The following is a 144,179-nucleotide window of genomic DNA, read 5'->3' on the forward strand; positions in this document are numbered from 1 at the left end:
TAGTAATCAAAACAGTGTGGTACTAGCATAAAAATAGACATGTGGGTCAATGAAACAGAATAGGATCCTAGAAACAAACCCACACCCCTAAGGTCATTTAATATTTGGCAAAGGAAGCATTAAAATACAGTGGAGTAGAGACAGTCTATTCAACAAATGGTGTTGGGAAAATTGAAGAGATACGTGCAAAAAAATGAAACTATACAAACTGCTTATACCATATACTAGAATAATTTCAAAATACATTAAAGACTTAAAAGTAAGACTCAAAATCATAAAACTCCTAGAAGAAAATATAAGCAGTAAGTTCTCAGACATTTCTCTTAGTAATAATTTTTTCTGACATATCTCCTCAGGCAAGGGAAACAAAAATAAATAAATAAATAAATAAATAAATAAATAAATAAATAAACGGGACTACATCTAACTAAAAAGCTTTGCATGGTAGAAAAAATATGAATAAAACATAAAGATAATCCTCTGAATGGAAGAAGATATTCATCAATGATACATCTTAAGAAGTGTTAATATACAAAATTTAGAAAGAATTCAGACAAGTCAACAGCAAAAAACAAACAACCCAATTGAAAAATAGGTAGAGGACCTGAATAGACACTTCTCCAAAGAGGACATACAGATGGCCAATACATATATGAAAGGATGTTCAACATCACTAATCATCAGAGACATGCAAATTAAAACCACAATGAGATATCACCTCATACTTGTCAGAATGGCTATCATCAATGAATCAACAAACAGCAAGTGTTGGTGAGAATGTGGAGAAAACGGAAACCTTTTGCACTGTTAGTGGGAATGCAGATTGGTGTAGTCATTGTTGGAAATTGTATGGAAGGTCTTCCAAAAATTAAAAATGGAACTGCCTATGATCCAGCAATTCCACTTTTATGTTTATATCTGGAGAAACCCAATTCTTTTGAATTGGGTTTTAAAAGAATTAGAACACTAATTCAAAAGAATATATACTCTCCTATGTTCATTGAAGCATTATTTACAATACATAAGTTATGGAAGCAACCCTAGGGCCTATCAATAAATGAGTGGATAAAAAATGTACATATATAGAATGAAATATTTACTTGGCAACAAACAAAGAATAAAAGCTTTCCATTGCAACAGAATGATTATACCTAGTGGACATTATGCTGAGTGAAATAAGGCACAGAAAGACAAGTTACCATATGATTTCACTTATATGTAGAATCTAATGAACAATATAAATGAACAAACAAAACAGAATGAGACTCACAGACCCAGAGAACAGACTGATGGTTGCTGGAGGGGAAAGGGTTTGTGAGACTAGTTGAAAAAGGTGAAGGGATTTAGAAGTAGAGATTGATAGTTAGCAAATAATCAGGGGGATATAGAACACAGCATAGGGAATATAGTCAGTAATATTGTGATAACAATGTGTGGTATCAGATGGGTACTGGAAATAATGGGAAGGGGGAACAGTGTAAATATGATTGTCCAAACACAATGCTGTACACCTGAAACTAATACAACATAATACTGAATGTAAACTGTAATTTAAAAAATAAAAATGAATAATCCTGAAATGATACTCTATAAGCAAAAATATGAATATTTAAATAAAATTGCATTTTAGAGGCATTGGCAAGAAAAAAAGACATAGTTGCTACCATTGGGGCATCCTGCAGCTTTGAGACTATGGACATTTCTTTTTTTCTTTTTCCAATTTTTTATTTAATTATTTTTCAAGTACAGTTTTCTGTCTATTACTCCCATCCCATCCCACCCCCCCAAGACTATGGACATTTCTTGACCAAAAAAACCCAAAATAACTTGCCAAATTCTTACATCCTCATTCTTATATCCTCATAGTGATGAGCAAAGACTTTTGTTTACGTTTTTGTGTAAGCTTTTTAAATAATAAACACGAAAGCATAAATAGCGTATGCATAGGTTTCTTAATGTTTTGGCCTATTCTACATTCTACAAATTAAAAAATAAACTCAAATAGAATATTTAGTTAAATAATTGAGACAAGTATATCCATACTTGAAAACTTTACTTACAGAGTTCCTTCATGATAAGTCAGTAAATTTAAATTTAAAAGCAGGTGGAAGCTCTTCAGTGGTGACCTACACACACCATAAAAGGGTAGAAAACTGAAGTTTCATATTTAATGTATATAGAAATGTGTAAAGAATTACAGAAACCATACCTTGGGCCAATTATTGAAAACCAGTAATCTCATTTGGGGGCCAATTGTAAATGTTCATGGCAATGCACTGCTTAGTTAACCTAACACCATTAGGTTGAAATTGGTATCATTGAAATTGTTATTTTTGTGCTGACCCAAATCTGACACAGTGTAAAATCTGTCACAAGAGAAATTTAATGTTTTTGAAAGCATGATTGCCTTCTCATTTATTTTTCACCTTCCTCTGCCTTTCATAAGGTTTTCCAGTTGGTTAATCATTAATTAATATTTAACAAGGCTTTGTTTTTCCAGTGCGAAGCCCTTCTCGACTTGTCTAGCCTTTAGGCCTTATATGAACTTCCCCACTCCTCACTTAAGAAGCCCTGATGGTGACTGCAGGTTAATTTCTCTAAAGAAATTAGTAACAGTAGGTGAGGTGGAGGTTTCCTTTACAAGAGGAATCAATTTTGCAGGCCATTCTTGCATTTAACATTTCTCCTAAAACACATGTAAAATGAGATGTGACTGAACCAATTTTAAATTCTTTTTTAAATTTTCAAGCATACATTTTTCTGAACAAAATGCTTACTACTTGAAAAGGAAGGCTTTGTTTAGGTACTGTCTTCTACAGCTGTTCCAAGAGACAATCTCTTGAACTGACCCTGGAGGGTCCCTCTGGCCCTCTGGCCCTACAGTGAGTCAAAGGATGGGAATGCAGATAAGAAGGGGACACGTCCACGGGTATTAATGAGAGAAGCCAGCTATGAGTTGGAAGCAATCGCTTGGGCGAAGAAGAAGAAAAAGTATTATGCTGAGCGAAATAAGCCAGGCAGTGAAAGACAAATACCATATGATCTCACCGTTAACAGGAATCTAAACAACAAAACAAACAAGCAAGCAGAATGTAACCAAAGACACTGAAATGCAGAAGGTGCTGACAGGGTCCAGAGGGGAGACGGGAGAGAATCACAGGGGAAAAGGGGAAGGACTCAAATGAACAAGTATAAAGGACACATGGACAATAACTAAGGTGGGGGTGGAGATGGGAGGGAGGTGGGGAGCACTGGGGAGGCAGGGCTGGGAATACAAGACAGAAAACTGTACTTGAACAAGAATTAAATAAAAATTAAAAAAAAAGAAAAGGTACTCTGGGAACAGGAGCTTGTCTCCAAGTTTTCTGTGGTGAAGGGAGACTGATTCCATTTCTATTTAAACCAGTGGAAGCACTTCAGTTTCACCATTCCTGCGGACCTCCACTTCTTTCTGCATGGAATATATACCAGGCAGGAGATTTTGGTCAACAGTTTACTTGGCATAAAGCCAGAGACTTGAGAGCCCCATCCTGTCCATAGTCTACTTCCCAGACCTCCTAAGGAAAGGGAGGATTGCTGAGGTTTTTCCTCTGCGCTGCTCCGAACCAGCGCTGATTGGAGCCAATGAAACTTACTAGAGTCCCTACCATACCAAGATTCTCTTCGAGATTTCAGTGAGAAACTGTATTTTCCATAGATTTAAATAGGGGCCTGGTGGCATTCAAATCATCGTCCCCGACATTCCCATCTTTTCACTTATTCCATAAGATTTTTTTGAACTTGTACTCCGAGCCTGGCACTATGGACTTTTCTAATCTCGCCTTAACCAGAGGGAGGGAGAAGCAGGATCTGGGGACCAGTCTCAGATTCCAGCCCTACTGTTGCAGCCGGGGAGCCCATCCCGGTGATTATTCTCCCAACTCCCCACCCAGCTGATATGACAGGCTCGTGGCCCAATCCGCTTCCTGGTTCCCAAGCCGCCAGCAAGCACCACCCGAACCAATGGGGGCGGCGGAGGGGCGGAGGGGCGGAGGGGCGGAGGGGCTTGCTGAAGGAGGAGGGAGTGCTGGCTTTAGAACTGCAGCCTCAAAGATTCCGAGAGGCAGAAGTTGTTTGAGCGTGTCGGTCGAAGGTATTCGGGCCAGATCCGGTAGTCTGTGACTTTAGGTAAGTGCTTTGTTGGCACGGGAGGGCACCAAGGTAGGGGGTGTACCTGGGCGTTGGCTGGAGTGGGTCTTAGGGACAGCATCTCCCTGAACCTCAGTAGAAACGCGCCTTGCTGGGAGGAGGTGGCGGGCGCAGCGGGCTGAGAGTCGGGGCAGGAAAAATCTGTCTTAGTCCTTGGGCGCCAAAGCGATCGTTACCATCAGAGATGGGTGGGACTGACAGTGTTCGCCAAGAACGGCACCCGCCGCAAGTACGTTTTCTGCTCTTCACTACAGATGGTGCTTTCCCAGTAATTGCTTTTAACTTGTTGCCAACCTTGAGCTGGAGCCCCTTACGCCAACCCTTGCTCTTCCTCCCTTCTGTGGTTCCGGCCCTGAAGTGGAAACCGAGCGCCTAACTTCCCTCCGTTGCCCTTCTCCAGCTACTGCCACCCCCACCCCCCCCCTCCCCAGTCCGGATTCAGGAAATCGCTGATCCCGTAGCCTGCGACTCTTCCAGCCCCTGCTCACCCACCTCAGGTGACCTCGCGGGTCCACGCCGCCCCGGGGCTCTGGGGGATCCCGGGTCCCTGGTAGGGAGTGAGGCTCGAATGGCACACCGTCGGATTCTGCCTCCTTCCCTTGCCCTTAGCAAGAGCGTCGCAATCGCACCAACTCTCCCTATGAGTAAGCACTTTTTTCCTTTCAGTAGCCGAATGTCTCCCAGGCCAATGGGGGCAGTACCTTTCTGTTCTTTTCTCTTACTCCCGCCGGCTGTCCGCTCCTCCACAGCTCCTCTGGCTCTGTAGCCCCGAGCGTGCGGCCGGGACCGAGACAACCCGGGACCTCTGGAGTCGCCCTGGGTGGCCAAGCCCCAGGGGCGGTAGGAAGGGGGGTACAATCCCCCTTCCCCCACAGCTGCACTTGTCGGCATTTACTTTCCCCCACCCGCAGTCCTTATGAGAGCTCTAATGAGAGGCTGAGGGGACGCCGACCACCCTGGCCCTGGCTTCTCGCCAGTCCTGAAGTTGGCCCCTGCCGCCTCTGTTGCTACTGCTCTGTTGTGCTGGCGGCTCCGATCGTCTCGCTCCGGGCAGGAGGTGATCCCAGTCTGGAACTTGGAGTGAGGTTAATGCCGTACATGCTGCCTCTTGCACCTCATCTGATGTGTACCACATCCCTGCAGGTGCAGAAAGTTGAGCTTACAACTAACTAGGATACAGGGCGAGGCCACTTAGGATCAGATAAACGGGAAGCTTGGGGTGCCTGGCCTGCTACGAGGGGTGCAGGACAGAGAGCCAGGCTGGCTACACAGTAGGTAGAAAACATAGGTGAAGTTAAAAATTACTGAGAGGTAAGAACTACTACACTTAAATGGATGTCACAGTGTAATTGGGAGCCTAGGTCTGATCCTGGAGATGCAATTTACAGTGAATTCCAACGAAGTGGCCGAAGTCTCATACATGCCTTTGGGTATCACGTGCCTCAAGTCTCTGGTACCCCTAGGGTAATGGTCATATGACTTCTTTTGACTTTAAAATGCCGGAAGTTCCATTTCCAAAAAACGACTCCAGCAAAAAGGGAGGAGAGTGTGAACTAGTCTTTACTCAAGGGGATTCTGCTTGGATTGGATGAGAACAGAGAAGGAATTCAGTGGTCAGATTTTATCAAAAATAAAAACAAATTGTTTTTTAAGTATATTTTATGGATTATGCTCTTACAGTTTTCCAAATTTTCCCCCTTTATCCTCCCACTGCCCTACACTCGCCAACCCTCCAACTTCCCCTCCCCCATTAGTTTGTGTCCATGGGATGTACATATAAGTTCTTTGACTTCTCTAAAACAGGCATTGTTTTTAAAATAAGAACTTGAAATATGTTTGTGCTGGGACATATGTCTCCCCTATGGGCCTTCAATCTAGTGATGGCTTTTCTAAATCTTAAAATACCTTATTAATTTTTTAGGAAAATTGTACTTTTATTCACACCTTATCCATAAATGATAGATTTGAAGCAATATTCCATAAGATAGTGTTAAAAAAATAAGGCTCTGTCCATACTCCTGGGTCTGGCCTATATTCTAATTGTAGTGTTCTCTATATTAGGCATCTGTTTGGAGGTGGTAGATCATTTCTTGACTAAAATTAACCATCAGTTGGTTGCCAGAGGGAAGGGTATGAGGGACTGGGTGAAAAAGGTGAAGGGATTGAGCAGTACAGGTTGGTAGTTACAAAATTGTCATGTGGACAACATAGGAAATATAGATAATAATATTGTAATAACTGTGTGTGGTGCCAGGTGGGTACTGGAGATAGTGGGAGGGAACACTTTGTAAAGTATATGATTATGTAACCACTATGCTGTACACCTGAAGTTAATACAAAATAATATTGAATGTCAGATGTAACTACGAAGTAAAAAAGACAATAAAATAAACAATCAGTTACTTGTGGTATGGAATTAATTGGATCAGAAATAAGGTACAAAAACTGGACACAAAATTTGGCAAATAGAGTTGATTGGGACTTTGCCTGTCAAAAGTTCAGTAGAATAATGAGAGAACACTGAAATAACTCCCATCCTGACCAATACCCACCCTTGTGGCCCAAGTTATGGTTTCTGTAGGAAAAACGTGGCAGTTTTGGTATTCAGATTACATATTACTGAGTATAGAAATGGGCAGAGGAATCTCTGAGGTCATGAGTTTAAAAGCTTTACTTATTCACAAAAATGGGTTTAGCTGATATGTAAATTCAGCCTTGAAACCATCTATGGCAGCTAAAATTGAAAACTGGGAACAGGAATTGATTTTGGCTTTGTATGCCTTAGGCAGAAACCCTTTGTGTACTGCAGCAACCTCTGACTGGTTGCAGAACCCCATTTTCCTGCTGTGCATGGGTTTCTGAGCCTAAAAAGTAAAACTACTTGAAAGCACAATAGTTGTGATCCCAAGGCTAGCCTTGGGGCACACGTTAGCTGGAAGTGGAGTTTAAACTGCACCTGAGTTATTAGAGCTAACAACACTGGTAGATAGACCCCCCCAGCGGAAATGAGGTGATGATATAACTTCAGATTGAACTTGTAATAAATATTTAACCTCAAAAAAGGAGAGTACAACTATCCAACTAAGTAAAAGTGGTAGGAAGATAAGCTCCTTAAAATATTATTAGCTCATGCCAAAACAGGATCATCACTACACTCTTAGTCCATGGTATTTTATTGTCTTGAGATAGTACTCATTTAAAACCACTAACTACATAGCTGACTTCATTCTTTAGTGATCTGATCTAATGAACCCAAATTTATTATTAAAATTAGGGGTTTGTTCATCTAATTCTTAATTTCTGTTGTTAGATCTATCAAGTTATCAACCTCTTTCTTTACTTGGCGAGGCAAATTATGCTCTGCCTTGACTTAACACAATATTTAAGACCCTGGTCTCTAGTCTGATGCCATCATTGAGATTCAGTTGCTAAAAATGTAGGCTTATGGCATTTTGTGTAGAAAGGTTAATTATAACTATGAATAGTATTTGTTTGAGATTAAGCCTCTTCTACAAATGGTCATGTGCATATTAGATTTGACCATGACTATACTGGCAGAATGTCATATCAAAGGCACTATCAGAAAGCAAATAAAATTTTGCTCCTAGGCAGACAGCATGACTTTTGCTGGAAATAAGAGTGTAGTTAGGCCACGGTGCTTAAGCTCAGAAGTGATTATTTTTGGTGAAACAAAGAAAAGAAGAAAGTTCACTTGCCACTGATTATTCTATATTCTGTTTTAAGCATTATTTCTACTTGCCTTTCCAAGAAATTTACTGACATAATATTCTTAGCACATACGATAAATTCACGAATTTGCTATTGTGTTTGATATAGTGTAATCTAGGTGGAATATGTATGCTAAACTGTTTTGCTATTTAGTACAGATTCCAAAAATACCTGGTGTAAAATTGCAAACAAACATTTATCTATACATGACACCTTGGGTATCTGTTTTTAGAATCATTTTGTGCTTGCTCATAGGGTAATTTTTCTTTTGGTGGAACGTAATCCAGAGGGGGAAAACTTTGATCTACGATAATAATACAACTCAGTTTAGGAGAAAACAGCCAGATCATGTTGTCTGTATAAATTATTGTAAAGAGTGATGTAACATGTAATATATATTAAATGTGTTGGAAGTTTCAAAAGCTTTTTAGATATATTGCACTATTGGAAGCTCTTTTACATACCAGTGGTCATGACTAGCTGTTTTTAGTTATGAGACAGCTTTGGTTAAAGTTATGGCTTAGACATACAAAAGACTGTCTAATCATGAAATGTCAGCTTCAGGAAAAGATCTGATAATACTTGGGCCAACTTGTAGGTAGTTGTGGAGGCTAGGCAGTTTCAAAAAATCCAATGTGTTTAATATTGAATTTACCTTATTTTCAGTATTTGAAAGATAAATATTAGAATAAAGTGTTTTAAGGGATGAAAAAGCATTGCTGGTTAAGTGAAAATTAAAATACTAAGGGGGAAGTATGTTGGAATTGGCTTTAGAAGAACTAGATTCTAGACATGGCTCTGCCACTGATTCATAGTTTGACCTTGAGAAAGCCACTTAAAATTTATTTTATTGGTAACTAACACTGAATACATACAGGTGCCAGACACCATGAATTTTCTAATTTATAAAATGAGGCCTTGGATCAAGGCTTTTGATTTCCTGGGAATTTTATTTTCAAAGAGTTATACTCTGGCTTATTTCAGTTATATTTATCAGTTGACTTTTCAATTTTTGATGCAACTATATTGAACCAAGTTAAATACCTGTGGGAAAATTGATGATAACCATTGGCATATTCCAAGACTAATGTTAGTTTAATGTGTAGGTACTGTTTATATCATTCTCTAACAAAGACTTTTGACACATAAAACCTACTGATTTTATATTATGAGAAATTAATTTTTCTGACCAGTCTAAAAATTTGTTTGATGGTAAGGAAGTAGTGTTGTTTATTAGAAAAGGCATCGAGTGTGGAATCCAAGGCCTTTTAGTCCTCTACAGTTTGGATGGATAAGCCATATTAAGTAAATCATGGAAGTTACTGTTCGTATGGATTTCACTTTATTTGTTAGCCATCTGTTTCCAATCAATGTATTTCACAAGCATGCAGAAAGGATAAGTGAACTATGTAAGCTTTGGCTTTTCAACAGACAGGTGCTATATAAATTCAAAGTACTGTAGTAGTATATCATAGAAACACTGGAGCTTTAACAAGAGTTTATAAAAATGGCAGAGTTCTCATCATTTAAGTCTTGCCACATATATACTTGTCTATAAATGTTCTTCAGCCATCCAATTTCACAAGCAAAGGAAAAATAAAGCCAGATATAATAGAATGAAAAATAAGAGAAATGGTTGATAACATGAGAATAAAAAGCCATAATGTAATACTTTTCTTTTTAAAAAATATTTTTTTTATTTATTTTTAGAGAGAGGGAAAGGAAAGGAGAAAGAGTGGGAGAGAAACATCAATATGTGGTTGCCTCTCATGTTTTCCCCTACTGGGGACCTGGCCTGCAACCCAGGCATGTGCCCTGACTGGGAATCGAATCGGCAACCCTTTGCTTCACAGGCCCATGCTCAATCCACTGCGCTACTCCAGCCAGGGCTAATACTTTCTTATATATATATATTATCTGCTCAACTATGCTAAGTAGCCTGTGAAAGTCATTAATGTGGTGATGGGTTGGGTTGTTTTTTTACCCTTCTCAAGTAACTACTAACCAGTGTGTTAATGTTCATTATTTATCATAACAGAATCTGATAGCTTATCATACTTCATTCTTAGATTTATGGCTGTCTGTAATAAAAGGTTTTGTGTAAAATTGCTCATGAAAAATCAAGTGTTTCTCCTTATAATTGTACTCTAAGGGAGCAAGCACAACATGTAGATATGCAAAAGTGCATAATGAAGGAGACAATCTATTTATTTAAGTTTCATGCCATCACTAACACAGAAAGGGTGAGAAGTTAATATAGATCTTCAGTTGAAAAACAAAGTGTTGGGCTCTAGGTCACTTTTTTAAATTTATATTTTTTTATTTTTATTTTTTTTATTTTTATTTATTTATCTTTAGAGGAGAAGAGAGGGAGAGAAATATCAGTGTATGGTTGCCTCTGCTGGTGACAAACAATGTATTCTGTGTCCCCTGCCAGGAACTGGCCTGCAACCCAGGCATGTGCCCTGACTGGGAATCGAACTGCAATCTTCTGGTTCGCAGGCCCGCGCTCAATAAATTTTTATTTTTTTAATTTTATTGTTTAAGTACAGTTGTCTGATATTCCATATGGCAATATTTTCACCAATACGCCCCCTAGAACAAGGGACATAAAGGAAAGAATAAACACATGGGATCGCATCAAAATAAAAAGCTTCTAAAGAAAACAGCATTAAAATGAAAAGAGGACCAACTGCGTGGGAAGACAGATTTGCCAATGACACCTTGGACAAGGGTCTGATCTCTAAAATATATCAAGAAGTCACATTTTTTCTTTTTTTAGATGGGTCATTTTCATGCCCGACCCTTAAATCTATTAAATTGGAATTAATTTTTAATGTTTATTATCATCTTGCCAATTATATGCTGGTTCTTTAACTGTGGTTCTTCTGAATTATGCATTTTTCCCATTGCTTAAACTTATATTTGATGACATTTGTTAAAATATCATTTGTAAAATGATAGTAGTTAATTAAAATGAGATGAGCTGACTTCCGCCAGGATGGAGGTGTAGGTGGAAACACTGTGCCTTCTCCCACAACCCAGTTTGAATACAACAAAGGTTTGGAGAACAAAGACTCAGCCAAAGAACAGAAAATTGAACTATATGGAAGTCCAGCAACAACAAACCCTTCAACCTGACCGGTAAGAGGGGCGGAGCCAGCAGCGCAGCAGGGTTGGGCAGGAAGGATCCCCCAACCCCAGGCGCCCAGGCAGCTCCGAGTCGGGCTGACCCAGTGAGGGCTCAGGACCGAGGGCTGGCTGTGGTCACACATTCACGCGACCAGCAGGGAGTGAGCAGTGAGACAGACCGTGGAGCCCCCAGCAACGAACCCAGAACCCAGCAGCGGGCTGACTGCGGTCGCACATCCAGCTCATTGGGACAGATCCCTTGGCCTGCAGTGGCGGCGGGAGGCAGCAGAGGGGGCCAGCCATTGCTTTCCTTTGGCCCCGCCCCCACATACAGCGTCACAACCCAGCGACTGAGTGGCCCGGCCCTGGTGAACGCCTAGGGCTCTGCTCCTCATACGTAACAGGCACGAACAGTCCAAAATATGGCTCAAGGGAAACTCAAAGCCCCAGAGCCGATAACTCTAAGCGACCAGGAAATAGCGAACCTCTCAGATGTGCAGTTCAAGACACTGGTGATCAGGATGCTCACAGAACTGGTTGATTTTAGCCACAAATTAGAGGAACATATGAAGGCTAAACTAATTGAAATGAAGGGAAATGCACAGGAAAACAATAGTGATGGAAAGGAAACTGGGACTCAGATCAATGGAATGGACCAGAAGGAAGAACGAAACATCCAACCAGAAAAGAATGAAGAAACAAGAACTCAAAAAAATGAGGAGAGGCTTAAGAACCTCCAGGACATCTTTAAACGTTCCAACATCCAAATTATAGGGGTACCAGAAGGGGAAAAGAAACAGCCACGAGTGGAAAACATATTTGAACAAATAATAAAGGAGAACTTCCCCAGTCTGGCAAAGGAAATAGACTTCCAGGAAATCCAGGAAGCTCAGAGAGTCCCAAAGAAGTTGGACCTAAGAAGGAACACACCAAGGCACCATTACCATCATAATTGCATTAGCCAAGATTAAAATGAAGGAGAGAATCCTAGAAGCAGCAAGAGATAAGGGGACAGTTACCTACAAAGGAGTTCCCATCAGACTGTCCACGGATTTCTCAAAAGAGACCTTACAGGCAAGAAGGAGTTGGAAGGAAGTATTCCAAGTCATGAAATCCAAAGACCTACATTCAAGACTGCTCTATCCAGCAAAGCTTTCATTTAAAATGGAAGGGCAGATAAAGTGCTTCTCAGATAAGATCAAATTCAAGGAGTTCATCATCACCAAGCCCTTATTATATGAAATGTTAAAGGGACTTATCTAAGAAAAAGAAGATGAAAAATATGAACAGTGAAAGGACAGCAAACTCAACAGTTACTAACAACCACACCTAAAACAAAAGCAAACCAAGAGGACAGCTAGATCAGGAGAGGAACCATGGTAATGAAGAACATATGGAGGGTTAGCAACAGGGGAGTGGGAGGAGGAGAAGGCGGGAGAAGATATAGAAAATAAGCATAGATGGTAGGTAAAAAAATAGATAAGGGAGAGGGCAAGAATAGTAGGGGAAATATAGGATCTAAAGAACTTGAGACAGGTGGTCATAAACTAAAGGTGGGGAGGGGTGTTCAGGGTGTAGGTGAATGAAGGGGGGAATAGAACAACTGTAATGATATCATCAATAAAATATATTTAAAAAAATGAGATGAGCAGACAGCCCTGGTTAAAGGACTTAAAATAACCTAGTATCATATAACTAGTTCTGAAGAGTGGGTTCTTTTCGCTAAATCTTTTTCTTTTGTAATTCTGAGCTCTTATCTTTACTATCTCTAGTTTAAAAGATTAATAGCAAATTATTTGTGTTATCTTATAAATCATTCACTGAAAATATAACTCTGATTCTCTTAAACTGTTTTTAAATATTTATTTAAAGTTTTTACCTTCCATAAAATTTTGTGAGGGTAGTAGCATCATAGCTTTGAATGTTGATATTATTATCTTTTATATTATATGCTCTGATTACATAGTGTGCACTCAGAATTGACCTGCTGTTGACATAGAGTAATATTATAGATGAGTAAAACTTTTAAGCTTTTTCCCCCTGTATTTCTTAATTTGCTTGCATATTCCCATTTTGCCATTTCTTATGGTCCTTTTTGGTATTTTGGGGTTTGCATTTCAGGTCAGGGAGAATTACCATCATAGACTGCACAGTGTTTTCTCAGATGTGAAAATAACAGGAAATGATGTCTCAGGTGTATCCTATTGGTATAAAAGTCCCTATGTATGATTTAGTAATCTAAAGGTTACTAAAGTAATCCACGACACTGGAAAACTGTCTTAAGTAGTGCATACTCCAGATGCTTTTAATCACTTTACTTTGGATTAAAGAAATACAAGATCATTCTAAAAATCTTAAAGGAAAATATAAACTGGTTTATAAAAAAGAAAATTAAAATTACTAAAAATTGTATCACCTAACACTTCTTTATGTGTTTTATCTATTTCCTGTATCAAAAGAAAAATAGTTATATAATTGGGATCAAGCTTGGTTATACAGCTTATATCCTACTCTTTTCATTTATTACATTCTGAACGTGTTTTCATGTGATCAGATATTTTTGAAAATGTTTAAAATCACTGTATAATAGTCTGTGTGATGGATATTTCATAATCTATTTTACTGATTCTGGCTTGTTGAAAGTTTATGTTATTGTCATATCATATAGAAAGTGCTTCAGAGAACTTCCTTGGGCAAGAACCCTTTTGTGACTGATTATTTTGTTGAGATAAATACGTAGGAAAAAAATGTCAAGGAGTTTTGTTTTTACAGATCATTTCCTTTGACAATCTCTGGAAGTTATACATTGCCAAAAATGAGCCTTGACTGCTAACAGTAGCAATCAAAAAAGAAAAGAAAGCCATTCCTTATATAGTGTATCATATGTGACTAAACTGGAGCTGGTTTAGGTTAAGTATATGTCTTGGAAATATTTTGGTTTCCTCTGATCTAGTTAACAGGTGCAAAGCAAGATGAAGTAGAATCCTGTGCAGTGTACAATCATAGGAAGTTCTATTTTTGAAATGGAATTCTTAGTGGAGGAAAGGAGACCGGTTTGTTTTTAAGTAGCCTGTAAATTTCATGTTGCTATAAAACTCAGTTTAAGTATAGAGAACTTACTTGTGATCATAAACTTTCAGTATCCTACAGAAATTTTTAATCCTGGAGTTGATTAAATGGGTCTTTGTTGATAGGTTTGTTTAATCCCAGGCTATTGGTCTCTTAAATTACCTTGACATCATCACTCAATAAACTCAAAGGTTTTTTTTTTTTTATTTCATTCAGGTTGCTTAAATAATAGTACTAATCAGAGGTTCAGTTGTGGTAAAAATTCTGATGCTTCCACTAGCTTTGTGCCTAGTGTCAGTATATGGTGACTCCTCAAATTACAAACACTTGACTTAAATGTTTTGTATATTTGAATGGCTCCTTGTACACTGCATATGCCTCTCTAAACTTATCCCATGCTACTTCACAGACCCTTCCCTCGGTTCGCCAGTGTCACTAACACCCATGTTGGAAGGGTTTGACCTGATATCTCTATTTTTCTTTTATTTTCAGAGGGATGTTGTATATATGCTATGTTTCAGAATCAGAATGGATTTTAGCATGATATGGTTTTGTTATTTTATATCTCTGTGGCATTGGGGAAGTTTTTTAAGTCCTCAACCTCATTTTCTCCATCTATAAAATGTGATAATACCACTTATTTGCATTGTTGGCCTTAGAATTAAATGAGAACATTTGTAAAGAAACTAGCATATGCCCTGACTGGTGTGGCTCAGTTGGTTGGGCTTTCTTTCCCAAAGCAAGAGGTCATCTGTTTGATTCCAGTCTGGGCACAGCCTGGGTTGTGGGTTCGGTCTGGTCAGGATATGTATGAGAGGCAGCCCATCTATGTTTCTCTCTTGAATCGATGTTTTTTCTCCCTTCTCCATCCCTTCCCTTCTCCCTAAAATAAATAAATAAATGAAGTATTTTTTTAAAAGAAAAGAAACTGCTGTATAATAGATACTTAGTAAATGTTTCCATTTACAAGTCAGTTACTGTTGCCTCAGATGATCTTTGTCAGGTACGTACATTTATCTATCTCCTCTTCATTTTTCTCTAAGCAAACCATTTTTCCTTAAGTGTCACCACTCAAGATAAATAGGCTCATTTATTTTTTGTTTTATTTAATGGCGTTGTGAAAATATGTCTTCAATTGCTTTTTATTGTGTGAGGGATTTTTAACAAAGTTCCAAGTTTGCTTACCTACCAAAATCTATTTACCATTTAACTTATCCTTTTGTGAGAATATGCCATCTAAGAGTCTAAAGAAATAGCCTTCAAAGAAAAAATGGAAATATGGGTTCTTTAATACATTACAGACAACATTATAAATTCATTGCCACTAACAAATAGAGCTTAGATCACCATGAAAGGTAGTAAGTGATATTGATGCCTGATTTTGGTTGGGAGGAAAAAATGCTTCAGATTTTTCAGTGTTTCTACAATAGTAGAAATAGTAGACATGTGAATGTTGGAAGGTTTATCTTTGAAAAATAGGAGAAAAGAAAAAAATAAATAAGTGAAAACACAAAATGCTGGGGACAGTAAAAGGTTATAAATTAGATTACCATCTTTCCAAGGTGACATGTAATCTTTAGTAATCGGTGAGTCCAGAACATATTAATCTTAAATTTATGATGCCTGTTTTTCTTCTAGTGGAAGTTTTTGAAGGGACAAACCAGGAAATGATAAAAGACATTGACACATTCAACAAATATTTTGAGCAGTTTGTGGGTCTCCAGTTTAAAGCTACAGTTGAATCATTTTTGTGAGTGCTTATGAATAATTAAATTTTTATATTTTGTCTTATGATAATTAAAAAACAAATATAGTCAAATTATCATTAAGAGTAGATCACAAAAAAGTAATAGTGACAGATTTACATATTTAAAAATATCAGCCAATCCATGTATTTGGTGTCTTACCCTAAATCCAAGTGTCCCAGCATTAGTTGGATCTCTGAGAAAAAACAAACTAGAATACATTTGCAGGGGTTAGCAGAAGGGGGAAAACTTTAACCACAGAAAATTTCTGTAAAGTCAAGGAGAAGATTAATATGTCAAGTCAGGTACCTTGAAATATGTTAAGTATTATGTAAAAGAAGGCTTGTAAGCCATTTATAGATGTAAAACTCGGGAAAACTTAAAAATTTTCCCAAAGTTTTCAAGTATATATTGAGAATAGTACAAACTACAAAATGGAGTAACAGCCAAGGATATTAACAGGGGCAATACATTAATTAGTCTGTTTGTGAAATGGTGTCATCATTCATTCAACTAAAAAAAACACGATTAATGAAGGTGGTTAAGTGCTAGAGCCACAAAGATGAGTAAGATACTCCTGCAGACTAGTAAAAGAGAAAAACAAAATAGTACTATTTGATTTCATGAAACCTAAAAATATCCTCCTTTGTAGAAAATGAACTTAAATATGGTCTTTTTTCCTAACATAAAGCAATTTCTAAATTTAAACCTTGTGCCAACAAAGAAATTCATTTTTAACCCAATATAATCAAATCTAAACTAAGAACAAATCAAATTTAAACATTGTTATGTCTTCACAATAGTTATTGCATCCTAAAAAAGTGCCTGCAATGAGTTAATTTTACTTAAATAGAACATTGCTCAGCCTATAAATGAAGGTCAGCAGACACCAATGTCTTGGAATAAAATAGCCCTTTGGCAAGAAAATGAGCCACACCCCATTTAGTTTTTACAAAAATAAAATTCTTTCCAGCTTTAGTAAATTGTAGATGTTGTGCCGAGCATGTACTTCTGCAGTAGTTGGTTCTGCAGCTGTGGAACTATCCATGTATGCAGAAGCCCTAAAAGACATCGATTCACTTTTAATTTGTACACTCAACTCTCACACTTTCTGCAGTTCAATATTCTGTTAGGTTTTATCTAACTTAAGGAAAGTAGTAAGTAACTGTAGGTATAGCTGATATACCTTAATTTCTTGTCTTAAATGTCTGGAATGTCACAGACTTTAAAATGAGCATAAAAACCCAGGATTACAAATCTGATCATTTTTTTATTTTGGTGGGAGAGAATCTAATGAATGTGCTATGTCTGCTGTACTGTATGCTTTTCTTCAAAGACAGTAGTGCTATATTCCTTCCATGTGCTATAGAGAGAACTGTACTTCTAGGGAAAAAGATAAAAAAATCCTGACAGGGAGGCCCCCTTCTCATAGTTCCTTGCAATGCACCTGACACACAGCAGGTTTCCATGTATACATTTGAAAAGGTGAAAAATAAAGGGCCAAGAATAGTACTTGCTGAATAATAAGCTTCATTCCTTTCTATGGATGAATAATATTTCATTGTATAAATATTAAATTGTGAAATCCTAATCAGAAGATGAGTAACCTATGAGTCATCTTGAATACAACACAAAACAATGCAAACCTATAAGAAAACTAAGCAAGTGGCTTCCTTTTTTTAGTTATTGTAGAAGAATGGTCATGAGTAAATGTTATGGATTGCACTTCCACTGTGAGAACTGTTTGACTTTAGAGTTAAAGATGAAATTTGGACATATTAATAATTTTTCACTTAAATTTTTTTCACTTTTTACTTTTAACTTTTTCTCAATTACAGTTGACAGTCAATATTGTGTTAGTATCAGCTGTACAATATAGTGGTTAGACATTTATATAACTTATGAAGTAATTCTATACATCTTGTACCCACATGACACCATGTATAGTTGCTGCAATATTATTTACTATATTCCCTAAACTGTATTTTACATCCCCATAACTATTTTGTGACTGCCAATTTGTACTTCTTAATCTCTTCACCTTTTTCTCCCAAGCCACCCATCTTCCTTCCCCTCTGGCAACCATCAGCTTTTTCTTTGCATCTTTGAATTTGCTTCTGTCTTGCTTCTTTGTTTATTTTGTTTTGTAGATTGCACATACAAGTGAAATCATATGGTATACGTCTTTCTCTAATTTAACTTAGTACAATACCCACTAGGCCCATTCATACTATCTGCCACAAATGGTAAGATTCCATTTTTCTGGCCAAGTAATATTCCGTTGTATATATGCATCACTTTATTTTTTTATTTTTATTTTTTTTAGATTTGTTATTTATTTATCTTTAGAGGGGAAGGAGAGAGGGAGAGAAACATCAATGTATGGTTGCCTTTCGTGCGTCCCCTGCTGGGAGTTGGCTTGCAGGGAACCAGCCTGCAACCCAGGCATGTGCCCTGACTGGGAATCGAACTGCGATCCTCTGGTTCGCAGGCTCCTGCTCAATCCACTGAGCTACGCCAGCCAGGGCCTTATTTTTTTTATTTTTTTAAAATAGATTTTATTGATTATACCATTACAGTTGTTGTTCTATTCCCCCCTTCATTCCCCTACACCCTGCACACCCCCTCCCCCACCCTCCCCCCTTTAGTTTATGACCACGTGTCTCAAGTTCTTTAGATTCTATATTTCCCCTNTAATCTTGGCTAATGCAATTATGATGGTAATGGTGCCTTGGTGTGTTCCTTCTTAGGTCCAACTTCTTTGGGACTCTCTGAGCTTCCTGGATTTCCTGGAAGTCTATTTCCTTTGCCAGACTGGGGAAGTTCTCCTTTATTATTTGTTCAAATATGTTTTCCACTCGTGGCTGTTTCTTTTCCCCTTCTGGTACCCCTATAATTTGGATGTTGGAACGTTTAAAGATGTCCTGGAGGTTCTTAAGCCTCTCCTCATTTTTTTGAGTTCTTGTTTCTTCATTCTTTTCTGGTTGGATGTTTCGTTCTTCCTTCTGGTCCATTCCATTGATCTGAGTCCCAGTTTCCTTTCCATCACTATTGTTTTCCTGTGCATTTCCCTTCATTTCAATTAGTTTAGCCTTCATATGTTCCTCTAATTTGTGGCTAAAATCAACCAGTTCTGTGAGCATCCTGATCACCAGTGTCTTGAACTGCACATCTGAGAGGTTCGCTATTTCCTGGTCGCTTAGAGTTATCGGCTCTGGGGCTTTGAGTTTCCCTTGAGCCATATTTTGGACTGTTCGTGCCTGTTACGTATGAGGAGCAGAGCCCTAGGCGTTCACCAGGGCCGGGCCACTCAGTCGCTGGGTTGTGACGCTGTATGTGGGGGCGGGGCCAAAGGAAAGCAATGGCTGGCCCCCTCTGCTGCCTCCCGCCGCCACTGCAGGCCAAGGGATCTGTCCCAATGAGCTGGATGTGCGACCGCAGTCAGCCCGCTGCTGGGTTCTGGGTTCGTTGCTGGGGGCTCCACGGTCTGTCTCACTGCTCACTCCCTGCTGGTCGCGTGAATGTGTGACCACAGCCAGCCCTCGGTCCTGAGCCCTCACTGGGTCAGCCCGACTCGGAGCTGCCTGGGCGCCTGGGGTTGGGGGATCCTTCCTGCCCAACCCTGCTGCGCTGCTGGCTCCGCCCCTCTTACCGGTCAGGTTGAAGGGTTTGTTGTTGCTGGACTTCCATATAGTTCAATTTTCTGTTCTTTGGCTGAGTCTTTGTTCTCCAAACCTTTGTTGTATTCAAACTGGGTTGTGGGAGAAGGCACAGTGTTTCCACCTACAACTCCATCTTGGCGGAAGTCCTATGTATCACTTTATCCATTTGTCTTTCAATTGGAGCATTTAAGCCATTTACATTTAAAGTAATTATTGATATTCATGTAATTATTGCTATTTTATCATTTTCTGTTTTCTGATTATTATTGTAGTTGTCTGTTTCTTAATTCTCTTATTCTGTACTCTTGTATGTTGTTTCACTCACTTTAGTATTGTTTAGACTCCTTTCTCTTTATTTCTTGTATTATCTCTTGTATATTTTTGGTTTGTTGTTACCATGAGCTTCATATATACTAAGGTATATTTTTAGCAGTCTATTTTAAGTTGATGGTTGCTTAAGTTTGAACTCCTCATATTTTTGTCATTATTTTTTACTTTTATGTGTTTTTGTATGTGTCCCTTAATTTCCTGTTGTAATTACACATTATCATCCTACTTTTGCCTTTTAGCCTTTCTACTAGCTTTAGTATTGGTTAATCCACTACTTTTATTATGTATTTGCCTTTGTCATTGAGAATATTTTTCTTTGGGATACCATATTTTTTAGACTATAAGACACACTATTTTCCCCCAAATTTGGGAGGAAAATGGAGGTGTGTCTTGTAGTCTGAGTGTAGCTTGCCTCGCTCACTATGGGGGGTCAGAGGTTATTAAATATTTTACTACATTTTTGCTTTAAAATATTGTTTTTCTAATTTCCTCCTCTAAAACCTAGGAGCATCTTATGGTCTGGTGCATTCTATAGTCCTAAAAATATGGTATTTTCTTATTCATATTTTTTCTTCTTAAAGAAGTCCCATTAACATTTCTTGTAATACTGGTTTTGTGATGATGACCTCCTTTAGTTTTTTTTCTTCTCTGAGAAGCTCTTTATTTCTCCGTTGATTCTAAATGAGAGCCTTACTGGATAGAGTAATCTTGGTTGTACATCCTTGCTTTTCATCACTGAGTATTTCATGCCAGTCCCTTCTGGTGTGCAGTGTTTCTGTTGAGAAATCAGCTGACAAGTTCCCTTATAGATAACTAACTGCTTTTCCCTTGCTGTTTTTAAGATTCTCTCTTTGTCTTTAACTTCTGCCATTTTAATGTTGATGTGTCTTGATGTGGGCTTCTTTGTGTTCATCTTTTTGGGGACTCTCTGTGCTTCCCATGCTTCTATGTCTGTTTCATTCACCAAGTTAGGAAAGTTTTTCAGTCATTATTTCTTCAAGTAGGTTTTCAGTTCCTTGCGGTCTTCTATACTTCGGACACCCCATGATGCAAATGTTGTTATGCTTGATGTTCTCCTGGAGGTCTCTTAAGCTATTCTCATAAAGAAAAACAACTTTTTTGTGTTCCAAGTGGGTGTTTTCTTCTACCTTATGTTTCTTTTTTTAAAAAAATATTTTATTTATTTATCTTTAGAGGGGGAGGGAAGGAGAGAAATATCAATGTATGGTTGCCTCTCGTGAGTCACCTGCTGGGAACTGGCCTGCAACCCAGGCATGTGCCCTGACCGGGAAATGAACTGTGATCATCTGGTTCGCAGGCCCGTGCTCAATCTACTGAGCTACACCAGCCAGGGCCTCTTCTACCATATCTTTCAAACCACTGATTTGATCCTCTCCGTCCTCTAATCTGATGATGGTTCCATCTAATGTATTCTTCATTTCTGACTTGTTCTTTTTTGTGGTTTCTATTTTCCTTTTTAAATGTTTCCTATCTCTTTAAGTTCTTACTGAGACAATTCATTCTTCCCCTAAATTCATTACACATAGTTATAACTGGTGTTTTGAACTCTGCATCTGGTAGATTGTTTGCCTCCATTTTGTTTAGTTCATTTTCTGGAGTTTTGTCCTGTTCTTTAATTTGGGACATATTTCTTTGTTCTCTTATTTTGGCTGTGTCCCTGTGTTTTTTTCCCAATGTATTATGTAGATCTTGGCAGAGTATCCTTAATAGTAGGTGTCCTGTGGGGCCCAGAGGCACAGTCTCTCTGGTTACTGAGTCTAGTGCTCCAGGGGTGTCCATTGTATTGGTTGTGTGTGCCCTCCTGTTGTGGTTTAGCCTTGATTGCTGTTAACATGTCAATGGGTCAGATTGATCTTCAGGCTGACTGGCTGGCTGTGAGGGCTGGTCATAACTTCAACAGAAATGTTGTTTTGTGGGTCTACTCCACAAAGTGGAATTTGCTTTAGTGGGAGCTCAGGTGCTTGACCAGGTGACCATTTGAGCCTGTCTTTTGTGGTGCTAATCAGGTAGTACTCTGTTGTTGTCCGAAGCCAGCCACTTGGTGTGTTGGTTCTGGGACTTCTTGGGAGGGACTTTGGTATAGACCAAGATCAGTTGCTGCCTGTGTCCAGCCAGGGCCACTTGATAGAAGCTAGAAAGTGATCTTTGGTTGGTGGCTTCCTGTATAGGTTTCAGAGGCACCTGAGAGTGGTTATTCTGTGAACCAAGGCCAAATGCCACTAGTGCCATGCTTGGGACCTGTTAGCAAGAGGTACAGTGCATGCTTCAGCCAGTTGCTGTTTGTTTGGGGTTTATGGACCTTTGAGAGATTTTTAGGAATGTCCACAGCATGGGCCCAGGCTGGCCCCTTGTGTGGTTTAGCCCTCAAAAGAGGTTCTGGCCGCTTGCATAAGTGGGTGGGCCTGGGTCTCAGAGATCATTAGGGCAGGCAACAGCTGTGTTAATTTGGTTAATGGAGACTTAGATTTGGCACCTGCCTGTCCCTGTAGGGTGTGGCGGGGGTGGGTTGCTCAACAAAGGAACAATGGCATCCTGGACAGGAGAGAGCTGCCCCTCTAGCCTTCGCCCTGAAGCCAGAGAATTCAGTTCCCCCCTGTATGTCCCTGGTGCCCTTAGCTGGAGCTTAGGGCATGTGTTTGTGAGCAAATGAATCTGTGCATAGGCCTTTTAAGAGAATGCTTGCGTCTGTGGCAGCTCTCTGTCTCACCCAAACTGAGTCCCTGCTGATTTTCACTGCCAGCTGTGGTAGGGACGGACTCCTCTTCCCCAACTGGTGGTCTGAACTTGGGAGCCAAGTGTGGGGCTGGAACCCCTTGCTCTTCAATGGGGACCTCTGCAGCTGAAATATTTCTCCCAATTCTTAGCTGTGATATGTGGATGTTGGACCAGCCCATTTCATTTATCTGCCCCTTCTATAGACTTGATGTGGCTTTGTTTGTTCTTTATATCCTTATTTATATGATTCTATTCAGATGGTTCTCAAGAGTAGTTGTTCTGCAATTTAGTTGTAATTTTGATGTAGACATGGGATAAGGTGAGCACAGCATTTACCTACTTTTCCATCTTGACTTGAAGCCTCGTTTTCACTTTTTAAAGCAGCTTCATTGAGATATAATCCACATCCCATACCACCCATATAAAGTGTACAGTTCAGTATATTCCCAGACAGGGGCAGCTATCTCCACAATTTTCAAACATTTTCATCACCTCAGAAAGAAATCCCGTACTCTTGAGCTATAACCCTTTCCATCAGCCCTCTACCCCTGACAAGGTATAACCCCTAATCTATTTTGTCTCTATAAATTTCACAAGTCTGAAATTTTATATGAATGCACCATGTAGTATGTGGTCTTTCGTGTCTGGCTTCTTCCACTTAGCATAATGTTTCAAGGTTCATTCACATTGGAGTATGTATCAGTACTTTCTTTTTCTGGTGGAATAATATTCCATTATATGGATATACCATGTTTTCTTATCTTTTCACCTGTTGATAGACATTTGGGTTGTTTCTACTTTTTGGCTACTATTGATAATGAAACATGTTAATATTAAATGTCTAATCACAGGTCAGCTGATGACTTAGAGGTGGTACTGACAAGATAACATTTTATTTATCACTACTCTGCTATTAAAGTAAATTTTGGTTTGACTGACTCAAAGCAATATTGATTTCTGCATCTAAGAATAGCTATTTTTTCTTGTTTCCTGATGCTTATTATCCTCAACTTGTTCCCAGTACCTTTGTCTTTACTATTATTGTTACTTGAAAATGGAAAGCCTGTAAAAATTGTATAATCACCTTTTAAAAACTTCCTGTATAGTAGATGTTTACAAACTTTCTTATTTAAACATATTTACTGAACACCTAAGAAGCAAAGGTAAGCAGTATTAAAGTGCAGAAGTAAATGATAAATACTTTTAAACATAATCGTTTTAGGTGATCTAAAGCAGGGGTATCTAACATTTTGGCATCTCTGGACCACACTGGAAGAAGAAGAGTTGTCTTGGGCCACACATTATCTACACAAACACTAATGAAAACTGATGAGGCAAAAAAAAAGTTTTGAGTAAATTTGTGATTTTGTGTTGGACTGCTTTCATAGCCATCCTGGGCCACCTACAGCCTGCAGGGCATGGGTTGGACATCCCTGAAACATTACTGACCACATCTAAAATATTCATTTTTAAATTTTACTTTTGAAATATAAAATATACTGAAGTATATGAAAAAATGAGAGTATATAAATGAACGTAAAGAAAGGACAATAAACTTCCTGCCCCTGACCCCAATGTCCCATATCCCTTCCCAGGAGGTGACCATTAGTGCTAGTTTCTTATTTATCCATTCAGAAATGATACTGAGTACATTTAACACTTGACATTTTCAGAAGAGTTTGGTGTTTGATATTTAGAATTTGTGGCATTAAGTTTGAAGGGACATTTACCTTTTGAGTATAAGAGTGAAGAATTATCAAAGGATGGTAAAAAGAATCACCACAGTTTCAAATCACAGCTTTTCTCTCAAGTGCCCTTGTCCCTAGATTCACCTGCATAGCATTAGGTCAAAATAGTTGATACTTAGAACCCAACTCGGCCATTATCTTCCGAATTCACACACAGAGAAATTCCTGGCCATAGTCTTCTTGCTCTTATGGGCAGTTAGTTCCTTGCAGGCCATTAAGAAAATAATATGCTTCCCTGAGAGAGGAGGGCTATAGTTTAGTCAAGAAAAGATACAATTTGTGGAAGACCCAATTAGAACTTCCTATATGATTACTTAATTCATTTAATAGGCCTGTATTTGTTATCAATAGTATGCCAAGCACTGGTATCACTAAGATAAATGAAACACCATCTAATCTAGCCATTAATGCTTTACAGATGAGGTAACAGAGGTTTAATTAATTTTGATTTGTCTCAGCACATAGTAACAGAAGACAGTGGAAGAGGACGATGGGGTCTCCTGATACCTGATTCATCACTCTTCTCTGCACAAATTTAAACAGCACATCTAGGGTTCAACTTTGTTTAGTTAGGAATGCCTCTCCTTCCCGAAATCACTTTATACTAACTGGTGTCTTCTTTTAGATGTTAACAAAATGACAGATGACATGTGATTAAAGTTGACATGAACTCTAAAACTCACTTCACCTGTAACTTAAGCAGCTTCCAGCTCTTCTGTAGCTAATGAAATTCATTAGCAATAGCTTTGCAGTGGTCAGCTATTTTTCTAGGTCATATCTTTAATCCAAAGGATTCCTTATGCTAACAAAGCTACAGCCCTAATTATTGATCTGAAAGTTTCCTATATTGTAATACACCCACAAGATTTTGAAACCTCTTAATTTCAGTACAGTATATTGGGTATACTTTCAGTTATTTCTAAACTGGATTTTATCTACTCCATAGAGCCAGTATTTGTATTACTTATCACCAAGAAAAACATCTTTCCCATTTCATTCATTTATTCATTCATTTATTCAAATATTTACTGAGTGCCTATTGCAAGCCAGGTACTACTCCAGGCAGTGGGGATTACACCTCTGACTGAAAAAAAAACCCACAAAAATGATCACCTTATGAAGTTTACAACCGATTAGGGGGAAATAGAAAGTAAACAGTGATATAATATATTGGATGGTAATGGTTGTGGAGAAAATTAAAAACAGGATTGAAGGAATAGGGAGTGGAAAGAAGAGCATTGCCATTTCAAATCATGTGGTCCCAGAAGGTTTCACTAACAGGGAGTTATTTGAGGCAAGACATGAAGGAGATCAGGGAGGGAGCCATGTGCATAACTAGGGAGAAGCATCATTTGAACATGTAAAACCTATTTCTAATAAGAAATACTTAAATTGGATTGCACTGATGGGTTTTAGTCCTGAAACTCTTTATTATATTAGCCTCTTATTTTTGTATTGAACAGAAGAAATATGTTTTACCCAGATTAAATACTCTACTGGACTCATGGAATGATTGTATAGGCTAAGGAGTTATGTCAGGAGTTATGTCTATAATGTTTTGGAAAGATTAATGGGAATAATGTTTAAAACAGAATATGGAGTTAATGCAAGTAAATTTTATTCCCTTTTTTCTATTAATTGTAGTATATTCTGTATTTAATTCCAAATTGGATTTTTTATTTAAAGTTTTTACTTTGTAATAATCATAGAGATATTACTTATAAGAAATGATGCAGAGAGATCCCATGTACCTTTTACCCAGTTTCCCTCAGTAGTAACTTTGCAAAATAGTGTATAATATCAATGTTAAGGTATTGATAATATTGATACAGTCAAGATGCAGAAGAGTTCCATCACCACTAGAATCCTTTTTGTTACCCTTTTATAACAACAAACATCTGCTTCCTCTCCCTCCTCCATCTTTACATCTGGTAACCACTGGTTCACCATTTGCATAATTCTGTAAGTTCAAAAATGTTATATAAATGGAATCATAGAATGTGTAACTTTTTCAGATATGTTTTTTTTAACTCAGCATAATTCTCTGGAGATTCACCTAAGTGGCATATATCAATACTTTGTTCCTTAAAAAAATATTTTGTTTATTTATTTTTAGAGAGAGGGGAAGGGATAGAGAAAGAGAAGGAGAGAAATATCAATGTGTGGTTGCCTCTCTTATGGCCCCCACTGGGGACCTGGCCTGCAACCCAGGCATGTGCCCTGACTGGGAAGTGAACTGTCAGCTCTAGTTCCCAGCCCATGCTCAATCCACTGAGCTACATCAGCCAGGGTGCCTTGTTCCTTTTTATTGCTGAGTAATACCCCATGGTGTAACTATATCATAGGTTATTTAACTGTTCATCCATTGAAGGATATCTAGGCCATTTCCAGTTTTAGCTATTAAAAATATAGCTACTATAACCATTTGTATACAGGTTTTTGTCTGAATGTAAGTTTTCATTTCTCTGGGATTAATGCCTGAAGAGTACAATTGCTGGGTTGTATGCAAGTTTCATGTTTACTTTTCTAAGAGACTGCCAAAATGCTTTTCCACAGTGACTGTACCATTTAATCTCCCACCAGCAGTGTAGGAGTGGTCTGGTTTTTCCATAGTCTTGTCAGCATTTGGTATTCATTCTTTTTTCTTTTACCCATTCTGGTAGGTGTGTATGATATCTCGTTTTGGTTTCATTTTGCATATCCAGTGCTTAATGATGTTGAATATCTTTTCACATGTTTAATTCCCATCTCTTTATCCTCTTCAGTGAAATGTTTTTTTGTATATTTTGTCTATTTTCTGTTTTTTATTTTTATTGATTTTAGAGAAAGAAAGGAAAGGAGAGAGAGAGAGAAACATCAATTTGTTGTTCCACTTATTTATGCATTCCTCTGTTGCTTCCTGTATGTGCCCTGACTGCTTGGATTGAACCTGCAACTTTGGAGTATCAAGACAGCACTCTAACCAACTGAGCTTCCCAGACAGGGATATTTGGCCTATTTTCTAATTGGTTTGTTTATTTTTAATGTTGAATTTTGAGAGGTATTTATATATTCTAGATGATAAATAATCCTTAGTCAGGTATGTGGTATACAGCTATTTTCTCCTACTCTGCAGCTTGCCTTTCAATCCTGCGAACAAGGTCTTTTACAGAGCAAAAGTATTTGTTTTGATGAGGTCAAAGTAGTATTTCCTGTTATGGATTGCTTTTTTGGTATCATATCTAAGACCTCTTCACAAAACCTGGTTTTTGAAGAATTTCTCAAACAGTTTTCTAGCCCTAGCCGGGTAGCTCAGTTGGCTACAGCATTGTCCTTATATGCCAAGGTTGCGGGATTCAGTCCCTCCCTGGGCAGGGCACATAAAAGAATCAACCAGTGAATGCATGAATAAGTGGAACAACAAATTGATGTTTCTCTCAAATCAATAAAAAATGAAAAATAAAAAAGAACAAAATTTTCTAAAGTTGCATGGTGTTATGTTTCACATTTTAAGTATGTGACCTAATTTTTAGTTTAATTGTATGTGAAGGTATGAGGTTTAGGTCAGAGTTACTTTTTTTCCTAATGGTTGTCTAATTGCTCCAGCACCATTCCTCCATTAATGTGCTTTCACATCCTTGTCAAAAAGCGGTTGAGCATATTTGTGTAGGTCTACTTCTGGCTTCTCTGATCTGTTCCATTGTCTGTGTCTATTGCTCTGCCAATACCACATTGTCTTGATTGCTGTAGTTTCAAGCGAGGGATTCCACTTACTTTATTTTTCAATATATTTTACCTGTTTTGGACCTGTTGTTTTCCACATAAAATTTGTGGAATAAACTGGTCTATGATTAGAAAAACTGCTGGGATGTTGATAGGAATTGTATTATTAAATTAGAATTTTAAGATTGCATATATAATATTAAGTTAAAATGGTAATTCTATTCAGGGAGACAATTAAATTTCTTCTATAGTCTCATGGTAGGTCTTATTTTCTAAAAGTGTGCCTATTTATATGATTTTTAAATCACTGAATAAGTATTAAGTGGTTGTTTCTTGTCAGATATAACTTGGATGTCTTCTTTTAATTGCCAAAATGGAATCATTTCCCTCCAAAAGATGACACATTCTTGATTTAGGTATGTAACTTTCAACTTCTAAATTATTGATCTACTTCTGAATTTAAAAATTTTTAAAGGGTTACATCTAACAAATTTTTAAGACCACCCATTAGATTTCTATTTACAAGATTCCTAAACTTATTGTTGTGCCTTAATGACAATATGGTTTATCCCTTCTGTTGCCTCAAATAGATGCATTTCCTCAATAGCAAAATATAATATGCCACTAGCATTGAGATTTAGGGTATTGGAGTTTGAGATGCATTTGTTGTTGATGAATAGTAAATAAAAGTTTTAAAATTAAAAATGTGTATTCTCATGCTTTGTTTATGCAAAATAACATTTTTTAAAAATTACAACTGTCTTAATTTAAAACAGACTCTTGGAAACAATTATTATTAAAAAAAGAAAAAGTGTAAGGAACTATTTTTTTTAATTTTATTTATTTATCTTTAGAGGGGAAGGAGAGAGGGAGAGAAACATCAATGTATGGTTGCCTTTTCTGCATCCCCTGCTGGGAGTTGGCCTGCAGGGAACCAGCCTACAACCCAGGCGTGTGCCCTGAGTGGGAATCGAACCGCAATCGTGTGGTTCGCAGGCCTGTGCTCAATCCACTGAGCTACACCAGCCAGGGCCTAGGAACTATTTAATAACTGTTAAGGCACCCCCCAAAAAACCCTTTTGGGTTTTTCCTATTGTTTTTATTATAAATTGGCTTTTATTACTTTAATAAAGTACAAAGTGGAGCAGAAGTAGATTTACAGTTGTTCATGTGGAAAATAATATTGGTAATTAGTAAATAATACAAGAATAAATTGTTTTGCCTACTCAAAACTGTCAACCTACTTTTGCCCCACCCTGTATATTAGTGGTGGCCTATAACATTATGAATATGGTATTAAGTGTCTAGACTTAGAAAACAGGAATTTAAAAAATCATAGTCCAGTTACACTACATTAAATACAGTTTGCAGAATTACTTGTCAATAATGAAAACTTAAAGCCTGTGGTTCATAGTTTAAGTGTAATAATTACAGTGAGATCAACTGTCACTAATATCAGCAATTTGTTATTCTAAAAACGATTTTTTAAAAATAAACAGCCCTGGCCCTGGCTGCTGTAGCTCAGTGGATTGAGTGTGGACCTGCGAACCACACAATCGCGGTTCGATTGCCAGCCAGGGCACATGCCTGGGTTGCAGGCCAGTTCCCAGCAGGGGACGCACGGGAGGCAACCATACATTGATATTTCTCTCCCTCTCTCCTTCCCTTCCCCTCTAACGGTAAATAAATAAAATCTTTAAAAAAAAACAAAAAACAGCCCTGGCTGGTGTTAAGCATGGACCGCAACATCAAAGGGTCGCCGGTTTGATTCCCAGTCAGGGCACATGCTTGGGTTGTGGGCTCAGTCCCCAGTAGGGGGCGTGCAAGAGGCAACCACACATTGCTGTTTCTCTCTCTCTCTTCCTCTCTTCCCCTCTCTCTAAAAATAAATAAATAAAATCTGTTCAAAATATAAATTAACAAACAGAAAATAACACACAAAATATCAGGGATTTGTTTCTTCTCCAGCTATTCCTAACTTTGTTTAGGTAATATTCACAGCTAAAGAAAATATATAACTATATATCCTGTGATTGAAAACAGTGTAATTTTAAGGGAGAAAGCAGCACATGGGTTAATAAAGTAGATTTACAGTTGTTTGTAGGGAAAATAATATAATAATTAGTAAATAATAATACAAGAATAAACTGTGTTTCCCATTCTCACAACTGTAAACCTACTTTTGCCCACCCCTGTATAATGGTACTCATCATAAGCAGGTATCTCAATTTGTTTCTTCACCTAGGAGTTATCTGTATTTTTATATTTATTTGATCTAATAAATGACTTTTGCTTTACCCCCCCAAGGGTTATTTAAACATACAATATTATTTTTCTTTATTTTTATTGTTGACACTATTGTCCCCAATTTCTCCCAACTTTGCCAGCCTCCACCCAGCCTTTACTCTTCCTTCCCCCTCACTATTACCACACTGTTGTCTGTGTCTATGGGTTATGCATATATGTTCTTTGGCTAATGTGTTCACCTTCTTTCATCCAGTTCCCCCTCCCTTCTCCCCTCTGACAGCTATTAGTCTGTTCCATTGGCCTATTTCACTTTGCATGATAGTTTCCAGTTTCACCCATGCTGTCACAAAGGGTAAAAATTCTTTCTTTTTATGGCTGAGTAGTATTCCATTGTGTAAATGTGTACCACGGGTTTTTTATCCACTCATCTACTGATGCGCACTTGGGCTGCTTCCAAATCTTGGCTGTTGTAAATAACATTACTATGAACATAGGGGTGCATGTATTCTTTTGAGTTGGTGTTTCAAGATTCTTAGAATATATTCACATAAGGAGGATTGCTGGGTCAAAAGTCAGTTCCATTTTTAGTTTTTTGAGTAAACTCCACTGTTTTCCACAGTGGCTTTACCAGTCTGCATTCCCACCAACAATGCACTAGGGTTTCCTTTTCTCCACATCCTCCCCAGCACTAATTGTTTGTTAGTGAGAGACTTGTAAAAGCTCATTTTCTGAAGCAGTGAAATCTTAGAGCCAGTGAGCTAAGGATGGCCTACCCCATCAAAAGAACCATGCTAATGGCTTTATCCAGTTTCTGAGATAACATGGTACCAGGGAGAGGGATAAACTGGGAAAGGTAAGAAGCTACTCTTGCACGGATGACTTTTGGTTAACAATATGATTTTTAGTAAGTGAAGGCCACAAAACCCATTTAATTTGAGGCAGAATTAATTATGATGTGACTTTATTAACTGTACAGTACCCACCCCATCCATAGTTTTACTTTTTGTGGTTTCAGATACCTGTAGTCAGTTGAAATCTGAAAATATTAAATGGAAAATTTTATAAATAAATAATTCATAAGTGTTAAGTTTGTACCATTCTGAGTAATGTGGTGAAATCTGGCACCATCCACTCCATCCCATCAAGGGATGTGAATCATCCCTTTGTCCAGCATACCCATGCAGGATATGCTCCCCAACTGCTAGTCACTTATCTTACCAACTGTCTCTGGATTATTACAGTGCTTGGGTTCAAGTAACCCTTATAGTAAGTAGCCTAACACTATGTCATGGTGCCTCTGTCATTCACCTCACTTCATCTCATCACATAGGCATCCTATTATCTCACCACGTGGGCATTGTTGTTTAAATAGAAAGGGGATATTGTACTACATTATTTTTGCTGTCAGTCTTAAGGAGAAATGTTCAGGATTTTGTATTGGGCCAAACTTAACAGTGACCATTATATGTTGTTGTTGAATTAAACTATCTCTTGAGATTAGAATTTTTTTAATTAAGCTAATAAAACCTTAATGCAACATAACCAAAGATGTTAACATAACCAGAGAAAAATGGGTAAAAGTAGAAAACAGTGCAATTGTTGAATTATTCCTGGCAAAGGAACCCTAAACTACGTAAAGGTAGTGACTGTCTACTTATCTAAAAAAGCAATTCTAAAAGTATTCACATACACAAATTTCAGTTGTTCAGCTAGAACTTCAAGTGGAGCTGTTCCTGACATGCTCCCAATGAAATGGTGCTATTTTATGTTGTGTTTTGAAAGTGTATATAAGCGCTTGCAAGAATTATATGGAAAAATGAAACTAACAGAATACTTGATGTTTCTTGAAGTGAATATTGACAGTCTTAAAGACGTTTTATTGAACAATGAGGCAATAATTTTTCTCTGAGAACATGTTGCCACAATAACAGTGGCGGAAAATATTGCACATGCAAACATATGTGAATGTCTTCATGAATGCATTTAACACTTTGAAGTGGTGGCAACATCTGGTAACAAGTAGAAGTCAGCGTCTTATAAACTGTGGCTTCATGTTACCACTTCATTTGAATTAGTTGTTTAAAGGGATTTTTATGTCTTCCTAAAAACTGACAGGGTTAATTTTGGACTAGTGCAGGCAGGCAGGAAATGCTAAAATGGCTTTCTTTTGAAGGTTTGGCTATTCTTTATGAGGTCAAGAAGTAGTCATTTTAAAGTTTAGAAAGGTAAGGCAGTGTTGTCTTGACAACTGAGATTTTCCTTTCTTTTCTGTGTAGCAAATTTGATGGAACCGTAAAATTCAAAGTTCTTTATACTTTCCACCCTATTTCTTTTCTCAGAAATGCTTTTATTTTCTAAAAGTGAAGCATTTTAAGAAATCATTTTACTGAAAAATATTATGGATTTGGTGTCGCTGGAAAGATATAACCTCTCATTTTTTTTTGCCAGATCAGCTCTCAGAAACCATCCTATTATTAGAGTTATCCAGTGGGACAAGAGTAGATAGATGCCTTTTATATTTATTTTATTTGCATTAAAAAAGCTAAATGTTTGCTCTTGATTATGTAATAAACCACTGTAGCAAATAACAATGAGTTTAGTTCCTTTAGGAGGTAACATCATTACCATGAATTCATTTAACAGATACTGAGTGTCTGCTCTGAGCCAAGCACTGTTCTAAATGCTTGAGATAGATTGGTGAAGACAAATCACTGCCTTCCTAGAGCCTAATAAATATAAATAGTAAGATAGACCAATGTAAAATGATTTAAAGCTATCATTCTGCTTTTAATGACCTTCACTGAATGAGTTTGGAGAACTGTTACATATTTTATCTCAAGTTTGAACTGGAAAAAAATGACAATTTATTTGGAATATATGGCAGTAAGCTGAAGCTAATAATTAATTTGATTTTTTAAAATTTTATGTTTTGATTAAAGTTTGACTTTTTGATTCTCACTTTTACTTTTCTATTTATCAGCGATCAGAGTTATAATTAGCCTCCTTAAGTAACTGAGGAATGTTATGAGATTAACTTGTGGATTTATTCTTTAGATGGGCTTAATTTGGGGAGAGGATGATGGTGAAGGATGTAGTAGCCCTGGAAATTGGTGTTAGTATGGCATATGTAAACTTTGTCTTCTGTCATGTGAAGAATTATATAATACTTAATGCATTTAATGTGTACTGTGGAAAATGAATGTGCTGCTCCGTTATTTTTGCCTGTATGAATAGTACAAGAGCTGACTCAAAGGAGATGACAAGATGGTTCCTGTTCTGAAGTGAAATAAGATGATGGGTTGTGGTGAAAAATGATGTGATCATGCCCATATTTGCTCACATCTCTTATTTGTTTTTTTTTTATACAGGAAAACCAAAGACAGTCTCATTTCTTATTGTTTCCTTTTTGTATTTTCTCTTTTTTCTTTGGTTTCTTTTCATGCCATTTCTTTCTTTGTCTCTTAAAATTGCATTGTAATGATTTGTAATTTAGTTGGTTCAAGCTGTGCTTTGCAATAATATTAGTACCCCTTAGGATGGGCATTGTGGAGGCATTATACCCATGTTAGAGAATCAATTACATATATGATACACACTCTGAGCAACTTGGGTGTGAAAGAAATGTTTCATACATCTTTATGTTTCTTGATGCCATCTAACACAATGCATTTTAAAGAGTAAACTATAGTCACCACAGTGTCTTTTTAAAAAAATATATTTTATTGATCATACTATTACAGTTGTCCCATTCCCCCCCCATTCCCCTCCACCTTGTACACCCTCTCCTACCCATATCCACCCCCATTTAGTTCATGTGCTTGGGTCGTACATACAAGTTCTTTGGCTTCTACGTTTCCTATACTATCTCAACACCTGCCCCCTGTCTATTTTCTCCTTACCATTTACGCTACTATTCCCTGTGCCTTTTTCCCCTCTTTCCCCCTCCCACTCCATGACTGATAATCCTCCATGTGATCTCCATTTCTGTGATTCTGTTCCTGTTCTAGTTGTTTGCTTAGTTTGTTTTTGTTTTTAGGTTCAGTTGTTAATAGCTGTGAGTTTGTTGTCATTTTACTTGTTCATATTTTTATATTTTTTTCTTAGATAAGTCCCTTTAACATTTCATATAATAAGGGCTGGGTGATGATGAACTCCTTTAACTTGACCTTATCTGGGAAGCAGTTTGTCTGCCCTTTTATTCTAAATGATAGCTTTGCTGGATAGAACAATCTTGGATGTAGGTCTTTAGATTTCATGACTTGGAATACTTCTTTCCAGCCCCTTCTTGATCAGCTTCTTTTGATAAATAAGCTGATAGTCTAATGGGAACTCCTTTGTAGGTAACTCTGTTTTGCTCCTTTTAACATTCTCTCCTTGTCTTTAATCTTGGCCAATGCAATTATGATGTGCCTTGGTGTGCTCCTCCTTGGGTCCAACTTTTTTGGGATTCTCTGAGCTTCCTGGACTTCCTGGAAGCTATTTCCTTTGCCACATTGGGGAAGTTCTCCTTCATTATTTTTTCAGATAAGTTTTCAATTTGTTGCTCTTCCTCTTCTTCTGGCGCCCCTATCATTTGGATGTTGGAACGTTTAAAGATGTCCTGGGGGTTCCTAAGCCTCTCCTCATATTTTTGAATTATTGTTTCTTCATTCTTTTCTGGTTTTCCTTCTGCTACAAATTATTTATTTGAGCCCCAGTTTCCTTCCTGTCACTATTTGTTCCCTGTACATTTTCCTTTATTTCACTTTTTTTAGCCTTTATTTTTTCCTCTAATTTGTGACCATATTCAACCAATTCTGTGAGCATCCTGATTACCAGTGTTTTGAACTGTGCATCTCATAGGTTGGCTATCTCTTTATTGCTTAGTTGTATTTTTTCTGGAACTTTGACCTATTCTTTCATTTAGGTCATTTTTTTTTTTTTTGGTCTCAGCATGCCTGTTATGTAGCAAGGGGCATAGCCTTAGGTGTTCACCAGAGAGGGGCAACCCAGGAGGGTGCATTGTGATGCTGTATGTGGGGTAGGAGTCTGAGGGGGAGCAGTGCCTCTTGCTCTGCTCTCTGCCAGCTTTCAGTGACTTACCCCACTATCAACAAGCAAATCGGGCCCTTCTGGTGCTGATTCCTGGATGGGTGGGTTTGTGTACGTTCTAGGACCCTGTGGGTCTCTCCAATGAATTCTTCTCTGAGGCTGGGAGTTTCTCCCACTGCTGCCTCAACCCCCACAGGTGTTTTCAGTCAGAGGCTTTGAGGCTTTATTTCCCCATTCTGGAACCCTGGGTTGTGTGGTCTATCTTGTTCCTCAGTTATTCCTCTTGGTTTATCAGCATGCAAATGTGAGACCACCCAGTCTGCAAGCCACCACCTTGCCTAGTTGGCCAGCCTCTGCCTTGCCAGTCATCTCCACCTGGCTACACATTTCCACCCCTCCTATTAGTCTGGATGAATGTTTCTTCTTTAACTCCTTGGATGTTGGACTTCCATACAGTTCAATTTACTGAGAGTTCTGGTTGTTTTTTTGTTTTTAAATGTGTTGTTCTTCTTTTTGGTTGTGCGAGGAGGCACAGTGTGTCTACCTCCTCCTCCATCTTGACCAGAAGTCCACAGGTGTCTTTTAAATAAGTTCCTTGCCCTATGTGTAGGTCAGTTGATAATTTGGACAAGATTTATAATTTAATATATAATAAGGCATCCTATTCTAAAATGTTGACAGATTTAAGTACTTTGTTACACAAATACAGAGCTAATGAAGACTTATTGGGGAGACAACCCCTGGAATATTAAAATTAGGATATTTTGTAGCTTTTTCCCACACCCAATATGTGAAAACAATTACATAAACCAGATCTACTTGATTATTAACACTGACACATCAATGCAACAGGAAGTTTCTATACCTAATACTATTCCTACTATAGATTTCCTGAACTTTCCAGTATAGTTCAAAATTATAGTAGTTTCCTGCATGTTAATTTGGTACCTGTTTTATGTTAGATATCTTTGCTTCAATTCTTTGCTCACTTTGGGTGTTATCTATTTGTTTTTTTTTTCTTTATAAATTAGGAAGATGGGTAAAATCCTGTTTCATTAAAGGAAAATAGGTGAGGGTTATTGGAGTGTGTCCTTAACCCCAGCAGGAGAGGTCTCCACTGTGCTTTTTGCACATGGGAAGACTGTACCTGGTACTGGGTGTGGTGGAGAGCATGACATTTGAATGAAAGTTGGAAGAGACATTAAAAATACTATATCTGGATCTTGTGTTCTAACTGTATATTACACTGATATGTCTGTGAAACTCATGTAGTGTAGGTTGTAACTCTTTCTTTCCTTTCTACCCTGAGGGCCATGGGTGTCCACAGGGGTGTGTATGTGAACTTTTAACTTTATGGGTTTGTTTGGGGAAGGAGAGAGATTGAGAGATTGAGAACCTTTTCTCTACAGATAAAACATAAGTTTGTTTCCATAGGCTTTCCTCAGCATTCATCATGATGAATTTGAAATAAAGTGTAAAAGTTGTTTTCATTTTGTGGCCTATTTATAAAACTGTGAGCCCTGGCTGGTGTAGCTCAGTGGATTGAGCACAGGCCTGCGAACCACATGATTGCGGTTCGATTCCCACTCGGGGCACATGCCTGGGTTGTAGGCTGGTTCCCTGCAGGCCAACTCCCAGCAGGGGGCACAGAAAAGGCAACCATACATTGATGTTTCTCTCCCTCTCTCCTTCCCCTCTAAAGATAAATAAATAAAATTAAAATAAAAAACAAAAAAAACCCTGTGAAATGTATTACACAACCCTTGCCATCATTGTCTATTCCAAAACCAATTTCCATTACCCAGAGTAAAAATACAAATTCTGTTAATATACACACATGGGGGTGTATATACACAAACACTCCTCCTCCCACCCATCTCACACAGCACACATTACCTCAGATGATAACTGAAACATTTAGGTTACAAAATGGACTGAATATTAAAACTAGTTGAACTATTGATGTGATAGGACAGTCTTTTAGGAAACATTGTAGTGGTTAATAAGTAGAAGCTATGCATTTCCAAAGGGGTATATATTCCTAAAAATTGTACCACAATGTTGTGTAGTTTAAATGAATTTATGTAATAAATGAATTATGTAATAATATAGTGAATAGTGAATTTCAAATCAGTGACTTAGTGTTGATAGGTTTCACTATGATCAAAGATGAGCCTTAGAGTTCAGAAAGCTAGAAAACATATACATTCCAGATGAAAAAGAAAGGGAAAGTCAAGGAAACCGTTTCTAGGTAGCCTTATTATTGAGGAAGTTAATAGCACTTGAGACAGACCCATTTAAGTGGTTTGAAGTGACAAGTGTGGCTGAAGAAAAAGTAAGGCTGGAAACACCCAATGTATCTGATCTAATGCTGATACTGTCTTCTTACTTGAGGCAGTTGCCTGTGCCCCGATTTTCTCTGTAAATTGCATGATAATACATTCATGTAAACCCTTCTGGGTAGCTCAAGTGCTTGAGAATTATTTGCTATCTCATATATTCCCTGATAGGCAGAAGTCAGATAGTACTATGCTTGTTTTGCAAATGGTGAAATTGAGACTTGGGAAAGTTGAACAGGAGTCAGCAACAAAGACATGGGAAAACATGTCCTCTGGCTTCTGCCACTATATTCCTTCTGTTCTGGATTATGTTGTCTTTCAATGTTTTATGGGTTTTTTGTGATTGATGAAATAAGTTAAAGTTATTCTACTAAGGAGATGAAATGTAATCCAGCGTCTGCTAATGGTGGTTAGTGATGAGGACAGAATACTCTGCCTCCTTAACATGGACTACCAGATACTTTTCACCAGTAGATGCAGTGGGAGTTGTCTCCTTATTCTGGGAAATCAGTATATTATGATAAAATGTTTCACTGTGTTTGCTTTATATTATTTATAAAGGACTGGTACTCCAGTCCTTTATTTCACTTTCATTCCTATCAGGCAGATAGAGCAGATGATGCTATGCCTGTTGTATCTCAGGTACATTATAATAGTGGCTGCCACTTACTGAGCACCTTGCTGGAGCCAGGTCCTCTTCTATACTTATATCGTCTCATTTAATCATCATAGAAATCTTATGAAGCATATGGAATTAACTCCACATTTATAGATATGAACATGGGGTTCAGAAAAACTAAGTAGTTTGTTCAAGGTCATACAGACTTCAAATTTGTCAGCCTCCTAAGACTCTGATGCTCCCATTGCACTCTATTTCTTTCCAAATAATTTTTTTCAGTATTAGGCATGCTCTCCTGAGTCTAGTGTGTCACTCCTGTTGATTTTCTGTTCTCTCCCATAAAGGGAAATCTCTACAAAACAGTTAGTTAATTTAGCAATTCACTCATTAGAATTGCTATGCCAGTTAAAAACACAATTTCAATAATGAGAACAGCAGTGATCACCTTGGCTGGTGTGGCTCAGTGAATTGAGCACTGACCTGTGAACCGAAGGGTCGCTGGTTTGATTCCCAGTCAGGGCACATGCCTGGGTTGTGGGCCAGGTCCCCAGTAGGGGGCATATGAGAGGCAACCACACACTGAGGTATCTCTCCATCCCTTCTTGCTATAATCTAAATTTCAAACAGTCATCAAATCACTTAAGCATCACAACAATGTACAAAGTAGTTTCCTATTATGTGAAGTAGTTACTGTTGTTCCTGGATGTGAAAACAGGCACAAGAGCTTAAGAAACTTGCCTAAGAACATGCACAGCTAGAAAATTGTCAAACCGGGATTGAACCCAATCTGGCTCTAGAGCTCTTAACTGCTCTACAGTCTTGCCTCTAAGTAAAAAATTTGGTGGAAGTATTGGCTTAGTTCCTATGTGTGACAGTGGAAGAAAATAGAGTTCCTACACTTAACAGCTTACATTTCAACAGAATGCAGGTGCAGTAGGTACTTGCAATAAATACTGCAACACCTAGCTCACAGAAGGCAAATGTTGTACAAAAGTATGAATGAGTTTGGATCAAAATGAGTAACAGAGAACATAAGCAATCTGAGAGTTAGCTCTCCTAAGTAATGTACTGGTAACTTGGGCACTGGGGAGAGGCTAGTTCCACCCATGTCTTCTAAAATAAGCAGGTTACGTGGCTAATGTTCAAACTCTAAATAGATATGTGGGTTGTAGCTATTTGACCTGACCAACTTTAAATTCCCTGGTGATTTTGCATGGTTTCAGTGGTGCTGGAATGAAAAAAAATTAACTTTTCTCTAAATGTTGTGAAAATAGAATTCATTAATACTTGGCAAAAACACTGTGAGGCAGGCAGGCAGGAAGGGAATTAGTAAGTGTTATATCATTCTTTTGTCAGGGTGTTCTCTTTTTCTAGCAGGAAGTGTTATGACTTGTTCTCTGAAGTTGCAGTTGTAAGAAGAATGTTGGATTTCCAGATTGGCATTCTGAGCGTAGGAGGTTCCGTCTATTAGTGCTGCGAGAAACAGGTTTGCTCTGGTCTTCACAGAAGGGTAACTATTTTACTATTATTTTGTTAAGCTCTAACTTTTAGGTTACTGAATATTTAAGCAGAAATTTACTTCAAAGGTAGTTAAACATTTAGAGACTATTACAGTAGAACCCAATTTAAGAGAAATTTTTGGAGTTTAGATCTAACCTGTTCTCTCTATATTCTGTCTCTTTATTTGGAAGACAATTTTAAAGACTTTGTACTTTTTAAAAATTGGTTTTGAAATCCTAATTATATAGTCATATGTATCAAGTTACATGACCAAATGTTTAAATAACAGAAACTATTACTCTATATTTTGTGCAGGGGGGTTGGTGGGGTAGGATAGGGTAAAATTTCAAAAGCCTTTGATCCCTGTTAAATGGTTTTTCTGTATTCTGTGAGATAGAAGATGAGGTAGCTGTCATGACAACCTGTCTTGATTAAATTGGTATTCTACTCTTACAAAAATGACCTATGACAAACCATTGTCCTAATGTTTAATTATACTTTACAAAATAAATGAAGACCATTGGTGATGAGATTTTAGTGGTGTTATTTTATAACATAGTGGTGATTAGAGGTTTTGATGCTCACAAAATCACATGATAATCCTATAAGTTTTATTTCTCCATATTTTAATATAGCTAGTTCTATAAATCCCAATTCTGAGTTAAGGCTAATGTCTCAGAGTGGTTGCACTTAGTTCACCTGTATGAAGTAAAAAGTGAAATATGAAACAAAAGAATCTAGTTTTCAATTAACAAGTACTATATTTGAGAACCAAATAAGCAAGGTATGTAACACTGTAGAACATGCTTTCAGTGACTAACAAAATAAGATCTCAACTTAGCTCAAAGTCTAAGCTGAAATTGTATCTCTACTGATTTCTTAGTTGTACATAATAATACTTATTTTGAGTTGAAGCATGTTAACTAGTCTGATCTTGCCTTGGGGGGGGTGTGTGTGTGGAGAGGTAGCTTTTAGCTTCAATGTTAATTTTCTAATGTGAGGAGAATGGTGTGAAGATTAACTAACTTTGTTAGCAGCAGTTACATTTTTAATAAAATATTCTGATATTTTTGTAACATGTCAAGGTTTACTTACAAAGGGACTAGACTTTTTAAAAAGGAAGGTGCACTATTTTAATCCAAGCACTTAATACTCCTTAGCTTTGTAAACAAGGGGGAAGGAGTTGTATTATTTTGTTGTCTTTGGGTTTGATATAGCACTCTTTATCACAAGGGAAGGGGCTTTTAGAATGTAATTAAGATGTACATTAGATATCTACAAAATTCTTGTCTGGCAAGAATTTAAAGAATGTTTTCAATCTTATTAAATTGAATTGAATGTTTCTATTATTGGAAAAGTTATTAACTTATTTTTAAATAGCCATTGCTTTAATATCTTATCTTTTTTAATGAAGTACAAAAAAAAAGAGAAAGGAAACTTTTACTTAAAATGGAGGTATTGGATATTCTTCCAGGAAATGACACAGACTTAGGTACCCTTTGGGAATTCAGTGACTCACAGGTGCTTGGAAAAAAAGAAGATCAACTAGAATCTAGCTTATGATAGATTATGGACTAGAGTAAATGAAATCCTGAGGTCTCTGAGGTTTGCATTAAAATACTTTAAGATAGAAAAGAGGGAGGAAGGGAAGGGAAAACAAGAAAAGGAACAGGAAAGAGTCGAGATGAAACAGTTGTGGGAAATTCCTGATAAATGCAGACTCTGGACAATGGGTTTCTGGGCATTTGTAGTACTATTTTCTCTTACCTTTGTATATATTGAAAACTTTTACAATAAAAATTTAAGTATAGCTTTAGTTTGAAGCAATTTACATTTATTTATAAATGTTACTTTTATCTTCAAATTGCAGGTTTGTCAAAATGTAATTTGTACATGATGTGTTATTGTAAAGGTGAGATGTGCTGTTTAATTGCCAAAATTGTTGCACGTAAAAAAGGTTTCTGAAAACAATCTTTTTGTTTGACTTTCAGCTACATTCAAAGGACTGGTTGCAAACATCTGAAGAGTTTTGTAGTATCTTGAAGTCCTCTTGAATCAAGAGTAGATAGTTAAAGCATACTAACAGGCCAATTGTATGTGAAGAATGTGGGAACATTATAATCTCTTGACTATTTTGTTCACAGCTTTCTCTAATAGAGTATGTATTTTTTAAACTACATGGACAGCTGTTTAGCCTGCATTATGTTTAAGTTCACTTTCCCTACTTGGCTTCATAAGGATTTATTCAACAAACATTTCATAGGTGCTTATTGTGAGCCAAGATACAAGGTCAAATAAGGTAACAACCCTGTTTTCAAGGAGCTCACAGACTAGTGGGAAAGATAGAGAAGCAGATGGTCTTCATGCACTGAAAGGGGCTATGGGTATTGGGGAAAGGGAGTTAGTGGTTAGCAACTATGATTTTATGGTACACCTCCTTGTAAACAATACAAACAAAATTTGAGGTGACTTAGTTGTAGATATGAGAGAGGGAGGAAGAGGACTAACATAGGTTGATTTAACTCTATACAGTCCCCTACACATGACTTTGCAAATAACAGCCATCTATGCTCCCCTGCCCTTCTTACAATAACGACCCTTCATACTTCTCTTATGCATCCTCTGACGTTGTTGGAGCAGCATACATGCAGGAGACAGCAATCTCTTCTTCACGTTAAATAGTTAGCTAGTGTTTAAGTCTCCTTAAAGTTCTTGGATGAACCCAGGCAAAATTAGTTATGTATCGGCTGCGACTTGTCATTGGATAAAGGGTATAGTTATAGCCTTCACTCAACGATAGAGCCTTCCAATGTATATCTCTCAATTGATTGAGAATTTGAAACATATTTTATCATGAAAATAGTACCTAAGGATTTTCAGGTCACTTCACAAATGTCTCTCAAATGGTATGTTAACTTGAAATGTTATGTTTTGGTGTTTGTATTATTTTCATCTAAATTAATTGTAGAAGAAGCATTGTGTTAAATATATCCACATTTATGTTCTGTCAGCCACTTGCTTTATTCTTTTTTTAAAAGATTTTGTGTATGTATATATTTTTAAAGAGAGGGAAACAAATGTTGATGCACAAGAGAAACATCTATCAGTTGTCTCATGCACACACCTATCTGGGGACTTGACCCGAAACCTAGGCATGTGCCCTGACTATGAATCAACCTGGTGACCTTTTGGCTTGAGAGACAATGCTCAACCCACTGAGCCACACCAAGCATGGCCAGTTGCTTTATTTATTTATTTTTTAGTCATGAATACTGTATAACCTAACATCATATATAACAGTGCCTCTTGGGAAAATACTGGTAGTTTTATTTGGGAGTATCTAGCAGTGACCCCTGTTTAGTTTTACCAATTTGCAGGTGAAGTGTCAAGTAGAATTACCAGATCTAAGCTTGAAAAACAATCTTGCTAAGTAAAGTATACTACACATGTTGAATATTGATTTTGTAGAGGTTTGCTGTCCACATTGAATACAATAAGCAATTTTTAATAATTCTGAGGAGCTAAAGTAATAAACAGTAAAATAATTTACCACTTCTTCCTTCTGCTTAAACCTTTCCTGAGCTTTCAGGATGAGGAACTTTTGATGCATGTGAAGGCATTTAGAGTTTGACTCACTTGTTTTGACTTGAAGAGTAACAAATCATTAAATTGAGAAAGATAACATAACTAATCACAAAAAAAAACTATGGGTACCATGGCAATGGCTTATGCATGAGAAAAAATCCTAAAATAAAAAGTAAATCACATAGATACCTGAGTGTTTGGTTATGTTTATACTAAGTTATTAGCACTGATACAATGGGAGTGGTTATTCATGGTACTTAGCATTTAAGAGTCTGAAATGAAGCAATATACAGTGAAGTAGAAGCATGTCATATATAGGAATGAATGTGCCAAGAGAAGGTAAGCATTTGTGTCCCAATTTTTAATGGCTTGTTTTATTGTCAGTATTTATTTAACATCAGTGTTTTTTGCTCTCTTTTTTATTGTTGTTCAAGTACAGTTGTCTCCATTTTCCCCTATCAGTACCCCCCACTCCAGACATCCCCACCTCCCACCCTGGATCCCACCCACCTCTGGCTTTTTTGTTATGTCCTTTACACATGTTCCTGACAACCCTCCCTCCTTCTCGCCCCCCCATTACCATCAGTTTGTTCTTTATTTCACTGTCTGGTTATGTTTTGCTTGCTTGTTTGTTTTATTGATTAGGTTATGCTTAAAGGTGAGATCATATGGTATTTGTCTTCCATGGCTTGGCCTATTTCACTTAGCAAAATGATCTCCAGATCCATCCATGCTGTCACAAATGGTAGGAGCTCCTTTTTTATCTGTTGCATAGTATTCCATTGTGTAAATGTACCACAGTTTTTTGATCAATTTGTTTACTGGTGGACACTTACATTGCTTCTAGCATTTGGCTATTGTAAATTGTGCTGCTATGAACATTGGGGTGCATAGGTTCTTTTGGATTGCTGTTTCAGGATTCTTAGGGTATAATCCCACTGGTGGAATTGCTGGGTAAAAGGGAGTTCCATTTTTAATTTTCTGAGGAAATTTTATACCGTTTTCCACAGTAGCTGCACCTGTCTGCCTTCCCACCAACAGTGCACTAGGGTTCCTTTTTCTCCACAACCTCACCAGCACTTGTTTGTTGATTTGTTTATGATGGCTATTCTCAGTGGTGTGAAGTGGTGTCTCATTGTGGTTTTAATTTGCATCTCTCTGATGGCTAATGATGCTGAGCATATTTCTATATGTCTCTGGGCCTTCTGTATGTACTCCTTGGAGAAGTCTCTGTTCAAGTCCTTTGCCCATTTTTTTTTAAGATTTTATTTATTTATCTTTAGAGGGGAGGGATAGAGGGAGAGAAACATCAATGTATGGTTGCCTTTCGTGTGTCCCCTGCTGGGAGTTGACCTGCAGGGAACCAGCCTGCAACCCAGGCATGTGCCCTGACTGGGAATTGAACCGAGGTCCTCTGGTTCGCAGGCCTGTGCTCAATCCATTGAGCTACACCAGCCAGGGCTCCTTTGCCCATTTTTAAATTGAGTTGTTTGTGTTCCTGGAGAGGAGTCATGTGAGTTCTTTATATATTTTGGAGATCAAACCCTTGTCCGAAGTATCATTGGGAAATATATTTTCCCATACAGTTGGTTCCTTTTCATTTTGCTGATGTTTTCTTTAGCTGTGAAGAAACTTTTTATTTTAATGAAGTCCCATTTGTTTATTCTTTCCTTTATGTCCCTTGCTCTAGGGGACATATCAGTGAAAATATTGCTGCATGGGATATCTGAGATTTTCCTCCCTATGTTCTCCACTAGGACTTTTATACATGTATTGCAACTTATATTTAAGTCTTTTATCTGTCTTGAGTTTGTTTTTTTATATGGTGTAAGTTTGTGGTCGAGTTTCATTTTTTTGTATGTAGCTGTCTAGATTTCCCAACATGATTTGTTGAAGAGGCTATTTTTACCCCATATTATGCTTTTGCCTCCTTTATTGAATATTAATTGACCGTAGATACTTGGGTTTATTTCTAGGCTATCTATTGTTTTATTTATTTTTGTGTGTCTTCTTATGTCTGTACCAGACTGTTTTGATTACTGTGGCCTTGTAATATAGTTTTATGTCAGGTATTGTGATCCCTCCTACCTTGTTCTTCTTTCTCAAAATTGCTGTGGCTATGTGGGGTCATTTATGGTTCCATATACATTTTTGAAATGTTTGTTCTATATCTGTGAAATATGTCATTGGTATTTTAATAGGGATTGCATTGAATCTGTAAGTTGCTTTGAGTAGTATGGACATTTTGATGATGTTAATATTTCCAGAACATGATATATGCTTCCATCGTTTGTCTCTTTCCTAGTTTTTTTTTTCTTTAGTGTTGTGTAGTTTTCTGAGTACAGGTCTTTTACATCCTTGGTTAGGTTTATTCCTAGGTACTTTATTTTTCTTGTTGCTCTATCAAATGGGATTCTTTCTCTGAGTTCTGTTTCTGATATTTCATTGTTGGTGTAAAAAATACCTTTGATTTCTGAATATTGACTTTGTATCCTGCTGTTTTGCCAAATTTACTTATTAGGTTGAGTGATTATTTGGTGGAGCCTAAAGGGTTTTCAATGTACACCATCATGTCGTCTTCAAACAATGACAGTTTTACTTTCTCTTTTCCAATTTGTAATGCCTTTTATTTCTTTCTGTTGTCTGATCATTGTACACCAGTGTTTTAAAGAAAGAATTTTTTAAATATATATATATATATATCTGTCCAGAAGGTATCCAGCCATGTAATAGGAAAAAATTGAGAAATTTATTGAAGATACAAGATAGCAGAAACATTTTACATAGGACAATGATGCCTCAGTTCCCTTCAAAGTAAGGCACCTTGGGACCTCACACAGTTCTTGCAGTTACCATCAGCTGCCTCATCATATTTTCCTGAATCTCATCAACGGTCTGAATCTCTTCCCTTTCAAAGGTAATTTTAGTTTTGGGAAAAGCTAGAAGTTGCAGGGCACCAAATCTGAGCTGCAGGGGTGCTGAGTCACCAGGGTCATTGATGTTTCACAAAAAAAGTCTGCACGAGCTATGATGCATAAGTGGGCACATTGTCATGATGAAATGGTCCATCACCGTTTGCCAATAGCTGTGTCCTTCTGAACCATTTGAATAGTTTCCATGGAGAAATGTTCAAGCTTAGTGCAAAATTTGATGCAGATTCATTGCTATACTCCTACCTTTTGAATATAATGGCCACATAGTATACATGCTCACTCAATGGCATCTACTGCCCCACTGACTAGTACAGTGAAGTTATCATTGTTCACATATGCACATTCCAGTCTACTCTCCTTGGCTGCCAGGTTACATTGATATCACACAAACCATTCTTGTTATATTAAGGGGAGGGATTTAGAGGAACATATATAAAGAATACATGGACAACAACTGAGAAGGGTGGAAATGGGAGGGAGGGAGGAGTATGGGGGGTGGGATGGGATGGGAGTAATAGACAGAAAACTGTACTTGAAAAATAATTAAATAAAAAATTGGGGAAAAAAAGAATGGCTGGAATTTTTCTATACAGATCTCGTATAATCTTTACTGAATCTTTTGCCTACATTCAGTGTGTTTTGTGCAATTATAGTTCTAGTAATTTCAGTTTGAGGACTAAGTGAACCCCTTATCCATTAGTGAAAACAAGTTAATATTAGGTAGAGAGAGGTCACTCTCTATTTCCTGGCAACCATTCATATTTCTAAATAGCATGGTCATGTTAGGAGCTTTGAAATTATTCCAAAGGCTCTAATAGGCATGAGCCTTCTTTCCACAAAGCAATGGGTATATAGCCTCTTTGATTTTGTTTTTATGGTGAGAGTAGTTAATTGCCTTCTCTCGTACACACTCTTTTAATTTTACATTTGTTGCATTGCTCTGTCCTGGGCAAAGTTCCTTAACTCTTGTTTCTAAAAGTCCCTAGGCTCTTGTTTCTTCCCTAATATGATTTCAATAATCATTGGATATTGGGCATGCTGGGAATTATTTTTACCCTCAAAACGTGGCAGGTAGTTGGAATAATTTTTGAGCCATGTCTCTGTACCCAGCATCCAGCAATGGATTACTGTGGGAGTACAAGAGAGGAAGATTAAGTTTAGACTCTGTTCTTGAGAAACAATTTTGAAATAAGACTTGCAGATCAAGTGGTCAGACAAATATTTATGATCTGTTGATAAAAGAATGGTTCTCTTTTGTTGGAGAAGATTATTCTCTTTTGTTGGAGAAGATTATTCTCTTTGACCAAATATGAGGATCTGTGTGGAGGGGCAAATGAACTGAATCTAATAGGATGGTGGATATTCCAGCTCCACTGTCCTCATGTCCACTTACCTAACTATATGCAGGAGTCTATAATTAAATTGCTAAGTTGTGACAAGATTTTAAATGCTGTGAGAACCGAAGAAAAGAGCAGAGGTGGAGTCATTGGGAAAAGTGGTTTGGGAGAGGATGAGGCTTCTGCTGAACCTTGAAGATTGAGTAGAATTTGGATAGGAAGAGAAGAAAAGGGGGAGAACATTATAAATGTGAGAGATATACAGAGAGAGTTCTTTCTAAGAGAGAGGGAAATAAGGAGGGGAAGGATGAAACAAAAGCTACTGAGTGTTGTTGAAAGGTAAAGTTAGTTAGATGTGACTAATAGAACCACTCTAGAGGACCTTGGAATAACAGGCAGAAATTAGATACCTGTTTAGGCATAAACAATTATAGCTTCTTGAAAGGAAACTGACATGAAAAGTGGTTGTAGGTACTAGTTGTGGGTTATTTTTAATTCAAAAGATATTGAGAATGCACCGTGTCCATGCATTATACCAAGTACTATGGTGAAAAGAGATGAGTAAGCTGTATTTCTACTCTAATATTAAAGTTTATAGTCTTGTTGATGAAATAAATTCATTCAGTAAGTGTTTGTTGAAGAGGCTATATAGCATTAATGATTAAGAATACTGACTTTGTGTTAGGCAGACCTACCTGGGTTTGAGACCTGGCTCTACCTCTCTCACTACGTGACTTTATACAAGTTATTCAAATTCTCGAAGCTTGTTGGCTCATTTGTAAAATCAGTAATAACAGTATCACCTGGTTCATATAGGCTTTCTGAGAAGTAGCATGTATAAAGTATATAAATTGTTTAGTGCAGTCAATGTAAAATGTACATCCTCTATAAATGTTAGCCGCTGTAATACAAACTTACAATCATATTGCCTTAATATTATTACCTACTCCGGAGACATTGTGACAAGGGCTGGGATTATGAGGATGAATGGGATATGGTATCTTCCATAAAAGAACTTAGTGTAATAGTATTAAATGCTATCATAGTGGTGACTATATTTTCCCATTCAAAATTTGGTACATATGGTCTGAGAGTAAAACAAAGTATTTAAAATTAGAGCTGTCTGAGAGAATCCAGAACTGACTGTAATAGAAGAAAACACACAGTTCTTTGAGAGTACTAGGAAGAGAGAATTTTTGGTCTCAGATGGGGACAGTCTGAAGAGACTTTCTTAAAAATGCTCTTGATGCCCTGATTAGTGTGGCTCAATTGGTTGGGCATCATCCTGCAAAGTTAAAGAACAACGGTATGATTTCTGGTCAGGGCATATGCCTGGGTTTCAGGTTCAGTCCCAGGTCAGGGCATGTGCAGGAGGCAACCAATCAGTGTTTCTCTTTCTTTCTCCCTCCCGTGCTCTCTATCTAAAAATAAATAAATAAAATCTTTAAAAAAATACTCTGGAAGAGCACTGGCTGCTGTGTGGCTCAGTGAATTGAGTGCCAGTGTGCAAATGAAACAGTTGCTGGTAAAATTCCTGGCCAGGGTACATGCCTGGGTTGCAGGCAGGATCCCCAATGGGCGACATGTGAGAGGCACCCACACATTGATATTTCTCTATCTCTTTCTCCTTCCCTTCCCCTCTCTCTTAAAAAAATGATAAAATCTTTCTGAAAAATGCTCTTGAAGAATAGATAAGAAGTAGCTGAGGAGCATTGTACACAGGAGGACTGAAGGTGAGGAAATACATGGCCTGCTTGGGGAGTAGGACATCTTTAATGGAGTTTGATTCAAGGGTGCACTGCATGTAATAGGCAGTAACATTAGGAAGATAGGCAGGTATCAATGTAGAAAAGTATAGAGCCTTGAATGTCATGCTTTAAAGCATATATTATAGATCAACATATGCTTGAATGGCATATATTATAGATCTACTCTTCAGGAAAGTAGCAGTGTAAAAAATACATTGGAGGGAGACAAGACTAGATAGATTAGCTACAAAAGGCTTTTGGAGTAGGCTAGACATGAGATGATAAAAGGTTATGATGTAAGAACCCAGAATGCTTAGTGATTGGTTTCACCCCTTTGTTTATTGTGGCCAAATTTATAAAGCTGGAGACCGAGGAAGGTGGAGAAGTTGAAAAGGAGACCTGATTTACCAGGAAAGTTACTTGAAAGAGGAGGAAATAATGTAGCAATAAATTCAGTTGTGGACATTCAGACTTTCCTGACTAGAATCCTCCTCACTGAGCTTCCTTCCCCATTGGCCAGAAGGTCAAAACTATATTTTTAAAAGACTTTTTAAGTTTTATTTTAAGAGGAAGGGGAATAGTGAGAGAAAGGGAGGGAGAGAAACATTGATATGTGAGAGAATCATCAATCTCAGTTGCCTCTCGCATGCCCCCAACCAGGAACCTGGCCTGCAAGCAAGGCAGGTGCCCAGACCAGGAATTAACCTGGATGATGTCCAACCCACTGAACCACACCAGTCAGGTCTCAAGTCCAGATTTTGGTTGTTGCCCTTCTGAGCTGGACCCTGACCTTCTACTCTAGTTATGTCTGTCACAAACCCTAGGTACAATGCTCTGACCATACTGTCTTTCTCCAGCTCCCGAAAATACTCTTCTCTTTATGTCTGTGCCTAGAATGCCTTTATCAGTGATATCTGTCTGAGATAGTCCTACTTACATTCTAAGATAAAGTTCAAAACTTACCTGCTCTGGAAAACTTTTCCAGATGCCTGCCATTCAGTAAATATGATAGCACTAATTCTATGTCTTTTGTTTTCCATGTTTCCCCAACTAGACAGTAAGCTCTTTGAAAAAAGGGGACTTTGGCTCCTAACTTTCTATATTTACAGCACCCAGCACTGCCTGGTACATACTAAGCCTTTAATTAAGGCTTGGCTATAAATAAATAAGTGGGTGAATGAGTGGTAAACATTCAAGTTGAAATCTTCTAAACGTGGGATTGGAGCTTGAGTAAGCATAGTAAGAGTAGGTGAGCTGTAGCTCACAGAGTATTGCACACCCATCTTACCTAGAGACTAGCTCTGTTGACTTGCATAACTAGGGAGGAGGCAGGATGGCAGTTTCTGTTGATACAGGTAGATACATGAAGTGTGGGTGTTCCAAAGCCCTGCCTGTTTTGGATGGAGGGAAGGGATAAAGACACACCTGTTTTTCTTGATCACTGTTGAATTTTCACAGATAGCAGTGACTCTGGTGGTATTTCTTTTCATTTATAGTATAAAATAATATGTTCTTCCATGTTTTGTCTACTCTTTGTTGCTGTCTACATGATACTAGCTTAAGTATGTGTTGCCAAATCTCTGATTTCAGTAATCAGCCTTGCTTTCCCAGTTCTACTTACCTGGCATACTCATGGCTGGGATTGTGTATAGTGATATATCCCCTGCTATTTTCTTTTAGTTGCCTTTCAGTTTCAAGAAAAAAAAGCATATAGTTCATTATCAACTCTTCATTACCCACAGATGAGATTCCCAATGTGTATACTCTGCCTCATGGCCCATATGGTACTGAATGACACAGATTAGTAAATAGATTATTCAGTCAGCTTCACTCCTAAAGTAAAGCATTTTCGGGGATGAAAACAGGCAACCTTCTCATCCCCGACAAATATCTTTCAGAATTTGAGTAATAGTTTCAGGGAGTTATTTGCAGGTGTACCTTTCTCAACAAAGATTTGTGTTCAGGGTTAAGCACAGTCAAATGAGGCAGTGGAGTGGTTTTATAATTGCTGTATTGTTAGTCAAACTCCATAATTAGGGATGACTTCATAGGCATAAGACTCCTCTATGGGTGACGCCCTGAATTCAGACCCTGTTGTACACCATATCCTTTTATGAAAAAAAACAAACGCGGTTTTGTTTGCTTTTGTTTTATTCCCTTATTTGAAAATCTCTTTTCCTGTGCCTCAGATGGTTAGGGAGAGAGAGGGTTTGCTCTTTCCCTGCTGCTTTTCCCTTTGGAGAGGAGGTAGGCTTAGGAACTAGAGACAGATTAGAGTGCTTTGCAGATGAGAGAATTCAGAAAAATGCAGAGACCCTGGGAATTTTTTACTTGTGATTACTATTTCGTTTGGTGCATTTAAATGGAGGGAAAATATGTTTCTTTCTTTAAATAACAGTTCTCTCTCTGTGTGTGTCTCTCTCCATGTAAATAAAGTTCACTTTTATAGGAAGACAGAGGGGGAAAAGCCAGACTTTCTTTTTGCCTGTAAATCACATACTGTGAATTTGAGTGTGAACTTTACTTTCGGCAAGTAATATTTACTTTTTACCCCTTCAACTTTTATTTTTCATTGCTTGTGAAAAATGTGCAAATTACAGGGAATGTGACAATATTGACAAGTCGTTAGCTATTTTTAAAAGTGGTCTTGAAATATTTAAAGTAAAACTTGTATATTTTTTTACTGTCTCCTGGCTGCTCTTCAAGTTGTGTTTAGAAACCCCTGATGAAGGATCCAGATAGAGCCATGAGTAAAAAGTAGTAGCAGGTTTTCTTTAGGCCCATCTTTCTTAAATTACTTTGACTAAAAGGCTTATAATTTTTATATGCGAAGGAGATGTGTTATACTCTGTACTCAATAATCGTAGAGCAAATAAGATAACTTTTTTCATATATTCCATTTTAAAGTTTCTTACGTAGAACTTAGGACTTACATAGGGTTTGCCAAAAATAGATTTACAGTTGTTTGTGTGGCAAATAATACAATAATTAATGAATAATGATACAAGCATAAACTCTGTGTTTTGCATATTTACAACTGTAAACCTACTTTTGCCCCACCCTGTATTTATATAGCCTCTCACAATTCCTTACACATTCATTTATTCTCTATTTTCATTCCTTAAAGATTTAAAGAAAGATTTGATATCTTTGTTATCATTTATATTGTGCCTTCACATTTGCCATCTTTAATTTTCACAAGGACCGTGGGGAAGTAGGTATTATTTATTGCTATTTTCAAATGAGCAAACTAAGGCTCAGAGAGACTAAACCAGTGTGCTCATAGACACATGGATAGGAAATAATGCAAGGGCATTAACTGAGGTCTTCTGGTCTCAAAACCAATCGTCTTTCAATTAAAACATACTGCATCCTTGGGACAACAGCTTGCTAAGGGGCTTAAGATTGAATGAAGTGTCTAAAGGGCAATAACCATGTCAAATCATGTTTTGTTTCTAAGCCCCAGTCTGGAACATTTTCGTTTCTTTGAGAGGAAAAGGCCCAAAAGTACAATGCCCCATGAAGAACAGTAGAGCTTCTGTAATTTCTAAGAGTTTAATTTTTAAAAATCTATTGATGCTACCTACCTAACAGTCTTTCCTAAATGATTGTAATGTGATGCTTTCTCTCAAGATAGTACTAGTTATTCAGTTTCATTAAAGATACAATCAAATACCTATGAGTAGTCTTAAGGATAAGTCTTTTAAAAAAATTCATGGGGGACCTGAATTAAATAGCTAATTTAAAAACTGATTTTTGTCAACTAAAGCATATATTGTGAACCTTTAAATTTGACTTTGGGTAAGATGGAGGCAAGGTAGGTGGGAGTGGAGCCCAGTTTTCCTTGTGTCCAGCTGGAACACCTAGCCAATCTTCTGAGGAACAGAGTGAACAGCCAATGGAATCCCAGCTTATATGAAGTTTGGAGGCTAAAAATTGTAGAGGACATTGAAAAACAGATGGTAAGGATATTGCACTGGGACAGTAAGGTCCCTAGAATCTGTGCAAGGACCTAGACCACTGTGGCCCCTGGCCCAGTCCCTGCTTCGGTATATGGGTTAGAGAGTTAGATCACCAGCTCCCTCCCCTACCAGAGCAGGGAGGGCAGGCTGGCACCAGGAGGGACCTGGATGCTGGAAGTTTCTGGCGGGAATAGAGATGAAGTGGTAGACACACAGAAGTGGTAGACACACAGAAGTGGTGTACATCTGTTAGGACTGTGGACACCAGCACCAGAGAAATTGGGGTGCCAGGGGACATGTGGAGAAGGGAAGAGTTGAGCCGTGTTGGACCCTGACTCCTGTAGTCTCTGGACTGGTTGGAAAGATGGGCTGTGTGAAAAGCCCTGCACTTGTTAAGAGCGGTAGGCAGCTGCTTTGTAAGGAACTCCCCAGCAGCTGGCTTGCCCGGAGGGTGATTTGAGCTGCACATGCCCAAAGACTGAGTGGCTGATTTGAGCCTGACAGCTCAGAGAACCTGGGCTGGAGGCTGGGCAACTGTGAATATTGCAGCCCAGACCTGATCCCCGTCCTCTCAAAATCATAGAGAGGGAGGAAAGTGAAGGCCAGCCCCCATCTGCCTATGGCATCCACAAGACCAGGAAAACTCCCTGAACAGGTTTCAGGTCAGCAGGAGGCCTATGTTTTTCTTTCCTCTTTTTTTTCTTTTTTCTCTTCCTCTAAGTGAGACAATAAGACATGGAGTTAGGAAGGGTCCAAAGACGGATTCAAAGGGGGAGCACAAGGCTAACCCCCCAAGTTGAGAAACTGAAACAAATGTCACTTTTCTATCACATAGAGCTGGTATTTTATTGTTTATGTGTATTATTATTTTTTCATTATTTTTACCACTTTTATTAATATTTTAAAATTTCTCTTCCATATGTTTAGTTTTCTTCATTTTATTTCTATTTAATTGCATTGTTAGACTGGTTTTCCTTATTCTCTATTGTATTTTAATTGTCCTTCTTTCACTTCATTTGTGTTCCAGTAACACACTACTCTTCATCATGTACTTTTGTGGTTGCTCAAATCATATATTTCTTGTCATATTATTGTTGTTCCAATACTATTGTAAATAATTGTTGTTCCATACAATTGTACATACTAGACAGCACCCCTCCCTGATCTTAGCCCACTTCACTTTAATTCTGAGCATTATTATTGGTGAGGTTAACTCTATTCTTTCTCACACTACACCTACTTTGTATTCTTCACTCTCACTATATCTCATCATCTAATCTTGCACAAGCTCTCTGTTTTCTGGATTCAGCTCACAATCTTCCTCCCCTCTAAGAAGAGTCTTATCTCTTTTTCACCTTTTATAAAAAGTGGCTAGTTGGGGCCCTGGCTGGTGTAGCTCAGTGGATTGAGTATGGGCCTGTGAACCACACAATCACGGTTCAATTCCCAGTCAGGGCACATGCTTGGGTTGCAGGCCAGTTCCCAGCAGAGGATGCATGAGAAGCAACCATACATTGATATTTCTCTCCTTCTCTCTTTCCCTTCCCTTCTAAAGATAAATAAATAAAATCTTTAAAATTCTTTTTTAAAAAGTGGCTAGTTGGGTAAAACATCACAGTTAATGCTATACTTATCCAAAGGATCTCCTATCTCTTCTCTACGTGCTGGTACTTTCAATCTTATAAAATAGTGTCCCACTATCTTAATCTATTTTGCCTGCTCCCTGCCACTGATCACATAGAAGATTAGGTGAGAGCTTCGAACATCAGTATACCTGCTAGAGGAGAGAAACCACCAACAAAGTAACCACCAAAAGGTAGAAAACCAAGTACAATGAGGCAGTCCTCATAAACAGAAGAAAGGGCAAACCTAGAGCATCTAGAAAAGGAGATCAAAGAGACCACACCACGGAACCCCATAGAATTCCTACCATAGAAGTTCACCCTACAAGGACAGCTAGCAAAGTGAATCATCAGGAAGCACAGAAACAAACAAGAAGAGTCACCTTAAATGGGGAGACAAAAAAGAGCGTGCAATCAAAATGAATGAAAACTCCCCACTAAAAGAGCTAAATGAAGTGGAGGTAAGCAAATCATCAGATATAGAATTCAAAATAATGGTTATAAAGATGCTCAAGGAACTCACAGACAACTACAAGGAACTGAGTGATAACTACAACAGTGTGAAAAAGGAAATAGAAACTATAATCAAAATCCAGGAAGAAATGAACAATAAAATCTCAGAAATAAAAAACACACCAGAAGGAATTATAAGCAAGCTGGATGAAGGAGAGGATTGAATCAGTGGGATGGATGAGAAGGTAGAAAAAAACACCCAGAAAGAGCAAGAAAAGGTAAAGAGACTCAGAAAGAATGGAAATGTGTTAAGGGAACTTGAGGACAACATGAAATGTAATTATATCCATATAATAGGAATACCAGAAAGACACGAAAAAGAGAAAGGGTTAGAAAACCTGTTTGAAAAAGTAGTGATGTAAAAGTTCCCTAATTTGATGAGAGAAAAAGTTACAGGAAATCCAGGAAATACAGAGAGTTCCAATTAAGAGGATCCTAAAAGGCCCACTTCAAGACACATCATAATTAAAATGGCAATATTATAAGACAAAGAGTCTTAAAGGCAGCAGGGGAAAAACAGGAAATAACAAACAAGGAGGCCCTGATAAGACGAGCATCTGACTTCTCAATGGAAACGCTCCAAGGCAGAAGAGGATGGCAAGGAATATTCCAAGTAATGAAAACCAGAAGCCTGCAACCAAGAGTACTCTATCCAGCAAGGTTGTCAATTAAAATGGAAGGCCAAATAAGGAGTTTCACAGACAAAAGAAGCTGAGAGAATACAACTCCACCAAACCACCTCTGCAAGAGATGCAAATTGGACTGCTGTAAAAAAAGGAAGAAAAGATACAGAATAAATGCTTCAAAACTTATGTGGAAACATAAACAACCCCAAATACCTGCAGTAATTTTGAGAAAGAAGAACAAAGTAGGTGGGATCACAATATCTGATTATCAAACTCTATTACAAGGCCACTGTAATCAAAACAGCCTGGTACTGGCATAAGAACAGATACATGGACCAATAGAACACATTAGAGAGCCCAGAAATAAACACAAGTGTTTATGGTCAATTAATATTTGACAAAGAGGGCAGCAGCATAGAGTGGGACAAAAATAGCCTCTTCAAGAAACAGTGTTGGGAGAGATAGACAGCTAAAAGGAAAAAAATGAAACTTGATACCCAACTTACACCACCCACAAAAATAAATTCAAGGTGGATAAAAGACTTAAATATAAGTTTTGACACCATGAAAGTCCTTCAGGACAACATAGGAAAATCTTAGATATTGCATGGAGCAATATTTTCACTGATAGGTCCCCTAGTGCAAGGGACATAAAGGAAAGAATAAACAAATGGGACCTCATCAAAATAAAAATCTTCTGCTCTGCTAAAGAAAACAGCATTAAAATGAAAAGAGAACCAACTGTATGGGAAAACATATTTGCCAATGATACCTCAGACAAGGGTTTGATCTCCAAAATATACAAAGAACTCACAGGACTCCACTCTATGAAGATAAGCAACCCAAATAAAAAATGGGCAGAGGACTTGAGCAGACACTTCTCCAAGGAGGACATACAGAGGGCCCTGAGACAATGGAAAAGATGGTCAGTATTGCTAGGCATCAGAGAGATGCAAATTAAAATCACAATGAGATATAATTTCACACCATTGAGAATGGCCATCATAAACAAATCAACAAACATGTGTTGGAGAGGTTGTGGGGAAAAGGGGACCCAAGTTCACTGTTGGTGGCATTGCAGACTGGTACAACCATTATGGATAACAGTATGGAATTTCCTCAGAAAAGTAAAAATGGAACTGCCTTTTGAGCTGTCAATTCCACTGCTGGGATTATATCCTAAGAACCTTGAAACATCAATCTAAAAGAACCTATGCACCTCAGTGTTTATTACAGCACAATTTACAATAGCCAAGACTTAGAAGCAACCTAGGTGCCCATCAGTGAATGAATGGATCCAAAAACTATGGTACATTTACACAATGGAATTCTATGCAGCAGAAAGAAAGAAGGAGCTCCTTCCCTTTGTGACAGCCTGGATCGATCTGGAGAGCATTATGCTAAGTGAAATAAGCCAGGCCGTGAAAGACAAACACCATATGATCTAACCTTTAAGTGGAACCTAGTCAACAAAATAAAAAAACAAAATATACTCAGAGACATCAAAATGAAGAACAAATTGACAGTAATCATAGGAGAGAGTGTAGGGGGTATTGGGGGTAAAAGGGTGAACGGTTTATAGGAACAACTATAATGGACACACGGACAGAAACAAGGAGGGGTGGAAACAGTGGAGAGAAGTTGGGATGGCTGGGGTGATGGGGAGGGGTGAGGGAGAGGCAGAAGACTGTATTTGAACAATAAAATTCAAAAGTATTTAATAAAAGAAATTTCACTTTGTATTTTTCAGTTTTAGCTCACGTATTTCAGAGTAGCAATTATTTATTTACTTTCAAATAGCTATAAATAATTGAAATTGAATATGTTAAAGTGAAAGTCTCCTAAATTAAACTATTTGTTACTCTGTACCAAATTTGCTTGGAAATGTTGTTTGGAGTATGCATACATGTTCCAATTCTCCTTTTTATTTTTATTCATGTGTGCCTTTTAATGTCTCCCATAGGAAAAAATCTGAGTTACAGATGTAAGAAGTCACTTTAGGTTTTCATTAAGACAATTAGACTGGAATAAGAAGTTACAAAAGTTGGAATTATATTTAGGGTTTTTAAATGCTGCATTGTATCAATGTATTTTTAAGTGTATGGGTGCCTTCATATTATTTCCATGAGGTCTAAGTATTTTCTGGTTGATGGTGGGAGAACAAAAGTGCTGCTCTCCTGGCCCACGTGAGGAGTTGATAATCGTTAGTTTCCTGAGCCCATTTCCTTCTATATCTTTTATTGCCTCCACTATTTCACTTTGTGTTGATTTATAATTATTTACATTTGCCTTCCACAGATTGTAAATATGTTGAGGGTAGAAACTAGACATCTAACAGATGCCTAAAATATGTGTAAAATTGTGTGAGGATAGGTGTATATGTGTGCTGCTAAGGGGTATGAGGAAGAGGGAAAGGGATTTCTGCCTTGTTTAGTCTTGCTGCCTGCAAAGGCAAGAAGTGGAAGGATTTAGTTAAGAGTCCACTGGTTAGCAAAAATGAAGGGTTGGACAGGCGGGGTTATCTCCAGAACCATCTCTGTCTAATTTTCTTTTTTATGGAAGTGACGTGGTAGTATGAGAATAAAATCAAATGTCTTTTTTTTTTTACTCACATACTTTAGATTATTCCTGACTGACAAAACTCCCAAACTGGAAAGGAGCTTTAGAGATAAAGGAGAGGCCACATGTTTGGGATTTTCTGAGGCAATCTCACTTTCAGACTTTCTGTGCCATTGTTCTTTATGATATAATTCATGGCAATGGGTAGTAATTCTGTATTGAAAACATGATTTCTTAAAATGTGTGTAAAGGAAATTGGAATAAATCTTATATTGTATTTTTTGTAATCAGAAATGTTGAACATCATGTAACTAAAATATAGAATATTTTTAAAAAGTACTATTCTCGGGTTGCAGCTTAACTTATGAAGAAGTGCTTTTTACTCTTAATCTTTAGAATGCCTGACATCAAATCTAACTGAAGATCTTTCATTACCTTATAGATCCCAAAACCAATCTGAAAAGTGTTATTACCTAACTTACTATCTACAGAGAAGTTGTCAGTCTTTTGTAACATCTTAACATCACAGGTAAGAAAAATTTATGAACAGGCAAGTTCCGTTTTATGTTGTTTAAAACCCTGTTTTTATTTAATTTTTTAAAATCAATCATTATAAATGTATATTGCATTATGGTGGAAACTGAAAGGAATGGAATTTGTGGGGGATAAAATTTCACTTTATTTGGGTTCAAAGTTAATGTGCCATATCATCAAAATTGACTGCAAATGTTTGTTTATTTATGAAAACTATACTTGGCCCAGATTGGGCCCAAGGTCATAGTTTGCCAATTCCTGCTTCATTAGCAAAATAGGTAAAATAGAGCCAAATCTGAAAGGGTATAAATTCAAATAATGTAATGTACATAAAGATATGTTTATTAGCACCACTTGTGTATTTCTGTATCATGTAATTTATTTCGGCAAATGTAATTTGTTTCAATCGGTTCTTCCTTTAATGGGAGTGACTGGTAGGTGTTAGTGTGCTATTAAAAAATCAGTGTTTTCTGATATGTCCCCTAAAGCAAGGGATATAAAGGAAAGAATAAACAAATGAGACCTCATCAAATTAAAAAGCTTCTGCATGGCTAAAGAAAATAGCATTAAAATGAAAAGAGAACCAACTGTATGGGACTAAGAGCCCTGAAACACCAATCCAAAAAAACCTATGCACTCCATGTTCATAGCAGCACAATTTACAGTAGCCAAGTGCTATAAGTAAGTGCCCATCAGTAAATGACTAGATCAAAAAATCATGGTACATTTACACAACGGAATTCTACACAGCAGAGAGAAAGAAGGAGCTCCTACCCTTTGTGATAGCATGGATGGAACTAGAGAGCATTATGCTAAGTGAAATAACACAGGCAGTGAAGGACAAATACCACATAATCTCACCTTTAATTGGAACATAATCAGTAAAAGAAAAAAAAAACAAAATATAAACAGAAACATTGAAATGAAGAACAGTCTAACAATAGCTACTGTTATCTAACAATAACAGTAGGGAGAAGCTTTTTCAGGAACGACTGTAAAGGATACATGGACAAAACCAAAGGGGAGAGACTTCTGGCTAAGATGGAGGGGTAGGTGGAAACATTATGCCTCCTCGCACAACCAAAATTAAGGAACACAAAGAATTTAGAAACAAAAAACACAACCAGAACAGACATAAAATTGAACTGTACAGAAGTCCGGCAGCCATTCAACCAGATTGGTAAAAAGGGTGGAGTCAGCAGCTGGCAGAGAGGGATCACGGCAGGAAAAGACAGTGGCAGCCAGACCCAGGAGCGCAGGTGGCGCAGGGCTGACCATGGTCACATATTCATGTGCAGATAAACTATGCAAAAATGGGCAGCAAGACAAAGTGTGCAACCCAGGGCCCCAGCGATAGGAAATAAAGCCTAAAAGCACTGATTGAAAGGTGCCAGCTTGTGGGAAGTGGCAGAGGGGACTGAAATCCGAGATAGAGCAGAACAAGTGCCATTGTTCCCTCTCTGACCCCACCCCCACATACAGCGTCACAACCAAGTGAGGTGGGTTGCCCCACCCTGGTGAACACCTAAAGCTCCGCCCCTCATAAATAATAGGTGCGACCTGACCAAAAATGGCTCAATCAGAAGAACAAATCAAAGCCCCAGAGCAAATACTTTTAAGTGACCAAGTGATAGCCAACCTATCAGATGCACAGTTCAAAACACCAGTGATCATGATGTTCACAGAACTGGTTGGTTTTGGTCGCAAGTTAGATGAAAAAATGAAGACTACACTAAGTGAATTGAAGCAAAATGCACAGGGAACCAATAGTGATGAAAATAAAACTGGGATTCAAATCAATGGAGTGGACCAGAATGAAGAAAGAAACAACCAAACAGAAAATAATGAAGAAACAAGAATTCAAAAAAATGAGGAAAGGCTTAGGAGCCTCCAGAATATCTTTAAATGTTCCAACATCCGAATTGTAAGGGTACCAGAAGGAGAAGAGGAACAGCAACAAGTGGAAAACTTATTTGAACAAATAATAAAAGAGAACATCCCCAATCTGGCAAAGGAAATAGACTTCCAGGAAGTCCGGGAAATTGGAGAATTTCCAAAGAAGAGAGTCCCAAAGAAGTTGGACCCAAGAAGGAACACACCAAGGCACATCATAATTACATTAGCCAAGATTGAAATGAAGGAGAGAATCCTAGAAGCAGCAAGAGATAAGGGGATAGTCACCTACAGTTCCCATCAGACTGTCAGTTGATTTCTCAAAAAAGAGACTTTACAAGCAAGAAGGGGCTGGAAAGAAGTATTCCAAGTCATGAAAGACAAGGACCTACATCCAAGACTGCTCTATTCAGCAAAGCTTTCATTTAGAATGGAAGGACAAATAAAGCACTTCTCAGATAAGGTCAAGTTGAAGGAGTTCATCATCACCAAGCCCTTATTATATGAAATGTTAAAGGGACTTATCTAAGGAAAAAGAAGATAAAAAATATGAACAGTGAAAGGACAGCAAACTCAGTTATTAACAACCATACCTAAAACCAAAGCAAACTAAGTAGACACCTAAAACAGAAGCAGAGCCAGATAAATGGAGATCACATGGAGAATTAGCAATGGGGGAGTTGGAGGAGGATAGTGGGAGAGAAGGTACAAACAATAAGTAGCATAGATGGTGGGGAGAAAATGGGAGGACAAGAGTAGTGTGAGAAATGTAGAAATTAAAGAACTTATGACACATGGACATGGACTAAAGTGGGGTAATGTGGGTGGGAGGAGGTGTGCAGGGTGGAGGGGAATGGGACAACTGTAATGGCATATTCAATAAAATATATTAAAAAAAAACAAAGAGGAGAATGGAAGCAAGGGAGGGAGGGAGGTTTGGCCCCTGGGAGGAGTGTTTGGGAGAAAATGCAAATAACTGTAATTGAACAACTACAAAGTAATTAAAAACAAAAGAATCAAACAAAAAATGAATAAATAAAAGTCAGTTTTTTCATGGCTGGCTAGCTCAGTTGGTTAGAGCATCTCCCCTTCCTGATAAGTCAAGGTTTCAGGTTCTAGATAGGGCACATACAAGAATCAACCAATGAATGCATAAAGAAGTGGAATAACAAATCAACATTTCTCTCTTTTCCTTCTTCTCTCTCTCTAAAAATTTACTAAATTAGTAAAAATTTAAAAAATCTGTGTTTTCCCAGTGAATGTGAGGTGAAGGACATGTTAGCTAATCCACCTATGGTAATCTATGCACTATATATGTATATATATCAAATCATCAAGTTGTATACCTTAAACTTACATAATATTATTTCCAATTATATCTCAATAAAGCCGGAAAATGGAAATAAACAGTGAGACAAATTTTAAAAATAAATGGATTGCTAGGAAAGATTCATATTTTACATGAATATTTGGTCACATACAACTAAGAATTTCTATTGTGTATCTGTTTACTGTCATTGCCAGGTACCTAGACTCTTCCTTATACTCTGAAAATAAGGTTCAGGAATATTTTTTCTGAGTAACTTGGTAAATGATGTCGTCTTATTTATTTATTTTCTTTATTTTGGCTGTGGCTACTAATATGGGAACCTATTCAGATGATATTGGTTTTCTGTTTAAATTATTCTTTAGATGGGAATTTCACAGGAGTGTTTATAATATATTTATCACAAAGTTTTTAAAGTTTGAAACATTTGGAGTTTCTCTTCAGATCTTCTTTAAATGGATGAGATGGCTACCACTCAGATTTCCAAAGATGAGCTTGATGAACTCAAAGAGGCCTTTGCAAAAGTTGGTAAGTAGTTTTTTGCAGTATAGCTATACTAAAAAAATCCTTATTTGGCCCTAACCAAAGATATTTCTCTTAAAAATCATATGAATGGCCCTGGCTGGTGTAGCTCAGTGGACTAAGCATGGGCCTGTAAACCAAAGGATCGCAGTTCGATTCCCAGTCAGGGCACATGCCTGGGTTGCAGACCAGTTCCCAGTAGGGGATGCACGAGAAGCAACCATACATTGATATTTCTCTCCCTCTCTCCTTCCCTTCCCCTCTAAAGATAAATAAATAAAATCTTTAAAAAACCTAAAAAAACCATAGGAGTGGTTAAACAACGATGTGATAAAGTTTTAAAAGCTACACTTAAAACTGTATTGTTTCTAATTATATCCAATATGATCAAAGGTTTTTGGTTCAGGAACTAGTGTTTCTGTGGCTCCTGAAATTTTTAGACAAATTTTATGATGTCATATTTGGTGAATCATTTTTTTGTGGAGGAGTTTTGGAGTTTTTTCCATAATCTCAAAGGTATATGTGACCCCTGAAAATGTTAAGAATTATTAGATATTGTATTACCTTTCCCTAATTAGCTTGGCTTTATCACTTTTTTCATGTATATTTACTACCTTTGCCAAATGTAGACTGTCCTACCTTCACATTAAATTATAGCATCATTAAAAAAATAAATAAAATAAAAAAATAAAAATAAATAAAGTATAGCATCATTATATGATGAGAAGTCATAGCATTCCATTTGGTTTATCCTTTAATATCATATAACAAGTCTTAGAATTTAGTAGCTATGGAAGCAGTTTTTTGCTAAGACATTTACATTCCAAATTTCAGTTCAAATCAGTAGAGAAAATGAGAAAACAATAGGAACTGATTATTGATGTATGTATGCACATGAGTCAACATGTGCTTAGAGAAGTAAACTATTACTACTTTGTATCTCATTGATTAAAGTATATAAAGTTAGATCATGATGATTTGTCATTTAAATCTGAATCTAGTCTTTGATCTGTGTTGAAAATCCCATTAGTGAAAAGTGAGAACATGTATATTCCTATTCCCATATATTTTTTAAAATTTTTATTTATTTATTTGTAGGCAGAGGGAAAGGGAGTGAAAAAGAGATGGAGAATAACATTAACGTGTGGTTGCCTCTCATGTGCCCTCAACTGGAGACCTGGTCTGCAACCCTAGACTGGGAATCACACCGGTGACCCTTTGGTTTGTAGGTTGGCACGCTGTCCACTGAACCACACCAACCAGGGTGATTCCCATACATTTTTAACATTTTCTGTGAAGTCACCCCATGGGAAGAGTAATTAACCCCAGCCAAAATGACTATTCATAATCCCATCAGAATTCTAACTAGAAAAAAAATCAAGTAGTCAAGAATCTAACATAATTGTGTGTGTGTGTGTGTGTGTGTGTGTGTGTGAGAGAGAGAGAGAGAGAGAGAGAGAGAGAGAGAGAGAGAGAGGCAATCCATAGGTACCACTGACTGTGATACTACTACCCAGTCAGATACTCAAATGGTTATGAAAAAAGACCAGCTAAATTTGTGGCTGTGAGATATTTTAAGTCTCATCATTCTGTGGAAGTAGCCTTATAATTGTGTAAAGATTACATTTCCTTTGAACCTTATGTTTATTTTCCTTTATTTATTTTCTTAAAATGTATTTACTTATGGTTCAATACAGTTTTCTGTCTTACTCCCATCCCAGCCCACTGCCCCAGTGCTCCCCACCTCCCTCTCATTCCCCCCCCCCCCGCCCGCCTTAGTTTTTGTCCATGTGTCCTTTATACTTGTTCCTCTGAATCCTTCCCCTTTTCTCCTGAAGTTCCCTCCCCTCTCCCCTCTGGACACTGTCAACCTGTTTTGTATTTCAGTGTCTTTGGTTATATTTTGCTTGCTTGTTTGTTTGTTGTTTTGCTTCCTGTTAAAGGTGAGATCATGTGGCATTGGTCTTTCACTGCCTGGCTTATTTCACTCAGCATAATGCTTTCCAATTCCATCCATGCTATTGCAATGGTTAGGAGCTCCTTCTTTATTTCTGCTGCATAGAATTCCATTGTGTAAATGTACCATAGTTTTTGGATCCGTTCATTTACTGATGGGCACCTAGGTTGCTTCCAACACTTGGCTATTGTAAATCGTGCTCCTATGAACATTGGTGTGCATAGCGGTTCTTTTGGATTGGTATTTCTGGGGTCTTAGCATATACTCCTAACAGTGGAATTGCTGAGTCAAAGAGCAGTTCCATTTTTCCTTTTCTGAGGAAATTCCATACTGTTATCCATAATGGTTGTACCAGTCTGCAATCCCACCAACAGTGAACTTTGGTCCCCTTTTCCCCGCAATCTCTCTAACACTTGTTTGTTGCTTTGTTGATGATGGCCATTCTGACCAGTGTAAAGTGGTATCTCATTGTGGTTTTAATTTGAATCTCTCTGATAGGTAGTGATATTGAGCATCTTTTCATGTGTCTCTGGATCCTCTTTGTGTCTTCCTTGGAGAAGTGTCTGTTCAAGTGCCTTGCCCATTTTTTAATTGGGTTCCTTGTCTTCTTAGCATGGAGTCCTGTGAATTCTTTGTATATTTTGGAGAGTAAACCTTTGTCTGAGGTATCATTGGCAAATACATTTCCCCAAACAGTTGGACCTCTTTTTATCTTAATACTGTTTTCTTTAGCCATTCAGAAGCTTTGTATTGTGATGAGATTCCATTTGTTTATTCTTTCCTTCATGTCCCTTCTTTGAGGGGACGTATCAGTAAGAATGTTGCTGCGTGAAATATCTGAGATTTTCCTGCCAATGTTCTCTAGGATTTTAATTGTGTCATGGCTTATATTTAACTCTTTCATCCACCTTGAATTTATTTTGGTGCATGGTGTAAGTTGGTGCTCAAGTTCCATTTTTTTTTGCATGTAGCTGTCCAGTTCTCCAAACACCATTTGTTGAAGAGACTATTTTTACTCCATTTTATGTTGCTGCCCCCTTTGCTGAATACTAGTTGCCCATCGAGACTTAGGATTATTTCTGGGCTCTCTGTTCTGTTCCATTGGTCTATGTGCCTGTTTTTATGCCAGTACCAGGCTGTTTTGATTACAGTGGCCTTGTAGTACAGTTTGGTATCAAGTATTGTGATGCCTCCTACTTTGTTCTTCTTTCTCAAAATTGCAGCTGCTATTCGGGATCATTTATGGCTCCATATAAATTTTTGAAGTGTTTTCTTCTATGTCTGTGAAATATGCCGTTGTTACTTTAATAGGTATTGCATTGAATTTGTACATTTCTTTGGATAGTATGGACATTTTGATGATGTTAGTTCTTCCAGTCCATGAACACGCTATATGTTTCTATTTGTTTATTTCTTCCTTGATTTCTTTCTTTAGTGTTGTTTAGTTTTCTGTATACAGGTGTTTTACCTCTCTGGTTAGGTTTATTCCCAGATATTTTATTTTTCTGTTGCTGTATTGAATGGGATTTTTTCTTGATTTCCACTTCTGCTGTTTCATTGTTGGTATACAAAAATACCTTTGATTTCTGGATATTGACTTTGTATCCTACAGTTTTGCCAAATTCATTTATCAGTTGGAGCAGTTTTTGGGTAGAGTCTACAGGATTTTCCATGTACACTATCATGTCATCTGCAAACAGTGACAGTTTCGATTCCTCCTTTCTGATTTGGATGCCTTTTATTTCCTTTTCTTGTGTGATTGCTATGGCTAAAACTTCCAATACTATATTGAATAGAAGTGGTGAAAGTGGATAACCTTTTCTTTTTCCTGATCTTAATCTAGGAAAAGCTTTTAGTTTGTGCCCATTGAGTATGATGTTGGCTGTAGGTCTCTCATATATGGCTTTTATTATATTGAAGAATGCTCCCTCTCTGCCCACTTTGCTGATTGTTTTTATCATGAATGGGTGTTGTACCTTATCAAAAGCTTTTTCCACATCTATTGATACGATCATGTAATTTTTGTGTTTGGTTTTGTTTATGTGATATATTACCTTTACTGATTTGCACATATTGAGCCATCCTTGCATCCCTGAGATGAATCCCACTTGGTCATGGTATATGATGTTTTTAATGTGCTGTTGGATGAGATTTGTCAATGTTTTGTTGAGGACTTATGTTCATCAGCGATATTGGCCTGAAGTTTCCTTTCTTTGTTGTGTCTTTATCTGGTTTTGGAATTAGGATGGTGCTGGCTTCACTAAAAGAGTTTGGGAGTCTTCCATCATTTTGGATTTTTTGGAGTAGTCTGTGAAGAATAGGGGTTAGCTTTTCCTCAGATGCTTTGTAGAATTCTTCTGTTATACCACCTTAGTCACGGCTTTTGTGTAACGGGAGTTTTTTGATTACTGCTTCAATTTCATCTGTTGTTATTGTACTGTTCAGGCTCTCTGCTTCTTCTTCATTGAGTTTTGGAAGATTATATTTTTCTAGAAATTTGTACATTTCACCCAGGATTTCAAATTTCTTGGCATACAGTTCTTCATAGTAATTTCTTACAATCCCTTCTATTTCTGTGGGTATCAATTGTAATCTCTCTTCTTTCATTTCTGGTTGTATTTATTTGGGCCCTCTGTCTTCTTTTCTTGATGAGCCTCCTTAAAGGTTTGTGTATTTTCTTTATCTTTTAAAAAAACCAACTCCTGGATTCATCAATCCTTAGAATTGTGCTTTTAGTCTATGTCATTTAATTCTGCTCTGATTTTGCTTAATTCCTTCCTTCTACTTGCTCTGGGCTGTCTTTGTTGTTGTTTCTCGAGTTCTTGTAGGCATAGGGTTAGGTTGTTTGAAATGTTTCTATCTTCTTTAGTTAAGCATGTAGTGCTATGAACTTCCCTCTCAGGACTGACTTTGTTGTGTCCCGTAAGTTTTGGGTGTTTGTGAGTTCATTTTTATTTGTTTCCAGAAACTTTTGGAATTCTTCTCTAATTTCATATTTGACCCATTTGTTGTTTAATAGCATTCCATTCAATCTGCATGATTTGGGTGTTTTGGTTTTTTTCCTTTGGGGTTGGTTTCCAATTTCAATTCCTTGTGTTAAAAAAATGCTTGGTATGATTTCTATTTTCTTGAATTTGTTGAGACTCGTTTTGTTTCCTATCATGAGGTCTATCTTTGGAAATATTCCATGTGCATTTGAAAAGAATGTGTATTTAGCTTCTTTGGAATGAAGGGATCTATATATATTAGTTAAGTCCATTTCATCTAGGGTGTTGGGTAATGCCGCTATATCTTTGTTGATATTTTGTTTGGAATATCTGTCTATTTTTGACAGTGGGGTGTTAAAATCCCTTACTATAATTATTTTGCTGCCAATATCTTTCTTGAAATCCTCTAAGATTTTCTTTATATATCTGGGTGCTGGTATGTTGGGTGCATATATATTTACGATGTTAATGTGTTCTTTGTGGATTCATCCCTTGAGTATTATGAAGTGACCTTCTTGGTCACTATTTATGGCCCTTTTTTTGAAGTCTATTTTGTCCGATGGAAGAATTGATATCCTGCCTTTTATTTCTTGTCCATTTGCTTGGAAAATTTGTTTGCAGCTCTTCACTTTTAGTCTGTGTAGGTCTTTTGTCCTGAGGTGGGTCTCTTAAAGAGTAGGCAGCACATATGTGGGTCATGCTTTCTTATCCATTCAGCTATTCTATGTCTTTTGATTGGAGCATTTAATCCATTCACATTTAAGGTTAGCATTGATAGGTACTCATTCATTGCCATTTTTTTATCTGTGTTCCTCTCTGTGTCTCTCTTTTCCTTCCTTTCCTTAAAGCAGTCCTTTTAATTTTTCTTGTAGAGCTGGTTTGGTGGAGGCATATTCTTTTAGACTTCTTTTATCTTAGAAGCACTTTATTTGACTTTCTATCTTTATTGAAAACCTTACTTGGTAAAGTAGCTTTGGATGTAGGCCTCTGGGTCTTATTACTTGGAATATTCCTTGCCATTCTCCTGTTGCTTGGAGTTTTTCCATTGAGAAGTCAGTTGTTAGCCATATTGGGGCTTTCCTGTATGTTACTTCCTTTTTCTTCCTTCCTGCCTTTAAGATTCGGTCTTTGTTTTGGAATTTTTGCCATTTTAATGATGATGTCTCTTGAAGTGGGCGCCTTTAGGTTCCTCTTGATTGTGACTCTGTCATTCCTAGATTTGTGTGATTTTTTCTCTGTCATCAATTTAGGGAATTTTTCCTTCATTACTTTTTCAAATAAGTTTTCTATCCCTTCTTCTTCTTCTTCTTCTTCTTCTTCTTCTTCTTCTTCTTCTTCTTCTTCTTCTTCTTCCTCTTCCTCTTCCTCTTCCTCTTCCTCTTCCTCTTCCTCTTCCTCTTCCTCTTCTTTCTTCTTTCTTCTTTCTTCTTTCTTCTTTCTTCTTTTTTTTTTCCTGGTATCCCTGTTATTCTTATATTACTGTTTCATATTGTCTTGCATTTCTCTTAATCCCTTTTCATTCTTTCTGAGCCTCTTTTCCTTTTCTTGCTCTTTCTGGGTGTTTTTTTCTACTGTGTCCTCTAACTTGCCGATCCGATCTTCTGCTTTCATCGACCCAGGTCTTGATTCCTTCTACTGTGTTCTTCAGTTCAGAAATTGTATTTTTCATTTCCTCTTGGCCTTTGCTGATAATTTATATTTCCTTTTTCATGTTGATATAGTTTGTGGTGAGTTCATTGTATCACCCCTGTAGTTTCTGGTTGCTCATTGTGAGCTCTTTGAATTTCCTGATAACCAGTGCTTTGAATTCAATATCTGGTAGTTGACTTGCCTCTATTTCATCTAACATTCTTTCTGAGGCTTCCTCCTTCTCTTTCATTTGGGGATTATTTCTTTGTCTTTCCATTGTTTGTGAGACTCTTCTTGTTAGCCTCAGCTTCTTGAATTGATCTGTTCTGACTCCTTGGGTTTATGGTGTGAACTTCTGTGGTAGAATACCTGTGATATTCGGTGGTGCAGTCTCCTTCAGCTATCTTGATGTTCTCAGTTTCCACCTACTCCTTTTTCAATTTTTTTGTGATCAGTTGGAGGGGGAGGAAAAATGGTTTATGACAGCAGGAGTGTATTTTATGATATTTACAGTCACTGCAAGTCTCTGGTCCTTCAGTGTCCATCACAATCTCTGGCCTCTTATTTTCATAAATAATGGGAAACTGTTGGCTGTTTGTGCTGTTTCTCCCTAGATCTGCCAGTATTTTCTCCCAGGTATATGGGAAATGGAATCTGCTCCCTCCTACTCCATTGCTATCTTCCCCCTTCGCAGTGAACCTTGTGTTTATTTAACTTCATCTTTGAGTGTTGCAGACAGCCTGATTTGTTTCTTTATGAATAGAATTTTGAGGTAGAAACCATGACTTATTGGTAGTGTTTAATCTTCAAGGCCTTGCTTCTTCAAATGAAGTGTTTTTTTGTTGTTGAACAGAGACCCTGTTCTCATACTGCATCTTTGAAATGTTTGTGTGAATAATATTTTTAAGCTAAAAGATAATTCAAATATGTTTACCGGATGGGACTGGAATACCTTTATCAATAAGAGAGATTAATTGATCCTTAAAAGCTTAGTGTTATAAAGAGGGCTCCCCAATCAATAACTTTTGTGGCGGAAAGAGGGTTAAATTGTACTAAGTGAGGAGTCAATTAGAGTTGGACTGCAAGAAAGGGTAATTGTTGGAACTGCTCTCTTATTTTAAGTCATATATTTTGGAGGATTTAGAGTTGGTAAACAGCTTTTCAAATTCGGTAGATTCGAGCATATGACGTCTTGGAGTCCCTATCAGGCATATGTTCCTAATGTATACAAGCTGTTGTTACTCTATATGCTGTACATAGGAATAGTGGAGTCCCAAGTTTCTTCCTGTTCTGCATTTTGTTCTTTTGTATTCCTCTTTCAGTATCTTGCTCGGTGTTAAACACATGTTAGGTTTTTAATAAAAATTTGATTGATTGAATCCCAAGGAATTATACTTAGTCTTTTCATGTACTGGGACTTTTTCATTACCAACTATAAACACAAAAAGGCCTTTCTTATGAAGATTTTCATCATAATGGGGGTGGGTATGGCAGGAGAAGGTGGTGGTGGGAAAATGGATACAATTGTATTCAAACATCAGTAAAAAACCAAAAAACAAAAAACAAATGCTAATCCTGACAGTATTGTATGATTTTAGGAAGTTATTTAACTGTTCATTGCTCAAGTCTTCTATCTCTAAAATGAGAGATGTATAAATAGCACTTCCCCATAGGATTGCTAAAAAGTTTAAATTAGTGCTGCATGTAATTCACATAGCAGTGATTAGAATATATAGAAGGACCAATAAATGGGAACTTTTGCTGATAAAAAAAAAGATTTTCATCATGGTAGAATTTATTACTAAAGGTTTTAGCCATTACATTATAGCACATAAAATTTATATATTTTTCAGCATAACTAAGGCTAATGTATAGCCTATTAGAAAAGTGATTAAAGACCCAACTGAATCTTTTAATTTTATTTTAAAATCTCTCCAGTTTTTAATTGTTATTAGTTACAGAGCCCTCAGGCAACTGTCAAAGGTATTATGGAAATCCTTTGAATTTTTTTCTTCATTGTGGGAAACTTGACTTTTAAAACAAGCTCCATAACTTATTTTCCTGTCAAGGACAATTCTTTCTTATTTGGTCGGTAGTGAGAACTATTTGGTCATAATTCAATTGTGACAAAATACAGAAATCATTATATGATTTTTCCCATCTATTAACAATTGTAGCCTTGATTTTTCTCTTTAGAAATTCAGCAAAATCAGTGTGTGGAGAAAAATCTCTGTAATTACCAACAATCACAGGTTTTGATCAATCAATAGTCTTTTGAAATTCGTACTAACAATAAATGAGTATTAGGATTTAAAAGTTCTCCCTACACTTACTTTCTGCACCCTGCTTAGTGTTAAGCTCCAAGCAGTCTTTTGTTGTTATTGTTTCATTATTTTAATTTTCTTAACATTTGTTTCCATTATTTTCCACTGGCATAGCAGAAGCCTTGGCTCTCATTTTTTTTTAACTTCATAATAATTGTCTTTTAATTTAAATGCTGCTTGAGTTCTTTCTAAAGAACAATAAGTCAAACTTTCAGAACACTTAAGAAGTAAATATATATCAACTACAATATGCCTTTTACAATCTTGTTCTGGAAACTAGTGATCATTTGGATGATTACTTGTAATAAAGATAAATTCCTGTAACATAAGTCTTTTCAGATTGGTCTTTAATTCTGCTAACGCATCTGACTTTTTTCCCACCTAAGCTACCGAGACTGTACTTATTTTCATTTATTCTCTTACACTTGTCCTAATCCCCCCCCTTTGCCCTCCCCACCCCATTCCCCACTCCAACAGTCAATCCCCACACCATTGTCCATGTCCATGGGTCATTCATACATGTTCTTTGACTACTCCCTTCCCCTTCATTCCACCACTCCCCCCCCCCTCATTTTTTAAAACAAATTCAGCAGTTTTGAAATAAAAGAATAACAAAGTTTTTAGATGACTAGGAATATTGTGGGTATATTGCTCTGAGGTTGCCTGCCAAACTAAGCCAAAAAACGTTGGTTATGATGATTGTAGCAGTACCAGATTTTCTTATCTCAAGAAGTTGAGTTGTTTCAAATTACTTGATATTCTGTAGTATAAAAAACTACATCAGGGTGATTCCACAAGAAGCATGGTGGTTTGGTGTGTATTTATTTAATTATGACAAAAATAAAAACTATAGCCCCCCAAATAAACTGACTGGTGCTCTTTCACTGTGCCATCTGGTTAGTTATGGATGGAATACTACAAATGGATGTCTTGAAATAGTCTGAAAACCATGTATTGATGGTGTGGAAGGTGTGGGTGTAAAAGTAAAAGTGTGGGTGTGTCAGGACGAAAGCAAGAGCACATGTGTGTGAGGATGCATTCATGTGAGTGTATGGGTAGCTATATATTTTTAAGGTGGGAAAAATGGCAGTAGATGGAAAATGATGGTCCAACTGCTGGAAATTTTGAGTTGGAAAAGGATTGTTAGACATTTTTGATTGCCTGTCTTCAGCTCTCTAACCTTGTTCAGCTGTTAGCTGTACTTGACCTCCACCTCAGGGAATCTACTATTCGTATGAGCTCTTAGCAACCTTCATTCTACCTTTATCTGGGACCCATTAAAGTGCATCTTATATTTACTAGAATGAGCTACCTCAAAAGGTGTAAACTAGGAAAGGCAAAATCTATGTTCAGCTAAACATCTGGAGATGTTTAGCTGCTGCCTTTTCTAAAGTTTTAATACCAATGAAAGCTTGACTTTACTGCTTAGTTCTTAGGATGGAATATAATCTAAATTCTTCTGCACAAGTGTTTTGGCCAACTATTTAAAATCAGTATATTGTGTGCTTTCATGGGCATTCAAGGTCGTGTGTGTATGTATGTAAATCCATTATTGTTAAATTCCTTTTGTCTTTAAGTGCAAAAATTTTATGGAAGATATGGATTAAACTAAATGGAACTTACAAACCGTGTTTTCTGAAAGGACGTGCATCTGCACTTCATTGTTTTATTTTTTTCTTCAAGTCCTAATGAGCACTGTCCAGAGTGGGTTAGAAAAGAGGTTGCATCTGTGTTGCAGATGAGGACACACATATGCAACCTCTGTATAAAGAGAAATACTAGATTTAGACAGATTCAAGGGTGGTTAAAGCAAAACACACACACACACACACACACACACACACACAACCTGAAAGAGGGTCAAAGGAAATCCCAGTCTTTCTTACTGTCAGATTTATAAGAGCAAGTAGCACCCCAAAGGATGGGTTTGTAGTGATAGATTGCTCCATGTGCCACCTGGACCTGGGCAGTGTAAAACAGCAGCTAAAATCAAAACCACTTGAATTCTGGCTCAGCTTTCTCCAGACAAGTACTTAAAATAGCTTAAATAACAGGATGCAAGGGGAGGGAAAACATTTCCTTTTAAGGATATGCATTCTTGGTGTGATTCAAACTTCTGCAGGAACATGGCTGCATAATAAGTTTATTTACTTTAAGGTTATTTGGGGGAGAGTGTTCAGAGAGTTAACTGGCATTTAAAATAATATTTGGCAGAAGAGTATAATGAGGTTCCTTTTAAAACAAAATACAGATGTAAACCTACATGTGTGGAGAGAGAGAGAGAGAGAGAGAAGAAGAAGAGGAGAAGAGAAGAGAAGAGAAGAGACACCTGGGAGAGAGCGTGTTGTTACAGCAGTTGGTTCCTTCTTGATAATGCAGTAACTGTTATGAAAGACAGGCCTCTCTGGTGCAGCATTGGGAGCCTCTTAGGGATTGTTATTTTAAGTGTAATGATTTTTCTTTAAAAAGAAGAACATGGTCAATTTATTGAAATTTAGCTCTACTTTCTGTGGAAACTTTGTTTAGTGGGTGGAATTTCTTTGTTCCTGCCTCCCATTAATGTATACTGGTAGTACTCATACTTTCTGGACCAACAAGTTTAGGTATGTCCTTGCAGAAACATTGAGATTGTTCTAGATAATGCAGGTTGTATGATGATACCTTCTTATCAGGTGGTTGAATGTATATTGTTGGAACAGAAGGCTTCAAAATGCAGAACCTGTCCTACTCCATCCCAATGTATTGTTAATAAAGAAGTGGCAAATTAGTCAGAAAGGAATTCCAGTATATTTGCACTTTGAGAAAATCAAGGACTACCTTCCTGCCAGAAGATTGTGATTTTAGTTTCCAGTTGTTAAAACTATTTTCAATCTAGGTCTCTATGTTTTGGGTCAGTTTATTAAATTCTCGATGTTTATATCAAACTCAGGAAAGGAAAAGTTTGTCATCAAACATAGTATTGAGCTCCTGCTTAATAATGTCACTGATGAAGATGGACGCTTTCTAAAATGCCACTGTGCTATCTCATTTTCTGCCCTTTCAAAGCACATCACATTAGATCTCAGATGTTGTTTAAGGGTGTGTGTGTGTGTGCATGCATTTCCTGGGGATAGGAAATAAAATTAGCATAAAACTCTTTAAAAATAATTGCACCTAATTTTGTCTTTCAAGTACTTTACCAGCTGAAGATTTTGTATAATTAATTGCAGGCTGCCTTTTTGGTCTCTCTCTGCCCTCATATTGAAATTGTTTTCTTCAAAAGATATGATTTAGGAGCTTAAGCACACAATGCAATATACAGATCGTGTATCATAAAAATGTAAACTTGAAACCTATATGATCTTATTAACTAGTGCCATCCCAATAAATTTAATTAAAAGTAAATAAATAAATGAATAAATAAAACAATTTAAATCCAAAAAAACTTGATATAATTAATTAGCACTAACATTAAAATGCCTTTGAGCCAATGGGTGCACAGTGCAGTGTGCAGAAGATGTGTTCTTGAGTTGTACACTTGAAATCTGTATGGTTTTATGAACCAATGGCATCCCAATAAATTCAATTAAAAATGAAAATACAAACTGAAAAAAAATACCTTTATAGGAGGTAGGTAGTAAAAGCTAGATCGAAAAAATAAGGGGAAATAGCAGAATAGGTAAAGCTTTTAAAATCTGTAGAACTGAATGACATATACTCAAAGGTTCGTTTCTCATCTCAGCAAAAATATAGGATAGGTATTCCAGGTGACTCAAAAATTTTGGGTTTTAAAGCCATGGTTTCAAGTAAAAACCAGGATGTTCTGCCTGATTAATTTCTGTATCTGGTATCTAGTCCCGTGCCTGCCACAGAATAGGCATCCTGTTTTGCTGTGTACAATGTGCTCCCGTGTCTAATGCGTACCCACAGTTTTGTTCCAAACTGTCAGGGAAAAATTTTTTGTTTTAATTATTTAATTCAATTATTTATTTATATTTAGATACTTGTTTTTGTATTATAAAGCAATGTCAGGATTTATTTTTAAACATATTATGGTACAAGAAATTTTATGTAACAAATAATGACAAAACATAGGGACAGATGCAGGGTATTTCAGGAACTACCCATGTATAATGTGCATCCTTTTTTTTCCCTGACAAGTTTGGAAAAAAAAGTGTGCATTATACAGGGCAAAATACAGCACTCAATTTATCACAGAGTCTCTCTTAATAAAGTAAAACAGGTTTTTACATTACGAACATGAAAGAGGTCCTGACCTGACAACTACCACTGGTTGTCTACTTGGATACTCCTTGGTGGGTGTGTCCACTTAGACAACCAAATTACAGATTTGAAGGCTGCTGGGTGGGGACAGGATGAGAACAAAGTGAATGAGATTGAATGTTATTTAAGGGATATTTCTGTCATTGTGGTTTCCTGAAGGAATTGCCATTTAGTCTTGTAGTCATATTTCTGTATTTTTTGTCATTGTTTAATTTTGTTTTTAAAATGCTCATTAGATTAGAACATTCTTTTCCTGATTAATACTTGAGAATCAATGATACTACAAAAAGAATTTTCCCCATTGCTTATTATATGCAAGGTACTGTGTGACGTAATGGGGGTGGGGGATAAAAAGATTTAGAAGAATCTTTATCAAGAGACTTGCAACATAATAAATTGCCATGTAATGACAAATTCTTGTTCCACCAACCCTCCCCGACTTTAACATGTTCCTGTCAGTTACTAAAAGCATTTGTTATTACTACTCTGATTTCAAAATGTAGTTTTCACATGTGGTTATTTTATGTTAGTTATATTTTAGGGTGGTTACTTCCTAGCATCTTTTAATCACAACACTGAGCTCCTAATTAATGCACATGAGAGGTTATTTCAGGGCAGTTCACACAAGTGGTGGTTCTCCCCATTGCTTACACCTCTATTTCGAATAAACTGCCAGATAGACTACACTATCAGGGCCTTGGTTTTCATGTACCTTTGAATTCATTATAGTTCTCCAATATTTATTTTTCAACATCTCTACCATCTGCTTCTATTATATCACTGAGAATACAAAAAGAACAATGAAATACCTGTTATATGCCAGGTCTAAACTGGAGTCAATAACAAGGTAAATTATGCTTAGATACATCATTTCAGAAGTCAGAGAAAAGTAGAATATATTTAAAATATTTTTCTATAAGAAATTGTTAAAATGGACAAAGTTTTTTCTTTTAAAATAGATTTTATTTATTTTATTTTATTTTTTAGAGAGGGGAAGGGAGAAAGAGAGGGAAAAAAACATCAATGTGTGGTTACCTCTCATGTCGCCCCTAATTGGGACCTGGCCTGCAACTCAGGCATGTGCTTTAGACCGGGAATCCAACCAGTGATCCTTTGATTTGCAGGCCAGCACTAAATCACTGAGCCATGCCAGCCAGGGCAAAATGGACAAAGTTTTGATACTTGCAAGGAATGAGGTATCTCCTTTAATAAAGGTCTCAGAAAAATAAAGGACTATTTATGTAGATAATATGGTATAGCAATGATCAGAATATTGCTCTGTATTTGTTTTTAATATGTATTAGTATTTTACCTCATTTTGAAAAAATTGTGTGTATGTGTGGTTTGTGAAGTCCTGTGTATATTGAATTTAGAAGCAGGGTGTGTTAGAGCCAAACTGGGACCTTAGAGATCATTTGATCCAAAGCACTCCTTTTACAGATGAGAAAACTAAGACCTGGAGAGATAAATTGTGCAAACTAGTAGCCAAGATGAAATTCTGTCCTGTATCACATTACTCTCACTGGTGTGTCCTTTAAACTATGCTGTGTATCTTCCACTGTGCCACACTAGCAGTGAGCTCAATGTTTACTGTTTAAAGAAATGGGAGAAACATATCAGTATATGCATGGGAGAAGGTGTATTGAAACCCAAGGATTTCATTCACCAAAAGCTGCTAAAAGCCTGCTGCAGTACCCTGTGGATTACTTTGTTCTTTTTAGTGATTGTGCAGATGTTGCTGGATTGACTTATACATATAAATGCTTTACTAATGTACTATTTGATGTATGACCTTTGTATAAACTCAAATTAAAGAAAGTGAAGATGTACCCTGGGGGAATTAAGTGTTTTACCTTGAGGGAAATGTGAGTGATTTTCAGAGGTGTTGAGTAGTCTGGGATGATGTTTTAAAAGCATATGTATTTTTAACTAATAGATTTAAAGTGTAGTCATCTATAAGAATATTTGTTTGACTCTAAATATATGTCATTAAAATTAAACATAGAATTTCTTCAGCCTTCAAAGCATTGGGGGAATAGTTTCATACAGGATATTTAATATTTTAATAATCAGCAAAAATTGGCCAATATGAATTACATTTAGATAATACTTAGATTAAAGTCCAAAGTATGTTTCATGGCCTTTAAGAGCTTTTATGATCACCTCCCTAACCTCATCTCTCACTTTCCCCTTTGCTCACTTTGCTCAAGTCATACTGGATCTTTCTGTTCCCTAAACACACTAGACAGTGTTCTAGTTCTACATCACAGACTTGGCATTTGCTATTTCCTCTACTTGCAATCTCTTCTCCAGATATCCATATGATTTGCACCCTACCTCAAGTAAGTCTTCATGTAAATACAACTTCCTCAAAGTGGCAATCAAAAATATCTTTAAAAGTTTCTGAATGTCCCCTGGATGAGGTGGAGCAAATTGACCCCTAGTCTAATCCCTTGCTTTGTTTTTCTCCATAGCACTTATATTATATCTTATATGCATACTTAATGTTATTTTTGCCTATTAGTTGTCATTAGAATGTTAGCTCTTTGACAGCAAGATTTCTGTTGGTTGCAGTATCCCCAATCCTAAGAACAGTGTCTGGTAGAGGTTTTGTGGTTTTTTAAAAGCTTTTATTATTTTTATTTTTAGACAGAGGGGAAGGGAGGGAGAGAGAGAAACATTAATGTGTGGTTGCCTCTCACATGCCCCCTACTGGGGATCTGGCCCACAACCCAGGCATGTGCCCTAACTTGGGAATCAAAGACTTGCTGAACTCTTAGGTTCGCAGTCTGGTGCTCAGTCTACTGAGGTGTGCCAGCCAGGGCAGAATTTTTAAGTAATGTTAAAAACAGATTACATTAGTAATAGGTTAACTATTCACAAAACATTTTTTAATAGTGCCATGATCATCTTGGGTCATTTCTTTATTCAGATTGTTTCCTTTTATTATACTAATTAAATTTATATATGAGAATGACTGGGAACATAAGGAATAAAAAGCACTGTTGAACAGTAGGAATTTGAAATTGCTGGTGAAAGTCAAACTTCCTTTATTAAGAAAAAAATATGTTCAAGTGATTGCAACCCTCAGTACATTAGCTCTCTGTCTCATTAAACTAACTTTTTGTCACTGATCAGTTTTTTTTAAATTTAGCAGTTTCAGATTAAGCATCATTAGTACTGAGATATACATACTCTACTAAAAGTCTAGTAGCACACACACACAAATAGTTATTTATAGTCATAGTAAACACATTACTCAGAACTCCAATTATTTTTATGAACTCTATATTTGTCTTGGACAAATGTTTACTTAGATTAACTCCTAAGAAATTGGCATTGAAGATGTTAGTTTAATTTCAGGTGTGCTTTGTAATATAATCAGCACTAATTCATAAAACTATTCTAGTAGGCTAAGGGAGGAATAGGAACATAAGAGGCCAAAATAGCTATATTAGAAATTGTTTTAATACCATGTCAATGTTTTATTGGTATATAATCTATTTTATGTTTTAAGATTTTATGTATTTTTTTTTTAGGGACAGGGGAAGGGAAGGAGAAAGAGAGGGAAAGAAACATCAATGTGTGGTTGCCTTACCACCCAGGCATGTGTCCTTACTGGGAATGGAACCAGTGACCTTTCAGTTCGCAAGTGGGAGCTCAGTCCACTGAGTCACACCAGCGAGGGCCAATCTATTAATAATTCTTTTAATGATTTAATACTGATTTTATGAAATGACTATGCCTTCTTAATATTTGGGTTGCTATTTTAAGCAAAGCTACTTATACATTGTTTAACCTAAAGGATACTTGATGTAAATAAAACCTTGCCCTTTCTGTTAAAATTTGCTTTTCCCTGTAAGACAACCTTAGATACTAAACAATAAGAAGGGCAAAATTGTATTTAGGTGAGGTTATAAACAGCTTCAAATGAAGAAAAATAATGTTAATTTATTTCTTTTAAAAATTTTATCCTTTTTTGTTTGCTCTTCCTTTTTACAAAGATCTCAACAGCAATGGATTTATTTGTGACTATGAACTTCATGAGCTTTTCAAGGAAGCTAATATGCCGTTACCAGGATATAAAGTGAGAGAAATTATTCAGAAACTCATGCTGGATGGTGACAGAAATAAAGATGGAAAGATAAGTTTTGATGAATTTGTTTATGTAAGTATGTGAAAATCCACCATTTTTACAAGTAATTATTGTTCCTTTGTCTAGTGGGATCATATAGCCATAAGTACCATCTTATTAAGTTCCTAAATATATCAGTACTGTTATAACTAATATAATTTATATCATTGTATCCACTAAATTTAGTTAGTTCTTTTAGCCATTACACTATGTTACCAAAAGAATTGAGAAAAAGAGTACTGACCTAAAGATATAACACACTGCTTACTTTATAAGGTGAACAGTTTCCTTTGGGGCTTCATTAAAGGGCATTTTTCAAAGTGCTAAATGAAATCCTTGAAATGCCCATTCTTGCTCCCTCAGTGAACAATGTGCTCCCAAATTTTAATGATACACCCTTTCTCACAGTCTTGGAAGTTTCCTGAGTTGAACATTCTATTAAAAAGATGTTAGCTACTCTTGTGATAGTATTTAGCTGTACCATTTTCTCTAGGATGATAATTTTGATAATTAAAAGTTAGAAGCACATCTTGTTAGTTCATTGGAAGAGGCATTTAACAATTCTTCTGTGCTTGCCCTGGCTGGTGTGGCTCAGTGGATTCAGTGCCGGCCTGCAGACCTTTTGAACATAAAGGTTGATTCCCAGTCAGGGCACATGCCTGGGTCGAGGGCCAGGTCCATAGTTGCGGGTGTGGGAGAAGCAACTACACATCAGTGTTTCTTTCCCTCTTCCTCCCTCCCTCCCTCCTCCCTCCCTTTCTCTCTAAAAATAAATAGATAAAATATTGTAAAATAAATAAAAGTTATTCTCTTCTCTAATGTCATAAAATAATGTTCTTAAAGTTTAGGGCCTGGTTTCTTAATTTTTTTGCCCTCTGAGCATCTGGTTCATTGTTCTGTACCCAGTGTTTGGAGGGCATTATGTGTAGTGCTCACTATTTTTATAAAATATTTTATTTACTTATTTTTAGAGAAATGGGAAGGGAGGGAGAAAGGGAAAGAAACATTGATGTGACAGAGAAACATCCATTGGGTTGCATGTCCCAGGCATCCAGGCACCTGCCTTGACCAGGAATCAAACAAGCAAACTTGTGCTTTGAGGGAAGATGCCCAATTAAATGAGCCGGACCAGTAGATCAGGGCAGCACTCACTATTCAATCCTAATGATTTGAGGTGCAAGCAAGTAAATTCTAGATTTTTGGACATGTGCCATTTTTCAGTCCATATTCACTGACAAAGTATTTGAGATACAGTGTTAAAGAATAGCTGTTGCTTGGGCGGGTACTCTGTTAGAGCATTATCCAGATACACCAAGGTTGCAAGTTGATCCCCAGTCAGGGCACATACAAGAATCAACCAATGAATGCATAAATAAGTGGAATGACAAATTGATGAATGCTTCTGTTTCTCTGTCTCTGTCTCTCTCCCTCTCTCTGTCTCTCTCTCCTCTCCTTTCCCTCTCTCTTACCTCTCTGCCTCTCTAAAATAAAAAAAAAGAATACCTGTCACCTCTTTCCTCAATTAAGAACATCCTTAAGAATAGTCAGCAATATTGTAATAATTATGTATGATTACAGGTAGGTACCTGAATTACAAGGGGATCACTTTGTCGAGTATATAATTGTCTAACCATTATGCTGTACAACTGAAACTAATACAAAATAATATTGAATGTCAAAAAAGAACACCCTTAGGATTTTGTCTTTATTATTAAGACTGAGTTTGACTAGATCTAATTGGGCATTCCTAACAATATTTGCAAATAGCTAATTAGTGCCTAATATTTATCACAAACTTTCTAGCCTTCTTATCCTTTTTTATGGTTTGTTTTTGCCCCAAGATACCTGAAATGATATCGTATACCCTATCAGTAACCACAGAAACTGAAATTCTGATATGTTCTCTTCCAATCAGGATTAAACCCTTTTAAGAGCACCATAAGAGTTCAAAAAGCAAATTGACTATGGAATGATGTCTACTCAGCTGATAGCATTTGGGGGCAGGGGTGTTGTTACTGTTTTAAAAATACAAACGTGTCATAAATATAATGATGTAGTTCTTGCCATCTCCTTTTGAAATACTGATTTCCTCCCCACAGTTTTTCTCTCCAGTTACTGCCAAAGGCTTTTGTTTTGAATTCTGTGTTCAATAGTAAGTTGCAGTTGACTTGCAATATGAATACTTGCATGTCCTTTGATATAACTTGCTCACTTTGTAATTGCATGTTTAATTGTGAATTTAAGGCAGTTTAAAGCAGTAGTTAACTGTGATTGGGTTTTTTAAAATATAATTTGCTGCTTAAAATTTTTGAATCTAGAAAGAACAGACTTAAATCATTAAGCTTTGCAGTGTGCCAGTATTGTTAAAGATAAAATTATGAAACCAACTTTGAGAAAAATAACCTTAGGGAAACAATTTTCTAGATTTTGAAACACTGCAGATTCCACACAGCTGTTTGTAGCCTTTAACAGAGAATGTGTGATTACCTTAATATATTGTCAAAAAGTAACATGCACACTAATTTTGACATCACCAGGGATTTTTAAAGTAAAATATTAACAGGGACATTTTTGTTTAAATATGCATTTTACAATAAGAAGGAATCAATACATTTATAGTCTATTTTTCAAATTAAAAAAATAACCTGGGTTCTTGAAGAAGGAAGTGACTTGCCCAACATTACACAGGGAATTAGTGGCCTTTTCTAGTTGTCTTCCTTCTATTCAAGAAATTTGAAATATGAAGGACAATAAAAATAACCTGCCTGAAGTTTCAAAATGATACCACCATGACTGTACTGAAAAAAACATGGGCATTTAACCAAATGTTTGTTCACTCTCATCTGCTTTGTCATCAATGAAACAGCTTACAAGTTGTCACATGTGTGTATCTTAGTTATCTGAGAAAGAGGAAGCTATTCCTGTCAGGTATTAACATAAGAAAATAAAAAATAAACTTGTTGTTGCATGGTAGCATTTTGTTTTTCATTTAAATCACTGCTTAAGGGATGTTAATTGCAAACCAGACTACAAACAATAGCCCTTTATTACTTAGTAGAATACATATGAAGCAGAGTCCCCAAATTACATGTAAACCTCAAATGTTAAAATTAAATTTGATGTGCTGATTTTGTTTCTTGTAAGTATTTCAAAATTATATTACTGGGCTTTTATACTTAAAATGTTATTTTTAAAAAGATAATAGTTGTTTTTTTTCTTGTACCTGTAAAAAAAACGGCAAGGCATTAAGTTCTTTCAGCACAGGTGTGTGTATTAAATTCTTATTTTCACAGTGAGAAGCTTGCTTTTGCTTAGTGGTAACAAGTCATTGACCTGTTGGAGAACTTCTACTCCAACATCAAATAAAATGATTAGAACAGTGCTAGGCATATATCAAATGCTATATAGGTGTTAGTTGTTGGTAGTTCTTTCTTTTTTTAAAGAGCAGTATTCTTTTCATGTTATTGCTAAGTTTAGGCCTACAACAGATTCCCCCCCTGCCGCACCACAGCCCAAGTACACATTTAAACCTGCTACTTTGAAAACAAGCCTCAAACACTGGAAGCTAGTCAATATTTTTTTTCAATTCTTTTTGAAATACTTCCTTCTTAATTTCTATGCCTCTGGACTTTTTGGTTTAGCCACTAGTTCTGTCCTGAGCTAGAAAGGAGATGGAACTTCTAAAATGAATAAGAAACATATACGGGGTCCAATAGAAGTAACACCTATTGGTGTGGTTTGAGTATGGTTTGTAGGGTAATAATATGGGTATCATAACTTATAGTTTCAATTTGAATGTGTCACCTAAAATGGCGTGCTTGAGTGTGATATTATTATGTTACAAAACTACATGCTTATGATTTTGTAATAAAAGATTTTGTAATTAAATGGGAGCATTATTTGAGCCAGACCCTGTATATTCCATTAAAAAAACTGAAAAAGATGTATATACCCAGAGTGAGCAGTGTACACCAGGAGTTTCTTAACACATGATAAAACAAGTTCTTCCTCTTCAGGGAAAATAGCACAAAATAGTGAGCATATTGGAATCACAATGGGCAGCTTTGAAAATATTCACTGAGAAGTCTCTAGCACAGTAGTTGGGCCTTATGTTATCTCTGATTTCAGAGATCATTGTTAGCCTAGGCTTATATTCAAATGGCTTTGTCGTCTACACCAGCAATTTCTTTTCTAAAATAGCAAATAAAATACATATTCTTGTGTAGTGAATCAATTTTACATGTACATAAATCTTCAATTATCTGTTATCTTTTAGTGTTTTAAATCTAAAGGACAGAGGAAAATACTATAAAACTGAAAAGCTGAGCTTGGCTGTAATAATTTGAGAAAATGTTAAGAAAATGACAGTCATGTAATTTTTCTAAGACAATTAAAAATTAATTAATGTAGGGTGCTGGGGAGGGGTGGGAGGAAGGCAGAAAACTGTACTTGAAGAACAATAAAAAATTTTAAATAAATATGAATAAGTAGCTATAGAAAAAAATTAACTAATATAATTGCACGTTTGAATATCATTCCCAAGTATCTGAAGTTTAATTAGACCTGTATTAGTAATTGCATTATAATATTTCACAGCATTCTTTATTATTGTTATTACTACTACTACTACTACTACTGCCACCACTACTGTTTATATCATTCCTCTTTTCCATGATGTATATAAATTTAGATTTATTTTTCTGCTGAAATTGTGATCATGGAAATATTAGGTTGTTTTCTAATTTTTGAAAGCAAGTGATCCTTGATGCAAAAGTATTTGTAGTAAGAAAAATAACTTTTCATATGTCATTCTGAGGCAGTAACATTTCAGACACTTTTTGTCATTCCAGTGATTGCTGGTATGTTAGTCATGAGGAAATGTACACATTTTAGATTTTAATTTACTGTACAATGTGTTTACTAAATGAAGTAGACTTCAGAATGAGGTAGAATAATGAATATTTTTTCTTTTTTAAAATATTTTTTAAGATTTTGGCCTGGCTCGTGTGGCTCAGAGGATTAAGTGCCAGTCTGTGAACCAAAGAGTCACTGGTTTGATTCCCAGTCAGGGCATGTGCCTGAGTTGTGGGCCAGGTCCCCAGTGGGGGACACATGAGAGTCAACCACACATTGATGTTTCTCTCCCTCTCTTTCTCCTTCCCTTCCCTTGTTTCTAAAGGTGGGTAAATAAAATCTTAAAAATGTAAAAAATAAATATTTTTTAAGATTTTATTTCTTTGTTTTTAGAGAGAGGGGAAGGGAGGCTGAAAGAGAAAAACACTGATTTGATGCCTGAGAGAAACATCTATCGGTTGGTTGCCTCTTGCCTAACTGGGTACTTGGCCCACAACCCAGGCATGTACCCTGACCAGGAATTGAAATGGGGACCTTTCAGTTCACAGGGTGATGCTCTACCACTGAGCCACAGCAGTCAGGGCTGAATATTGGTTTTTCACTGAGCCAAAATAATAGGTGTAAATGAAAGAGTTATAGGAACAAAATGCATCACAATTAAGGCAGCTACACTCCCAGGTAGCCATTTTGTTGTATAAACTTGTAAGTTAAGGTAAACTGAATAAAATTAAAATTCTAAAAAATCATAATATAAGTAAAAATTATTTTAATAATTTGAAAATTACCCAGAGTGCATGTGTATGCTTCACACTACAGGAGTCAAGGAAACCAGAGACAAAGGATAGTGATGTCACTGGCTGTGTGCAGTATTTAGAGCAGTCAGTGTGTATGGGGGTGCCTTCATAGGTGTACAGATAGAGATACCACCTCCCACATACCCACATCCATTCTAAAATTCTGCCTTTGAAATTACAGGAATAGCACAAAATCCCAGCTATAGAAATTGAGTAAGCTTAATTTTGTAAAACTTACTGCTTACTATTTTTCTATATAAAATTGGGTTTATAAATCCAAGGAAAGTCAGCATATAAGAAAAGTAACAGGAAAAGATGACTTTGTGATAGGGGCACTGATAACACCAGTAGCAACTTTTCTGTTATAAAAAGTTGCTTCCTAGGTGGATTAATTACAAAAAGATGCCCACCCTAGAAAGAGTAACTGCGAAAAGGCACTCCTGCTATCTGCCTTCCACAGCTTAGTGCAAGACGTAAGGCAGGCCTGGTTAGTGAAGCATGGGCTAGATTTCAGCTTCTACTCATGCTTGCATTCCCAGATACAACCTGAAATGACCCTATTCTATGTGTGTGAGAGAATATACTTATCAGTAATGCAGTAATGCTAAAGACCTTCAAGTTATTTTCTGTGTGTTCAGTAACTTTTTCATTAGGGCTGTCATTTTTTTTGATAAGTGCACTTAAGTGCTCTAAGCACCTTTTAAATAAACTTTTATGGAGATACCACATCATGCTTTTGTTTTACTGGCAGTGATTAATTTAGCCATGCACATTAGTAGATCAGGAAGAAATTTAGCATTAGGCAAATTCCAGTATTTAAGAAATATATAGACAGTCCTTTAGAATGTCAATTCATTCAACCAAGTGGTTGGAGTAGGGTGTGGCATTTGCTTTGATACAACCTTCTCTTGGACAATTAGAATTTGGAAGTTCATTTTGTTAGCTATTTTCCTGTTGTGCAGGGAGGCTGGACTTTATAAATGTACAACAAAACAATCACTGAAAAGCCTCTTTTCTGTGTTTATTGTCAATTGTCATCTATTACTGCCAACTTAACACACTTTTTCACCTTATTATGCTATACATTTTGATTGAACAAACTTTTACTGAGCTACCTCTATCACACCCATAATTTTTTTTTTGGTTGAGTCATAACTTTTCATCTTTTTTTGTACAAGAATTGTGGTTAAAGAAGGGGGATCCTTCAACCTTTTCTCTCCAGAAAAGAACAAAGCCTCCCTTTTCACAGAAACTTGACAGATTTACCTATGTCTTTGAACCACACTAGTTTTCGGCTTAAAGCAGATTCACTGCATGTGGCACTTAATGTTTTTGACAAGTGTGTGCAGTTGACTTTCTGGTGCTTCATTTTCAATAGCAGTACTGTAGCACTTGTTTATCATTTTAAAAACTGAAGCCCAGTTCTCCATATTTTTTTAACTCTCATCACATATGGGGGAAATTTTAAGTTATCAGCTTATAAGAGAAGATAAACATGCTTATTGTTCTGCCTGATATAAAATTAATTGTGAATCAACAACATATTTTAATTAATAGATTTTCCAAGAGGTGAAAAGTAGTGATATTGCTAAAACCTTCCGCAAAGCAATCAACAGGAAAGAAGGGATTTGTGCTCTGGGAGGAACTTCAGAGCTCTCCAGTGAAGGAACACAGCATTCTTACTCAGGTAAGAGTTTCATGTACATTAAGTTAACACAATGAACTAAGTAGGGTGCTTGCTATAATGTCAAGGAGGGTCTCTAAAAAAACTGCCTCCTAATTAAGAACACAGAAGCCCTTTGAGACATGTATTTGGACTTACAACTAATATTTGCCTTAAAGGCATCTGTAGGTATTTATTTTATGGCTTTGTGAGCTTGCAAGAGACATGATACACTATGTACAATGACAAGCTTCATTATAATAGAGTTTTACAGTAATATAAAGATAATTTTAAAAACATTTCATAACTAAATTCTCTAAGAATTGGTTATCTCTGTTGGTTTTTTTTTTGTAATTGTTGTTAACTTTATGTGGTTAACTTTATAATTCCTAATAGCCACTAGGTTATATTCAAGTGTCTGGGTTTCCAAAGAGGATAACTACATGTTTGTGACATATTAATGTTCAGCATTACTAAACAACTATTTATGCTTTGGAGTCTTATTTAACCTAGAGTATGAACTGATTTCTTATTATGTGACATAATTTTAGAGGAAGAAAAATATGCTTTTGTTAACTGGATAAACAAAGCTTTGGAAAATGATCCTGACTGCCGACATGTTATACCAATGAACCCAAATACTGATGACCTGTTCAAGGCTGTTGGCGATGGAATTGTGCTTTGGTAAGATGTTGGCTTATTTTATATAGAAGTTTCTTAAGTTATTTTCCATGTAATTGATGTATTTGATTCTGGATGCTTGACAGCATCATCTTGGGAAATAGTTAGAATTGAAAATGATCTCGATTCTGGCCATTTTATTTCATCCCTAGCTCTGTCCATGAAAGTACCATCAAAACATGAATCTAAAATGCAATCATTTAGCCTGGAAGCCTCTTTATAAAGGAGCTTTCAGCTTCAGACTTCTTCTCATCATTGAGCCAGCGTGACAACTCTGTTGGATTTAAGTATGCCAGTATCTTTTTATTCTAAAGTACTATAGCTTCCAAAAGAAAAAAAATAAAGGCTACTCTTCAATTATTACTCTCCAGTTACTTATTTCTGAAAAATGTGTTTGTTACTGCTGCTGCTCCTGAGCCAGCAGCATCTTGGTAGAAATGACATAAGATTATCAATGCTTTGTCAGATGATGCTCCTATTTATAAAGGCAGTGTAGCACAGGGCTTAAAAGCATATATAATTGGTCTACTTGGATTCATATTCAGGCACTGCCACTCAGTAGCTGTGGAGCTATAGTAAAGATTCTAACCCCATTGTATTTCACTTTTCATCTATTTTGATCTCTATTATTGTACTTTCCTCACAGGGGTGTTGTGAGCATTAAGTGATTACATACATCTAGAGTGCTTAGAACAGTGCAATGGATATGATACATAATATATAAAATTCTCTTTTGTAATAAGATCATTTTGCTTATTTGAAAAATGATTTTAAAAATGTAAGATATCCCCTATTTTGACTTTTATAAGTGCTAAAGAAGTAATTCCCCATGTGTTTGACTAGAAAGAAATAGCATCATTTTTCTTATACTTAAAAAGGTGTTTTAGGGAAATGTTATAAATATCAAAAGTTTTAGAGTCTAACTCTAAATTTAGAGTCTAACTCTAATTTCTACCACATAAGATTCTTTCTAATAAGTTGCAGATTCTAGCCGAATTAACAATAACCTTTCTTTCTCTTACCACTATATTACCAGCATCAAATATAGTGTTCTTAGCTCATCATTGAGGCACTCAATAAATATTTTATAGATGAAAGAATCTCCTGCTCAACTACCTTTTACCTCTTTGTTGATAAATGGCATTTTTAATTGTGAATTATATAATCTAGGAGAGATTTGATTTTGCTGTGGGATTGTATCTTTTTAACATTCAATAATTTTTAATATCCATGTTCATTTTTATAAAAGTATGTGAAAATGCAAAAGTAAAATACAATGAGAAAGTACACTGCAATCCCCAACTCAGAAGTCACCCAACTACTGTAAACATTTTGATCATTTTAAAATTTGCTATGTCCTAGCTGGTGTAGCCCAAGTGGATTGAGCACGGGCCTGTGAACCACACAATCACAGTTCGATTCCCAGTCAAGGCACATGCCTGGGTTGCAGGCCAGTTCCCAGCAGGAGACTCACGAGAGGCAACCATACATTGATATTTCTCTCCTTCTCTCCTTCCCTTCCCCTCTAAAGATATATAAATTTTAAAAAATCTTAAAAAATTGTATTAAAATTTGCTATATACATATATGTGATTGATAAAAGCCATATATTGCATTTTTCAGATTATGAATCATATAATAAGCTTTAAAATATTTGTGAATATTTATAGACTCTTCAAAAATAAATCAACTCTATATCATAGATTTGTACACTTAAAACCTATATTATTTTATTAATCAATGTTACCCCAATAGATTCAATAGAAAAGAAAAAAATAAATCCACTCACTTTAAAATTTTGTTTCAGTAAAATGATCAACCTTTCAGTCCCTGATACAATTGATGAAAGAGCAATCAACAAGAAAAAGCTTACACCCTTCATCATTCAGGTATGCATTGTTCTAACCATTGTATTCTATGAAACTACTATTTGAGGACCTGTTCTATAGACCGTAGGTTCTGAACTTGTATTTTCTCATGTAATTCTTACAACAACTCTGAGTTCAGGATTATTATCCAGATTTTACAGAGAACACAGCTGGGACTCAGAAAGGTTTTTGAGCTTGCCTAAGGTTAATATTGGAACTGAAGTTCAAATCCAGGTCTAATTCCAAAGCCCTATGTTCTTTTCATTACATATTGTGGTTCAAACATGCAAAAATAGGCAAACATACAGGGTAAGGCAAAAGTAGATTTGCAGTTGTTCTTATGGAAAAATAATGCAATTATTACCGTATTTTGCTGTGTATAATATACACTTTTGTTGCTCAAATTTTTTATGGAAAATAAGGATGTGCATTATACATGGGTATAATGTACACAAAAAATGTGGGTGCATATTACACACTGTAGCGCATTATGCATGGAAAAATATAGTAAAAATAATACAAGAATAGACTGTAAGTATACTTACAACTGTAAGTCTACTTTTGTCCCATCTTGTATTTAAACTCTTACTTAGTATATTTAAGGAATGGAACATTTGTCTTTTCCATTAAGTGGGTATTAGACTATTAGGTAAAAAAAATTTCCTCTGGCAAGGACACCTCTTAGGATGTGAAGATTGAGAACCTCTAGAATTCATTCAGCTACATGCAGTAGACCTCTCATTAGATATTTTTAGAAATATGACACTAACCTACATGGGTATACTTAACCTAGTTACTTAGCCTTTTAATTTAATATTTCCAAAGTGATCACATAAATACCAAGGTAATTTCCCATGGACTTCTGGAAAAAGCAATAACAATAAAAGGCTGAGATTTGTTTTAGCTATGCTTTTAATACCAATGTCTAGAATTTGTTTTCTGTTGATCACGTGTGGCTGAAACTACTGCAGGGTTTTAATTTCTGAGTTTAGTGTTATTTTTAGTGAAAGGAAGGAGAAGTAGAAACCTAAAAAATGGAAATGTATGTAAATTATTTTTAAAAAGCAAGTATGTAAATTGGCTATCTTGCAGGAAAACTTGAACTTGGCACTGAACTCTGCTTCTGCCATTGGGTGTCACGTTGTGAACATTGGTGCAGAGGATTTGCGGGCTGGGAAACCTCATCTGGTTTTGGGACTGCTTTGGCAGATCATTAAGATCGGTTTGTTTGCTGACATTGAATTAAGCAGAAATGAAGGTAACGGAATACATTTGTTATTTTGAAAGTTGTCTAATGTTTTTTTTCTAGTCATGTAGACTGTCATATTCTCACTTAATTGAGGTGATTCGATGACAACTAGGGTTAATATAAAGTAATGCAATAATGTTATTCAGGAAAACAGCCTAATTATAACTTCTTTAACATTTGGCACATTAGAATTCATTTTGCCATGAGAACACAAAAGCATAGAGAGTTTAAGGAACTTTTCTACATTTTCCATACTTAATATCTATTTTCTCTTTTGTCCACACAAACTCCACCCCTTTACACTCAGCTCTTCCACTGTGCACCATCTCTTATCATTTTTAATTTCATTTATATTCTATCATAGATTTAAACCTCTTAAAAATATTCTAACCTGCCCTCGATGGTCTCATATTTCCTGAACCAGCAGAAGCATCATCCTTTTTATAGCATAGGTTTTAAAATCACATCATGGATTTGTAGAATGTATAAGCATATACAATACAATTGTCATGGGACCCTAGAAAGTACTACATTGTCCTTTCCCTGTAAGCACCACTGTAAATATTCATATTTTATTCCAGAAATTACCATTTCAATCCTTAGTTACTTTTGGAAAAGAATATATATTTGGGGTTCACAGTATTTCAGTGTTTCATGTTTGTCAAGAGTCTTATTTTGTACATTTTTATCTAATAAAGACTTTTGCATTTCAAGAATTTATTGTACTTACACTTTCAATCCAGTCACAGGTACCTATATTTGGACAAATAAAGTTTTTTTAATTGTTGTCCTTCTCCAGTGTGGTGTTTGTCTTGTTAAAGGAGTTGAAGTCCATTGAAAAAGGAAAAGGAGACAACAAAATAAAATTTCATTGGCTCATGTAATAAATCAAATGATTTATCTTTGACAAGGTCTTGGGTGCATAGATGTCAGGCTGTTTGATCCTTTCTAGCCTTTGACTTGGCAGAGATGAGGAACAGAAGGAGGGTTCTGTACAAATTATTGTGCCATCTCTCTCCTTGCCAAAATCCCAGTGCCAAAATGACATGGCATGAAGTGGAGTCCATAAAAGATGAGATTTGCCAGTATATGTATTATTTATCCCTCTTCAGAAATCAGGCACTTTCAGTCTTGTTCAATATAAATCTCCTTTATTTTATGGGAGATTAATATTGCATAAGGATTGCACAACTTCTTCATAAAACAATACTTAAATTTAAACCATCCTGTATGCCAACAACTTTCAGCCAGTGTACAGCAAGAATCTTCAGAACATGCAATACCTAACTATTTAGTCAGGGGCACTGACCTCTTTTCCCCTAGACTGTCAAATAAAAATAATGACCACAGCCAATACAACAGTAGCTGTCTGGTGCAAATGAATCAAAATTATACATCTTTTTGTCAGATTGGTAAATATTATTTTTTTGTTGTGCCATAGAATTTTAGTAATTAGTTTATGTGTGCTTTGAGATGTAAAAGGTTGAAAATTGCTGGTCCATGCAGATATCCAAGTTCTCTTTATTTTCTCTAGAAATATTTACCAAAACCACCCCTCTGCCTCTTCCACACATTCAACAACAAAAACTATTGAACAGCCTTTACATGGGAGATGCTATAGAAAATGTAAAGTTGAATTATATTCCATTAAAAACCCTTCTTAAAGGGTTTAACCCTTCAAGAGCTAATTAATTACACTTAAATGTAAATACCATAATGTTTCTATGCTCCTTTAAATAAAAAGTTAGGGAAAAGTCTCCACCATTTTAAATATAATCTCCCAAATCTTGATTTTAATATTGTTAAACAAAGACAATTTATGTAAATATGTAATATAATGTGAAATACTCATCTTAAATGCTACAATGTATTTGGTATTTGGAGTGCAAAGAATAATAAAGAAGGGGGAATTATATTGTATATTTGCTGTGTATTCTCATAAGACAATGTCTTTATCTGTATCATCTTATAATTTTCTACTTATATATTTATCTTTTGTTACATTACGAGTATCTGAAAATCTGAAAGTATGTCATGCTGGTTTTTGGACCTCTCTTATTTGAAAGAATGAACTTGTAATGACCATTATCATCTAATATATTGGTCATGTGTTCGTTTTTTTTTTTTTTTTTTACAGCCTTGGCTGCTTTACTTCGAGATGGTGAGACTTTGGAGGAGCTTATGAAATTGTCTCCAGAAGAGCTTCTGCTTAGATGGGCAAACTTTCATTTGGAAAATTCGGGCTGGCAAAAAATCAACAACTTTAGTGCTGACATCAAGGTAATGTTCCAAGAACCATAACACTTTGGGGGGATATAATGACTTGAAAATTTCATCCCAGTTTAACAGACATAAAATCCTACCAGTTTATCACCAAGTCTTATTGCTTCTTGGCCCCAATGGGAGATTTCAGTAGAGAGGAGCCAAGTGAGGAACATGAACACCAAGTGTAGCTTCTCCTTTGTGGAAAAGGGTAAAAGTATTATAGTCCTAGTATTTTATATTCTGCTTACTGTCAAACATTGAATATTTTAAAAATGGGCCATTACTATTCTATTTCTAACTGCCTTTCTCAGGCCTCAGTGCACTAGTGAGTAAAGATCTAGAAGAGAGAGGGGGCCTCAAGATTCCCCTTCCCATTTCTTGTGTGCCTTTCCTATTGTGTGCTCTCACCTTTAGACATTGAGTTCTTGAGTGTACCAATGAGCTCTTATATATGTCTGTGCCTCCTATCTTGGCCCTTGCCCTGTGCCCTCCCACTAAGTCTACCTCTGACACAACACCTGGCACATAAACAACCTCCAAAGATTCCTTGTTTTGAATAGAATTCTGGAGCTCACTGTTTGCCATGTACAGCAGGGGAAAACTATCAAGGGAAGGAGACATTGGTAACATGGTGTCCTTGGCTTCTCAAGGAGAGAGGGCCAAAATTATCATAGCAAAAATCATGGAATTCTCATTAACTGTCTGGACTCTTTCAAATCCAGATGTTGGGATACAGGGAGCAAACTGGAGGATATTTACCAGGTGTCACTGACCTACAGGGCTATGAAAGCACTAGGCTATGGTCACATCAATTTGTTCAGTGGTAAGAGGAAGTAATGAGCTATTTGAACTAATGATTTCAAATGTGAAAATTACAGATGGTCCCCAAATTATCAGACCAGTTAGCCCCACCCCTTCTTTTAACTCACACAATGTGTTTGGCCCAGTATATTATACTTTATGCATTAGATGTATTTCTGACAACCATTTGTAAGTACATTTTATATTCTAGGACATATTTTACATGTACAAAAAAGAAATTTTATTTAAATCTGAAGCCTGCTTTGAATTTTTGAAAGCAAAGAATTATTCAGTAATGTGAAAAGGAATTTCCAATTTAGCTGTATTCATCTGCAAAGCACTTTTCAGTATAGTAAATAGACTCTGCTGGGCCTGTTCTTTACCTCTTCTCAAATGCATAGGATTAGATTTTGTATTCTTTCCGCACTCTTAGGTAATATAAATGAGAGCACTATCACGGCCGGCACATACTACCAGAAGGAGGAAAATCCTTTGTAGGATCTGGCTTTGCATTTCATGAATTGCTTTGAAATGGCTTTGGCTCACCTGATTATCCCCATGCTTAGAATAATTTAGGGAACTGGATATCATACTCACTTGGGTAGCTTGCTTAGGGTGCAGCTTTTCTGGGTAGCTCCCAGAGAGTACTCCTATTTTGTAGGTATGGGGTTGGATCCAGCAACTGACATTCTAAACAACATACCAGAGGTTGCACATGGTCTGCAGAGCTTACTATGAGGAACAGTCCTTCACAGGCTATCTGGACTGTCAAGGCCCAGGAACAGTAAACTATTGTAGTTGGGAAAGTAGTCTGACATAGCAGGATTAAGGCATCTTGACTCTACTTCCTATCCTCTGGTATCCCAGGGAGGCAGAATTTACTTGATATGTGTGTTGAAGACCCCTATTAAGTGTTTGTGCTAGTATATGGTTTTCAAGCTATGTTCTATGGGCTGTCCACACAGCCTGAATTCATCCAGCCTACCCCTAATACAAGCAATAACACTTTGTTTTAGGAATTGGGATTTCAAGTAAAAATGATCAAGTGCTGAAAGAGTTCAGGAGTTCAAAACAAAAAGAGAGTGGTGGAAACACTTGTTTTTGGTTAAGTGTATTCCCATCATAAAGGGTTAAATGTTATTTCACCAGCTGAAGTGTTGTTCATTTACAATTTTTTTCATTTAAATTTACACTCACATACATCTTTAACACAGCTAATCTCTTTTCATAGGGTATAGTATGTATTGTACTGTTTAATGATATAACCTGTTTGTTTTTCTTTTCCCTGTGCTTCCTGGATTTCTACTCTCCCACTGATCTTTCTTGTTTAACCTACCAAGCTTATTGACTTCAGTAATTCAGTGAAGGTACAGAACTAGTTATGTGGTTACTAGCATTATTGTATTGATAACTTTAATAAATTGTAAAATTATGACAAAATCCAGGTTCAAGGCAGACATAAGACAAGATCCTTTTCTGGGGAAAAGATCTGTTAAATTAAAAGAGAATTGTGCCATGTATTCTTATAAAATTCAGTGCAAATATCCTTCAAAAAATGGGACAGTAGGATACAATCATTCTTTGTAAATGTGATTTCACTGACGTTTTCAATTCATTTGTAGGATTCCAAAGCCTATTTCCATCTTCTCAATCAAATTGCACCAAAAGGACAAAAGGAAGATGAACCACGGATAGATATTAACATGTCAGGTTTCAATGTAAGTATAGGTGTTTCTTTTAAATTTTATAATTTTACAAAATTATTGTCAACTTCTTATAAATACAAGAATCTTCATGATTGTATGTGGTGGTATTGACAGTTTCAAGTGTAATTTTAACATTATTTTAAAATTGCTGTACTTGTCATTCAGAGGCAGAAAGACTAGCTTTGATATATTTTCAGAGTTAATTATTGAATTCCATAATTATGTTGGTATTGGTTTATAATAGATGGCATAAAATATTCAAAGCAAGTTTGGGGAAATAAGTACTAGAGACTGACCTTTGAATACTTAGATTATAATCACAGTGATAGATTTAATGACTACATATTTATATATGCATCTATTACTCCTATGTTGAGAACAATGTGAATATGTTTACAAACTCATGATCTGTGAAATAACAATTTAAGAAATTACTCTCATGGATTATGTACCTTAGTTACATTATTAATTTGTTCAATGATCTGGGACTACTTCCTTCCCAAAATTGTATCTCACTTTATTCATCCACAAAGTAAGGAGTTGGACTAGACCAATCAGCATCAACTTTCTAGGATCCTATCATTCTTTGTACCTATTAGATATGGAATGCTCTCTACTATCCTTAGTAATTGGTATTTCTACCCTATTAAGAAATAGGATTGAGTGGATTACACTAGCTAAACTGTTTACACTGCCCTTACTAGAAATGAATTTGTAACAGACTTGTTTGCTTATATTTCTGCCTGTATATTAAATATGAAACTCTTTGGCTCAGGTTACTCTTGCTACAAATGAGCATCATCTTGTACACTAAGGGAATCTGGTGCCTGGGTAAACGGCACCAGTATACCAACTCATTCTGATTCCTTTTTAAAAAAATATATTTTATTGATTATGCTATTATAGTTGTCCCACGTACCCCCACTTTTCCCCCTCCACCCTGCACTCACCCCCACCTGCATTCTCCCCCTTTAGTCCATGTCCATGGGTCATACATATAAGTCAGAGTTGACAAACTCATTTTCACTGGGGGCCACATCAGCCTTGCAGTTGCCTTCAAAGGGCCAAACGCAATTTTAGGACTGTATAAATGTAACTACTCCTTAAGAGTTAAACTGGAGCTTGGCACTACCACCAGGTAGAAATAAGATGCTGGACCAGATCAAAAATGGTGGAAGGCCGGATTTGGCCCCCGGACCTTGTGTTTGCCACCTGTAATATAAGTTCTTTGGCTTCCACATTTCCTATACTATTCTTAACCTCCCCCTGTCTATTTTCTACCTACTGTTTATGCTACTTATTCTCTGTACCTTTCCCCCCTCTATCCCCCTCCTACTCCCCACTGATAACCTTCCATGTGATCTCCATTTCTGTGATTCTGTTCCTATTCTAGTTGTTTGTTTAGTTTGTTTTTGTTTTTAGGTTCAGTTTTTGATAGCTATGAGTTTGTTGTCATTTTACTGTTCATATTTTTTATCTTTTTTCTTAGGTAAGGCCCTTTAACATTTCATATAATAAGGACTGGGTGATGATGAACTCCTTTAACTTGACCTTATCTGTGAAGCACTTTATCTTCTCTTCTATTCTAAATGATAGCTTTGTTGGATAGAGTAATCTTAGGTGTAGGTCCTTGCCTTTCATGACTTGGAATACTCCTTTCCAGCCCCTTCTTGCCTGCAAGGCTTCTTTTGAGAAATCAGCCAATAGTCTAATGGAAACTCCTTTGTGGGTAACTATCTATTTCCTCTTGATGCTTTTAAAATTCTCTCCTTATCTTTAATCTTGGCTAATGTAATTATGATGTGCCTTGGTGCGTTACTCCTTGGGTCCAACTTCTTTGGGATTCTCTGAGCTTCCTGGACTTCCTGAAAGTCTATTTTCTTTGTCATATTGGGGAAGTGCACCTTCATTATTTTTTCAGATAAGTTTTCAATTTGTTGCTCTTCCTCTTCTACTTTTGGCACCCCTATGATTCAGATGTTGGAGTGTTTAAAGTTGTTCCAGAGGTTCCTAAGCTTCTCCTCATTTTTTGAGTTCTTGTTTCTTCATTCTGTTCTGGTTTAATGCTTTGTCTGCTCCAAACCCTTGATTTGAGTCCTTCCCATCACTGTTGGTTCCCTGTACATTTTCCTTTATTTTACTTTTCATATCCTTCATTTTTTCCTCTAATTTGGGTCCATATTCAACCAATTCTGTGAACTTCCTTATTACCAGTGTTTTGAACTGTGCATCTCACAGGTTGGCTATCTCTTTGTTGCTTAGTTGTATTTTTTCTGGAGCTTTGATCTGTTCTTCCATTTGGGCCATTTTTGTCTCAGCATGCCTGTTACGTAGTAAGGGGCAGAGCCTTAGGTGTTCCCCAAGACAGGATAACCCAAGTCAGTGCATTGTGACACTATGTGGGGGAGGGTTCCTAGAGGAAACAGTGCTGCTTGCTCTGCTCCCTGCCAGTTTTCAGTCACTTCCCCCACTACCCACAAGCGAATTGGGCCCTTCCCAGGTGCTGATTCTCATTTGGGTGCGCTTGTGTACATTCTAATCCCCTGTGGGTCTTTCCAAAGAACTCTCCTCTGGGGCTGGAGTTTCTCCTGCTGCCACCTCAACCCCCTCAGGTGTGTTTGGTCAGAGGTTTGAGGCTTTATTCCCCGTGCTGGAACCCTGGATTTTGTGGTCTATCTTGTTCCCTACTTGGTCCTCCCAGTTTATCTGCATGTGAATGTGGGACTTCCCAGTGCACAAGTGGCCACCTTGCCGTGAGTCTTCTGTACTATCAGCCCATCTCTACCCCTCGCACCAGTCTGGATGAATGTTTCTTCTTTAACTTCTTGGTTGTGGGACTTCCATGTAGTTCAATTTTCTGTCAGTTCTGGTTGTTTTTTGTTTTTAAATTTGTTGTTGTCCTTCTCTGATTGTGTTAGGAGGCACGGTGTGTCTACCTATGCCTCCATCTTGGCTGAAAGTCTCTCATTCTATTTCTGATAAAGCTCTTCTGTTAGGCCTCCCTGACTGATCCTCTTAAAACACTCCTTTATTTCTCTCTTCCCTCCTCAGAATCCTTTTAGGATTCTCATTGAGTCTTGAGTTCTGTCTGAAATGTTCTGCTTAGAGCATTTTAAGGCTGCTCTAGCTCTCCTAGCTAGTATTATTTTGCAATAGGCTGTACCCTTCAAACACACATTTATCTTGGAGCCTTTGCTCACACTTTCCTTTTGTTTTGCAGTGTTCTTCATCTTTTAGCCTTATACCTTCTTTAGGACCTAATTTAAAAATTTGAACAGTTCTAGCTTTTACCTAATGGGGTTTAGCATGCCCTTTGAGTTTACTCTACTGCCCTTATAGCTGTGGTCTGGTGCCATCTATGGTATTGTCAAGGTACTGCAAATCCAGACAGCCAGTTTTTTTTTTCCATTCACCACAATTTTAGAGGTGCTGTATGTTGGCTAAGAGAAAGTAGAATTGTATATGTAACCTATCACTGTAAGGAAACATTTCTATGTTTTCAGTATGGTCTCTTTAAAAATGTCTTCTTTTACTTCAACAGGAAACAGATGATTTGAAGAGAGCTGAGAGTATGCTTCAACAAGCAGACAAATTGGGTTGCAGACAGTTTGTTACTCCTGCTGATGTTGTCAGTGGAAACCCCAAACTGAACTTAGCCTTTGTGGCTAACCTGTTTAATAAGTATCCAGCACTAATTAAGCCAGAGAACCAGGATATTGACTGGACTCTATTAGAAGGTAACTGAAGATTTTTAAAACTCTGATGAGTACGATTACAGAAAAGAAATATACAGTCTACAATGCTTTCATAATTTTGATTTAGTAAGTTTCCCTATCCACTTTCCTTTAGCGAACATCTGCTAGTAGTAGACTGAAGAACTGAGTGAAAAATGGCAGCTAGAGAAAGGGATGGTACAGGGGAACTTTTAAACTTTAAAGCTCCTTAGTAAACCAATGTTTTGTTTTACTATTTTATGTTAGATCACTTTTTAAATCTTTCACCAGAAAAATGTACATCTGCATAAAATTGGACCTATAAATTTACAGTATTTCTTTCATTATTCTACAATCAGACTAACTGGAACTGGCCCCCTGTTGCTTTCACACTTATTTACTCAAACAGTAGTAGTAATGTGTGATAATTATTTATTTATGTTTGGGGGAGGCAGTTTACCTTTTCCAGGTTGTGTATATATAAAGTATGTAAAAATTAACAACTATAAATTGTAGTTGGTGAATATCCATTGGCATTACTATAAAGTTTTTAAATTGTTTACTTTTGAAATTTCAAGTAATTTATTGCTTTAATATAGGCATATAAAAGAACTCATGTAGTTTAGTGAACACACAATACATTATACATATGGTATATTGTAGAATTGTATACATGAAACCTATATAATGATATTAACTGTCACCCCAATAAATTCAATAAAAATTTAAAAAATAAAAATGGATAGACAGAAGGTATAAATTAATTCAAGTTTGGAGGACCAGAGCAAATTATTCATAATATAAACCAAACTTGATAACATCAGTTCCTTTGAAGTGTGGAGACTTGGGGAGATATTGGAGAAGAATTGGAGGGGGTAGGGAATTATAAAAAGTTAATAAATGTCTAAATTGCTTAACTGGATATAATAAGGTTATATTATTTAATTTTAAAGTAAATTAACAAATTATAAAAAATAAGCATGTGCCTAGAGAAGTGTATTTAGAGAGACTGCTTGGAGATCCATAGTGATGAAAACCTAGATCTGTAGAGAGGAAATAATCATAAATTGTTTGACATTATGTGTACATATATGAGGTTTTTAATGTATATGTAAAATTTGTGAATATTCTTAACAGGAGAAACTCGTGAAGAAAGAACCTTCCGTAACTGGATGAATTCTCTTGGTGTTAATCCGCATGTAAACCATCTCTATGTGTAAGTCTTCCTACTGCTATTGTGAACAGTAATGAACGTCATAAATGGGTGCTATACAAATAATTACAGCTCCAACCATTTTCTAAATGTTACTTTGTAGTGATTATTTATATTGCAAAATGTTGAGTCGTGACTTGTGTTATTATTTTCCAAATACACAAAAGCCCAGATTGTGTCTTTACACTATCATCAACTATAAGTGATAGAATGCATAAATGTCTTTCTGGGGAGAAGATACCCTAATTTGAGACCAAGATCAGGGAATGCTTTAAGCAGACCACCAATGATGCCTGGGGGCCTTTGTGCTCACTCTGCTCTTAGCCTGGAACATTCTTTTCCACATCAAATGCCTCACTTCTGTACTATATTCGAACCACGGATTCAGATCAATGCTGATTTAGGTATTGATCACCACCTTCCATTCTCTAACCCCTAACCCTAGCTCTTCTTTTCTTCATAATACTTATATGCACCCCAAATCATATCCCTGTATTCATATACCTGTTTGGTGTCTCTCTCTGACTCTAATGTTAAGCCAGGGATTTTTCTCCTGTGTATCCAGTTGCTAAACAGTGCCTTGCAAACAGTAAGCTCTCAATAAATACTTCTAAGTGAATCAGATGGTCTTAGCTCCATTTTCAGCATAGATTGATAAAATATATGTTTTGAGTATTATCTGTGGTTTTATATATCTTGTTTGACAGTGTCATGTTTTTGTTTTTAAGGAAACAAAAACCAATCTGTCTGAAAACACTAATTAAATTGTTTTTAAATCGTTAGTGACCTGCAAGATGCCTTGGTAATCTTACAGCTGTATGAACGAATTAAAGTTCCTGTTGACTGGAGTAAGGTTAATAAACCTCCATACCCGAAACTTGGAGCCAACATGAAAAAGGTAGATAATTAAGTTGCCACATATCTTTGCTACAGACTATTCTTCCAAATTTGTTTCTTTTCTTTGGAAATCTCTTTACCCTGAGCTTCTTGTGGACAGGAACTCTGTCTTATTTATTATTCTTGTTTGCTGAGCATCTGGCATAACATACATATACATATTAAACAAATAAAAATATTTTACCATTCACTTTTGTGTGTTTGCAGCTAGAAAACTGCAACTATGCTGTTGAATTAGGGAAGCATCCTGCCAAATTCTCCCTGGTTGGCATTGGAGGGCAAGACCTGAATGATGGAAATCAAACCCTGACTTTAGCTTTAGTCTGGCAGTTGATGAGAAGGTATGATACACAATTTTCCTGTTTAAACTCCACTCTACTACAGGTCTGTAATCTCATTCTTATTATTTTTAGCAAATATGTCAATGACTACATGTTTGAAATTTTTGTATTTAGACTCTGAAATGAGTTTAAGCAATGAATACATGTTGGATGTTCTGTGGGAGATTATGCCTCCTTGAAAGTTAGGCAATAAAACTGTGAATATTTCCTTTTATCATATGAAACCTGACCTATAGACTTGAGCCTCATTTAGTATCAGTGAATAAAAAAAACCAGCAAAAATTATGAACATCCCATGTATCCATTTGAAAAAGATAGATTAAAACTATCACGTGGGAGTTCGAGCCAAAGTAAAGGCATAGGCAGCAACACTTCACTTCCTCTTACAAACAAAAGAAGGATAACAACCAATATAAAAACAAAGAAAAATCAAAACTGCCAGAAAATCATTTGCATGAAAGTCCAACAACCAAGGAATTAAAGAAACATTCATTTAGACTGGTTGGAGGAGTGGAGACAGGCAGCTGGGATGGAGAGGACGTGGCAAGGTGGAGGCTGGCAGACGAGGAAGAAAGGTGGAGGACCCTGTAAGATATCCCACATTCGCACACAGATAAGCTGGGAGGAACAAATGGTGAGTAAGACAGATCTCAAAACCTGGGATTTCAGCAAGGGAAACTAGAGACTCAAAACCTCTGGGTGTAAAAAATATGGGGGTTGAAGAGGTGGGAGAAACATTCAGTCTCACAGGAGAGTTCATTGGAGAGACCCACAGGGTTGTAAAATGTACACAAACCCACCCACCTGCAAGTCAGTACCTGAAAGGACACAATCCACTTATGAGAAGTGAGGTAAGCGACAGAAAGTGGGACAAGAGTGGTGCAAGCAAGCCCTGGCTGGTGTAGCTCAGTGAATTGAGCATGGGCCTGCGAACCACACGATCGCGGTTTGATTCCCAGTCAGGGCACATGCCTGGGTTGCAGGCCAGTTCCCAGGAGGAGACTCATGAGAGGCAACCATACATTGATGTTTCTCTCCTTCTCTCCTTCACATCCCCTCTAAAGATATATAAATAAAAATCTTTAAAAAAAAAGAGTGGAGTTAGCAGCATTGTTCCTTCTCAGACCCCTCCTCCACAGGCAGTGCCACAACGCATCGATCTGAGTTGCCCTGCCCTAATGATTACCTAAGGCTCCTCCCCTTAACCATGTAACAGGTGCACCTAGATAGACAAAGAAATATGGCCCAAATGAAAGAACAAATCAAAGCACCAGAAAAAGAATTAAGCGATGAGTAGATAGTCAACTTATCAGATGCACAGTTCAAAACACTGGTAATCAGGATGTTCACAGAATTGATTGAGCTTGGTCCCAAAATGAAGGAAAAAGTGAAGGCTATGCACATTGGAATAAAGGGAAGCAACAGTGAAGGGGAGGAAACTAGGATTCAAATCAACAATTTGAAACAAAAGGAAAAAATAAACCTCCAACTGAAACAGAATGAAGAAATAATAATTTAAAAAATGTGGCCAGGCTTAGGAACCTCTGGGACAACTTTAAGCATTCCAACATCTGAAACATGGTGCCAGCAGGAGAAGAGGAAGAGCAACAAATTGAAAACTTATTTGAACAAATAATGAAGGGAAGCCTCCCCAGTCTGACAAAGGAAATAGACTGCCAGAAAGCTCAGAGGGTCCCAAAGAAGTTGGACCCAAGGAAGCACACATCAAGGCACATCATAATTACATTAGTCAAGATTAAAGATAAGGAGAGAATTTTAAAGAGAAAAGGAGAGTTACTTACAAAGGAGTGCCCATAAGACTATCAGCTGATTTCTCAAAAGAAGCCTTGCAGGCAAGAAGGGGCTGGAAAGGAGTATTCCAAGTCATGAAAGGCAGGGACCTACACCCAAGATTACTCTATCTAGCAAAGCTTTCATTTAGAATGGAAGGGCAGATAAAGTGCTTCCCAGATAAGATCACGTTAAAGGAGTTCATCATCTCCAAGCCCTTATTATATGAAATATTAAAGGGACTTATCTAAGGAAAAAAGATAAAAAATATGAACAGTAAAATGACAACAAACTCACAGCTATTAATAACTGAACCTAAAAACAAAAACAAACTAAGCAAACAACTAGAATAGGAACAGAATCACAGAAATGGAGATCACATGGAGGATTTTCAGTGGGGAGTGGGAGAATAGGGCAGAAAGATATAGGGAATAAGAAGCATCATATGTTGGCACAAAATAGACAGGGGAAGTTGTTAAGAATAGCAAGGAGCCCTAGGTGGTGTGGCTCAGTGGACTGAGCACCAGCCTGCAAACCAAAGGGTACACGCCTGGGTTGTTGGCCAGGTCAGGTCTCTAGTTGTGGGATGGATGAGAGGAAACCAAATATTGATATTTCTCTCCCTTTCTATCTCCCTCTCTTCCTCTTTAAAAATAAATAAATAAAATCTTTAAAAAATAGTATAAGAAATGGAGAAGCCAAAGGACTTATACATACAACCGCTGAACAGGAACTAAGGTGAAGGAAATGCTTAGAAGGTGGAGAGGATGCAGGGAGGAGGGGGATACAGGAGGGGAAAACACTGGGACAAGTGTAATAGCATAATCAATTAAATATACTTTAGAAAACTATCATGCTAAAAAGCATTCATTATGACTGGGTATCACCCAAAGCAGTTTATTTAAGACATTACCACTATTGGAATAGTACAAAATGTGCCTTCTGTAGACTCTTGGGCTTGCTCATTGAAGCACTGAACATCTTAAACCCCACCACCAGCACTACCATGACTGCAAAGGGTAAGTCAGTAGCAAGCTACTTCTACTTGAAATATCTTTTTGTATATAGCATCTTTCCATGAAATCTTTAGTTTTTCAAACCTAAGGAATAAAAGAAATGGAAGATAAAGCATCTTTCTAATGTTTACATTTTTTCTCATGAATTAGATTGGGACCTTTTCTTCTGCTTCTTCTTTTAGATATACCCTCAATGTCCTGGAAGATCTTGGAGATGGTCAGAAAGCTAATGATGACATCATTGTAAGCTGGGTGAACAGAACATTGAGTGAAGCTGGAAAATCAACTTCCATTCAGAGTTTTAAGGTAACAATTTCCACTTGTGTGACTATCATATGTTATGTTTGCTTGTGTCTAGAATTTTGGAAGGACGACATTTGGTTTCTTTGTGAGCGAGAATTATTGGCCTAATGGCAAGATTCTCTTTTAATTTTCTGGGCTTTTGTTGTGGCAATTTTATGTAAGTACATAATCACATGTTTTACATATTGAAATTTGTACATATTAAAATTCTCAGATTTGTTCTCCTCTTACACTAGGACAAGACGATCAGCTCCAGTTTGGCAGTTGTGGATTTAATTGATGCCATCCAGCCAGGCTGCATAAATTATGACCTTGTTAAGAGCGGCAATCTAACAGAAGATGACAAGCACAATAATGCCAAGTAAGGGATACTGCACAATATTATTTATTCTAATTCAGGTTCTACCACTTAAGAATTGTGTCACCTGGGGGAGACCTCTTTGCACCTGAGAGTCCTCATCAGTAAAATGGGAACAATAATAATTACCTTAGAGATTTTGAAATCAATAAAATAAATAAGGGCCTAGCATTGTGCCTGACCTAGTAGGTGCTGGATCAGTTGTTGTGTTAGTTTACAGATATAATGTAGTGCATATTTTTAATTAATTAATTTATTTGTAATTTTCTGCCTTTTCCACCCACCCAAGCCCAACCTCCACCCCTCCCTACCTCCCTCCAATTTCCACCCCCATTATTTTCCAAGTGCCCTTTATAATTGTGTGTAATATATGTTTTAATGCAACTCAGTGACAAACCTACAATACTGTAAGGGGAAAATAATCTAAGGATAGTCATGCCTTAGATAAGAGTATTCTTCTGGCTCATTTTTTAAAACACATTATTCTCTGATGTCTTTTTTACTGTAGATCACTCTAACTATATATGTTGAGCTTATTACCTTGGTCCCTAAATGGGCAGGATTCTTAACCCTCAGCTAAAAATATGTTTGGGAAGTATCTTGCATTTCAACAATATTGAGTAGGTCTTTTCCACCCATCTCTTCCCTTCTTCACCAGAGACTTTCACTGTGACCTGGTTTCATGGGCAACCTACTACACACTGAAAATCTGTCCAGATTAGGGCTTCATAGGATAGCTAAGAAGCATTATTGAAAAGAAGACTTAATGTTAATAAAACACCTAGAGATGCTTCATGTATTAATTGAGGTGTGCTCCTGCAAATTTCCCTAGCGGGACATGTCAGTCCTTTTTTTCCTTCCTTTGTGTACCTTTTCTGTTCCTTGCTCAGGCCACTCTGGCCACTCTGGCCATGTGCCATGTAGGCTCTCTCCCTTCTTTTAAATAGTTAGAAGTGTTCATCTCATCTACCAAAGCAACTAGGATTTTGCATCTGACATAATTTTCCACCTCGTGTTTCTAAGATCATATGAGAGTGTCATGTAATCTTATTACATGTTCAACAAGAATATCAATATTGATCGATTGTATAGCCAATCTGAGTGATTATATATATATATATATATTTCATTTTCACATCAAGTCAATGCTCCAAAATGAAATCTCATGTTATATTGGATAAAAGGAGTGAATGAATAACAGTCCCAAATAGTAGAGCTTAAAAACCTAGTGTCACTTAAGAGAAACCTCAAAAACAAAATAAAGCAACAAAAAGTGACATTGTTTTGATTTGCCCTTACCATATGGACACTTTACATCCCAGCCAAATGATTATGTAAGAGAAAATAGATGTGTTATATTGTGTACTTGACTGACAAGACTTTCTTCTTTATTTTTGTTTCCTCACAAAATAGGTATGCAGTGTCAATGGCTAGAAGAATTGGAGCCAGGGTGTACGCTCTCCCCGAAGACCTTGTGGAAGTAAAGCCCAAGATGGTCATGACCGTGTTTGCATGCTTGATGGGTAGGGGAATGAAGAGAGTGTAAAGGAACCAATTTGAATAGAAACAGCCTTGCTCCTAGGTGCATGATTAGCAGGTCAGCTATTTCCAGTCAAAGAGCTCATCATGGCTTAAGGAACTATTGGTCATTTGAAGGACTTTCAGTTTTGATTAATAAGACTAGTCCTCATGAGAACCCTAGGAGAAAGAGTTTTCATTAAAAAAACAACTGTTTCCCATAGTCATAGTTGGATGTGTCAGGTACACCTGAAATGTGCTCATAGCCAAATCATTTACTCTCCTAGATTGCTGCCAATGGTATTTCCCATTGCTATATGTTATTTCTCTCTATGTATATTTTTCTCTCATATAATGTCCACCTCTTGGGACTTGTTTAGATGATTGGATACAAATATAATTAGACAACAACTTTACTTTCCATCCAGTACGCTAGTTCTTAATTGAGAACTGTGGTCATAGGGTATTTGGTTATGAGTATCCTTTGCTTATCTTTCTGGTAGTGAAAATTTGTGGAAGTAACTGGCTGTGGCTGTGCAGAATGTAATAGAGGCTTTTCATATTCTTTTATTCTTAAAATCAGTATCTTTTTACAGTATTCTTTCTACACAATCCTTTTTTTGTACATTCAAGAATATTTTGATTACATTAAATAAAACTGCTGATTTTGCTACTTTTTAAAAGGGGTCTCCAAGTAATTAAAAAACTTACATTATAGTAGAAGAAAATATACCTTAAATTTGCATCTTCCTCCTTACACCCAAGCTGTAAACAGTTGACATATTTTGTCTTAAAACACTTGGTTTGATATATGCTTACTTGTTTTAAAACCTATATCATCAAACTCTCTCTTTAGATTTAAAATGCTATTGCATATGACACTTTCAAAGAGAGAGGGTGCTCAGAACTTAGGGGATACAGTAGGCTAAGTATGCTAAGTGTACAATATATTTTCTAATTTTACACCTAAGACAAGGAAATAAGGTCAATAAACAATAAAAAATATGTATGTAGGATTTATGTACTCTTGCTTTGTCAAGCTGTTTGCTCTAGCTTTCAAGATCATAATATTACTCTAACTCCAAAAAATGATGTAACCCGATAGTAGTGTATTAGTTCAAATAAAGGCTTTTACACAATAATTAGTCTCTTCATGCTTCTGTCCCTTAGTACTACACCAATAATATTTGCCAGGCTATTTTTTCCAGTATTGTGACTTTTTCTGGAGTGCTGTATAAAATAATGTTTGTTAAATTTAAGGTTTTTAAAAAGATTTTATTTATTTCTCTTTAGAGGGGAAGGAAAGGAGAGAGGGAAAGAAATAACAATGTATGGTTGCCTCTTGTGTGTCCCCTGCTGGGAACTGGCCTGCAACCCAGGCATGTGCCCTGACTGAGAATCGAACTACGATCCTTGGATTTGCAAGCCCACACTCAGTCCACTGAGCTACACCAGCCAGGGCTAAATTTAAGCTTTTGAAGCTGAATTACAGGGACTGAATTAAGGATAATCCCAATGAGAAAAGATGGTTTTCTCCAGTTTACAGAACTTTACTTATCCACTTCCTCCCTTTTTCTTTCTTTCCCATCACTCAATCAGTTCAATGTTCTATAATACTCAGAAGACCAAAACAATGCTGAACAACCAGGAAAGAGAGATGGAGTATAGCGGTTTTTTCAATCTTTTCACAATTGACATTTTGAGCCAGATAATTTTTTGTTAGCAAGCATGGGGAGTTATTCTGTGCACTGCAGGATGTTTAGCTGTATCCCTGGCCTCTAGACCCACTAGATATAGGCCACCTCCAGAGTGTAAACCAAATAAGTCTCCTGACATGGCCAAATATCCCATGGTAGGCAAAAACCTAGTTGACAGCCAGTGGTTTATGGTACCATTTTAAGGCTTTGTGTGAATTGAGTAATATGAAATGAAGTTCTCTGAGAAACTGCATGGTGATGTTATAAAATATTTTGTATTTATAATCTGAGTAAGAAAGACCTTTCTAAATATGATACAAACCCCAAAGACCTAAAAGAATAATAAGTTTGACAATTTCGCTTTCACAAAGATGCATATAAATAAATACAATAAATAAAGTAAAAATATAGATGTCCAAGGCAGAAAGTTTAGTCCCAGTGTCTATAAGTCCATTTGAGCTGCTATAATAAATATTAATTACGTAGCTTGCAAACAAAATTTATTTCTTACAGTTAGGCAGTCTGAGAAGTCTAAGATTAGGTGGTGGCAGGTTCTGTCTCATGATGTCCTACTTCCTTATTCATAACTGTCTTCTAGCTGTAACCCATAATATCAGAAGGGCAAGGCAATTCTCTGGGATCTCTTGAATAAGGTCACTAACTCCATTCATGAGGGTGCCATCCTTATGACTTAAGCACCTAATGGCCCCACCTCGTAACACCATCACATGGGAAATTAGGTTTCAACATAGGAATTTTGGGGAAGATAGAAACATAAAGTCTATAATACCCATATAATGGACTAATTTCTTTAATGTAAAAATAGTTTATGAATAAATAAAACACAAGTCTTGTGCAAATGTACATGTACCAGGAAAGCTGATGAGAAGAGTACAATCACATCTTAGATCTGTCTTCTACTTTATATTGCCTATGCTTATGCACATTTGTCTCCTTTCAAGTACAAAGGTTCTTCTCTACAACTAACTATGGCCCTAATGCCTTTTTAAATTTTTTAATTAAATTTATTGAGGTGACTGGTTGAAAAATTATATAGGTTTCAAGTATATGATTCTATGTCACCTGTATATTGTGTTATGTTTACCACCCAAAGTCAAATCTTCCATCACCATGTATTTGACCTCCTTTACCCTTTGCTGCCTCTCTCTGTCCCCTTTTCCCTCTGATAACCACTATACTGTTATCTATGTCCATAAGTTTTTGTTTGTTTCTCTTGTTCGTTTGTTGCTTTCAGACTAATGCCTTTGAAGCAAGATACGAAAGGTTTATTCTATCTTGCCCTTTCTTCAGAAAGGGACCTGATTTCTTGGGTGGTTCACTGCACAAGGCCTACAGCTTATAGAGCTGTACCTTAAATGTTTGTATAAAGCATAATTAAGTTTTTGTATGAAGCAGTGGGCTGGAACACACCATTTCTCCCTTCAAATAATGGACTAAAATTAATAATAAGAGGTCTAGCAAATCAATAAAAGACAAAGTTCCAGTATAAAAATGGGCAAAGGAGATAACTATCCAGTTCAAAAAAACTGTAATTGAGCAATAAACATGAAATTGGAATGCTGATTGTCAAAAGTAATGAGGGTTATGAATTTAAACCAACCAAGAACTGCCTAGCCTTTTAGTAGACTTTATTTTTGTTTTATTTGTATATATTTTTTTTATTCTCACCTGAGGACACACTTGTTGATTTTAGAAGGTAAGGTAGGGAGAGAGAGAGAGAACATTGTTCAGTTGTCTCTCACATATGCCCTGTCAAGAGACCGAACCCACAACTTAGGTATATGTCCTGACTGGGAATCAAACCCCCAACTGAGCCAGGGCAAGTAGATTTTATGTTTAGAGCAGTTTTAGGTTCATGGAAAAATTGAGGTATGGAGATTCCCATATAAATCCTGCCCTGCACCTATGCATAGCCTAGGTGATAGCCTCCCTCACTATTAACATCTGGATCCAGAGTGGTACATTTGTTATCATTGATAATTCTATGCTGATATATTGTTATTACCCATAGTCCATAATTTATATTAGGGTTCATGCTTGATGTTGTATATACATTCTGAGTTTTGACTAATGTATCCATCAGAGAGAATAGTTTCACTGCCCCCAAAATCCTCTGTGCTCAAGCCTGTTGATTCCTCTCTATCCTCTAAAGCCTGGAAACCACTGATATTTTTACTGTCTTCATACTTTCACCTTTTCTAGATAGTATTGTATAGCATATTTGAAAGTTGCTATGAGAGTAAATCCTAAAAATTCACAAGAAAAAAATTGTAACTGCAGTGACTAGTCTTATTGTGGTGATCATTTAACAATATATGCAAATACTGAATCATTGTACATCAGAAACTAATGTTATATGTCAATTATACCTCAATTTAAAAAAAAAAAACAGGAGTTAGAAAAGTGTAAACAGTGAGAAATGTGAGTTTAAAAACTCAGAAAATTACAAACAACGAGTGCTGGTGAGAGTTAGGAGAAAAGGGAACCCTCATGCATTGTTGGTGGGAATGCAGACTGGTGCAGCCACTGTGGAAAACAGTATGGAATTTCCCCCCCAAATTAAAAATGCAGCTACCTAATGACTTAGGGACTCCACTTCTGGGACTATATTTGAAGAAACTCAAAACACTAATTCAAAAGAATATATGCACCCCTATATTCATTGCAGTGTTACAATAGCCAAGATATGGAAGCAGCCCAAGTGCTCAATAATAGATGAGTGAATAAATAAATGGTACATATATACATTGGCATATTACTCAACCATAAAAAATGAAATTTTACCATTCACGACAATATGGATGGACCTAGAGGGTATTATATTAAGTGAAATAAGTCAAAGAAAGACAAACACCATATGACTTCACTTATATATGGAATCTAAAGAAGAATTTAAACAGACTTCTGGCCAAGATGGAGAGGTAGGTAGACACACTTGCACAACCAAAAGGACAACAACAATTTAAAAACAAAAAACAACCAGAACTGACAGAAAATTGAACTGTATGGAAATTCAACAACTAAGGAGTTAAAGAAGAAATATTCATCCACACTGGTACGAGGGGTAGAGATGGGCAGCCAGGTGGAGAGAACTTGCACCAAGGCAGTGGCTGGCAGACGCAACAAGGAGGCATATTGTGGAGCAGGGCGGGGCAAGGCTGCAGCTGGATGGCAAGGTGGCAGCTGATGGAGCAGACGTGGTGAGGCTGTGGCTGGTGGAGTGGGTGGTCTCACATTCGAGTGCAGATAAATTGGAAGGAACAACTGGAAAGCAAGACAGACTGCAACCCAGGGCTTCAGTGCAGGGAAATAAAACCTCAAAGCCCTGATTGAGAACACTGGTGGGGGTTGAAGTGGTAGTGGGAGAAACTCCAAGCCTCATAGGAGAGTTTGTTGGAGAGACCCGCAGGTCGGTGAGACAAGCCCACCCACCTGGGAATCAGCACCAGAAGGGCCCAATTTGCTTGTGGGTAGCAGGGGGGGAGGTGACTGAAAACTGGCAGAGAGTGGAGCAAGTGCCATTGTTCCCTCTCAAACCCCTCCCCCACATACAGTGTCACAATGTACCGATGTGGGTTGCACCACCCTGGTGAACACCTAAGGCTCTGCCCCTTAGTATGTAACAGGTGTGATGAGACCAAAAAAATGGTCCAAATGAAAGAACAGATCAAAGCTTCAGAAGAAATACAACTAAGCGATGAAGAGATAGCCAACCTATCAGATGCACAGTTCAAAACATTGGTAATCAAGATGCTCACAGAATTGGTTGAATATGGTTGCAAATTAGATAAAATAATGAAGGCTCTGCTAAGTGAAATAAAGGAAAATGTACAGAGAACCAACAGTAATAGGAAGGAAACTGGGACTCAGATTAATGGGTGTGGACCAGAAGGAAGAAACATTCAGCCAGAAAAGAATGAAGAAACAAGAATTCAAAAAAAAAAAAAAGAGGAAAGGTTAAGGAACCTTCAGGACATCTTTAAACATTCCAACATATGAATCATAGGGGTACAAGAAGGAGAAGAGGAAGAACAACAAATTGAAAGCTCATTTGAACAAATAATGAAGGAGAACTTCTCCGATTTGCCAAAGGAAATAGACTTCCAGGAAGTCCAGTAAGCTCAGAGTCTCAAAGAAGTTCAACACAAGGAAGTACACATCAAGGCACTTAATTACATTAGCCAAGATTAAAATGAAGGAGAGAATTCTAGAAGCAGCAAGAGAAAAGGAGACAGTCACCTACAAAGGAGTTCCCATAAGACTGTCAGCTGATTTCTTATAACAGACCTTGTAGGCAAGAATGGGCTGGAAAGAAGTATTCCAAGTCATGAAAAGCAAGGACCTACATCCAAGATTACTCTGTCCAGAAAAGCTTTCATTTAGAATGGAAGGATAGATAAAGTGCTTCTCAGATAAGGACAAGTTAACAGAGTTCATCATCTTATTATATGAAATGTTAAAGGGGTTTATGTAAGAAAAAGAAGATAAAAAGTNCAGGCTGCTACCTTGCTCAGACTTAGAAATCTGCAAACCAAGTCATGAAAAGCAAGGACCTACATCCAAGATTACTCTGTCCAGAAAAGCTTTCATTTAGAATGGAAGGATAGATAAAGTGCTTCTCAGATAAGGACAAGTTAACAGAGTTCATCATCTTATTATATGAAATGTTAAAGGGGTTTATGTAAGAAAAAGAAGATAAAAAGTATGAACAGTAAAATGACAGCACACTCACAGTTATTAACAACCACACCTAAAACAAAAACAAAACAAACTAAGCAAACAACTGGAACAGGAACAGAGTCACAGAAATGGAGATCACATGGAGGGTTATCAGCCGGGGAATGCGAGGGGGAGAGAAGGGGAAATGCTACAGAGAATAAATAGCATAAATAGTAGGTAGAAAATAGACAGGGAGGTTAAGTATAGTATAGGAAATGTAGAAGCCAAAGAACTTATATGTATGACCCATGGACATGAACTAAAAGAAGGGAATATGTGTGGGAGGGGGTGTGCAGGGCAGAGGGGAGTAAAGGGGGGATATGGGACAACGGCAATAGCATAATCAATAAAATATACTTTATTTTTTAGTTTTTAGCATTGACAGTACTTTAATCTGACATACAGTCCATATTCAAATTTCTTTTTTTATTTAATTATTGTTCAAGTACAGTTTTTTGTCTTTTACTCCCATCCCAGCCCCCACCCCATGCTCCCCACCTTTCTCCGATTTCCACCCCCCTTAGTTGTTGTCCATGTGTCCTTTATACTAGTTCCTGTAAATCCTTCACCCTTCTCCCCTGAAATTCCCTCCCCTCTCCCCTCTGGTCATTGTCCCCCTGTTCTCCCTATTTCAGTCTCTTTGATCATATTTTGCTTGCTTGTTTGTTTTGTTGTTTAGATTCCTGTTAAAGGTGAGATCATATGGTATTTGTCTCTCAACACCTGGCTTATTTCACTCATCACAATGCCCTCCAGTTCCATCCATGCTGTTGCAAAGGGTAGGAGCTCCTTCTTTCTTTCTGCTGCATAGAATTCCATTGTGTATATGTACCATAGCTTCTTGATCCATTCATTTACTGGCGGGCACCTAGGTTGCTTCCAGCTCTTGGCTATTGTAAATTGTGCTGCTATGAACATCGGGGTGCATAGGTTCTTTTGGATTGGTGCTTCAGGGTTCTTAGGATATACTCCTAACAGTGGAATTCCTGGTTCAAAAGGCAGGTCCAATTTTAGTTTTCTTAGAAAATTCCATACTGTTTTCCACAATGGTTATACCAGTCTGCAATCTCACCAACAGTGAACTAGGGTCTCCTTTCCCCACAACCTCCCCACAATGTCCATATTCACTTTCATATTCATGAAACTGGAGTCCAAAGCAGGTTGTCTAGGGTATGAGCATGTGTCACTTGGGCTTTGCAGGACATGCAGAAGTGTTAATTTTAGTACAAGAGGAACACAAGTGGTGAATGGGATCATAACTGATATTTTTCAGCACCTCTTTGAAGTGATTTCTCTGAAACATGTTCAATGTAGGTGTCAGTTCAGTAATGAAAGAGCTATTGAAACAAATGTTCCATAAGCCAAAGAGTAAAGAGTTGCAGAGAACTCTGTGATCTGTGAAATAAAGTAAGCCTCTATACCACAGTTTTCAACACAGTATTCTTTTCATTAGAAATGCATAGCTCAGCTAAGAGGAGCATGTACAGTGTTGCTGTGTAGAGGTCTCTGAATGTCTCAGTGATTATGAAGATCATGGTCAAGTATCTGTGCAGGTATTAAGTTTCACTCTGATAATACAATAGTGAAGTGTTGGTGGCCCTCCAAATCTCTCAGCAATGTGAGTATTTCATAGAAAGAGCCTTTTCAGCAAAAGCCATCTACAACAGGTAAAGGCCACCTTTATGGGGTCACTTCAAGAAAAGACGAAATGAGTGTTGTCTTAGCAAATACCTACTGTTCTCAGCACTTGTGTTGATGTATCTTTCTGGAATATGATCACTCATGGTAAGTTTATTAGCAAGATAATGAAAGTACTGTTCTGAGAACAAATGAGTGAACATGCGCAGGACTATATGATCCAAGAAACACAGTAAGCTTCCTCACCACAGTTTTCAGGTATGTATTCTTTCCAGGACTAAAGCAGAGTCCAAGTAAGATATGTGTATAGTGTTGACAATGTGCATTGGACTCTTCAAGTTCATGAATGTCAACATGAATGAGAACATATCAGTCTGCTCTGTGTGGTACAGGTGCTTTTCAATCTGATAATACAGTAATGAGTAGTTTGAACTTATTCCAATAACTTCTGTTATCAGTATAATGGGTGTGACACATTTCATCCTGAAATCCCATCTGCAGCATTCATTAGGACATTCAGAAGTGTTAATGTCAGTACGAGAGCAGCACTAGTTGTGTATGAGATCATAACTGCTATTTCTCAGCACTTCCTTTGAAGTGACTTCTCTGAAACACGTTTGCTACTGCTGTCAGTTCAGTAATGAAAGAGCCATCGAAACCTAACTTCCATGGGCCAAGGAGTCCATAGTTGCTGAGGACTCTGTGACCTGTGAAATAAAGTAAGCCTTGATACCTCAGTTTCCTCCACAATTTCTGTTAGAAAGGTTCATAGCAGCACAATTTACGATAGCCAAGAGTTGGAAGCAACCTACATGCCCATTGGTCAATGACTGGATCAAAAAGCTATGGTACATTTACACAATGGAATTCTATGCTGCAGAAAGGAAGAAGGAGCTCCTACCCTTTGCAACATCATGGATGGAACTGGAAAACATTATGCTGAGCGAAAAAAGCCAGGCAGTGAAAGACAAATACCATATGATATCACTGTTAACAGGAATCTAAACAACATAACAAACAAGCAAGCAAAATGTGACCAAAGACACTAAAATACATAACGTGCTGACAGGGTGCAGAGGGGAGATGGGAGAGAATCACGGGGAAAAGGGGAAGGACTCACATGAACAAGTATAAAGGACACATGGACAATAACTAAGGTGGGGGCCGGAAATGGGAGGGAGGTGAGGAGCACAGGGAGGGGGCAGGGCTCGGAATACAAGACAGAAAACTGTACTTGAACAAGAATTAAATTTAAAAAAAGAAAGAAAGTCACAGCACGAACACGGGCATGTTCAGTGCTGCCATGTAGAGGTTACTGAATGTCCAAGTGATTATGCAGCTCACAGTTAAATCTATGTGCTGCTATTGAGTTTCACTCTCATAGTATAGTAGTGAAGTGTTGCTGGCCCTCCAAATCTCTCGTGAATGTGAGTATTTCACAGGAATCAAATTTCAGCAAAAGCCATCTACAAAATTTAAAGGCCACCTTCAGATATTCACTTCAGGAGAACATGACATGAGTTTTGTCTTACCAAATACATATTGTTTCAGTACTTGTATTGAGGTATGTTTTTGGAATATAATCACTCTTGGTAAGTTTACTACTGAGATACTGAAATCACTGTTCTGAAAACAAATAAGTGAAAGATGCCTAGGACTATGTGATTTAAGAAACAGAGTAAGCTTCATCATCTTGATTTCACGTATGTATTCTTTCCAGGACTAAAGCATATCCCAAGTAAGACATGCATGTAGTGACAACAACATGCATTATGCTCTACAAGTTTATGAATGTCAAAGTGAATATGGACATAGCAGCCCGACTCTGTGGTACAAGTGGCTTTCAATTTGATAATACAGTACTGAGTAGTTTGAACCTAATCAAATCACTACTGTATCAGAAAAATAGGAATGACACATTTGGCTTGGAAATCCCATCTCCATCATTCATTAAGACATGCAGAAGTGTTAATTTCAGTACTGGGGAAATTAGTGGTGTATGAGATAACTGCTATTTTTCAGTACTTCCTTTCAAGTAATATCTCTGAAACAGGGTTGATACAACTGTCAGTTCAGTAATGAGAGAGCTGTTGAAACAAATGTTCCATGGGCCAAAGAGTAAATAGTTGAAGAGGACTCTGTGATATCTGAAGTAAACTAAGCCACTATACCATGGGTTTCCACACAGTAGTTTTTCCATTGCAAATGTAGTATTCTTTCCAAGTGTAGCTCAGCTGAGATGTGCATGTACAGTGTTGCTGTGCAGAGGTTGCTGAATGTGTAAGTGATTGAATTTCACCCTGACAATACAGTAGTAAAATGTTGGTGGCCCTCCAAATCTCTCAGAAATGTATTTCATAAGAAGTAGGTTATCAGCAAAAGCCATTTAGATTTAAAGTCCACCTTAAGGTACTTACTTTAGGAAAAGATAAAGTAAGGTTGTCGTAGCAAATACCTACTGTTTTTGGAAATTGTGTTGATGAATATTTCTGAATATTATCACTTGCAGTAAGTTCATTAGAGAGATACTGAAAACACTGTTCTGAGGACAAATGAGTGAAGGATGCATTGCACTGTGCTAACCAAAAAACAGTAAGCTTCCACATGTTGGTTTTCGCATATGTATTCTTTCCAGGACTAAAGTAGAGACCAAGTAAGATATGCATGTATTGTTGACCATGGGCATGGGACTCTGGAGGTTTATGAATGTGAAAGTGAATATGAAAATAGCAGCACAATATCTGTGGCACAAGGGCCTTTCAATCTGATAATAGAGTAGTGAGTAGTTTGAACCTAGTCAAATCATTCTGGAATCAGAATAATTCAATGACATATTTGGTCGGCACATCCCAATCTTCAAAATTCATAAGGACATGAAAAAGTGTTAATTTCAGAATGAGAGGAACACTAGTAGGGTATGAAATCATAACTGGTATCTTTCAGCACATCCTATGAAGTAATTTCTCTGAGTCGTGTTCACTACAGCTGTCAGTTCAGTGATTAAAGAGTTTTGGGAACCAATGTTCCATGGGCCAAAGAGTAAATACTTGCAGAGGACTCTGTGATATGTGAAATAAAGTAAGCCTCTATACTACGGTTTTCTCCATAGTATTCTTTCCATTAGGAAAGCATAGCTCAGCTAATATGTGCATGTAGATGTTGCCATGCAAAGGTTTCTGAATGTCTAATTGATTATGATGGTCAGACAAAGCTCTACGCTGTTATTGAGTTTCATTTTTATAATACTCCAGTGAAGTGTTGATGTCTTTCCAAACTTCTCATGAATATAAGTAATTCATAAGAAGCAGGTTTTGAGCAAAAGCCATCTACAGCATTTAAAGGACACCTTCATTTACACACTTCAGCAAAAGATGAAATGAGAGTTGTCTTAGCAAATGCATACAGTTTTCAGCACTTTAGTTGACGGATCTTTCTAGAATATGATCACCTGTGGTAACACCATCAGCGAGATACTGATATCACTTTTCTGAGGGCAAATGAGTGAAACATGCATAGGATTATATGATCCAACAAATAGAGTAAGCTTCCTCACCACCGTATTCGGCAATGTACTTTTTCTAGGACTTAAGCATAGCTCTGGTAAGACATGCATGTAGTGCCAACAACCTGAATTGGATTCTATACTTTTATGAATATCTATGTGAATATTAACAAAGCAGTGCAATCTGTGGTGCAATACCTTTGAATCTGATAATACAGTAGTGAGTGCTTTGAACCTGGTCAGTTTGCTATGGATTAAAAATAAATTCTGACACATTTGGTCTGAAAATCCCATCTGCAGCCTACATGAGAGCATGCATAAATGTTAATTTTGGTACAAGAGTAACACTACGGGTGTATCAGATCATATCTTCTATTTCTCAATACTTCTTGGAATTGATTTCTCTGAAACATGTTTGCTACACCTGTCTGTTCTGTAACAAAATAGCTGTTGAAACCAATGTTCCATGGGCCAAAAGGTAAATAGTTGCAGTGGACTCTGTGATTTTTGAAATAAAGTAAGCCTCTATACCATGGTTTCCATTAGGAACACATAGCTCAGCTAAGAGGAGCATGAAGAGTGTTGCTGTGTAGAGGTTTCTGAATGTCTAAGTGATTATGAAGTCAGACAAATCTATGTGCTGTTATTGAGTTTCACTTTGATATTAGAGTAGTGAAGTGTTGCTGTCTTTCCAAATCTCTTGGGAATGTGAGTATTTAGTAGGAAGCGGGTTTTCCACAAATGACATCTGCAGGATTTAAAAGCCACCTTCGTGTACTCACTTCAAGAAAAGATGAAATGAGTGTTCTCACAGCAAATACCTACTGATTTTAGAACTTCTGTTGATGTATCTTTCTTGGATATAGTCACCCATGGTAAGATTATTAGTGAGATTCTCATAGGACTTTTCTGAGTGCAAATGAGTGAAATGTGATCCAAGATATGGAGTAATATTCCTCACCACAGTTCTTGCCAATATTTTTTTCTAAGACTGAAGTATTGCCCAAGCAAGGCATGCATAGTGTTGACAACCTGCACTGGACCCTATAAGTTTTGAATGTAAGAGTGAATTTGAACATAGCAGCCCGTTCTCTGTGGTACAAGTGCCTTTCAATCTGATAATACATTAGTGAGTACTTTGAACCTAGTCAAATCACTTCAGAATCTGAATAATTTGCATGACGTATTTCGTCTGGAAATTCCATCCGTAGCATTCATGAGAACATGTAGAAGTGTTAATTTCAGTACAAGAGGAACACAAGTTGTGTATGAGATAATAACTGCTATTTTTCAGCACTTTCTTTGAAGTGATTTTGCAGAAACATGTTCTCTACTGCTGTCAGTTGGGTAATTAAAGAGCTGTGAAATCCAATGTTTTATGGGCCAAAGAGTAAATAGTTGCAGAGAACTCTGATTTGTGAAGTCAAGTAAGCCTCTATACCACGGTTTTGTCCATAGTAATTTTTCCATTAGGAATGCCTAGCTTAGTTAGGACGTGCATGAACATTGTTGCCATGTAAAGGTTTCTGAAAGTCTAAGTGATATTAAGGTCAGACAAATCTTTGTGCTGCTATTGAGTTTTATTCTTACAATACTCCAGTGTTGTGTTGGTGTCTTTTCTAATCACTTGGGAATGTGAGTGTTTTATAGGAAGTGGGTTTTCAGCAAAAGCCAGTTACAGCATTTAAAGGACATTTTTATGTACTCACTCCAGGAAAAGAGAAAATTAGTGTTGTCTTAGCAAACACCTACTGTTTTCAGTACTTGTATTGATGAATGCTTCTGGAATATGATCACTTGTGGTAAGTTGATTAGTAAGATACTAAAATCAATGTTCTGAGAAAAATGAGTAAAGAATGCACGGGACTCTGTGATCCAAGAACAGAGTAAGCTTCCAGATCATGGTTTTCACGTATATATTCTTTCCAGGACTAAAGCATAGCCAAAGTTATACATGCATGTAGTGTCAACAATGGGCATTGGACTTTACATGTTTATGAATGTCAAAATGATTATGAACATAGTAGCCCACTCTCTGTGGTACAAGTGCCTTTCAATCTGATAACACAGTAGTGAATAGTTTGAGCCTGGTCAAAATCTCTGGAATCTGAATAATTTGGTGACACATTGGTCTGCAAATATTTTTTAAAAAGATTTTATTTATTTATCTTTAGAGGGGAAAGGAAGGAGAGAAGGAGAGAAATATCAATGTATGGTTGCTTCTCGTGAGTCCCCCACTGGGAACTGGCCTGCAACCCAGGCATGTGCCCTGACTGAGAATCGAACCGCAATTGTGTGGTTCGCAGGCCTGCGCTCAATCCACTGAGCTACACCAGCCAAGGCTGGTCTGCAAATCTTATCTTCAGCCTTCATAAGGACATGCAGTTGTGTTAATGTTAGTATGAGAGGAACACTACTTGTGTATGAGATCAGAACTCTTTTCAGCACTTCCTTTGAAGTGACATCTCTGAAACATGTTTGCTACTGCTGTCAGTATGGTAATGAAAAAGTTGTTGAACCTAAAGTTTCATGAGCCAAAGTGTAAATAGTTGTGAAGGTCTCTTTGAACTGTGAAATAAAGTAAGCCTCTATACCTCGATTTTCTCCATAATATTCTTTCCATTAGAATTGCATAGCTTAGCAATTAGAATTGCTTAAGCCACCTTTCTTAGGTCTGATCACCAAGGGAACCCGCTCTTTCCAGAACAAGTCTGAACCACCCTCTGTCATTGTTTCAGGCTTAAGTAAGGCAGGGGAAGTAAGGCATCCAAGAGATTAGGAGATTTCTCGCAGATAGAATGAGGACTAAGACCATGTCAAAGCTGAGGGGCGAGGGTCCATCACCCCCTTTTGCTATAACCCCCCAAGTCCTTCCCTGGGGCCTCCCCATGATTGTGCCTGTCTTAGGTCGTTCCCCCCTTGGGGAATCTTACCCATTATTGGCTAACCGACCAAACACTGGGGGCCAGTTAAGGATGAAGCAAAAGGAGCAGAAGTGGTGCTCCTGCCAGGGAGATAAACTTTGTCTCCTTAGTGGCTTATGGTCTGAAAGTCACTCACTCAGCCTTAGCCATGGGGGTGGGGGGTGGTTACAGCTTATGAAACCAGTCAGGGCAGTTCCCAACAGACCACAGTGTCCCTCTATGGGCTGCTTTGTTCATATTTACTTTGATACTCACAATCCTGTAGGACTGAATGCAGGTTGTGGACACTACATTTATATGTTACTTGGGCTATGCTTTGGTCCCAGAAAAAATACGTTGGCTAAACCTGGTGAGGAAGCTAATGCTATTTCTTGGAGCATATACTCCTATGCATTTTTAACTCATTTGCCCTCTAAAAAGTTATTTCAGCATCTCGCTAATAAACTTACCACAGGTGTTCATATTCCACAAAGATATATCAGCACAAGTGCTGAAAATTGGAGGTACGTCTTAAGACAACACTGATTTCTTTTTATACTGATGTGAGTAAACAATTTGGCCTTTAAATCTTGTAGATAGCTTTTGCTGAAAACCTGCTTCCTATGAAATACTCACATTCCAGACAGATTTGGAGGACCACCAACATTTCACTACTGTATTATGACAGTGACACTCAATAAGAGCACAGAGATTAGACTGTGAGCTTCATAATCACTTAGACATTCAGCAATCTGTACAGTGAAACACTCTACATGCATATGTTACCTAAGCTACACATTTCTAGTGGGAAGATTACTTTGGAGAAAACCAGTCTATAGAGGCTTACTTTATTTCACAGATCACAGAGATTTCCACAACTATTTATTGTCTGGCTCATAGAACAATGGTTTTTACAACACTTTCATTACTGCCCCTACAATGGTAGTGAACAGATTTCAGAGAAATCACTTTGAAGGAAGTGTTGAAAAATACTAGTTGTGGTCTTATATGCCACTAGTGTTCCTCTCGTAATGAAATTAACACTTTTGCATGTCTTTATGATTGCTGCTGATGGAATTTTCAGAAAAAAAATTTCACACAAATTATTCTGATTTGTGAATGATTTGGTTATGTTAAACCCACTCAGAACTGTACTATCAGATTTAAAGTCACTTGTTCGACAGAGAGCTGGCTGCTATGTTCATATTCACTTTGATATTAAAAAACCTGTAGAGTTGAATGGAGGTTATCAACTGTATGGGCATATCTTATTTGGACGATGCTTTTTTTCAGTGGGTTAAAACTACACATATTTATTCTTTTACAGTTCTGGAGGTCTGAAGTTCAAAATCAGTCTACAGGTGTAAAATAAAATCAAGGTGACAGCAGGGTTGTTTTTTTCTGGAAGCTATAAGGGAAAATCTTTTCCATGCCAATTTCAACCTGGAGAGACTATAGGCATTCCTTGGAAACTTTGGCTCACAGCTACGTCATTCTAATTTCTTGTTTCTGTTGCCACATCTACATCTTTATATATATATATAATTATTGTTCAAGTATAGTTTTCTGTCTTTTACTCCCAGCCCAGCCCATCCCACAGTGCTCCCCATATCCATCCCATTTCCACCCCCCATAGTTTTTCTCCATATGTCTTTTATACTTGTTTCTGTGAATCCTCACCCTTTTCCCCTGAAATTCCCTCCCCAACTTGTCCCTGTCTGCCTGTTCTCTATTTCAGTGTCTTTGTTTATATTTCACTTGCTTGTTTGTTTTGATGTTTAGGTTCCTGTTAACGGTGAGATCATATGGTATTTGTCTTTCACCACCTGGTTTATTTCACTCAGCATAATGCTTTCCAGTTCCATCCATGCAAAGGGTAGGAGCTCCTTCTTTCTGCTGCAAAGAATTCCATTGTGTAAATGTATCAGAGTTTTTGGATCCAATCATTTATTGATGGACACCTAGGTTGCTTCCAACTCTTGGCTATTGTAAATTGTGCTGCTATGAACATCGGGGTGCATAGGTTCTTTTGGATTGGTGTTCCAGGGTTCTTAGGATGTAATCCTAGCATTGGAATTGCTGGGTCAAAAGGCATATTCATTTTTAGTTTTCTTAAAAAATTCCATACGGTTTTTATAATGGTTGTACCGGTCTGCAATCCCACCAATAGTGAACTAGGGTCCCCTTTTTTCCCCACAACCTCTCCAACATTTGTTGTTTGTTGCTTTGTTTAATATGGCCATTCTGAACGGTGTAAAGTGGTATCTCATTATGGTTTTAATTTGCATCCATCTGATAGCTAGCGATATTGAGCATCTTTTCATGTGTCTCTGGATCCTTTGTATGTCCTCCTTGGAGAAGTATCTCTTCAAGTCCTTTGCCCATTTTTCAATTGGGTTAGTTGTCTTCTTAGAGTGAAGTCGTGTGAGTTCTTTGTATATTTTGGAGATTAAACCTTTATCTAAGGTATCATTGGCAAATATGTTTTCCCATGCAGTTGGTTGTCTTTTTATTTTACTATTGTTTTCTTTACCCCTAAAAAGCTTTTTATTTTGATTATATCCCACTTGTTTATTCTTTCCTTTATATTCCTTGCTCTAGGGGACCTATTAATAAAAATATTGCTGTGAAGAATATCTGAGATTTTCCTGCCAATGTTCTCCTCTAGGGCTTTGATGGTGTCATGGCTTATATTTAAGTCTTTTATCCACCTTGAATTTATTTTGGTGTATGGTGTAAGTTGATAGTCAAGTTTCATTTTTTTTGCACATAGCAGTCCAGTTCTCCCAACACCATTTGTTGAAGAGGTTATTGTTACTCCATTTTATGTTACTGGCCCCTTGTTGAATATTAGTTGTCCAAAGAGACTTGGGTTAATTTCTGAAATGTCTGTTCTGTTTCATTGGTGTATGTGCCTGTTTTTATGCCAGTAGCAGGCTGTTTTGATTACAGTGGCCTTGTAATATAGTTTGATATCAGGTATTGTGATCCCTCCTACTTTGTTCTTATTTCTCAAAATTTCAGCTGCTATTCAGGGTCATTTATGGTTCCATATAAATTTTTGAAGTGTTTGTTCTATGTCTGTAAAATATGCCATTGGTACTTTCATAGGTATTGCATTGAATCTGTAAATTGCTTTGAGTAGTATGGACATTTTGATGATGTTAATTCTTCCAATCCATGAACACACTATATGTTTCCATTTGTTTGTGTCTTCCTTCATTTCTTTCTTCAGTGTTGTGTAGTTTTCTGCATACCATTGTTTTACCTCTTTTGTTAGGTTTATTACTAAGTATTTTATTTTTCTTTTTGCTGTATTAAATGGGATTTTTGTTCTTGATTTCTGATTCTGTTGATTCATTGTCAGTATACAAAATGCCTTTGATTCATGGATATTAACTTTGTAACCCACTGTTTTCCCAAATTCATTTATTAGGTCGAGCAGTTTTTGGGTAGAGTCTATAGGATTTTTCATGTACACTATCATGTCGTCTGCAAACAGTGACAGGTTTGTTTCCTCCATTTTAATTTGAATGTTTTTTATTCAATTTTCTTCTCTGATTGCTGTGGCTAAAACTTCCAATACTATATTGAATAGAAGTGGTGAAAGTGGACAACCTTGTCTTGTTTCTGATCTTAGTGGAAAAGCTTTTAGTTTTTGCCATTGAGTATGATGTTGGCTGTAGGTCTCTCATATATAGCGTTTATTATATTGAGAAATGCTCCCTCTATTCCCACTTTGCTGAGTGTTTTTATAATACATGGGTGTTGTACCTTATCAAAAGCTTTTTTCACATCTATTGATATGATCATGTGATTTTTGTTTTTGCTTTTGTTTATGTGATGTATTACATTTACTGATTCTTGAATATTGAACAATCCTTGTGTTCGTGGGATAAATCCCACTTGGTCGAGGTGTGTGATCTTTTTGATGTATTGTTGGATGTGGTTTGGTAATACTTTGTTGAGGATTTTAGCTTGTATGTTCATCAGCGATATTGGCCTGAAGTTTTCTTCCTTTGTTAAGTCTCTATCAGCTTTTGGAATTAGGATGATGCTGGCTTCATAAAAAGAGTTTGGGAGTTTCCCATCATTTTGGATTTTTTGGAATAGCCTGTGAAGAATGGGGGTTAGCTCTTTCTTAAGTCCTTTGTAGAATTCTCCAGTGAAACCATGTGGTCCATGGCTGTTGTGTGACAGATGTTTTTTGATTACTGCTTCAATTTCATTGCTATTATTGGTCTGTTCAGGTTTTCTGTTTCTTTTTCATTGAGTTTTGGAAGATTATATTTTTCTAGAAATTTGTCCATTTCACCCAGGTTTTCAAATTTCTTGGCATACAGCTCTACAGAGTAATTTCTTACAATCCCTTCTATTTCTGTGGTATCAATTATAATCTCTCTTCTTTCATTTCTGGTTGTATTTATTTGGGTCCTCTGTCTTCTTTTCTTGATGAGCCTACTTAAAGGTTTGTCTGTTTTGTTTATCTTTTCAAAAAACCAACTCCTGGATTCATTATCTTTAGACTTGTGCTTTTAGTCTCTATATCATTTCATTCTGCTGTAATCTTGGTTATTTCCTTCCTTCTACTTGCTCTGGGCTGTCTTTGTTGTTGTTCTTTGAGTTCTTGCAGGCATAGGGTTAGGTTGTTTGTTTGAAATGTTTCTACCTTCTTTAGGTAAGCCTGTATTTCTATGAACTTCCCTCTCAGTACTGCCTTCACTGTGTCCCATAAGTTTTGGGGTGTTGTGAGTTCATTTTCATTTGTTTCCAGAAACTTTGATTTGTTCCCTAATTTCAATCTTTGCCCATTTGTTGTTTAATAGCATACCACTCAGTCCCCATGATTTTTGATGTTTTGGGTTTTTCCCTTTGGGGTTGGTTTCCAATTGCAGTCCCTTGTGGTAAGAGAAAATGCTTGGTATGATTTCAATTTTCTTAAATTTGTTGAGGTTCATTTTGTGTTCTATTATGTGGTCTGTCTTTGAAAATGTTCCATGTCCATTTAAAAAGAATGTTTATTTATCTACTTTGGGATGAAGGGCTCTATATATATCAGTTAAGTCCATTCATCTAGGGTTTTTTTAAAAATATATTTTATTGATTATACCATTACAGTTGTTCTATTCCCCCCCTTCAATCCCCTCCACCCACACCCTCCCTCCCCCACCATTCTCCCCCGCTTAGTTTATAACCACGTGTCTCAAGTTCTTGGATTCCATATTTCCCCCACTATTCTCGCCCTCCCCCCTATCTATTTTCTGCCTACCATCTATGCTATTTTCTGTGCCTTCTCCCCCCTTCTCCCCCTCCCACCCCCCTGTTTCTAACCCTCCATGTGTTCTTCATTTCTATGGTTCCACTCCTGATCTAGCTGTCTTCTTGGTTTGCTTTTGTTTTAGGTGTGGTTATTAATAACTGTGTGTTTGCTGTCCTTTCACTGTTCATATTTTTCATCTTCTTTTTCTTATATAAGTCCCTTTAGCATTTCATATAATAAGGGCTTGGTGATGATGAACTCCTTGAACTTGACCTTATCTGAGAAGCACTTTATCTGTCCTTCCATTCTAAATGAAAGTTTTGCTGGATAAAGCAATCTTGGCTGTAGGTCTTTGGATTTCATGACTTGGAATACTTCTTTCCAGCCCCTTCTTGCCTGTAAGGTCTCTTTTGAGAAATCCGCTGACAGTCTGATGGGTACTCCTTTGTAGGTGACTGTCCCCTTATCCCTTGATGCTTCTAGGATTCTCTCCTTCATTTTGGTCTTGGCTAATGTAATTATGATGTGCCTTGGTGTGTTCCTTCTTGGGTCCAACTTCTTTGGCACTCTCTGAGCTTCCTGGATTTCCTGGAAGTCTATTTCCTTTGCCAGACTGGGGAAGTTCTCCTTTATTATTTGTTCAAATACGTTTTCCACTCGTGGCTGTTTCTTTCCCCCTTCTGGTACCCCTATAATTCGGATGTTGGAACGTTTAAAGATGTCCTGGAGGTTCCTAAGCCTCTCCTCATTTTTTTGAATTCTCATTTCTTCATTCCTTTCTGGTGGGATGTTTTGTTCTTCCTTCTGGTCCATTCCATTGATTTGAGTCCCCGTTTCCTTTCCATCACTATTGGTTTCCTGTGCATCTCCCTTCATTTCAATTAGTTTAGCCTTCATATGTTCCTCTAATTTGTGACTTTGTTCCTCTAATTTGTGACTATAATCTACCAGTTCTGTGAGCATCCTGATAAATAGTGTCCTGAATTGTGCTTCTGAGAGGCTGGCAATTTCTTGGTCGCTTAGAGTTATTGGCTCTGGGACTTTGAGTTCTTCTTGCACCAGCTTTTGGGCTGTTCGCGCCTGTTCCATAGCAGGATCAGAGCCCTAAAGTGTTCACTAGAACAGGGCAACTAAGTCGCTGGGTTGTGACATTGTATGTGGGGGCGGTGTCAAAGAGGGACAATGGCTCTCACTGGTCTTGCAGGGCAACTCAGTCGCTGGGTTGTGACGCTGTATGTGGGTGCGGGGTTAAAGAGGGACTCTGGCGTCCCGTCTGCCGCCTGCCGCCCTGGCCCTCACCGGTGCCGAAGGGCAACTAAGTCGCTGGGTTGTGACGCTGTATGAGGGGGTGGGGTCAAAGAGGGACTATGGCGTCCTGTCCGCCGCCTGCCGCCACGGCCCTCACCGGTGCCGCAGTTGCTGCCGTCACCGGGCCCACGCGTTTCGTCCCACTGCACTCGAGTGTGCCAACGCTGTCAGCCCTCGCCCCCTGGGGCCTGCGTGGTCTGTCTCACTGTGCGCGAATATGTGCCCGTGGTCTGCCCCGCACCCCAACTGGTTCCCATCTGCCTGCGCGCCTGGGTAGGGGGCCCTGTTCTGCCCGACCTTGCTCGCCGCCGGCTCTGCCCCTCTTACCGTCCCCGTTGAATGGTTAGATGTAGTCGGACTTCCGTATAATTCAATTTTCTGTCCTTTGGTTGTGTCTTTGTTTCTCCAAACCTTTGTTGTATTCAAACTTGGTTGTGGGAGAAGGCACAGTGTTTCCACCTATGCCTCCATCTTGGCAGAAGTCCTCATCTAGGGTGTTATTTAATGCTGAAATATCTTTCTTGATGTTTTGTTTGAAAGATCTCTCCATTTATGACAGTGGGGTGTTAAAATCCCTTAGTATAATTGTGTTGCTGTCAGTATACTTCTTGAAGTCCTCTAAAATTTTCTTTATATATTTGGGTGCTCCTTATGTTGGATGCATATATATTTACAATGTTTATTTCTTCTTGGTGGATTCTTTCCTTGAGTATTATGAAGTGACCTTCTGGGTCTTTCTTTATGGCTCTTTCTTTGAATTCTATTTTGTCTGATATGATTGTTGCTATCCCAGCTTTTTTTTACCCAGCTGGTTCCTTGGAAAGTTTGTCTCCAGTCTTTCTGTTTTAGTTTGTGTAGGTCTTTTGCCCTGAGGTGGGTCTTTAGTAGGCAGCATATGTGTGGGTCATGCTTTGTTATCCATTTAGTTATTCTATGTCTTTTGATTGGAGCATTTAATCCATTTACATGTAAGTTTATTATTGATAGATACTTATTCATTGCCATTTTTGTACCTGTGTTCCTCTCTGTCTCTCTCTTTTCCTTTGTTTCCTTAAAGCAGTCCTTTTAGCATCTCTCATAGTGCTGGTTTGGTGGAGGCATATTCTTTTAGACTTGTTTTGTCTTGGAAACTCTTTATTTGGCCTTCTCTCTTGATTGAGAGTCCTGTTGGGTAAAATAGCCTTGGTTACAGACCTCTGGTTCTCCCACTTGGAATATTTCTTGCCATTCTTTTTTGTTGTTGTTGTTTTGAGTGTTTCCATTTAGAAGTCAGCAGCTAACCTTATTGGGGCTCCCTTGTGTATTACTTCCTTTTTCTCCCTTGCTGCCTTTAAGATTCTCTCTTTGTCTTGGAATTTTGCCATTTTAATGATGATTTGTTCTGAAGTCGGCCTCTTTGGTTTCCTCTTGATTGGGAATCTTTGTGTTTTCTGGATTTGTGTGACTTTTTGTCTCATCAAATTAGGGAAATTTTTCTTTATTACTTTTTGAAATAGGTTTTCTTTCCCTTGCTCTTCTTCTTCTTCTTCTTCTTCTGGTATCCCTATTGTTTGGATATTATTATGTTTCATATTGTCTTGCATTTCTCTCAATCCCTATTTGTTCCTTGTGAGTCTCTTTTCCTTTTCTTGCTGTTTGTGGGAGTTTTTTTCTACTTTGTCCCCCAAGTTACTGATCCAGTCTTCTGGTTAATTATCCTGCTTTTTATTTTTTCTACTGTGTCCTTCAGTTCAGAAATTGTATTCTTTATTTTCTCTTGGCCCTTACTGATAGTTTTCTTTTTCATGTTGATATTGTTAGCAATGAGTTCACTGTAGTTCCTTTCCAGTTTTTGTATCTTATTGTGAGCTCTTTGAATTTCCTGATAACCAGTGCTTTGAATTCAGTATCTGATAGTTGACTGTCCTCTATTTCATCTAGCACTTTTTCTGAGGCCTCCTCCTTTCCTTTCTTTCAGGGACTGTTTCTTTTCCTTCCCATTGTTTGTGAGACTCTTCTTGTTAGCGTCAGCTTCTTAATTTGATTTGGTCTGGCTTTTGGGGTTTATGGTGTGAACTTCTGTTCTGTAATACTTGTGAGCTTTGGTGGCGTAGTCTCCTTAATCTTTCAAGCTCACTTGTTTTTGGCTGTCGTTTAAAATTGCTTTGTGTATTTCTTTGGGTTTTGGTTGTTTTGGGGTCTTTCCTTTGTGGGTCTTTCCCACTAAGTGGTTAATTGATGGCCCCTATGTCCACCACCTGTTTTAAGTTGTTGTACCGGTGAGGGCAGGTTGTGTTGAAGCTAGTTCTTTTGTTGGTACAATGTTTTGAGGATTCTCTTTTGCTCTTGTTTTGTTGTTTGTACTGGGTAAGTTTCTCCACTATTTAGTTGTATTTCCAGATAGGTCTTGGATTGAGATTGGTGTGTTTTTTACTCCTTCCTTCACCTTCTTTTGTTTTTATCTGTTGTTGGTTCCTTTGTTGTTGGGTTTCTTCTTCCAGTGGGTATCCTGGAGTTCTCCACTTCATCTACTCTTTTTTTGTTGTTTTTTTTCAGTTGGAGAGGGAGGCAAAATGGTTTATGACAGCAGAAGAGTATATTGTGATAATTACATTCACAGCTGGTAGACAAGAGATAGAAGATCTTTAGGCTATGTATAGTGTTAACCTTAATCTTCAACCCCACTAGCCACTTTTAAGAAAGGCTGGACAGAAGATAAGACTATTGTTTGGGAAGGACTTTTGTGAGTTGTATTTAGAAAGCAGTGAGGTTGTGGGAGGTCAGATTCTGAGGTAAGATGAGAGTAAAGGATAGTAAATAGGTGTAGTGTGTGAGCAAATACAGTTAACTACTATAGTAATAGAGTTTAGGAAACTGTGAAGAGGGCTAAGATCTGGGAGGTGTGTTGTGAAGTATTTACAATTGTATAGAACAGCTATTATTTACAATAATATTAGAGCAACAATCATATGACAGACACTGTGTCATCTGGATAACATGAATAGGGTATAGACCTTCGAGTAGTATGCTAAAGGAACACAAGTGACATGAAGTATAGAAAATTAGCAATACATTTTGAAAGAGAGAACAGGGGAAACCTGTCAAATGATACAATATAACCAGTAAAGGCTAAGAAACCTATATAGAAAGGGGAGGAATACAAAGATACTATTAAAATATAAAAGTGGTGAAAAAAATGAAAAAATAATAATACACAAGTATGCAGCAACTTGTGGCTTCTCTGCTATAGCAAAGTGAAATTTGTCTTTCTGTCTCTACTCTAGGGGTGCCCCCTCTTTGGGTCCCACTCTGGTCTTTTTGCAGTTCCAAGTTGTTTGTGTCACTTGTGGATAAAAGAAAAAAAGCAGGAGAAAGGAGGAAGAAGTGATAAGTTTGTAAATAAAGGAAGAAGGAATAAAACAGAAAAGAGAGGGAAAAAGTATTGAAAGACAAAACAATAATAAGATTAAAATGATAAAAGATTACTAACACACACACACACACACACACCTCTTGTTGGTTTCAAAATGGCCTACCTGGTTTTTCTGGTCTCAAAGGTTACAGCAGGCTGAGGGGGGATTGATGTGGTCTTTTTGTGAGTGCTCTCCCAAGGGCTAACCTGGAGCCTCTTCCCAACATCCCATGAAGGGGATCTAGATCTTCTTCAGAGCACTTTTCCTGGGGGTCATAGCTGTGGGCTCTTGTGGGTCCCGTGGGTTTGGACGCATACTCATCCCAGTTCTGTGGGGAAACTGCAGGCGCTCCTCCCAACCTTGGGTTCACTGCCAGGTTGGGTGGGGAGCAGGCCAAGCGGCTGTCGCAGGAGAATCCTTCAGTTTATTTTCCAAAAACTTTCTCCTTTGGAAAGCCTGCCTCTCAGCAGAGCTTAATCCCCCAGCCAGACTGGTGACTATCGGAATCAGAGCCTGACACTGTGCCTCTCAATTCTCCTGAGCTGGAGACCACAGAGTCCGTGGTTGATCACAGCCCTTTGTCCTTATCACCCTCTGCAATCTCAAGCAAAGAAGTCTCTCCCTGTGGTTTCGCCCAATCTTGCTTGGCCAGGGAGGGAGGGAGTTGGTGACCCGGCTCTCTCCCCAAAACTCTGCAGCAGGCCCAGGGCTCACAAAGAGTCTGCGGTCAACCCACCGGGTTATGGGCGCATCGGGCATGGGCCAAGACTGTCGCCACTCCTGTCTTTGCTCCGGTATCTGAGACCCTACTGTCCTGCAGTCGTCTCCTTACCATCTGATTTTTTAGTGTCCGCTACAATTTCTGGCCTCTTATTTTCATATGTGCTGGGGAACTGTTGGCTGTTTGCGCTGTTCCTCCATAGATTGGCCAGGATTTTCTCCCATGTGTACAGGGGAAATGGAATCCGCTCCCTCCTACTCTATCGCCATCTTCAGAACCCAGCCTTCATTGTTAGTTTCTATTTCCTTTTTCATGTTGATATGGTTTGCAGTGAGTTCATTGTAGTTTCCCTGTAGTTTTTGGTAGCTGTCTGTGAGCTCATTGAGCTTCTTTGTAACCACTGCTTTGAACTCCATATCTAATAGTTGAGCTGCCTCTATTCCATTTAGCATTCTTTCTGAGACTTCCTCCTTTCCTTTCATTTGGGGATTGTTTCTTTGTCTTCCCATTGTTTGTGAGACTCTTCTTGTTAGCCTCTGCTTCTTAAATTAGTCTGTTCTGACTCCCTGGCTTTATGGTGTGATTTATGGTAGAAGACCTGTGAGATTCAGTGGTGCAGTCTCCTTGATTTTTTGAACTCACTGGTCTTGGGCTGTCATTTATATTATTTCTTTGTATGTTTTTAGTTTTGGGGTGTTGTTGGTTCTTTCTTTGGTGGGTCCTTCCCTCTAGCTGGTTAACTGAGGGTCATTCCTTCCACTACATCTTTTAATCTGTTGTGCAGGTATAGAAAAGTTGTATTGAAGCTGGTCTTCTGTGTGTATGAGGTTTTCAGCTTTTTCTCACACTCTTGTTCAATTGTTTGTTCTGGGTAATTTTTCCATGATTTCAGCTATATTTCCAGTTTTGTCCTGGGTGGACATTAGTGTGGCTTTCACTCACTCCTTCACCTTCTTCTATTGTTATCTGTTGGTGCTTCCTTTGTTGGTGGGTTTCCTCTTCCAGCTTTTGTACTGGTGTTCACAGCCCCCACCTACTCTTTTTTGTGATCATTTGGCGGGGGAAGGCAAAATGGCTTAAGACAGCGGGAGTGTATTCTATGACATTTAAAGTACCAACTCATAGTGAGGAGATTAGAGATTCTTTTGATACGTACAGTGTTAACTGTGATATTTCACTCAAGAAGCCACTTTTTAGAAAGGGTGGAAAAAGATAATAATCTTGTTGTGGGGGGAAGTTTGTTAGATCTAGAAAGCAGTGGGTTTGTGAGATGTCAGGTTATGAGGCAAAGTGAGAGTGAAGTATAGAAAATATGTGTAGTGTGGTAGAGAACAGAGTTAACCACAACAATAATAAAGTTCCAGAAACAGTGAAGTAAGCTAAGATCAGGGAGGCGTACTGTGTAGTATTTACAATTGTATGGAACAGAAATTATTTACACTAGTAATAGAGCAACCATCATATGACAGAATCTATGTGATGTGAATAACAAGAATTGGAAATATAGGACCTAGAGTAGTATGCTATTGCAATGCAAATTAAGAGAAAGATGGAAAGGTAAAAATACACTATGAAAGGGAGAACATGGGAAAAAAGTCAAACCACGCAATTTAACAAACCAAGTGGAGAAGGCTAAACAGAAAGAAGAGATATACAAAAATATTAATAAACTAAAAAATGTAAAAATAATTAAAAAATAATCATAATAGAAATATATGATAACTTGCAAGTTCTCTGGAGAACCAAAGTGAAATTTGTCTCAGTTTTTGGGATGGCACCTCTTTTGATTTAACTCTGGTCACTTCACAGCTCCAGGTTTTATTATCTCAATTGTGGGAACAAAAAAAGAAAGGAAGGAATAAAAAAAGAGAGAAAGGAAGGAAGGAAGAAGGTTAAAAAAAGAAGGAAGGAAAGAACGGAAGAAGAAGTTTTAAAAAAAGATGAAGAAGCCTCCTGCTGGCTTTAAACAAGCCTAGCCAGTTCTGCTGGTCTTCCTGGCTACAGCAGGCTGAGGGGGGATTGGTTTCACTTTCCCCCTTTCTGTGGTTGTGCAGGGATGGGGGCCAGGTCTCAACCACACTCTTTGCAGTTGCCCAGCCTTCAGCCCAATTCCTCAGTTTGCTGCTGGGCATCCAGGGCCCTGTCTGCACCAGGACTATGCCTTCAGTCCACCAGTTGTGCTCTCCTTGAGGTGCATCAGTGAAGCACAACTCACATACCCCCTTCTCGTTCTTTGCTCTACTAGATGCTAGGGACTCTCAGCGTCTCCTCAGGGTAGTGGAGCTCCCTCACTGAGTTAAGTCTTTCTGGAGATCGCTGACTCCCTGATCCCTGCTGCTCTCCTCTGCAAGGGAGTGTCAATCTTCCTGTTAATGAGCCAGTGGGACCTAGAGGGCAGAGACACCACCCTGGCTGCTGTGATGGATGCATCATAGACCTCCTCTTCTGCTGAGCCTGGGGCTGGGGAATTCAGCATGAGGTGCCTCTGGGTGGTGGAGTCAGGTGTTCTCCTTCCCCAGGTCTGCAGGCCTGAATACTTGGCCTCCACTGCTGGGGCAGGATAGGTAGCTAATGGGCAGTAGGGTCAGGTGATTGCTGACCCAGGGGCTGCAGGCATTAGTGCTCATCCTCTGCTGCTAGGGTATAATTGGCAACAGGGGGGCCATGGGTTTGGGTACATGCTATCCACAAGGCTTCATGTGTGAGTGCATAGCCTCCACTGATGCTGCTGCAGCGTCCGGGATGGCATGGTGAGGCATGTGCCAATCCCAGGGTTGTGGGCATGAGTGCTTGGCCACTGCTACTGCAACAGGAGCACAGTTGTTGGGTGTCAGTGTGGGCCCAAGCCAGCCTCTGTTGCTGTGGGGGCAGCCACAACAGTGTGTGGGTGGCTAGGTGGGCAGTGCACCACTGAGGTCACAGGCACTGTTGGGCACCCTCCACTGTGGCAGCTGGGAGTAAGTCGCAGTCTTAGCAGCCAAGGTGGTACCACGGCTGAGGCTGCAAATGCTGCATGGGCACAGGTGATGGAAGCAGGGGTGGCTACTGCAGAAGAATTCTCCAAACAGCTGCTGAGTGCCTATTTTTTTCTTTTTCTCTTTGAAAAATTCCTCCAATTCAGGCCTGTTGCTCCAAACAAGTGCCTGGCCTCTCCCACAGCCCAACTCTCCAACCAGACTGGGTACTCAGTGGGTCAGGGTCTGTCACAGCCCAAGTCTTCCGAGCCAGCGTCCACTGTCTCAGAGGGTGCACAGTGCCTGTGTGTTTGCCACTTTGTCCTTAATCTACCCAGTGACTTCAAGCTTCCGTGTCCATCCTGATGCTGCTCAAACCTTATTTGTCAGGGGTGGGAGCTGTTGACCCGGCTCTCTCCCAAGAATACTGTGGCAGACCCAGTGGGTGCTGGGCCTGGTGCTGTGGCTTCCCTGGTCCCTATGCTGGTCGCAGAGATGTTATTGTCCTAAAGCACTTACTTTCCTTACTGTCTGATTTTTTAATGTCTTCTACAGTTTTGACCCCCAACCATCATATATGCTGGGATACCATTGGTTGTTCATTGTGTTCTTCAGGAGATCAGCTAGGTGTTCTACTGGTGTGCAGGGAGAAGTGTACTACACTCCTGCTTATGTCGCCACCATCTTCTCCTGATTGTTAGAGGGGAAGGGAGGGAGAGAGGGAGAAAAGCATCAATGTGTGGTTGCCTCTTGTGTGCCCCCTACTAAGGACCTGGCTTGCAACTCAGGCATGTATGTTCCTTGAGTGATAATTGAACCAGGGACACTTTGGTTCATTGACTGGCACTCAATCCACTGAGCAACACCATTCAGGGCTACAGAATTATTTCAATAATTATATTAACTGTTCAGATTCTCAAATATTTTCTATTTATAATGTAATGTCATCTGTCCAAAATGACAGTTTTGGTTCATATTTTTGTTGACCTTAAGTTATTTTTCTTGTTTGATTGCTATGGTCAGAAAAATACAGTAATGTGTTGAATAATAGTGGTGAGAGTGAGCTGCCTTTTCAAGTCCCTGAACAGAGTATTCACTAATGATTGTATTCTTATTTTTGACATTAGTAGTAGTTTTTCCTTTTCAATTCTTATTTTATTCATTTGTGTTATTCTTCTTTTGCCGTGATGAATCTTCTTGTTTGTAAGTGTATTTATACTTTGAAAAAAACATCCTTCATAGGTATTGGGTTTTCCTCTCTTTTAAATTTCATTACTCTCTGCACTGATTTTTAGTGTCAATTTCTCCTTCTTTCTTTTTATTATGTTTGCTTTTATTACTGGCAATTCTAAATACTTTTACTAGGATTGTTTATATTTAGTCTTGTGACAGTTCTGTACAGATGTAAAGTTTTTTTTTTTTTTTTTACAACTATTTACGATGTATCTCCAGTTTGGTAAGGTTATTTTCCTTTTCATTTGTATCAAGGAATGTTTTCATTTAAAAAATGTTTTTATCTTCTCTGATGTATTTGTTGTTTAGAGGCATGACATATACTTTTCTCATAATTTTTCTTGTTTTCTGTTCACCTATACTTGAATTTTAGTTATCACTGTGTTAATAAAACAATATTAATATTATTGCAAGTGTTTGGAATTTTTTAGTCTTGTTTTGTCACTTTGTAAGTTATCTATTTTAAAAATATTCCATAGCACTAGGAAAAAAATCAAAGTGAAGTTTTTTGATGAAGTGTTCTAAAAATATGTGTCAAGGCAAAATGATCTAACATGGCAGTTAAGGCCAATATTTTCTTATTAATTTTTAAAACAGTATTTAAAATAAAAATACACTTTCCACATTTAACTAGAAAAATAACACTGTAGGATCATTGCTTTGTAGCACTCAATATTACTGATAAAGAATTCAAAAGGCAAGTTTGCTCCTTTTAAGTCATATCACTTAATTGTGGCCTTTCCAGATTTGACCTGGAACTGTTCCTTATCAATCCACATCATCATAAGGTTTAGAAAAAGCATTCATCACAGGAATGGGTATGGAGGACACATGGACAAAATCTAAGGGGGGTGGAAATGGGAAGGAGGTGGGGAGCACTGGGGAGGTGTGGTGGGATGGGAGTAAAAGACAAAAAACTGTACTTGAACAATAATTTAAGTAAGTAAGTAAGTAAATAAATAAATAAATAAATAAATAAAAGAAAATTCAATGAGAGGGGGAGAAAGCTGAAAAATGAGGAGCTCTTATCATGTGTCCTCATCAGGTTTTCACAACTGACTTTGTGCAGTAGAACTACCAGAGTCTGGCCTCATGCCTTCTGTATTGCATAGGTTGGCGATGGTGAATTTGAGGGTGAAGGACACCAGGATATGGCAGGCAGTTTTATTGGAAAAGAATAGAAGGTCCACACTTTAAGACAGGGTTGGGTTACATTTAAATTTCTGCCAGGTCCTCCTGGCAACAACTCAAATTCTTTTCCCTCCAAACAAGTTTTTGGAAATATGAGGCCTTTCTGCTGGACACAAAGGTTGCACACATTTCAATGTCCTATGATTTTTCATTCTGGCCATAATTTATACAAAGGTTCCAAATGCAGAGAAGATTATAAAAATAGCATCTGCAACTAAATAGAAGAGTGACTTCAAATAATTTCTAATGTGACTGTGTGATCCTATAACTAAAACAGCTTTAGGCCTGTGTCTGCATCTTTTATTGAGTTATGCTACATGTTACAAAAAGTAGCACAGGTAGTAAGTGTTTTAAATACTAGGTACATGAATGAACATCATCCAAAATCACTTCAAATACTGTGAATGGACCTGGTGTTTCTCTGCTGCTGCCAGAGATCTCCCATCTGTCACTCCAAAAACCCAAACTGGGACTAGATACGTGGCACCATGAACTTTGGACAGGTGTATTTCCACAAGCTTCTCCTAAATCACAATGACCATAGGCCAGTGACAAAGAAGGCTTGTCATAGGGGAAGGAAAATTCACAGGATGAACAGACAGTGGGTCAAGCAGTATATTTTACAGTGCGAGCCCAGAGAAGCACCTGCCATGTCTAATCCAATTAAATTTACACAAACTATTCAAGATTTATTTTCTACCAGCAACTTGTTTAGAGAATCCAAATGAATCTCAGAGAGATGAGGGGATACTTCGAAGATAGAAGCTGGAGATGGGCTGTGTCACTTTGTGCTGAGGAGGAAAACAGTACTCAGTTAGTAATCAGACTCTACAAGATATTTTGGATGGCATTGAATGTCAAGAGAAGTGAACATGTAAGTAGTCATGGAAACAATGGTTCTGCATAAGAAGATGGTATTGTGGATACTAAAGAAAACTCTGGTTTTAGGTTTTCTGAAGGACCTTCCAAATGCAAGCCTCTGCCAAAACAAGTTGATAGGCTCTCCACACTAAGAGAAATAAGACGGAACTTGAGGAACACCACCAGAAACCACTGAAAGAACCAATATCTGGCGTTCACCCTGAAATGTCCAGTTTTCGAGGGACATGCAGGCCTGAGCTAAAAAAAAATAATCTGACTGAGAAAACTACAATTTGAGATGAGTTGGTTTGGTGTATTCTTCAATTATTTCCTTCAAAGCATTGTTACCTGAGGAAAACATAACTATTTGTGGCAGTGTCATCACACCTCTTTGATGGTGGCCAATTTCTTGCATGCAGCCTGATGTTGAATTTATTGTTGTTTTAAATTTAAAACACACATGTGTTCAGGTTCAATTCTATCACAGTGGTTCTCATGTGCACTTTTTAAAATGATACTTGGAGTCATCTGTCAGGTATTTAACATGAAAATCAATGTGCTTTTTCCCCAGTCATCTCAGATTCCTTCCTTGAAATTGGCTGTCTTCCTGAAATCTTCAAGTATGTGTTATTTTTCTAAGTCTAGAACCTCAAAAAAAGATAATCACAATTTAGTTTAAAGTGAAGCAAAAAACAAGCAGTATCTTTATTTAAAATTAACACTCGCACTGTGTATGTTGTTCCTGCACACTGTCTCTAAGTTGGGAACAAGTGACATCCACCAGATTATTTCCTCTCATGTCAGGTGCAGATCAAGCTTCAGAGCATCGAGGGAATGTGGTTCACCTAGACTTTAGGGTTCTCAGTGCTGGCATCTAGGACCATGATAAGCCAACTGATGTCTGTATGCTTCTCTCTTCTTTTTTCTATAATCAGGCTGTTTGACTTGCATTTTCTCAAAGGCAGAAGGGGGACTGAGATTTGGTAGCATGTGGAAAAATCAATCACCTATTTATTTGAGATAAAAGGCTTATGATGGGAAATTTTGAAGCCATACAAAGGAACAAAACACTGATACATGCACAAAGATGGGTGACTCTACATGTAGTAAACTTTGTACTACATTATATGAGCCCAGTCATCAAAGATGACAAAGTATGATTCCATTCCTATGTCACAGCGAGAAAAATGAAACCCTAGAACAAGACAACAGATTGGGTGGTCTGGAGTTGTGACTGGGAGAGTGGTGGTGTTGGTGATAGTGGTGTGGTGTGAGGTGGGGTAGGATGGATTGGGATGAGGTAGGAGGTGATACAAGAATGGAGGGAGAGTGAGAACACCACAGAAACCACATACTTAATGACACTGTGAATGGGTATTATTCTGAGTGCTTTGCTGTTTTTTTTCATGTTTCCTCTCTCAAGAATCCAAGAAAAATGACCTGTAGGGTTAAACAAGGATCAGCCCACAACACTGCCATTGGAATTTTACAGAAAATAAAAATGAAGGCAGGAGAAGGTGTGGGAAATAATCACATATTTACATTTCTGCAGGTACCAAGCATCAATATTCTGAAAGTGATGTGATCTCATTTTACATTTACATGAAAGAAATTTATATTTGAGATACTTCTATGTGTTATTTCTAAATAATATGAATAAATTAAAACAACAGCAATGGCTGTTATGAATACCTACCATGAACCTCTAAACTGCTCTCCACTGCACAATGTGTGCACCCATCTCCCATCATTTCCTATACCCTTTCCCTGGTTGTCTTCATCAGCCCTACATATCTCCTGCCACTTTCAGCATAGCTACGTGATCATACTTTTTCCTCTGGAGGCTATAAATGTGACCACCAGTCTGGTGGCAACTGACTACTGGGCTCATACAGAGTGCTCCAGGTTAGAAACATGGCCAGCCACTCAGCAGCTAGGCCTCCTATAGAATTATGTCAGCAGAAGGGCAATTTGGAAACTTTATTCTCTCTCTTCCTCTTTCCTCCATGCTCTATCTCCTCTCTGTCCTTTCTTCCTTCCTTTTCTGTTGCAACACCACTGGCACTGGCATGTTCATCATGTCAAGGAGTAACTCCTCCCCTATGCTTCTACAGTGGCAGCACAAGGCCACTGAAGAGTTTTTTTGAACGCAAGTTTGGTGAACTTGGAAAAGTCACACAGGGCTGCCACCTGGAGCAACTGGTTCTGTGCCAATGTAGAAATTTCCTCAAAGAAAGGGGTCAACAGGGCACCTTTTGTGGGCAGAGAAACTTGACTGGAGTTGCTTTGTGTTGTAGTAGCAGATGCCACTCTGAAACATTGGTAAACAATAGACAGTAACAGAAATGGTAATTATTGCAATGATGACATGTATCATGATCATGTGTTTACTCTTTTTTGAAAAAGAGAAGTATAACTTTAAGAGCCTCATCATAAGTTGCATGGAGACAACAGAACAGATATTGTGGGCTGATTGCACTATAGGCAAAGTAAATGTCGAATTACGGTATTGTATACCTGCAAGTAACAGGCTGTTGTATACCAGCCATATTTGTAAAAAATAAAATGTGTTATGTAGCATTTATGCCTCCACCTTACATCCCTCTCCACTTGGAGAAAGCTTAACTATCCTATGTGCGGTAATTTTAAGTGAGCAAGTTGGCAAGTATGGGACTGACCAGCCAGTTTCTCGACTCAGTTGCTGTGCCCACCAGTCTAAGTTCAGGACTGGTCAATTGGTCAACTTCAGCAGCCAAGTAAACAGTCATCCAGGCAGCCCAGAGATGCACTTTGTAAGCCAAAAGCCATGGGTAGATGGCACTGGAGAACCAGGCGTGGACACCTGCTCAGCTGGTCAGTTAGGAGGGATGTGGGGATAGGAAGAAGCAGGGAAGACAGAAGACAATGCAAGAGCAGTGTCCAGCCTTTCTCACCCACAGGACAGCTCACTGCACTCCCCAAATTGGGTACTTCAGAGAAAATAGTGTAGAAAAATTGAGTCCAATGGCTGGATCCAAGCTTACCCATGTCCACACAAACTCACCCTCCTGTTGCCTCCGTGCAGAGCCCATGGCTGTTCCCACTTCTGGAAATTGACTCAGTAAGAAAGTCTGCTTTGGTGACCAGCACCCAGGCCAACACACACATGGGGCAGGTAGACAGCAGCTGGAACCCATGGAGGTAGAGGGTGGCCTTTCTCTTCACATCTCCAGATCAGGACTTAGAAAAATTTCAGAGGTGCTGCCAAGGAAGGGAAGGACCCCAGGAACAAAGGTGTCCAGGTGTGTACCACCCTGTCCATCTACCCCATACACCCAGAGCTGGTAGGCACCTGTGGAACAGACTGCAGGCATCAACATCTGCTGTTTCCAGGTAGCCTCACCATTTGGTCTTTGGGTCCCAGTGGAAGAAGGGGCAGCATGAGGGAGTGAAGGTCAATCCTTCCAGGTGTCCTTGGAGATGCAGGGAGCCACTCTGTCAATAGTCCTGCAGGTCCAATTTGCAGAACATAGGCTGAGTGTTGATGCCCCATGCCACCTGCATGATCGCCCCAGTGCCACTGGCACACTGGAAGTCATCTTCCTCCACCACCACTGCCAAATCACCTCCTTTGTCACTCTGGAGGAAAGAAATATACAAACAGCTGACAGGAGGCAACCAACAAGAGGCTTGAGTGTCAGTGAAACTGAACTGATTGGCCCTTTTTGCAGACTGATTTCATCCCCAAACAACTGAGATCCAGTCTCTTAGCCCTTGGCGGGTGGTAGGGACTCCACCTGGGAGTTCCAGGCTGGCTCGTTATGACCATAGCAGAGAAAGGAGGACATGGAACATTGTTGGTTCTCTGGAGGAAAGCATCCAGAACAGGAGACCAACAAGGCATCACAGATTTGAAATATTTTCCTGAAGTCTGATCCATGCAGGCCCAAGGTTCCCAGTCCAATGCCAGATATTCCTGGGCTCCCAGGAGGACCTGAAAAGATTTTGTGCCTGGGGACACTAAAAACCAAAGGAAGGTGAGTATTCATGGGACAACAATGGAAGAACTATTTTCTGGTTTTTCTTTCACTTTTTCCTCTTTTAAACATTGAATTTATTTGGGGCACATTGGCTAATAAAGCCATACAGATTTTTAAATAATTTTTTAAATTTAATTTTTGTTCAAGTACAGCTTTCTGTCTTATATTCCCAACCCTGCCCGCCCCCACCCTGTAATAAAGCAGAATAAAGAATGCTTCTTTTTTTTAATTTTAATTTTTATTTAATTCTTTTTAAAAATATTTTATTTATTTATTTTTAGAGAGAGGGGAAGGGAAGGAGAAACAGAGGGAGAGAAACATCAATGTGTGGTTGCCTCTCATGCTTCCCCTTCTGGGGACCTGGCCTGCAACCCAGGCTTGTGCCCTGACTGGGAATCAAACCAGTGAACCTTTAGCTTCACAGGCCTGCGCTCAATCCACTGAGCTACACCAGCCAGGGCAATTTTTATTTAATTCTTGTTCAGGTACAGTTTTCTGTCTTATATTCCCAGCCCTGCCCCTCCCAGTGCTCCTCACCTCCCTCCCATTTCTGCCCCCCACCTTAGTTATTGTCCATGTGTCCTTTATATTTGTTCATGTGAGTCTATCCCCTTTTCCCCTATGATTCTCTCTCCTCTCCCCTCTGGACCCTGTCCGACTGTTCCGTATTTGAGTGTCATTGGTCATATTTTGCTTGTTTGTTTGTTTTGTTGTTTAAATTCCTGTTAACGGTGATATCATATGCTATTTGTCTTTCACCACCTGGCTTATTTCACTCATCATAATGCCCTCCAGTTCCATCCATGATGCTACAAAGGGTAGGAGCTCCTTCTTCCTTTCTGCAGCATAGAATTCCATTGTGTAAACATTCCATAGCTTTTTGATTCAGTCATTTACCGATGGGCATTTAGGTTGCTTCCAACTCTTGGCTATCGTAAGTTGTGCTGCTATGAACATTGGGGTGCATAGGTTCTTTTGGATTGGTGCTTCAGGGTTCTTAGGATATGCTCCTAATAGTGGAATTGCTGGGTCAAAAGGGACATTCATTTTTTGTTTTCTTAGAAAATTCCATACTGTTTTCCATAGTGGTTGTACCAGTTTGCAATCCCACCAACAGTGAACTAGGGTCCCCTTTTCCCCACAACCTCTCCAGCACTTGTTTGTTTCTTTGTTTATGATAGCCATTCTGACTGAGGTAAAGTGCTTCTATGGAACTCTTAAAAACTAAAAACCCCTACAGATTTTTAAGTCTACATCTCAAACAACCTCATCTAGCACTCACTGCACAAGTTACAAGGTATTTTTCCTCCTGTTTTAACCCTACATTTTAAGTTTGTTGTCTTCGATTTTCCCCACTTCACCATAAATCTACCACAACCAGAACAGGTAGGAGGTCTTTCTAAGGCAACAAATAATACTGAAAGCCACACAGGTAAAGAGCCATAAACCAGGCCACATAAAAGTTTAAGAAAAATTTGCCCTGGCTGGTGTGGCTT

At 37.6% G+C, this 144,179-nt stretch overlaps 1 protein-coding gene across 6 annotated transcripts; it reads left to right on the forward strand.

Moving 5' to 3' along the window:
* Window positions 1–4,036: 4,036 nt before the first annotated feature.
* PLS3 (plastin 3) lies at window positions 4,037–108,404 on the forward strand. Of its 6 annotated transcripts, none has more exons than XM_037037371.1 (18): window positions 4,037–4,167; window positions 59,105–59,191; window positions 62,825–62,944; window positions 80,103–80,266; window positions 87,439–87,568; window positions 88,096–88,228; window positions 90,033–90,114; window positions 91,186–91,351; window positions 93,480–93,622; window positions 95,749–95,775; window positions 96,031–96,126; window positions 99,656–99,851; window positions 100,965–101,043; window positions 101,824–101,938; window positions 102,145–102,278; window positions 105,268–105,391; window positions 105,625–105,749; window positions 107,160–108,404. In XM_037037371.1, exons 3-18 carry the CDS (start codon window positions 62,872–62,874, stop codon window positions 107,290–107,292), a joined length of 1,920 nt encoding a protein of 639 aa, XP_036893266.1. In that variant the 5' UTR covers window positions 4,037–4,167; window positions 59,105–59,191; window positions 62,825–62,871; the 3' UTR covers window positions 107,293–108,404. The 6 variants fall into 6 exon arrangements, with proteins under 6 accessions (XP_036893266.1, XP_036893265.1, XP_036893262.1 ...); XM_037037370.1 differs by having other exon boundaries at window positions 62,850–62,944; XM_037037367.1 differs by having other exon boundaries at window positions 62,861–62,944.
* The last annotated feature ends 35,775 nt before the right edge of the window (window positions 108,405–144,179 follow it).

Source organism: Sturnira hondurensis, unplaced genomic scaffold (genome assembly GCF_014824575.4).
Source record: "Sturnira hondurensis isolate 20B ecotype Veracruz unplaced genomic scaffold, ASM1482457v3 Scaffold0023092, whole genome shotgun sequence".
Lineage (NCBI taxonomy): Eukaryota > Metazoa > Chordata > Mammalia > Chiroptera > Phyllostomidae > Sturnira > Sturnira hondurensis.

Coding starts and splice junctions, on each gene's coding strand:
- PLS3 (XM_037037371.1), top strand. CDS start 62,872: ATGGATGAGATGGCTACCACTCAGATTTCCAAAGATGAGCTTGATGAA. Junction 80,267..87,438: donor GTTTTGATGAATTTGTTTAT/GTAAGTATGTGA, acceptor TTTAATTAATAG/ATTTTCCAAGAGGTGAAAAG. Junction 101,939..102,144: donor TTGGAGCCAACATGAAAAAG/GTAGATAATTAA, acceptor GTGTGTTTGCAG/CTAGAAAACTGCAACTATGC.